At 45.6% G+C, this 130,421-nt stretch overlaps 1 protein-coding gene across 1 annotated transcript; it reads right to left on the bottom strand.

Moving 5' to 3' along the window:
• Positions 1-26,846: 26,846 nt before the first annotated feature.
• TYMP (thymidine phosphorylase) lies at positions 26,847-99,927 on the bottom strand. Its single transcript, XM_088447245.1, has 11 exons — positions 99,642-99,927; positions 97,296-97,326; positions 89,520-89,645; positions 79,759-79,961; positions 71,501-71,599; positions 67,842-67,971; positions 62,596-62,714; positions 62,304-62,466; positions 42,729-42,944; positions 34,791-34,931; positions 26,847-28,476 (listed from the first exon to the last, which is right to left on the bottom strand). Exons 2-11 carry the CDS (start codon positions 97,324-97,326, stop codon positions 28,298-28,300), a joined length of 1,407 nt encoding a protein of 468 aa, XP_088303371.1. The 5' UTR covers positions 99,642-99,927; the 3' UTR covers positions 26,847-28,297.
• Between the last annotated feature and the right edge of the window lie 30,494 nt (positions 99,928-130,421).

Genomic DNA, 130,421 nt, shown 5'->3' with positions numbered 1-130,421 from the left:
GGACCAGGAAGAGTGCTTTCCAAAAAAAATAAACAATTGACTTAATGCTTTGCAAACCTTCTATAAAGGCATTTCCCTACCTGTACAGGGACATTAAAAAAAACATAGTTAGTGGCCTCAAAGTGCCACTTTACCAGCACAGATATGTGGACAAGTGTAAGATCTATGATTTAAGGCCAGGGGTAGCCAACCGTGGTCCTCGAGAGCTACCAACAGTGCATGTTTTCCAGGTCTCCTCGCAGAATCAAAACTATAATAACTAACTCCACCTGTGGATCTTTCTAAATGTTTTGGTGAGAAATGAATACACCTGTGCAACAGCTAGGTCATCTAGAAAACGTGAGCTCTCGAGGACCGAGGTTGGCTACCCCTGATTTAAGGCCTTACGTTGTATATTTCTTGAGAATCTTGTGCCTGCTTCTGTGGCTAGGAGTGGATTTTCATCCCAGAAAGGGACCATGTAGAGTGCTTCCAAAAAACAATTGACTTAATCCTTTGCAAACCTTCTGTTCTTTAAAGGCATTTTCCGACCTGTTCAGGTTTAGTTAGTGGCCTTCAAACTGCCGTTGTTCCCACTGTCCACTTACCCATATGAGATATGTGAACAAGTGGAACAGAGCATTAACAAGTGGAACAGAGCATTAAATGCAACATTTCAGATTTAAGGTTTAAGTATTACGTTGTGTCTTAATTGGGAATTCTTTCTTGAGCACCATGCCTGCTTGCTGGGAGTGGATTTTTTTCATCCCAGAAGGGGACCAGGAAGCATGCTTTCCAAAAATAAATAAACAAGTGACTTAAATAATCCTTTACAAACCTTCAGTTCTGTAAAGAAATTTCCCAACCTGTACAGGGACATTAAAAAAAACAGAGTTAGTTAGTGGCCTTCAAATTGCCATTGTTCCCAATGTCCACTTCTTAGATATGTGAATATGTTAGAATGTAGAAGGCCAAAAATTGGGTGGACCACACATGGCTGATTGATCAACCATGGCGACTGGATTAGTGTCATAAGGAAGAGGAGGCTGCAAACTGGGTGTCATGTTATGAGTTGGGAAATATGGAGTATGTTGCTGTTAAGGGATCATGCTGGTTATCATTATCAGTGGACACATTATTATTATAGTTGTTGTTATTTTGGGTTGCCATCTCCTGAAGGGTGTTTACCAACAGACAGAGACTACCTATCAGCTCAGGCATAGACACTTCTTGAGGAACAGAGCTTGAGGAACAGAGCTCTGTTCTCTGGAGGGAAGCCAAATAGGTGGGAGCCCCTGTTCCAAAATCTGAAGCTCTTATCTCTCCACATCATCTATTATAGATGAAAAACAATGTCATCGGGGACATCTAGCTCCTCTTTCTGTACCCTGCTCACCCTTTTTGGACAGGAAGTCCAGGATGAATGGTTTGGAAGAAGAAGGCCTAGCAACAGATGGGGATGGTCATTATCAAGACCTGGTCCCCCCAGTGGGTGTAGTCTATGAGGTATTGGTTGGCATGCAGACAGCGGAATAACAAAGGCCTCCATGTTGTCTGTGCTTACTATTCCATATTTCAGTTTGCGATTCAGGTAGGAATAAATAAAGTTGGCTACAGGACACAGTGACAGAATCACTGGATGACTTAGTGCAGTCAGGCCAAATACGATCCGTGAATTCCCAGATTCCGGACAGATGAACCCTTTGGCAAAGGTGGATGTTATAGCCAGTCACTTTGAAGGCTGTAACTTTGAACTGCTTTATAGAAAACATGTGAATGAAACCTTTCCATACTGCAGAACATGATGGAGAAATCCCTTGAAGTTCAGTTTCTAGAGCATCTTTTTTCATGTTCTCTGAGGCCTTTCCTGACTGTGAGGAAAGATTCTCCACACTGTAGTCTTCCATTGTGACTTTTCAATGGTGATTTCAATGTTGTCCACTGGCTAAGATCCATCTCATCTGAGGGTTGGGTTTTTGCCATGCAAATGAGACAATTCACATCCAGAAGGTGACTCTTATGTTTAGCCATGGTGTCAGTCTCTCTTTTGGCAGAATTTGCACAATCTTGGTCTTGGGGGCACCATAATGAATCAGACAGATCCTCCAGGGTAAACATCTGATCTGGTGTTGTATTTATTTCTATTAAACCTTGTGTGTGAGTTTAGTCATCTGCCACTTGTGGTGGAGCTCTTTTTCTGCTTTCTAAATGATCTCAAGACACAACGTAAAACTTAAACCTTATAATTAAATGTTGCATTTAATGCTCTATTCCGCTTGTTCTAATAACACACTAGACTTATAATCTTTGCTTTTGTTTACATTTATGAATAGAACAGTTTTAGAATTTAGGATGTCTACTCTATATAGGTTTGTAAATAAATATAGGCTTTCATTTTTTAGAGCATATAACTTTATAAGCTGTTAGGATAACACTTCTGCTATGTTTAAGATAAAAAAAAAAAAACTTTTTGTAACCCAATAACTTTAAAAAAAAAAGTTTTCATTGCTATATTCATGCAGCCCCTTGACAGACAGCAGCACAGCACCCCTGCGCAGCTACGCCGATGACAGGTGTGGCTAGCATGCACACAATAAAAATTGTTTATTATTTTGACCAGCAGCCCCTTGACAGACAGGAGCAAAGTACTCCTGCGCACCTACGCCAATGACAGTGACAGCCAGGTGTGGCTGACACGCACACAATAAAAATTGTTTATTATTTTGGGCAGCAGCCCCTCGACAGACTCCTGCGCACCTACGCGATGAAAGTGACAGCCAGGTGTGGCTGACATGCACACAAAAAAAATGTGACAAAAAAGACAATATATATATATATTTTTTTTCAGCTCCAGAACTTGGGCCCAGAGCACCGATTGATCATGACTGGAGTCGGGCAGCACTAGGTTGCAACTTGCATTGCTGGCTGGATCTTGTGCGGTTAAGCCTAACACGCACACACACACATAAAAATATTACACAAAAAGACACTTTTATTGTTTATTTTTTTTTTTTTTTTACTATTTTTTTTTTGAGTCTAGAACTTGGGCCCAGATGGACGCAGCAGAGCCCAGATGTATTCTGTACTAGCCCAGATGGACACAGCAGACAGCACAGCCCAGAATGGATCAGTAGCACCAGCCCAGGACAGAGCAGACAGCACAGCACCACCAGCCCATGACACAACAGACAACACCAGCCCAGAATGGATCAGCAGCACCAGGCCAAGGACACAGCAGACAGCACAGCACCACCAGCCCAGGACACAGCAGAGAACACCAGCCCAGAATGGATCAGCAGTGTACCAGCCCAGGACACAGCAGACAGCACAACACCAAAAACACCAGCAACTCTCCCAGCCCTACACTACCCACCCTCTCTGTTCAGTCTCCACAGCTGGAGTGAAATGTACTACTACATTGATCATAGAGATGTAAGCTTGCGAACTGCGAGATTTCGGACTCTATGGTTTTGCCTCGGTTTTGAGATCCGAGTCAGGTGGGAAACCCCGAGCCTGCTTGGATCCGACTCGGGTCTGCTAAATTCGGGTGGGTTTGGATCTCTGAAATCCGAACCCGCTCATCTGTAATTAAAACAAATACTGAAAATTGCACCAAACATAGAAACAATAGAAGTTGTACTTTGTATTTTAACATGGATATTTTCTGGCCGTATTCAATTAGCGTCGAAAAGTCCATTATGACATAATTTTCGCCTTTTGCACTTATTCCCATTTTCAATTTCAAAGACTTTTCGCAGGTGCGAAGATTGACATTAATACTCACTCTTCCCCTGTCACATTCACACTAATAGATCACACACACACACACACACACACACACACACATAGATCTCACTACACACACATACACACACATGCACACACTAATAGAACCCCTCCGCGCGCACACATTAATCATACTTGCCTACTTTTGAAAAAGCATTTCAGGGAGATTGTGAAAGCAGCACCTACAGTATGAGCGCGTGTTACAGTGGGCGTGTACTGATAAATCTGAGAGGCGTGTCCTAAACCTGACTTACATCCAAATGTAATCCAGCCCAAAAGCAGTAAGATCTGTTTGTTGATGAAAACACACTAATACTTTTCAGAAATTCATAGGTATCATTGTGCCTTATAATAACCAATGCAAGGAAATTACACTAATTATCCCATTGGAATGTATATCTCTCTGTTTTTTAATATAACAGCTTCAAAATGGGGGTAAAGATGAAATGAGGGAGATTGCTGGACTCTTCAGGGAGATAGCTACTATTTCAGGGAGTCTCCCTGACAATGAGGGAGAGTTGGCAAGTATGACATTAATAGATCCCCTCCACACACACATTCACATTAATAGATCCCCTCCACACACACATTCACATTAATAGATTCCCTCCACACACACACATTAATAGATCACCTACACGCATGCATTTACATGAATAGATCTCCTCCACACAAACACACACATTAATAGATTCCCCCCACATTCACACAAATAGATCCCCACACACACATTAATAGATCTCACTACACAAACATACTAATAGATCTCCTACACACACACACACCCCCCCCCTCTCCATTCACATTAATAGATTACCCCACACACACACATTAATAGATTCACCCCATTCACATTAATAGATCCCCTCCACACACACATTCACATGAATAGATTGACACACTCACACAAATAGATCTCCCCCACCCTCCTCTCTCCTCTTCTCTCCCATGACATGAATAGATTTGGCAGGAGCTACAATGAGCACCCACCATCTCATGCAACTCTTCAGTCCTCCAGCATCGGCTCCTCTTCCCTCCGTTTACTGGCTGGCCAGGGAATGCTGGTAGCATCAGTCTCTCCCAGCAGTCTGTGTGCAGGAGAAGGTGGACCCAGGAGACCTTCGGGCCAGTAGCAACCGCACTCCTGCCTCTTTGCACCTGTGACCCATGGTGGAAGGCGGGTCCAGGAGACCTTCGGGCCAGGAGCAACTGCATTCCTGCCTCCCTGCACCCGTGACCCATGGTGAGTGAGTACCCCCTGCGTCTTCACGCAGTCAAGCTCAGGCCTCGTCCCCTTCAAAATCCAGACTTGCGCATGCGCAGATACAGGTCAGTGGGAATGCGGGGGATTGCGGCTACTTTGCGGGGTTGCGAGAGCTCCCATCTGAATCAGCCAGTGTCACATGACCAAAATAACTCAGAGAGGCTTGGAACAAGTCTGAAATAAATGAATAAACAATGTATTTTATGCTGGGCAATGGCATACAGTATAGAATTATCAGGCCAATCTGTCGAATATTGTTGAATCGACCACATAATTGTACTGTGTATTTGTGCAACAAATCAATAATTATCGGTCAGTTACACATGCTGAATCTTCCAGCATTTCTCGACAGATTCAATAATTGGTCGGCTGCATCGGGCTGTGTATGCACTGCTGTGGCCGACAGACCGATATTTCCCCTATTACTTCACAGGGGAGGAACAGGAAAATATCTCCTACCCTTGGATGGAACCCAACCCAGATATTGTATGGCCATACACAGTGATATATGTCACAGTGTATGCCCAGGATATCTGGCTGTCAGATAAAATATCTATCGGTCTGACAGGCATTTTATCTGACAGTGTATGCCCAGCATTATGGTGCCCATACACGGTGCGACATAGCAGCCAATCCGACGGATTGGTACGATATCGCTGCTATTTCGTACCGTGTGTGGGCATGATATCGGACAGTGGGTCTGATTCAGAGCCGCTCGTAAGCAGCATATGGGTCGTAATGCGCATGCGCCAACCAGTCATTGCGGTCGGAAATCGTGTGATCGCAAAATAGCGAGTGCCTGCTAATTTGAGTGACAGGATGAGGCGTTTGTGGGTGGTAACAGGGGAAGGTGCTTGAAAACGGGGAGTGGAGATCCGAGCGCAGGCGTGCCAAACGGTCAAAACGGGCATTTTAAGGGTGTGCATAATTAACAAAGCAGCGTCATCGGCCATGTCACTTGGTTGTCTCTTAGCCTGAACTGTTCGCATGATTGCGGTAGGAAAATCCAACCACAAGCACTGCGAGCAGTTCAGACGCCTTTCGATGTACTCCATTAATCTAATAAATAGCGGAGATGACGTATGATGCGAGCGGCCAGGGGACATCTTTACAAAATAGCAAGTGCATGTTTCGTTCGCTCGCTCAGACATAGAGGCGTCAACAGACCGCAAACAGCGAGTGCTCAATTTAAAAAGCCGGCCCCTTTTTCTGAATGAGCGAGCGCAAATAGCGTCCGGTTCTGAATCAGGCCCAGTGTGCGCTCCCGTGGGGTCATACATCGCACCTCCAGATCTTATTGCATGTTCACTTGATTTGGGGATGCGATGTACAATCCCATGCAGCGCTATGCGGGTGGGGGAAGGGGGTGCCGGCATGTCGGGCAGTGTATCGCTCCATGTGTGGGGACTGCCCGATATGTCGCCCGTTGGATAGGCAGTCGCAGTGCAAGGTGCCAATCGCACTGTGTATGGACACCTTTAGACATGCTTCAGTACAAATCACAACAAACGGGATTTAAATGCTACCTTTTGATACCACTTCTAGGAATACGTTCCTTATGGGTAAATACATATAAGTACATGGCACATAATATATAGTAGGTGGATAACAATTTATACAGCACACCTCCATCATTGGGAGCATGGCCATAAGTTATGTCCCCCGTCGCTCATAATGCTGTGAGTGTGCCCAGCGATTCCCAAGCTGCTGTGATGCCTCCAGACTATTTCTACATTGCATCCATTCCCTAATGATCTGATATGCACTGCACACCCTGCACCCATTAAAGATGAACTACTACTCCCCGTGGCTCCCTCGTTTATCTCTCCACATATTTCTTCTCTCCCGCAACCCCTATTCTCTCTTTCCCCCTCTTAACTGCCCATAAATGGCAGTTTGGTGGCAATGTGGCTCTGACATGGTGCCAGCATAAGAGCATTGGGGCACTCCCACTGCACATGTCTGAGACACACATGCTGTGTAGGATTATATAGTAGACTAGCAGATGTACCCGGTTACACCCGGGTAGACCTTAGATATTTACTGTTTCCATTTCCATCTCACCACTCCAGTATCACATTAATCCTTCATCTGTATAGTAAAGCATCACTGCTATAGTAAGATATCACCTTCCAATTACCTGTGTATTAACACATTCCTCTCCCTCACCTCTGCAGTAACAACTTGCCCGTGTTGTGACACATTCGACATTCCTCTCCCTCACTTGTGTAGAAATACAATCCCTCCCTCACACCCGTAGTAACTTATTCCCCTCCCTCACCTCTGGAGTAACACATTCCTTTCCCTCACCCATGTTGTAACACATTCCCTTCCTTCAACCCGTAGAAACACATTTGACATTCCCTACCCTCACCTGTGTAGTAGTAACACATTTTTCTCTCTCATCTCTGTAGTAACATGCAATTGCGCACGCAGTGGGGGGTTTCTGAGTACCCAGGAACCTCCCCTGATGGACCAAATTTGTTTGCAATGGCCGTGGGTCACTCGCTTGCAGGTGTGACGGAGCTGCCGGCTGCTGCTCCTACTCAAACAGAGAGCTCTTATTGGCTCTCTGCACAGGATATGGCAGAGGGAGGTGCTATGCACGGCAAGCAGCAGCTTTGCTCACATGGACTAAAGTGGCGGCGAGGTAGGTATAGTGGGTGTGTGTGTGGTGTGACGTCTGCTGACCTGATTGTAGTGAAAATAGCAGACTGGCATATTACATTGTAAGGGGGAGCCATCCTTTAAAGCCACATGTCTATTGTTTTGGTTCAGGGTGTGTTGGGGATAAAAACACTAAAGCAAATGGTGTGAACAGCACCATAAATCCCAGGTTTTGACCAATGGTAGAGATGGTGGTCCGAGGCAGCGTCTATGGACACTGCACTCGGCTCGCAGAGGTGTCTATTTCTTACAGACACCTCCTGCTGGGTATGCAATCGGGAAGCCAGTGCACGTAAGCCCGATAGCCGGCTTCCCGACTGCTTTATCCCGGCGAGGGTTAAATGACAGGCGTCTAATTGTAGACACCTGTCATTTTACCGACGCCGGGAGACTGGCGCCCGGCGCCTGGCATCCCGATCGAAGTGATACCAGGCGCCGTTGCGGACTTCCGCGGGGGGGAGGGTTAGGTTTAGGGCTCCCGGGGGGGACTTAGGGTTAGGCATCCCCCTGGAAGGTTAGGGTTAGGCTAGGGGGAGGGAGGGTTAGGGTTAGGTACCCACGGTGGGGACTTAGGGTTAGGCACCCCCTGGGGGACTTAGGTCTAGGCGGCGGGGAAGGGGGGGTTAGGTTTAGGCACTTAGAGGGGGGGATTAGGGTTAGGCACTGGGTGGAAGGTTAGGGTTAGGCACCCCTAAGGAGGGTTAGGGGGGTTAGGTTAGGTTAGAACATACCTGCGGACGATCAGGATTTTCAGCCGTGTCGGCCTGCCGCTGCCGGAATTTGGTAATTCGTATATATTCCCTCCTGCTGCAATTGCATTTCAGTTGGATGGTATTTCACAGGCGCAAGAAAGCAGGTGTGCAATACTATCCAACTCAAATGTAAAAGCAGTCTATCTCCGCATCAGGCCCAATGTGCTGTTGTTCAACTCCAGCCCCCTTTATCTGGCTTTGTCCTTTATTTTGAACGTATTATTGTGATAAGAAAAGATGGTTATGGTTTTGTTTGTTATCATTGACATTTCTTTCCCATGTGGAAACATTGCTAATTCTGGCCATACACGCTACAATTATCGGGGCGATTCGCCTGATATCGGCGGATCGCCCCGATAATTGTAGCGTGTGTGCGGGCGATCGAGGGTTAAATATTGCTCGGTCGGGCATGCAGGATTGTCCAGCATACCCGTCCGATGCGATATTTACCCGGTAACTGTCGGCCGCATCGGGCAGTGTATGCCCAGCGCAGCCGACAGACAGACATTTCCTGTGTTCCTTCCTACGGAAGGAACAGGGAAATGTCTCCTCCCCCGGGGGCGGAGCGCGGATGTCGGGCTATACACTGTGAGATTTCTCTCACAGTGTATGCCGGCGACATCTGCGGCTGGCAGCTGGCCAGAAAAAATGTCTATCGGTCTGACAGACATTTTATCTGGCTGTGTATGCCCAGCATTAGTGAGAATATTTTTTTATCTGTGTAAACAATCCTTGAAAGTAAATGTAAACCATGCATCTGTTCTTCTGGGTAAGAAGCTCTGTACAAAGCATAAGTAGTGACCTGTGACTCCCTAGTTATAGTTTACTTTAAATACAACCTACAGTATAGCAGCAGGCTTATGATGCGTGGAAGTTTAAAGAAAAGTTTGAGGCTGCTAAAGGGTAGTGCTCAAGTCAGAGGGGGCTAGTTGGCAGTCCCAGATATTAGAGCTTTCTCCCTGGAAGTTTTTACCTCTGGCCATGTCCCTATTTTTTTAATATTGACCTAACTTTCTTTCTTCCCCCCCCTCTCTCTCGTATTGTTATTATTACTATATTTAATTACATAAATGTATCTAGTTCATAAAAATTGTTCTTAAATACATTAATAAATAATCTCCTTCTCAACAACCCTGCAAACTTGTTCGGTATAGACTCTTCGTGGTGGAGTCTGAAATTCTGTGCCCATTAGATGGACAGGAACAGCAAAAACATTGTGAAGTGGGCAAAGGCGGATTGGGATGGAAAACCATATAGAAGATAACAGGCGCTCAAGGTATGGCGTGGTGTGGGGGTTGGGGTATATGTGGGTAGGTGTGGAGTGGTGTACAGACTAGACTGGGAAGGGTTCAGTGAAAATGTGTGGAGAGGACCCGCTCAGCGGTAAGTCATTGCACAATGTATCAAACGTTCATAAAAGTTCCAGGCATGCATAAAAGTTCCAAACATGTTTTTGTGTTCCCCACGGTGTGGGTTCAAGCAGTCCTTGGTAGGTTAGTATGAGGAAGTCTTTGGGGGGAGCACCGATTCGGTGGGGGATGTAAGTAGGCCCTTTCAGGGGGTCTACCTTCCGTGCAATTCACACGTTACCCCTTGCTGGACCTATGGTCAACAGTCTTAGTGTTCGAGTGGTTGCAGGGATGTGCTCCATGCGTTCCCCCTCTATGTATGTTTGTACTGTGGCGTCCCACAGTAGGTGTGCAGGATAGACCTACCGGCAGGTAAGCGGTTCTCTGGGTCCTGGTGGATACCTGTTTATTTAGAAAAAATATCCAGATCAGAAGCAGAATGGATATATAAATATGGGAACATTGCACCCGAAAGGCTTAAATATTGATTTTGACTTAGGAGCCTTCCTTAGGACATAAGTATAGGAGTCTTTACTTATTTTAGTTATTTTTGAGGACCTGTGATTGGTATGACTGCATTATACAGTCCATTGATTAGAACAGATTTAATGTATTAATTTTTTTAAATATTTTTTTTGTGTTATATATATATGTATTTATTTTTATACATATATGTATTTATTATATTTATATTGATATATAGATTCAATAAAATTCACATATTCATTCACACATTGGTTTTAATACATATTTATTGGGGCCATAGAGTCTTTAAAACAGAATTTATATAGACAACCAATCAAAAAAATCCTCCAGGAATATAAGGAGGACTGACCTCATCTTATGGACAACTTGAAAAAGTCTGAGTATGAAACGCGTTGGTGACCATTGAACATTTTTTGTGGACATTTGGACTATCTCCCCCCCCACACCTGATGTCATCTCCCAGTGGGCGCAATTCCAGAGCACGAGCGGCACTCAGACGGAGAGTGCTCGTACAGCAGCGGGACAAGCGCCGGTGAACGGCTGTAGCGGGACCCACTGAACGGCTGAAGCGGGACGCACTGACAAGTGGTCTGAAGTAGCAGCCATTCGAGGACCCGGTGCTGAGATCCACGAAGTGCGGCACCATAGGGAGAGGTAGGGTTAGCTTCTGCTAGCAAATCTAGCGTGCTGCCTATTTATCGGGGACACAATCCTATAAACACCACATTTTTTCCTAAAAGAGCTTTTAAACATTACTGCCTGTCTATATATGTTGATTGTTGGTGTATGTCATTCAAACATTGGTCCTCAGCTACATTTGAAATACTTCATACAATATATCATATTACAAGCGCTTCTATTTTATACATTATGGACCTCATTCAGAGTCGGTCGAAGCGGCCGCACGGTCGTACGCCAACGATGTTCGCTATACTACGCATGCGTAAAGTTCGCAATGTGCGTGCGCAAACTAGCCGCTACGATCAGAAATTTCTCTCTTCTTGAAGACAGCCAGGTCGGTAGTTTGAGTGACAGATGGAGGTGTTTGTGGGTGGTAACAGGGGAAGGTGCTTGAAAACGGGGGAGTGGAGATCCGAACGCAGGCGTGTCTCATTATGCGAACAGCGTTTTATGGGAGTGCATACGGATTATGGGAGTGAATAATTAACAAAGTAGCGTCATGGCACATGTGACATGGGAGGTTTTTACACTGACATGATCGTAGAGCTTAAGAGAGGGTATGGTCAACCTTAAGCTCTATGACCAGTTCCGATGGTTCCCGATGGTCTCGATTAATCCTTATATGCTCGGAGATGACGTGTAATGCGTACGAGAAGGGGGCGTATTTTTTTGTCTTCCGACCGCTTCCTCCCCTTGGTCGGTCAGCTACCGATCCGAACTTAGGGACGCAACTTGCGAGGGAATCATTTGCATATCCGGCCCCTTTTCCCGTACGACCGTGCGGCCACTTCGACCGACTCTGAATGAGGTCCTATGTCCCTTGCTGGGTGTACAGGAAGGTGCTGGCGTGGTCCGTAAGTCACCACGGTGACTGCCGCAGGTGTCTGTCCCGGTCAGTTTGGTTGTCCGCTGTATGCGTCGCCTGCGTGCAATGGCCCGGTTGTCGTACTTGGGGGCACTGTGTCGCCGGGATGATGTTCTGCAGCAGTTGAGTCTCTGACTCCTTTATTTCAACTATACCAGTCCAGGAGTGCCATTCATATATACATTGGTCTATGCCAGTGTTGGCTAACCTTGACACTCCAGCTGTTGTGGAACTATATATCCCAGCATGCCCTGTCACAGTTTTAGCATGCCCTAATAGCAAAACTGTAGCAGTGCATGCTGGGTTATGTAGTTCCATAACAGCTGGAGTGTCAAGGTTAGCCAACACTGGTCTATGCTATTTCTGGAAGGAGCACCCTGCATGTTGTGGCAGTTGTGAGTGAGTGCCGGACCACGTAAGACTTTATATTTATTGTATCAGTAATATGGTGCCTTACTGAACATTACTGTCCCACAGCCTTTTCTTCTAACCCTACCCTTGGTCTAACCTGTGTCTCTCCAGCACCACCTCCTCTGTGTTTCCAACTCCATTTCCTCTGTGTCCCCTTAACACCATCTCCTGTGCCCCCAACCAGGGCCATCTCTTCCATTGGGCTTGTTGGGCAGTTGCCCAAGGGCCCGAAGCCCCCCTGCAGCCGCAAGTACTCACCTCAGTCCCAATTTCACTTCATCCACCGGCCTCAGACCAGTCAGATAGAGTCTCTATGCATGTGTGGGAGGTCTGATAGGCATGCAGGAGGGTTTAATTTTATTGACCATTTACATTTTTTTCCTGTGAATGGGTGGGTAGGGGCCCCAGTGCAGTGATTTACCCAAGGTCCACACTGCTGTTAAGACAACCCTGCACCCACCTCCATCTCCTTTGTGTCCCTTTAGCTCCATCTCGTGTCTCTAGCTCCTTCTCCTCAGTGTCTCTAGCTCCTTCTCCTCAGTATCCCCAGCTCCATCTCCTCTGTGTCCCAAGCTTCATCTCTTCTCCATCAGCACCATCTCTACCCACAATGCCATCTCCTGTGACCACAGATCCATCTTCTCTGTACCCCAGCACCATCTCCTCTCCCCCCAGTGCCATCTCCTGTTTACCAAGCTCCATCTCCTCTGTGTCTATCTAGCCCCATCCCTTGTCTGCAGCCCTGCCCACATCACCATGCCCCATCTTACTGCACCTCCATGTCACCATGCCGACCCAGCCTTACTGTACCTCCATCACCAGCAGGGGCTAGCTGGCAACTTTTAGCCTGGGGGGCTGGCTTCAGTTCAGCTGAGTCTGCACTAGAAGCATAGCAGCCGCGGCTTTGCCCTCAGAGTCTCCCGATCACTGTGGCCAGCAGTGATCAGGCATCCCAGTGACTCCCCCTCCTGCTGGCTTCAGTGCAGCTGAGTCAGCACTAGAAACAGCAGCAGCAGCTGCCTGTTCCTATGATACGCCATGCACATAAACATTCCCCTGTTGTTTTCTGGCTTCACTTAATACCTGCCTGTTCTGACCTGCCCTATTCTCTGCAATTCTTCACTGCTGACTCTCATGACTTTTGGCTTTTCTTGTGGTTCCGTAATTTTCTTGTTTGTTAACAGCTACTTCAAAAGAATACTTTCTGGACTGCAGCCTGTGGTCTTCCTGCTACATTGTTCAGATCTCTCCTGGATAGATATATCGCTTGTTCGTTTGAATGGGTGATATATCTATAGTGCATGGCCGGATGTGTACGGCGAATATGTCTGTGAACGACATCGTGCAGCACAGCACAGCAGATGGCCGATATATCTGTCAGATATATCGTACGACCCGCCGATCACCCATACACATGTTGCAGAGTACTGGCCCATAAACAACGGCTCATCCTTACATATAGTATGCTAGATCTCACGTGCAGACCGACCGGCATAATTGAACAATTAGTGTCCTAATCAATGACTCAAATTGGGATGTTCGTTCAATACATACACTTAAATAAATAAAACATTATAAGAGGAAAATAAAACGGTGGATATTTCTCAGAAAAAGACAATATAGGGCCCCATTTAACAACGAAACATAATACCTTTAGCACTTACTAAAGAGGTTATGGTCTCCTTTCAGTATTTAACAAACAGCGGTAAACCACATTCCCTAGCCCCAGTGTGTCTCTGCCTAATTCCCCAAGACCCAGTGTGTGTCTCCCAGCTCCACACCCCCAGACCCAGTGTGCGTCTCTCAGCTCCACACACCCCCATAACCAAGTGTGCGTCTCTCAGCCCCATTTCCCCAGACCCAGTGTGCGTCTCTCAGCCCCAGACCCAGTGTGCGTCTCTCAGCCCCAGACCCAGGGTGCGTCTCTCAGCTCCACACACCCAGACCCAGTGTGAGTCTCTCAGCCCCACTCCCCCATAACCAAGTGTGCATCTCTCAGTCCCATCTCCCCAGACCCAGTGTGCGTCTCTCAGCCCCAGACCCAGTGTTCGTCTCTCACACCCATTGCCCCAGACCCAGTGTGCGTCTCTCAGCCCCAGACCCAGTGTGCGTCTCTCAGCCCCATTCCCCCAGACCAGTGTGCGTCTCTCAGCCCCATTCCCCCAGACCCAGTGTGCGGCTCTCAGCCCCATTCCCCCAGACCCAGTGTTCGTCTCTCATCACCACTCTCCCAGACCCAGTGTGCGTCTCTCTGCCCCACTTCCAGACCCAGTGTGCGTCTCTCTGCCCCACTTCCAGACCCAGTGTGCGTCTCTCAGCCCCACTCCCCCAGACTCCATGTGCGGCTCTCAGCCCCATTGCCCCAGTGTGCATCTCTGCCCCAGTGTGAATCTCAGCTCCATTCTCCCAGACCCAGTGTGCATCTCTCAGCCCCAGAGCATCTGCCACATTCCGCAGCCCCAGTGTCTCAGCCTCACCTCCAGCTGTGTCACCCCAGCCTGTGTAGTCAGCTCCAACCCTCCCCATCCCTGTCCTCAGCTTCAACCTCCCCCCCAGCCCTGTGTCGTCAGCTTCAACCTCCCCCCCATCCCTGTGTCGTCAGCTCCAACCTCCCCACCAGACCTGTGTCATAAGCTCCAACCTCCCCCCCAGCCCGGTGTCCTCAGCTTCAACCTCCCGCCCAGCCCTGTGTCCTCAGAGTCAGCTCCAACCTCCCCGCCAGGCTTGTATCCCCAGAGTCAGCCCCAACCTCCCTCCTTCCCCTGCAGCAGCTGCCGCCAACATTTACCTGTCTTATCTGTTTGGCTACCTGCAACGACTGTGGCAGGCCCGGCGTCACCATGAAGTCTGCCTATTGTTTCAGCACGGAGATTGCCCTGGCCGAGCCGCAGATTTCCTGGAGGTGGAGCCGTCAGTGGAGACTGACAGGCTCTGCAAAGGCTTGTGGGAGGAGCTGCTGCGGCTGGGCATGCGCAGCAGTTCCCCTGTCGCCCATTTTTAAAAAAAGAAAAACTTTTAGGTAAGCTTTTGCGCATGCGCACTGCGCAGAGCTGTAGTCTAGACCTGCCAGATCGGAGCTGTGCTCTGATTGCGGCAGCGGGTGTTGGAGTGGAGGGTGGCCACTGGCCACTGTAGGGACTGGCCCAGCGGGAATCGGCCCAGGGGGCAGATGGCACCCTGCCCCCCTGGCACAGCCCTCCACTGATCACCAGCAGCCTTTTAATGCATCCCAATGTTACCATGCACCATAATACTGTACTCAAATCACCATGAACCCATCCTTGCTACACTCTCTCACCCTACAACCATCTTACTGCATCCACATATCCCCAATCCCCATCTCACTCAATTAGCCGCTGCAATCTGTATGATGAGCTTTATGGCCTCCCTCATGACCATCTTACCTCAACATAAGCGTCCCATCCTGCTGGACACGGTGCAGAAGTGAGACGACTCTAGCTGTGCTGACAGTATATATATTATATGGAGACTGGTAGTGTACTACCATAGGGCATAGTACTGTATATGTTATATGCAGGAACTGGCAGTGTGCCCCGATAGGGCATAGTTCACTGAAGTGCAAAAAGTCATGGAACCATACTGCGACATCTTGGAAATGCCCAGACCTGCATCAGTTAAAATCTGACATCTTGTGAGTCAGTTTGAACACCGGCTAGGGTGCTCATGGCAAGGCGACGTCAGTGCCGGTGCAAGACTCCTTGGCACCCTAGGCAAAACTTCAGCTTACCACTGGTCATTTCCCTTAAGAGCAACTTCACTATCTACATCACATGCCCTGTGCTACCTACCAGCTTTTATCTCACATATTCCTATGCCCAGCTTGTCCTTGACATACCAGTCTGCACACCATCTCATCCCTCACATGCACATCTACTTGCCAACATTTCACATGCCATCCTGCTCTCCATTTCCCCCCACATCTTTTTGCTTACATACCATATTGCCCCAGCCAAAGAAAAAAAGTTTTTTTTCTAGATAGAGCGCTATGGACCACTAATATTAATTTACATATTCATACTTTATTGATTATTCCTTAAAACACATAATTAGTTAATTTCCCTAAATTGGGACCCTGATAAGTGAAGTGTTCAAAATAATTATAGATAAAAAAGATGGAAAAGCAAACAACTGAATTAAAATCTGTATCAACTGCAACCTGTTCAGGATATATTTATCCGTATTTATTATAAAATATCTTATTTACCACTTTTACAGGTGCTGCCTGAATGTTAGAATTTTATCTATACTCCTCTCTGAAGATGGCGAATGCTCCCACAGTCAAGCTCCGAAAATATTGTATTTTCGAAGCTTGATGAATTCTTTCCCCATACTAGTGTATGGGACAGCGGGCCATTCCGCAAAAGGAAGGTAAGTAGGAGATATCTGTGATAAGGTGAGGTAGGAGATATCTGTGATAAGGTAAGGTAGGAGATATCTGTGATAAGGTAAGGTAGGAGATATCTGTGATAAGGTAAGGTAGGAGATATCTGTGATAAGGTAAGGTAGGAGATATCTGTGATATCTCCTGCTTTACCTTATTGATGAATGGTCTGAACATTTTGTTCATTTTCACTTGCTTTTGTAAAAATTAAGTGATGATGAATATGTCCCTTGGTGACCGTAAATAAATTCCATTCTGTTGCAACTTCTTTATCTATAATATTTTTTTATATTTTGCTTACTTTTCAGGATCTCAATTTAGGGGAAATCAATTAATATCTGGTTTAAGAGAATAATCAATAAAGTATGAAGATTTAAATTACAGTAAAATTAGTAGTTCTTTGTGTTCTAAGCTAGAGATGTTCTACTAAATAAAGAAATCTAATATATATATATATATATATATATATATATTTATATATACAGTGCTCGAAGTGTGCCTGTATGCTATGGTATGGCATACCGGCACTTCCAGCACTTTAAATTTTTTTGGGGGTTTTCTAAAAGTTTCAAGCTTGGGTGCGACGTGCTGTTAAGAATTTGGTTGCCGGTATGCCGCACCACCACTCACTATGTAACCGCCATTAGCGGGCCATTGCTGCCAGACTGCGTCGCCGAGAAAGTACATGGTGCTCGGCGGCGTGGCAGCGTCTCTGGCTCTGCTGCCTCCTGCAGTTTCTTCCAGCCTTCCTGGGCTTCTGGGAGCGCGAGGGTGACATCATGACGTCACTTCACGCTCCCACGGCTGGCACAAAGCAGCCTAGGGTCTGGGCGCCTTTCTCCTGTCGGCAGCAGTTAGATGCCCTTCATGGAGCGGCGCTTGCTGGATTCACCGCCGGGCGCCGGCCCTCTTCGACTCCTGCTTCCTCCCTAAAGAAAAATAGAGTGACAGCGGCAGAAGCAGGTTAATGATGTTGGGAGTGGGCGGGGGGTTTGTTATTGAAGCAGAGAGTACTGGAGGTGGAGTGCGGGGTTGTTAATGATGCTGTGAGTAATGTGGGGGAGGGTTGTTAGTGATGGCAGGAGTAGTGCAGGTTGTTGGTTCTTGTTAATGGTGCAGGGAGTAGTGGGGGGTTGTTAGTGGTGTGGGGAGTGGGTAGTGGGGGTGGTGTTAGTGGTGCTGGGAGTGAGTAATGGGGGTGGTGTTAGTGGTGCTGGGAGTGAGTAGTGGGGGGTGGTGTTAGTGGTGCTGGGAGTGAGTAGTGGGGGTGGTGCTAGTGGTGCTGGGAGTGAGTAGTGGGGGGTGGTGTTAGTGGTGCTGGTAATGAGTAGTGGGGGTGGTGTTAGTGGTGCTGGGAGTGGGTAGTGGGGGGTGGTGTTAGTGGTGCTGGGAGTGAGTAGTGGGGGGTGGTGTTAGTGGTGCTGGGAGTGAGTAGTGGGGGTGGTGTTAGTGCTGCTGGGAGTGGGTAGTGTGGGTGGTGTTAGTGGTGCTGGGAGTGAGTAGTGGGGGGTGGTGTTAGTGGTGCTGGGAGTGAGTAGTGGGGGGTGGTGCTAGTGGTGCTGGGAGTGAGTAGTGGGGGTGGTGTTAGTGGTGCTGGAAGTGAGTAGTGGGGGGTGGTGTTAGTGGTGCTGGGAGTGAGTAGTGGGGGTGGTGTTAGTGGTGCTGGGAGTGAGTAGTGAGGGGTGGTGTTAGTGGTGCTGGGAGTGAGTAGTGGGGGTGGTGTTAGTGGTGCTGGGAGTGAGTAATGGGGGTGGTGTTAGTGGTGCTGGGAGTGAGTAGTGGGGGTGGTGTTAGTGGTGCTGGGTGTGAGTAGTGGGGGTGGTGTTAGTGGTGCTGGGAGCGAGTAGTGGGGGTGGTGTTAGTGGTGCTGGGAGTGAGTAGTGGGGGGTGGTGTTAGTGGTGCTGGGAGTGAGTAGTGGGGGTGGTGTTAGTGGTGCTGGGAGTGAGTAATGGGGGTGGTGTTAGTGGTGCTGGGAGTGAGTAGTGGGGGTGGTGTTAGTGGTGCTGGGAGTGGGTAGTGGGGGTGGTGTTAGTGGTGCTGGTAATGAGTAGTGGGGGTGGTGTTAGTGGTGCTGGGAGTGAGTAGTGGGGGGTGGTGTTAGTGGTGCTGGGAGTGAGTAGTGGGGGTGGTGTTAGTGCTGCTGGGAGTGGGTAGTGTGGGTGGTGTTAGTGGTGCTGGTAATGAGTAGTTGGGGTGGTGTTAGTGGTGCTGGGAGTGAGTAGTGGGGGGTGGTGTTAGTGGTGCTGGGAGTGAGTAGTGGGGGGTGGTGTTAGTGGTGCTGGGAGTAAGTAGTGGGGGTGGTGTTAGTGCTGCTGGGAGTGGGTAGTGGGGGTGGTGTTAGTGGTGCTGGTAATGAGTAGTGGGGGTGGTGTTAGTGGTGCTGGGAGTGAGTAGTGGGGGGTGGTGTTAGTGGTGCTGGGAGTGAGTAGTGGGGGGTGGTGCTAGTGCTGCTGGGAGTGGGTAGTGGGGGTGGTGTTAGTGGTGCTGGTAATGAGTAGTGGGGGTGGTGTTAGTGGTGCTGGGAGTGAGTAGTGGGGGGTGGTGTTAGTGGTGCTGGGAGTGAGTAGTGGGGGTGGTGCTAGTGGTGCTGGGAGTGAGTAGTGGGGGGTGGTGTTAGTGGTGCTGGTAATGAGTAGTGGGGGTGGTGTTAGTGGTGCTGGGAGTGAGTAATGGGGGTGGTGTTAGTGGTGCTGGGAGTGAGTAGTGGGGGGTGGTGTTAGTGGTGCTGGGAGTGAGTAGTGGGGGTGGTGCTAGTGGTGCTGGGAGTGAGTAGTGGGGGGTGGTGTTAGTGGTGCTGGGAGTGAGTAATGGGGGTGGTGTTAGTGGTGCTGGGAGTGAGTAGTGGGGGGTGGTGTTAGTGGTGCTGGGAGTGAGTAGTGGGGGTGGTGTTAGTGCTGCTGGGAGTGGGTAGTGTGGGTGGTGTTAGTGGTGCTGGTAATGAGTAGTTGGGGTGGTGTTAGTGGTGCTGGGAGTGAGTAGTGGGGGGTGGTGTTAGTGGTGCTGGGAGTGAGTAGTGGGGGGTGGTGTTAGTGGTGCTGGGAGTAAGTAGTGGGGGTGGTGTTAGTGCTGCTGGGAGTGGGTAGTGGGGGTGGTGTTAGTGGTGCTGGTAATGAGTAGTGGGGGTGGTGTTAGTGGTGCTGGGAGTGAGTAGTGGGGGGTGGTGTTAGTGGTGCTGGGAGTGAGTAGTGGGGGGTGGTGCTAGTGCTGCTGGGAGTGGGTAGTGGGGGTGGTGTTAGTGGTGCTGGTAATGAGTAGTGGGGGTGGTGTTAGTGGTGCTGGGAGTGAGTAGTGGGGGGTGGTGTTAGTGGTGCTGGGAGTGAGTAGTGGGGGTGGTGCTAGTGGTGCTGGGAGTGAGTAGTGGGGGGTGGTGTTAGTGGTGCTGGTAATGAGTAGTGGGGGTGGTGTTAGTGGTGCTGGGAGTGAGTAATGGGGGTGGTGTTAGTGGTGCTGGGAGTGAGTAGTGGGGGGTGGTGTTAGTGGTGCTGGGAGTGAGTAGTGGGGGTGGTGCTAGTGGTGCTGGGAGTGAGTAGTGGGGGGTGGTGTTAGTGGTGCTGGGAGTGAGTAATGGGGGTGGTGTTAGTGGTGCTGGGAGTGAGTAGTGGGGGTGGTTTTAGTGCTGCTGGGAGTGGGTAGTGGGGGTGGTGTTAGTGGTGCTGGTAATGAGTAGTGGGGGTGGTGTTAGTGGTGCTGGGAGTGAGTAGTGGGGGGTGGTGTTAGTGGTGCTGGGAGTGAGTAGTGGGGGTGGTGCTAGTGGTGCTGGGAGTGAGTAGTGGGGGGTGGTGTTAGTGGTGCTGGTAATGAGTAGAGGGGGTGGTGTTAGTGGTGCTGGGAGTGAGTAATGGGGGTGGTGTTAGTGGTGCTGGGAGTGAGTAGTGGGGGGTGGTGTTAGTGCTGCTGGGAGTGAGTAGTGGGGGTGGTGCTAGTGGTGCTGGGAGTGAGTAGTGGCGGGTGGTGTTAGTGGTGCTGGGAGTGAGTAGTGGGGGTGGTGTTAGTGGTGCTGGGAGTGAGTAGTGGGGGGTGGTGTTAGTGGTGCTGGGAGTGAGTAGTGGGGGTGGTGTTAGTGCTGCTGGGAGTGGGTAGTGTGGGTGGTGTTAGTGGTGCTGGTAATGAGTAGTGGGGGTGGTGTTAATGGTGCTGGGAGTGAGTAGTGGGGGGTGGTGTTAGTGGTGCTGGGAGTGAGTAGTGGGGGTGGTGCTAGTGCTGCTGGGAGTGAGTAGTGGGGGGTGGTGTTAGTGGTGCTGGTAATGAGTAGAGGGGGTGGTGTTAGTGGTGCTGGGAGTGAGTAGTGGGGGTGGTGCTAGTGGTGCTGGGAGTGAGTAGTGGGGGGTGGTGTTAGTGGTGCTGGTAATGAGTAGTGGGGGTGGTGTTAGTGGTGCTGGGAGTGAGTAATGGGGGTGGTGTTAGTGGTGCTGGGAGTGAGTAGTGGGGGGTGGTGTTAGTGGTGCTGGGAGTGAGTAGTGGGGGTGGTGCTAGTGGTGCTGGGAGTGAGTAGTGGGGGGTGGTGTTAGTGGTGCTGGTAGTGAGTAGTGTGAGTGGTGTTAGGCAATAGTGTGGAGTGGGTCCCCAGGAGGTGTCCCCATGGATGTGCAACCTCTGCTTCCTATAGATGGGCTCTTTGCATATCAGCAGCCTGCAATATTGTCAATATTTCCATGTGATAGGGAGTAGCCAGTCACCAGGAGGGGAAGAGATTGCAAGAGGCAGGGAATCAGAGCAGGGAATGCAGACAGGACTCCCCAGTCTCTCCCTCCCGAACTGTGGGCCTGATTCAGACCCACTCGCAAGCGCTATGCGCTCGCAAGCGGGTCAATTGTTAGGCAGTGCACTCGCGCGAGCCCCGGAGCAAGCGCAAAAAGCACTCGCATCCAAAAGGGGCGGCTGTCGATGTTTGGAAGGTGGGGCGGGGGGATGGCTTGGCAAACGGAGGCGTTCCTGCAGGAACGCCTGCCGTTTGTGGGCGGCCCTACTGACATCACTTGTGATGTCAGTAGGTGGACTTCCTGCTCTATTAGAGCAGAAAGTCCACTGGTGCTTGCGGCAACGAGTCCCTACCGCAAGGGTCTCGTTGCAAGCCTGATGGTTGCGATGGTCCTGACCATCGCGACCATCACCTGGCCGCTCGCATAAGCTGTGCGTGGTAACCCACAGCTATGCGAGTGGCCAGGTGGCCACAACTAAAAATGCAAGCGGCCGCCCTGATTCAGAGCGAGTGCTCGCTTTATGCGAGCGCCTCTGAATCAGGCCCTGTGTGTGATCCTGGAGCCACATTGGACTTCAGGATCAGGCTGCAGATCAGTCCCTTGCTTTCCATCCTCATTACGCTACACTACAGACACTGACCTGCTGTTTAGTGTCAGACCAAGCCCTCATGCAGAAAAGGTAGGGGGCGTAGAGACTGGACACAGGGGGCTGTACTCTCACATTTAAAATGTTGTATGTATTATTTTAGCTAGTGTACCCTGCTCTTATAGAGTCTGCACTTAATAGATATAGATCAATGATCCCCCTATAGAGACAGCTGCTCTAATTGTGTCCATGATGCGAAAGATCTGGTGCCAGCCCGCTGGCTGATTACTGCCACACTGGCAGACATCCATGGATGGAGAATTAGTGGCACCACACCACCGGCATTGCAAATCTGGCACTGTCTGAGAGACTGATGGAACTTGCGACCGGCAGCCAATCAGGAACCACCACAGCTCTTGATTGGCTCACAGACAGCATCTGTTTTTAAATGACGGCGGCGCGGTGCAGCTGTCTCAGCATAGATGTCTGCCGGGTGGGGCACTAAACACACATGGAGATGAGTGTCCTCTCATCATGTAATCTCTTATCATGAGATTGAGGCTGCTGAAGGGACACATGGGGGCGTAAGAGGCTGCAGGGAGGGCTTTACTGTGGGGCATAATGTTATAAGGGGCATTACTATGTGGCATAATGTGTAAGGAACATTTATTACTGTGTGGCATCACTTTTAAAGGGCATTACTGTGTGTGTGGCATAATGTGTATAAGGGGCTACTATTGTGTGGCATAATGAGTGGTACACTACACTAATGAAAAGGGTGTGTGTGTTAAGGACACACCCCCTTTTCTGGAGCATACGTGCCTCTGTTGCACACATAAGTGCTTTCTTAGATTTTCCATACCCTAAATATCTGTAAATAGAAATATTGGGTACATACAGTAAATTTATTAGATGTTAGCAGAAATCCATCCATGACAGCTCCTGTTGCTCTTCCATCTCAGCATCCTCCACTTAATTTCAGGGGCCAGCCTGATTTACCACAGGGAAGGGGATTAGAGGACACAGGAAGAGATTGCAGCACACGTCAGTCATGAGACCGACAGTGCTGCTGGGTTGTTGCCAATGCAAGCGCTAGACAGTGAGTCAATGAGACCAGCAGACACCGGAGTTGTGCGGAGTCACAGTGGAGATAGTGGCAGCTGCGGCTGGTAAAACCAGCCGCGGCCGCCAGTATCATTTAGTAAAAAGATATATCTTTAAGAGACATCCAGAATGTTTTTGCTGGCCGACTCAGCTGCGCCCTCCAGGATCTGGCGGCCCTAGGCAGCTACCTAATGGTGGCGCCAGCCCTGGGCGACGTGAATTCTAGGAGTTCGAATAGGACATGATAGTGGGGTCACGACGAATGGGACATTCCATTTATGAAGTTATGTGGACATTCAACATTCCTCGATTTACAGTGTCACATGTGTACCGGGAATACCTCATGGAAGGCATTACCATCCACCGTAGATGGGTGCTTAATGATCGTGACCAGCGGTGCCTGGCCAGAATTATCTGTAGTAAAAGACAAGTGACACTGGCTCAAATCACATCCACATTCGATGTAGGAGTTACCAGACGGATATCCAGCAGCGTTCTTTAGCTTTCATAGGATATGGGACCACCAGAGTGCCCCTGTTAACACTACGACACATGGCACAGTGCCTCAACTGGGCTCATGACATTGCTAATTGGACCCTGGAGGACTGGCAATATGTGGCGTGGTCCTATATGTCATGGTTCCAGTTGTTTTGGGCTAATGGTAGGGTTCAGGTGTGGCACGTTGTCAACAAGGTACCATGCAGGCTGGTGGTGGTTTCATAATGGTGTGTGGTGTGTTTATGTGGCATGGGTTGGGACCGCTGGTCCGTCTGAACACATCATTGACTGGTAACCGCTACATTGCATTGCATGATTACCATTTGCAGCCCTTCATGGACTTCAGGCACCCTCACAACGATGGAATATTCCAGCAAGATAATGCACCAAGACATCAGTCCCAAGTTGTCCAGAATTAGTTCGAGTAGCATTCTGGAGAGTTCTGGCAATTGGTGTGACCACCACGTTTGCCTGACATGAACCCAATCGAGCATTTATGGGATGTGGTGGAGAAGTCAATTTGCTCCCAAGATCCTGAACCTACAGTACAAATATCAGTCAGCTGTAGGAAGCTATCCAGACGGCATGGGTCAATATCTCTCCAGAGGTCTTCTGTCCACTTGGAGAATCGATGCCATGTTGAGTTGCTGCACTTCGCTGGGCTAGAGGGGGTCCTACACAATACTAGACAGCTATCCCATGACTTTTGGCACTTCAGTGTATATGTATGATGTATTCAGGGGACAGGCACTGTCCTTGTCTTGGGGTATTGTCCTACAGCACGTGAAACAGAGCCTGCGCAGACCAATCTCTCTCCTCTCCCCTGCTACCACTGTGCCCCCATCACCTTCATAATCCCTGCAGTCACCGGCCAGACTGACCTGCACATATAGTAGCTCTGTGCAGCCAGCGCAGCACAGACTGCTCCACTTCTGAACTCCCGGTCTGCACTGACCAGTGTACTCATCACTCTGCAACTCCTGCTCCAGTAGCCAAACATAGGCAATGGAGAGCAGAGACTGCTGTCGGACAAATCAGCCACTCAGGGGAACAGAGAGTGGCTGCTGATGTCAATTGACCCATTCCCACCCCCTCCCACGGATATTTGTGTACAGCAGTATCCAAGTCGTGGATCCCTTTGGTGATTGGATCAGAAACAAGGCGCACACTCCCAAGAGAGAGGGATGTTTGGGGCATCTCCGAATCACCCGGCCCAGCGGGAATTGTCCCGTCTTCCCGGTAGGCCAATCCAGCCCTGGAAGTGGGGGATTTCTAGAATCCAAAGTAAGCACACTTCAGAAACACCTGGTAATGTTAGCTCTGTTAGTAGGTCTCCTGGTAACCAGCTATCTGTGTAAACTAGGCCTCTCTGCTCTGGGCTGCAATCTGACTCCTGATCAGGTTGCTCTTGCAGCTGTGCTTAGCTATTACTGACTGGGTTTCCTCTTTGATTCTCCTGTAATAGTTGAAATCAGTCTACTCCTGTCTGACCTAGTGAACACTTGGATTTTACTCGTTTGGATGTTGGACTCCTCATGTGTTTCTCAGCTTTACATGGATATCCTGAGTACCTGCTCAGTTTTACAGTGCTATCCAGCATACCTGCTCAGTTTTACAGGGATATCTTCCCCAAACACATACCGACAGTGTTTAACATACATAAAAATGACTTTCCAGCACATTAAAATCACCACAGACTTAAATATGAACAGCGCAAAATAGTAGCAAATTAGTGGTGTTTTCCCTGCATTCACATTAACACATACACGCGATGTTAAACAGTGCACAACGCAAAATAGCTAATCATTAGCATTAGAACACTTTTATTAATCCTTCTCAAAATCATACTGTCAGTAGTCAAAACACTTAAGGATAACATTCCAGCACACTGCAACACTTACACAGAGCTAATTAGTGCTGTTCTCCCTGCACTCTCAGTAAAACACCTAGCCGCGAGGTTAACACAAATCTCATAGTGCAGAGAGTGTAATATAGTTAAACGCGCTGTGCGTCTGAAACTCATTAGAACACTTTATAAAATCCCTACACAACCAATACTGACTTAGTCCCACACACTCAAAGATACCTTTTCAGTCTAGCGCTGCTCGCTAAGTACCCCACAGACTCCCAGACACACAATGCTATTTAGCGTTGTTTTCCCTTGCACACATACACTTAAAGCAATAGTTTCGTAGCGCAAAAGGGTTATTATTACGCGATTCATTCACAATGCCAGCATGTAAAGAAATGACTGTTTTCTGCAACTAAGGTTTAGCACATAATAAATAGATCATGTTTGGTGCCATTCTGATCCGCTGTGTATTTGCAGATCTCCGGTTCTATCGGTGGGGAAATCGCTACAAGCATCTGCAAGTTATGAATTATGAGGAATTTAGTGATAGAATGTGCATTGTATGTAGTGTCCATTACTTAGTTATGCGGTGGGAAAAAGTACACAAAGAGCCACTTGGAGGCTGAACTTCTCAAATTTGAATGAACCAATGGACTGTGCCGTAACGAAAGACTCAAGAGGAACCAATGTGAAGATGCCAGCTCATGCCTATTGTATTGCTTATCCCTGTTCAGGTACATAACCAGGCTCTCTGACCTCAGTCAAGAGTCTTCTTGCTGTGCTGTTGACGGAGGTTTCTATTGCTGATGCCGGTATCTGGGACCAGAGCGCGTGCGTAGGTAACAACTGTACCTTGGGTCTGTATGATTTGCGCTAATTGTATCTAGATCACAGCGTGTAACCATCTGTTTTTATTGAATAATATCTTCTTGTGCTTTGGAACCACATTCAAAGTCTGAAGGCAATTATTTCTTGTGCGACTCATTACGCTGAATAGCGACAATTTTAGAAGGTATAGGAAGGAAGATTGTTTAGAAGGTATAGGCAGGAATCAATTGTTAGAAGGTATAGATAGGTAGGAATCGATAGTACTACTAGGGACATTACTGGGGCATTGCATAATGGGCAGAAATTCAGGCGGCATTGCATAAGGGGCACTACTACAGGGGGCACTGCATTGGTTTTTATTAATAATAAACATTCAAAATTGCATATAAGACTTTTTTTTTGTTGCGGCCCACACACTCTTAAGACCTTGAATATTCGGTCCGGTTGGTATTTTGAGTTTGACATGCCCGATGTAGATTATATTGGTTAGCTGTCGCTTACAGCTTGTTGTTGTTGAAATTAATCTCCAACATAACTTTGCAGTTCTCTATTATCTTTGTTTTCCTGCATGTCTTAATCATCCTCTTTAATGTTTTAACATTAAACCAGTAGTAATTAGTTTTTCTAAATCAGAATCACACTATATAATTATGTTTATTCCCATGCATAATGGTACAACAACAAATGTGTGTTAATGGTTACATATTTATGGCAAATAACAAAATAATGATAATGGACAGTCATAAGCAAATTTATATCCAGTGGTTTACCATGGAATGTTCAGAGTTGCAGTTCCTTAACCACTTGCCTGGCGTGATGGCATCAGATGCAACCAGTGGCAAATGACCAGTGGGCGGTGGCTGCTGGTAGTTAATAGTTCAGCAGCAGCTGATTTCACTCCCTCTGCACCACAGGCTCTGCCCCCAATATGTCCCGAACACTGCTGGTCACAGTGATTGGACAGTCCGGCTGTACCCCCCACCCAGTAGCTGAAGAGCAACTGCAGCTCATGGTAGTGTGTCCTGATCACTGTGGACAACGGGCTGCCCTCCTCTGTGCACACCCGACGGCAGCAGAGAGGAGCAGCTGCCGGGACCATTAGCTCTGCCCGCCTGCCCCCTTTGAGAACATCCGGCAGCTACGTAGAGGAGCAGCCGCCAGGATCAATCAATGCTGCCTGCCTCAGCTCCCGGCGGCTGCTCCTGTATGTAGCCATTGAGTGTTTACAGAGGTGGGTAGCATTGATTGTTCCCGGTGGCTGCTCCTCTATGTGGCCACTGGGTGCTCAGAGGGGGGCATGTGGGCAGCATTGATTGCTCCTGGCAGCTACTTCTCTATGCAGCTGCCGGGTGTTCTCAAGGGGGGCAGCTGGGTGGAGCTGATTGGTCCCCGGCGGCTGCTCTTCTTTGCAGCCACCGGGTGTTCACAATCAGCACTGCCCTCCGCCCCCTCTGAGAACACCCGCTGGCTGCAGAGAGGAGCAGCTTCCGGGAACATTCAGCACTGCCCATCTGCTTAGTAGAGCTTGTTTTCTCCCTCCCCAACCTCCTCTCCCTAATCTTTGTTATAGATATTTTTTTTATCCCCAATGTACCAGAAAAATTATATATATATTTTTTTCATGATGGGAGCCCGATGGCCACAGTCTGCGCATGTGCAATGGCTAAACCATCTGTGGTTTTCTACCAATAATTTAAAACCATTGGCTATCGATGGTACAGCTGTTGATGGCCATCACTACAGTATACCATGCAAATTACTATTTTTACTGTGTTAAAAAAAAAAAGTTTATAAAATCGTGTAGGATAAGTTTCAATTAGATGTTTTTGACCTAATTCACTCATTAAAAAAAAAAACCTACAATTTTTGAGCGTTCTTTTTTAAATATTAGCCAGTTAAGTGGTGAAATGCAAAAGTGCCAGAGTTCACTACTACTGGTACTAAATGCTAATGTCTTACTTGGCATTTTATAATTATAAATTACTGTATAGTAATTATTTAAAAAATATTCTATATTGTCTCACTAAAATAAGTATTACTTTGTTACAAAACTATTTAAGTAGGATAAAATATCAAGTATATGTTCTCAGATGATCTCCCCCTCTCTACGAACAGTGGCATTAAATTGGGAATGGATGACCTCCCTGATAAGAGATGGAGGTTTAAAAACTGGACGATCCGAGATACAAAGAGCATTCTGAAGTGTCTGTCTATGATTGTTCTGAAGAAGAGGGTTGTCATAATGAATCCTGATCCATGGTGTTCCTGTGATAGGGGGAATAAAATAGAAAAAGTTTTACCTCTGCATAAAAACAGAAACCAACAGCAATTTCAAATTTACACAAATACGCCCTGCATGCCAGCTTGTTAATATTAAATAACTTTCGCTTAGTAGCAATTCATAGCATAAAAGTATGCTGACACAGTCAATGGACTTAGGCCCTCATTCAGAGCCGCTCGCTAGCGGCCGTACGCTCGTTCCGAGCGATGTTCGCACATCTGCGCATGCGTACGGTTTTTAGTACGCATGCGCGAACCAGTCAGTGCGGCCGCAAATCGTTTGTACGGTATATAGCGAGTGCCTGCTATTTTGAGTGACAGAATGAGGCGTATGTGGGTGGTAACAGGGGAAGGTGTTTGAAAACGGGGGAGTGGAATTCGAACGCAGGCGTGCTTAAAGGTCAAAACGGGCGTTTTAAGGGAGTACATAATTAATACAGCAGCGTCATTGACCACGTCACTTGTTTTTTTTTAACTCAGAACTGCTCGCAAAATAGCGGTTGAAAAAACCAACCACAAGAATAGCGAGCAGTTCATACGCTGTACGATGTACTCGATTAATCTAATAAATAGCGGACATGACGTATGGTGCGAGCGGCCAGGGGGCGTTTTTATCAAATAAACGAGCGTATGTTTTGCTCGCTCGTTCAGACTTAGAGGTGTGAACAGACTGCAATTTGCGAACGGATCATTTGAATAGCCACCCCTTGTTTTTGAACGAACGACCGCAAATAGCGAACGGCTCTGAATCAGGCCCTTAGTGTTTAGATTAAACAAGAGAATTGTGAAGAAATGATTGTTGGTACTCAAGTTCAACCAAACACTGAATGCATACTACTGACCGGTTTAGACACAGGCATCCTCAATAAGCAGGAATATAACTTCATCCATAACCCAAACCCGGTCATACCTGTATTCTATTATCTCCCCAAGATACACAAAAGCACGACACACCCTCCAGGTAGACCCATCATTTCCGGTATCAATTCCATCTCATCTAATCTATCACAATACATCGACCACTATCTTCAACCATATGTCAAACGCCAATGCTCACACTTACAGGACACAACACACATACTGAAAATACTCGAGGACACCACCTGGGGGGATGACCACTGGTTAGTTACCAGCGACGTCACATCCCTATACACAATCATCAATCACGAACAGGGTCTCGACAGCATCAAACACCATCTCAATCACGACGACACACTGGAACCAGAACAGATCGCATTCATCCTCCAGGGCATTGAATACATTCTCACACACAATTACTTTTGCTTTAGAAAAAGAGAATTGCAGAGAATTGGCATCACTATGGGGACCAAGTTCGCGCCCAGTTATGCCAACCTGTTCATGATCAGTTGGGAAGACTCCCACATATGGACGGGTCATGACTGGGATGCGAATTTGGTCCTATGCACCAGATATATAGACGATGGCATCTGCATCTGGAAGGGTGCCCTAGACACACTCCTTGACTTCATTCAATACATCAAAAACAATGACAGGAACCTCAAATTCACAACCAACTACAGCCAATCCTCCGGCAACTTCTTAGACCTAGAAATATACATTGATAATCACCAGATACAGACCAAGACTTTCCAAAAACCCATAGACGTCAACAGTTACATTCTCTCCAGTAGTGGTCATCACCCCTCCTGGCTCAGCAATATCCCCACAGGACAGTTCAAGCGGATCAGACGCAACTGCACAAAACTCACGGACTATCACGAACAAGCCACGACACTTAAACAACAATTCACGGACAAAGCATACAAACCGGACACATTAGAAGCCACACTCATCCGAATAGGACTAGAAGATAGGAAACCACTTCTAGAATACAAACAACAACCACAAAACACAGACAACCACGTTCCCTTCATCACACAATTCAACACCCAGGCGACACAAATAAAAAGAATAATCAACAAACACTGGCACTTACTTAAGGAAGATGCACAACTGACAAGTATCCTACCCAACAGACCCAAAGTCATTTACCGCAATGCCCCCAACATCCATAACAAACTCGTATCCAACCACATTCCCCCCCCCATCCGAACACAAAGCACTCTAGACAACTCCAAACCCACAGGGTTTCTTCCACTGCGGCTCATGTACCAACTGTGTCACGCTAAAATATAGAAGCACCACACCCACTACAACATTCTCATCCACACAGACAAACACCACGTATAAAATTAAAGAACACATTTCATGCAACACTAACAACGTAATCTACCTCATACAATGTCCATGCAAGCAACAATACATAGGCAGGACCACCAGACCACTAAAAACCAGAATTGCCGAACATCTGAGAAACATCACCAAACAAACAGAGAACCATAACATACCCGTACACTACAAAGAATACCACCACAGCAGCACACAAGGCACCACTTTCATAGGAATCAAACACATGCAAAAAAACTGGAGAGGCGGAGACCATAACAAAATCTTCAACAAGGAGGAACTTAGATGGATATTCACGCTGAAAACATTAACCCCCAGGGGACTCAACATTGACAACGAAGTCAAATCCGTTATAACGAAGTAATCTCCAACCAGCCCACCCACACTCGCCTCCAGCCCCCAACCACTATCACCTCACCTCACCTTTTATCACTACTGCTAGTCCCTGTACACACCTGCACTGCATCACCATTCAGCAAGTCCCTGCACACACCTGCACCGCATTACCTTTCAAACACACCATTGGCCTAATCTGATTAATTTATCACTCCAGCTAGTCCCTGCACACACCTGCACCGCATCATCATTCAGCAAGTCCCTGCACACACATGCACCCCATAACATTTCAAACACACCATTGGCCTAATCTGATTACACTTATCACTCCAGCTAGTGCCTGCACACACCTGCACCGCATCACCATTCAGCAAGTCCCTGCACGCACCTGCACCGCATTACCTTTCAAACACACCATTGGCCTAATCTGATTACACTTATCACTCCAGCTTGTTCCTGCACACACCTGCACCGCATCACCATTCAGCAAGTCCCTGCACACACCTGCACCGCATTACCTTTCAAACACACCATTGGCCCCGTGAGTCATCTGACCACACCCCCACCCCTGGAAGTGCACTACATAAGAACCTCAGAAGCATTGACCCTCTCACACCTCCTTGAAGAAGGCACCTGTGCCGAAACACGTTGGAGACCCTCACATCAAACCTGACACCGATCCAGGCTGACCTCCACTAAGGATCCCTATCCCCACCAGGAACTGCCAGTGCAGAAAGCTCTCAGCCCACCCACCCGCTGGTCCGCACCGCTCACACCTCCAGTGACCGGCTCCACCCCGGACCAGCCTCTCTTGCCCCCCCTCCTCCAAGGCGTGTTCAACAACTGACTCCTGGCCAGGGTTGTCTCCACCGTCAATACCCATTTCCACGTGGGACCGTCAGCGAAAAGAGCACCCCGCACATCCGGCCGCAAGTCCGCACAGCCAACATCGCCAGTGACCAGCTCCATCCCGGTCACACCTTCCACATCCCCCCCTACTCCCCGGCTTTTTTACTATCAGCATCCCGGGCAGACCACCCCCCCTCCCAGGGGTGGTCCTAGCACACACGCTGCAACCCAGCCTCCCAGCGGCTCCCCCATCCACACCTCTGGCTCCGCACCACCAGCGGCACTACCAAGAGCCAACCTCAGCTGCACACTCTGGTCGCTGACCTCCGCAGACCAATCAGAACAGCCGTGCACCTACAGCACACCAGCAACACGCTGATCCAGCTCACCAACAAACCTGCAGTTTCCAACCTATCTGCAACGGCGGCAACGTCGACCGACATCACCATAACAAAAAACCTACTGGTAGGTAAGTACTGCCGAGACTCGCACAACACGTGGGACGCCGCACAGGTGTTCCAACCCACTCTGCACATCCCCCCACCTTGAGACTTCCTAGACTGTCGATCATAGGTCCAGCAGGGGTGACGTGCAAGGTCACTGAACCGCACGGGAAGGAGCCCCATGAAAGGGTCCACCTACCTCCCCTGTCTCATCACCACTCATCATTGAACCCCACCCACCTGCCCGGGATCTCAACAGAGCAGCAATGTGACTACTCAATAAAAGATTTTGCCCCAAACTACTGTGTCTCGCTGGCCTCATTTTGAGCCTATCTTATTCCCCTTTTCACATTACTCCAAACTACACTCCATACCCAATCACACCCTCCTTCTCACTCGCCAAAAACTACCAATACCAGAAGAAACATTCCAATCAACACCACTCACAAACACACACAAGTCATCACCACTACTAGCAGGGAGAGCGCACCTTCCCCCCCTAACCCCCATACGTATTCAGTGCGGGAAAGGTACTCCCACACAAAGGTGCAGTACCCCGAAACCACAACACAACATCCCCTGGTCAACGAGAGCTCAGTTCTACGCCCATCTTCGATTGTTGGTGCTAGACTGGGTGGTTTGATGTAAAAACTGCTTATTTCCTGGGATTTTCATGTACGGAATGGGATTGAAATACCGGCAGCTAAACGTAAACCCCCCCCCCTCTTCCCACATCCTAGCCCTCTAGGGGAGTTGCCTAACCCTAACCTCCCCCTGGTGCTGCCTAATCCTAGCCCTCCCTGGGGGGTGCCTAACCCTAAGTCCCTCCAGGATGTACCTAAACCCCCCCCCCCCGGAATTCCGACGCCGTTATCCTGAGTCGTGCAGAGGTAGTGGCGCTGGCATTTTGCCCGGTGGTGGGATGCCGGCGTCTATATATCGACCGCCAGCATCTCGTCCACCGGGTTATTTACTACATTCCTCATGTACAACAGTGTCTACAGTTCCCAGGGAATGAGCACACAACAAAAAACATCCGGTGACTGTCAGTTCTATGAGTGTAAAGGAAACACCTTTGTAATGAGAGGTCACAGGAAAATGGCCATACTGTTTCACTGACTACAGTATACCATGCAAACCAAGGCAACAGTAACTCAAGTCAACAGTAACTCAAATAACCATGTGTTAGAAGGAGGGGTTACAGCAGCAGAAGACCATGCCGAGTTCCACAACTGTCAGCTAAGAACAGGATACAGTGTGCACAGGCTCAACAAAACAAGTGAAGTTTGGGAAAAGGTTGCCTGGTCACACAAATCTAAATTTCTTTTGCAAAATGCAGATGGTGGCATCAGAATTTAGTTTGAACAACATGAATTAATTCTGTCTTCCAGCGGTTCAGGCTGGTGGGGGTTGTGTATAGGTTTGAGAAATATTTTCTTGGCACGCATTAGCTCCTTGATGCCAGTTGCCTCAACTGAATTGAGTATCGCTAAAATTCCACAGTCTACCAGAGTGTTAATGCTGATGATGTGCATCCCTTAATGGTCACAGTACTGTATACCCATCTTTTAATGGCTTCATCCAGCAGGATGATGCACCTTGTCAGAAAGTTATTGTAGATTGGTTCCACAAACATAACAATGGGTAGAATATACACCAATGGCCTCCACTGTCACCAGATCTCATTCAACAAATCTGTAGCAACTGTGTGATGCTATCATGTCAATATGGACCATATCTCCAAGGAATATTTCCAGCACCTTGATAAATACATGCCACAAATAATTCAGGCTGTTCTGTCGCAAAGGATGACCTACCCAGTACTAGAAAGCTGTATCTAATAAAGGGGGCGATTCAGCTTAGGACAGAATTACAAAGTTGCACACACAGGCAGCTTTGCAATTCCGTCCTTAATAATATGCAAATGAAGTACGAGGTGTCTGACACCCCCTGCTGCACTTGCAAACCCAGCACTGCGACTGAGATCTCCATCTCGAGCATCGGTCGCGATGGTGGACGGCGCCAGGCTGCCGGCCAGCTGAGTAGGCCTCAGCTTTCTCAGGCTGGCCAGTTTGCAAGGCCAGGAAACTGCGTCCGTGGGCGCAGCCCCTGGCCTTGCCACTCCTGGAAAATGGAACGTTTCCGGGAACGCTGGCCGTCCCTTGTCAATCAGGCAGAGGCATAGAAGGGGCTACATGTGATTACGCAGGACCCGTTCTGCACATACGCAGAACGGGTCCTGCGCAGATTCACGATATTGGAAATCTGTGTTCAGCATTGCGCAAAGTGCCCACTGAGTATGTATAGTATGTACAATACTTATAAGTTATAAATTATATTTAAGATATTCTCTTCAAAAGTCATGGACTACTGATATCACAAAAACATTATAAATGCATTACAATCATGTTAAAATTGACTGTCTAATAAACTCTAGGAATTGTTTAGGATTATGTTTCTTACCTTTCTCTACATGTTGCCCTACTCTTACAAGAAGTTCTGCCCCAATGCTGTGGTTAATGACATCTGTTGCATTGCTTCTCCCAGCTCCAAGTCCTCTTAGGATTTCAGCAATTGGTCTGGCCTTAATCAACTCTACAGTGCCTGTAACAAAGCAGATGGTGTCAGTCTTACCTTCAGCTGCATCTGGAATACAAATATATATTATTTTGTTATTGTTGACCAGAGGAGTCAATATATTGATTTATGCAATATAATAAAGGTTGTCCTTAAGAGTTTCCCACCTTACATAAGCTCATTACAGCAGCATCCTGGAATCTTCACGAACTCTCCTGTTAAACTTTGCAAAGATCTCAAATCAAGAAAAGATCAACCAAATTTGCAATTAATTGGAGACCGTTTATGACAAGATTGATATGGGCTCCTCATAAACACACAGTACTCAGAGTATATCTATAAATATGCACATATAGTATTCTATATTTAGAATAACATCTAAAAATGTGCACATATACAGCTGATACAGAGGTGGACTGTATTCCAGTGCGACTTTGTTTTTATGCGAATGCCGTAGCCGATAGGTTTCCTTCTGAGACGCCCACTGGCTGTGGCCCTAATCCATCCCTGTGCGTACAAAGACACATCATCGGACATTGCACCAGCCCTGTGGGGCAGAATGTCTGTCTGAACATGGCTGCTGGTGTCCGTGCAACTGTGGAAAAAGCTGCTGATACTGGCCATGACACTCCCGCATCTGTCTAGCCACCCCTCAGTTACCTCCTAGAAACATCCACTAAATTTGCCTCTCTCTGCGTCCAAATTCAATCTGCCTCTCCTGGCGATAACCATCAAGACACATGTGCGGTGCGAATTAGACGCAATTTGGATACACTTTTGAAAAAGGACAGAGGGCCTGATTCATACCCGCTCGCGAGCGCGGAGCGCTCGCAAGCGGGTCGATCTTGCCCAAGTGCACATGCGCACGATGGAGGCGGCTCCGTCGTGCGCATGCGCGAGACCCGAATAACGACGGCCAAGCTGTTGTTATGGGTCTCGCACCAAAGGGGGAGTGCTGTCGATGGTGATTGACAGCATGCCCCCTTTGGTGGGTGTGACTGCCCAGACTGAGGCGTTCCCATGGGAACGCCTACCGTTTGGGGCCGGCCCCACTGACATCACTAGTGATGTCAGTGGGAGTGTTTTTGGCTCTGATAGAGCCAAAAGCACTCCAGGGCTTGCGGCAGCGAGACCCAACCGCAAGGGTCTTGTCGCAAGCCCGATGGTCGCGATGGTCTTGACCATCGCGACCATCATTTTGGCCGCTCGCTATAGCTGTGGGTGGTCACCCACAGCTATGCGAGCGGCCAGGAGGCCGCTCCAAAAACTAGGAGGGACGGCCCTGATTCAGAGCGAGCACTCTGTCAGAGCGTCCGGCTCTGAATCAGGGCCAGAGTATCCGAAACACGCTAAGTGGGACCATCCGACCCGGGACTTCCCTGCTAAATTCAGAACCGTTGTTTGCTACCTTTGTGAACTGGGGACAAACTTTTGCCTGCTATTGTCTGATGTATCTATGACATTTAGATTATTTGATGTACATACCTTCTTTACAGCCGATAGGCACTCTACCAAAAGGGGATGTTTATGGTCATATGGATGGCCTTTGTTTTAACTTTATTTTTCTATGTGTTATTATTAAACAACTGTAATATGCAGTGATGCACTATTTCTAGGTTTATTTTCTCTTCTTGTGGTGTTGTATCATATAGAAGAATATCTGGAATAATTATGATGTAAACATTATCAAGAGGATATCTTTATATGGATTGAAGATCACATGTTTTTCAAAGGAGCACCATAGTCGAGATCTATACCATGAATATCTAAAACTGTCATATATTGTAGGAACAGGAACCTGATACCACATCACATTAGTCAGTGGATAAAAGAAGTGAACTGTCTGGTATTTAACTCTATACCTTTTGTCATTATATAGAATGGAGTCTAAACATGGGATGAGAAGGGACCCTTTAGCACATATTTTGGTGCTGTAAATGTAGTAATTTTGGAGGACAGAATTCTAACTATTAAATGTAATGCTTTACCTCTTCTGTATTTTTTATTTTTTTAATAAGAATTTGTTTTTCTCCATTACAAATAAATATTAGGATGACTGAAAACAACTTTTATAGGGATAGCATCAGCAGAAGTCAAGGGTAGTTGGGGCGGAGAGGGGCATAAACATTCAAAGCAGAATCAAAGCACGTTAGGCAAGTCCAACAAGAGTCCTAACATAGGTAGACAGAAAAGAGCGAGAAAACAAGTTGACCATATGGACGAATAGGTTAAGGATGAAGAAAGGGGGAGATCGCTGCTAGAATGAAACAGGCAAGGCACAAAATCAATATAGGTGGTAAAGAAAACCATTCCCAATGCTTCAATAAGTCAATAACTTCAAATAATACTGAAATCATACTAAAACCACAGCATAACGTCATATACTACAGACTGTGGCAAACTATGTGTGAGCTTAATAGTCATACATGTACAGGAGGTCAGCGCCTGATAAACAACACTATACGTTATGAGTGAGTGAGTGTAGAAGTGTAGAACCAGATGAAATAATGCTAACAAATATAATAGTAATAGTAATATGTGTGAGCTTGGAAGAAAAATATAAACCAAAAGCAATCAGTCAGCGTTGAACATGTACAGCTCTGGAAATTAAAAAAAATATATACCGTATATATTTTCCAGGGATAAAAATCAAACACCAAAAATGTATTCTGATAAAATAACACACATAAGTGTAAATAGATCTGCTAATAACAAACTATCCAATGTAGCAATGCTCACTTCTCCTATGAAATGGATACAATAATTTACTGTACAATTACATCAAAATGTTACAACCAACAGTTTGAGAAGTTGAATACTGTATATAATAAAAATCAGTGTGAAGCTATAAAACTGAAGAAAAAAAAACCTTAATTACCATCAGTCAGTTATTAGCGGAGTAAAAAACAGCAGGCACTATATATGATAATAATCTGGTTCAGATGGGTCAAGCTGTGAAACTCGGCAGTCAAATGTCCATTTGAACCCTTAGTACATCCTTTTAAAGCAGGGGTGGGGAATCTTTTTTCTGCCGAGGGCCATTTTTATATATATAATGTTATTCGAGGGCCTGGTGCAGACCACGCCCCCTCCGTGTGACGTCACATGGTGCGGGGCCACAATCGCCGGTGATTACAGCAATGCCCGGAGCATCCTGAGGATGCTCCGTGGGAGCTGTAAGGGGATAGCTGTGAGACCGTCTGAAGCATCCGAAGGACGCTCCAGGTGGCACTGCTGTATAGATTCTGGCTGCAGGGTGCCATTCTAGGCACCCTGCGAGCCAGCTGAGGCTGGCAGAAAAAAGCTCTGAGGGCCAGACCAAATGATTCCGCAGGCCTTATACGGCTCCCTGGGCCTGAGGTTCCCCATCCCTGCCTTAAAGGATCCAAAATCCAGTTGATGGTACTGTAAATGAGTCAGGTGGTCCACCTTTGTTATTAGCTGATTTATTTAGCTATTGCACTATTGCACTTATGTGCGATATTTTACAAGAATAATATTTACTGGTTTGCATTCTGGTTCCTGGTATGAATGTTTATTTTTATTTTTTTAATTACCACAGCTGTACATGTTTAGGAATGACTGCTTGCTTTTGGTTTATAAGGAAAAAAGTAAAGCTGTACTAAACTGAATTCAAGGGTGGTTTGGCCTCAAAGTGATCAGTCCAAAGTGACCAAGTTTTTCTGAAAGACTATTATGTAACAGGGCTCATACGCAATCAACTATGGCAGTGTATGAAGATAGATCTGTAGCTTGCCAGGAGAGTGATTTGACATTTAGGGGCATATTCAATTGCCTGTGCACTTTCCGCCTACATCGCTCGTTTTGGGTCCGGAGAGGTATCGCTTTTCTCCCTATTCAATTCCAAGGGACGCGAAAATGGGACCCAGCGACACTCAAACAGGTGAAAAGTGCTGTCAGTTTTGGGGAAATCAGCCAGACAACCCCCAAAAGATGCACTGACATGGGGGATCAGTATGGATACCCCCAAATAGCCCTGCTGAAGGTATTTGGTGTACTTAAATGGTCTCAATAGGTGCTAATTAGCGTATTTGCATAAGGGGTGAAGAACAGATTTTAGCAATATTTTTTCATCAAAATAACTAGTCCCAGCAAATTTGGGGTACCTGAAAATGGGTTGCTAAAGTGAAGTTTTAAAAATCACAGAAAATACACCTGCAAAATAAAAAACACCTGGTGACCCCCCAGGAGTCTTTTTCGCTAGTTTTTATGTTTGTTCCCCAACTTTGCATTTTTTCGCCCACAAATCTAAATTACTTTTTTGGAGTGTTCTAAAGATTTTTTAAACTTTTTTTGATGCAGTTTTCCTTTGGGGGACTGTCCTAACTGCACGGGGGTTCCCGCAACTTTGCACCCCAAAACCACAAATCTGTACTTTTTTCCACCTGCATTCAAAGGCGAATCTTTTTCGCCTACCTGAATGCATTGACTTTCCACTTAGGCGAAAAGTCATTGCAATTGAATTTTTCGGAAAGTCTTCAACTGGTGAAATGACGTCATCGGCGAAAACTTTTCGACGAGCACGGCTTTTCGCCTGCAATTGAATACGGCCCTTAGTTGCATTGAGAATATGCTTGCCACCTTTTTGCAAGTGTCTAGTGTATCTGGTATGGGCCTTGGTAGGATAGAGGGGTAAGATGGGAATTTGAATACTAGTTACATATTGAGAGCAATGACTTTGGTCCAATATGGGACTAGCTTAAGGCATGACCACCAATTGTGCAGCAGGGTTTTCCTCTGCCCACGCAATCTCCAACATAAAAAAGGAGAATTGGCAAAAATTGAGTGAAGGTATTTTTTACCCAATACCACCTAGTCTGCCCGCTAGGCCGTTTTAGCAGGGCGCCGTGCCCTGCCCAATTTTAAAGCAGCGAAATGTGCCCTGCCCTACCTGCCTGTGCCCTGCTGATACAGCCTACCAGGTGCCGCCCCCAACCAGCATGGAAATGGCTGTGCACCTCCTCTGCACCCACACCTTATCTCATTATTATAATCTCCCTCTCAAAATTCAATCTTATTTCTGCCCTGTTCTTCAAACTAAGGGCCTTATTCAGCACGGATCACAATGGTGCGTTCGCACACACCTTTCTGTTGAAAAAGATGCTAATGAATGCTATCGCACAGCAATCGCAGCACTATACCAAGACGTCCATCAGCTTATAAAGCCGCCCAGTTCCCATTACATACATCCGCAAGTCAGCGAAAGCATCGATAACATCGGACCCATACGCAGAGTTGTGGTTGAGTTGTGGTTGAGCTTGACATGCCTCACAACCTGCAAAGCTTCTTGTCGCCAATTAGTCCTCTGGCTACGTATGCGCTTAATTATGCACGCCCCTGTAACGGTGGTCAAACGCACTGGCACACCTGCGTTTCCCCCACCACCCTCCCCTTCACCACCCCCCAAATGGACACTTGCTGTCAATCAATCTGCCATTCCACTGCGTTCCCACTTTGAATGCATCCTGACCACAGTGGCTAGTTCGCGCACTGCGATGCATGCGCAGAATGCAAACATCAACTTCCTGCGTGCGAACGCAGCCTTGCGATACAACCTGAATAAGGCCTTAAGTTCATAGATACCTTAATGCCTTAATTCCACTTCATATCTGAAATGCATGCACTTTTTCACTGTGGAGTGGATGATTTGCACTTGTTAAAAGGTCTTCAATTACATATTATGTCATGTTATACCAGTTTATCTGTGTTTTAATCTGGATGTAAGTGGAGGCGTGGCCATGCCTGTTTATTAAATATATAAAAAATACAAGTGCACAAGAGGGGCATTCCTCCTCAGTGGTTGGTTCAAGCCTCTCAGACAAGCCCAGGCACAAGTAATTAGTACATGCTCCACCCCCTCACGGAACTCCTGAATAGGCTCCTAAAAACACTTGTATTAGTGATGCTGAGACCAGCAAAGAAATATTGGGCAGATTTCCTTAAATTAGAACACAGTAAAACTATAAATTTAGCAGTTTTATAAATAACCAATTCATTATTCATGCATGCTCATCAGGCCAAATGCTGTAATGAAAAATGGATCTAGGAAAAATACCATTATGAGTATTTCAGAATTACTTCAGAATTTGGGACTGGATTCTTTCATGTAAGGTTAATGTTGTATACACAAATCTTGTATAGCAGAAATAGAATGGGGACATGTTTTCATGGACACAAGGCAAACCTGTTATTATAAATGCAGTATTTGAAGGGTCACTAGGTCAGCAAGCACATACAGAGATTACTGAATTATTCATACATGGCTTCAGAGCAATTAGTTCACATGTCTGTTGTATATAAAAACCAGAGCACCACTAAGCAGCATGCCTGTAGAGTAACTGCAGTAAAACCGTGAAACACATGTATCTAATCATTGTCCTGGCTTAAAGTTCTGTCCTACACACAGCCATAACTAGGCTGCCTTTGGACAGAAAGAGCATTGGTGACTCCCACCCCCCCACCTTCCATTCATTTTTCAAAGAGGGACATGAGGAGTTCATCTAAAAATGTGGCATGGCCTCACGGGTAGGGGCATAACAAGTCTGATTTGTCCCGTGCAATGATGAAATGGTACCAAACCCTGTGTACCACTGTTATCCAGTGCCACTGACAAAGTATGAATCCATCGATCCAGTGATACAGAGTATATCTCATCAGCTCCAGAGGAGAGCGCTGGTGAAGCTGCACCTGCAGCCAGTGTAGATGACCGACTGAATGTGTAAGGTGTCTGACTGCCATGTAAAAGGTGATGGGTTAGAGTCTCTGGTATGACAGTATTGAGAAATGAGTGCGTTAAATAAAGGAAATGTGACTTATGGTGCTTGGGGATATTGCCAGATGGAGGGGGATTCGGCCATGGAGGAGATAGGGGTGGCCATGAGATGCCGGGGATATACAAGAAGAGGAAGCTATAAGTGAGTGATTATAAACACAGGCACTGCCGAACAGCCCCCCTGCCCTGCGGTGCCCAGTGTGGTGGCACATGTCACACCACCCTAGTTATGGCCCTGACCCTACATAATGGTAATAGCTCTTACATTCGGAAGGATGAATAAGTTGGGGAAGTTCCAACAAGGGTTAGTTGATGTGTTGTCAATAATTCAGTAATCATGGGAAAATATGTGACTCTTCCTTGGTGTACATAGTCTATATTTGTGATCTATTCATGTTATCTGTTTCGTGTGGAACCCCAGATTACATTATCTCTCACCTGAAACATGCTGTGAATAGATCATGGCTACAAGAAATTTTCATAAACAAGTAGTCAACATTTTTATTTCTGAATCTATAGCTGTTAATAACCTATACAGTATTTTAAATATTTTAAATTATGTACATTTAAAAAAATTGGTATGTAGCACAAAATGGCACAAACTGACAAGACACCTTTATTATTTGCAGTAGCCACCTTGCAGAAGTATTGTAACATTCATACAGTATAACAACATTAAAGATGTGCCCTGACCTCCGTGTTTTGGTCTTGGATCTGGATTCATCTTCTTTTGGTTTTGCAAAATCACTCTTAGCTGTTTTGGTTCTGGTGTTTTTTTTTTTAAATTGCCAAAAAACAATATAAAAATTAAAAACTGCTAAAATCATGTAATTTTTGCAAACCAAACCCAAAATTTTGTATTTCAAATCCGATTTCCGAACCACAGGAAGAATCGAAACATGACTCAAATTTATCTGGATCTGGATTTGGTTTTCTGGAGAACCACACCTCACATCTCTAAACGACATACATTTATGCACATATTGATAAATACTAAACACCTATAGATGAGCACAGACAAACTTGCTCACCTGTTCTCTGCACCATCAGTTCTTCTAAGTGAGATGCTTTTCTGAACTGTGACCTGCTGGAGCTCATAGACATGGCTATTTCAGGCTGTACCCCTTGTGCCTCCATCATCTTTCGGAAACATTGCAGAGCAGACCCATCATCCAACACTTTGGCAATTTTCTCAGCCCCTTGTGTTTCAGAGACAGCCTGACCACAAAGCCAGAGGAGATAGCCACCTAGAGGCACAGAAAACAAAGGCCATATATATGCAGTATTCCAAATATAGAGAGCCATCCTCTGAGGCACCATACACTACACTTTTACCGTATCACCAAAGCAGTGATAGCTTTGGGGAAAAAGAGAAAATAAAATTATTTTCATCTTCCTTTATAGACACATGCCACACACAGTACATCATGGGTCTGATTCAGAGATGGAGGCAGCTGCTATACAAAAATATGAAAAGACGCCTCCTGTCGGCATCTCCAATCTAATTCCTACGTCCGAAGACACAGGATCGGATCCACATTGTTGCGATGATTGCAGCATCAGCCATTTGAGTAAGTCTAAGTTTATTCAGATTGGACACTTCCTGTCTACTTGGGAGGTCAGTAAATCTGAGTTGCAGGACGCAGACATGGGCCTCTGCACTCCCTGAAAGGAGGTACACCCCATTTGCTGAAATCACAGGCAGCGCTGCCCCATATAGTGGCGGCATGTTAATCATGTTGCAACTAGGTGGTACTGCATGCGATGATGGAGGACCCGTTCGGCGCATTTTAGAACAGGTCATGCGTATGTCAAGAAAATATAGTATAGGAGCCTCTCTGATGCCTATAACTAATATTTTTTTTTCAAACACTTTTATTTGAGCATCACATCAAATTACAATAGTCAATCGCAGTTCGATATAATAAAGGATACATTGGTGTATATATACAAATGCGTCCGTAATCCCACACCACAGAATACAAAATTACAAATAAATAAAGCGGCAGTTCTCCTATAGACACAGGCGGATATACCATAGCCCAGCTAATATCTTGGAGATATATTCCACCTAGGACCCAGAGAGCCAAAAAATCGATAGACAATCTATCAAGGAAGAGCTAGTTCTCTAGTAATATGGGAGGGTCACACAGTAGAATTCTTGTCTCATACCATTCTGTGTTATGAAGTGAGTGTTTAATTCGACTCTGGAAATCCATTGGTAGGATGGAGATGAAACTCTCCCATGAGTGAAAAAATGTAGCAACTAGTCTGTCTTTATTCAAAGTTGTCTCCAACCAATCCATCTGAAAAATGTGGTGGATTTTCTGTTTAAATAATTTTAAAGAGGGCGGGGGTAACAGAATCCACTCCTGTAGAATGGATTTGCGCACAGCTGCACTAATGGCTAGTAGCAGTTTTCTGGAGCCTTTAGAAACCTGCTGAGTCTCCGGTATACCAAAAATAGCCCATTATGCTGTAAATGGCAGATAATTCAGTAGATGATCCATAGAATTTTTTTTTAACCTGGATACAGAAGCGTCGTATTAGAGGGCATGCCCAGAGACAGTGAAAACAATTTGTCCTGGGTGCTCGGCAGCAGAGGCACTCATGAGAAGTGGACATTCCCATCAAGTATTGTCTGTGGGGGGAGTAGTAAACTCTTTGAAATACGTTATAAAACAATTCCTGGGAATGCATAGAATGACATGGGGAAATTCAAGTTTTAACTAATAAGGGACAATTAAGATCTGGGTGTCAGGACTTTAACTATTTCAGTACATAAAGACACACTACACTTGCCAATGTTCCTTTGTGGTCATTGAAGGATCTATCCTGGTTGCTGGCGTTCATCACATGCAGTGTGCAGAGAGTTAAAGTGATCATATGTTTCTTAGGTGTCATCAGGTTGTTGGATTCCTTGATTGCTTATTATTCCAAACCTGATTCTATTTGGGTCACATGTTCTGAACTTCCTATGGATCACAAGCATGTTACTAACTATGCCTCATTGTCTGTGCAACGTTACTTTCAGGTCTTCCTTGGACTCCTGCCAGATCCCCGCTGTGCCTGTGTATGCTGTGGACCTCGCTACATTCCTGCTCGTGTTCCGGTTCAAGTTCTGATACAGGTTATCAGTTGTACTACAGAGCTCAGCATTGCCATTGTCTTTCCGTTGTTATCCTACTCTATTACTACTATTCCATTCTATGCTACACTATTTGGTTTACTTGTTATTATAGACTCCTACGGACACTTGGGTTACTTCTTCTACCGTTGTCAACTGCACCGTTACAGTCTATCCTTATCGGAACCCCATTACGCCGCAGGGCTCAACCCTGCTCCGGACCTTCATTACGCTGCAGGGCTCAAAACCCTGCTCCGGACCTTCATCACATCGTAGGGCTCAAACCTGCTCCAGACCTGCATTACGTCGCAGGGCTCAACCCCTCTCCCGGTCCTTCATCCTGCCGCAGGGCTCAACCCTGCTCCGGATCATCTTCCTGCCGCAGGGCTCAACCCTGTTCCGGATCTCCATCACGTCTCAGGGCTCAACACCGTTCCGGACCCTCATCACGTCTCAGGGTTCAACCCTGTTCCGGAACCTCATCATGTCTCAGGGCTCAACCCTGTTCCGGACCTTCATCACATCGTAGGGCTCAAACCTGCTCCAGACCTGCATTACGTCGCAGGGCTCAACCCCTCTCCCGGTCCTTCATCCTGCCGCAGGGCTGAACCCTGCTCCGGATCATCTTCCTGCCGCAGGGCTCAACCCTGTTCCGGATCTCCATCACATCTCAGGGCCCAACACCGTTCCGGACCCTCATCACGTCTCAGGGTTCAACCCTGTTCCGGACCCTCATCATGTCTCAGGGCTCAACCCTGTTCCGGATCTTCATTACGTCTCAGGGCTTAACCTCGTTCCGGATCTAGTTACATCTCAGGGCTCAACCCTGTTCCGGACCTCCGTCACGCTACAGGGCTCAGCCCTGTTATTGACCTCCATCCTATACTGAGGCCCTAGCCTCATGTCGGACTCGGGGTTTCACCCCACACCAGTTCAGTGTGTACTTCGAACTTTGTTTCTCACATGGGCATACCCCTGCACCTGTTAGTGCATGTCATGAACTTTGTGTTATTGAGATTTAGGACCTTATTCAGAGTCGGTCGTTGCGGCCGCATGGTCGTAAGGTAAAAGGGGCCGGATATGCAAATGAAGTGCTCGCAAGTTGCGTCGTTAAGTTGGGATTGTTAGCTGGACGAGCGAGGGGAGGATGCGGCCATAAGACTAAAAATACGCCCCCTTCTCGTTCACAATACACGTCATCTCCGGGCATTTAAGGATTAATCGAGACCATCGGAGCTGGTCGTAGAGCTTAAGGTAGACCATACCCTCTCTTAAGCACTACGATCAAGTCAGTGTAAAAACCTCCCATTTCACATGTGCCATGACACTACTTAGTTAATTATGCACTCCCATAAAACGCCCTTTGTATAGTCAGGCACGCCTGCGTTCGGATCTCCACTTGCCCGTTCACAAGCACCTTCCCCTGTTACCACCCACAAACGCCTCACCCTGTCACTCAAACTAACGACCTGGCCAAGTTGAAGGAGAGAAAAATTTCTGATCGTAATAGCTAGTTTGGGCAAGTGCATTGCGAATTTTATGCATGCGCAGGTTAGCGAACATCGGTGGCGTACGACCGAGCGGCCGCAACGACCGACTCCGAATGAGGTTCTTATTGTGGAACTTTGCCATACAGCTTTTGTTTTTGAATAAATTCTATTTACTTTTATTTCGTGCTAGTGATATTTCATGAAAAGGTAATTCCTAAAACCACCTCAGTTCATACTACCTAGTAAGCCTGACTCTTCCCAGGAGTCTCAAGTGTCTGTAGCCGTGACACTGGGAAATCCACTAGCTATTGTCGTACTCTTGAATGACTAGTAGAATGATCCATCAGGGAACATAAAAATATGTAATATGCAGATATGGCTTTTCTGGTGGCAGGCGGGGAACCCAACAGTACATCTAGCGGATTTGACCAATCTCCTTCCGAGAATCTCTCGGCAACAGAGGCAGCGTAATGTGGAAAGCGTTGTAGAATTGGGAAGTTTTTTTGGCCTCATCAAAGCGTAAGAGCTTTCTGGTAGACGAGTCCACTACCCTTCTAAGATTTTTATGTCGACCAGAGTAAAGGGTTATCTTTTAAATTCTGATCTATCTCCACTTCAAAGCAGTGAAGAAGGGTTGTTAAATTACCTTTTGAAAGGAATTGGACATCTAACGCTGTATTACTATGTCACTATTTGAAATCCAATCTCGCAGATGTCTCAATATAGCCGCTTGATTGTATATTTGAATCTGGGGAAAGTTTATACCTCAGCTCATTTTATGTTGTAGGAGCTTTATCATTGCTATCCTTGGTCTCTTTCCTTTCCAAATGAACTTGCGGAAAAGACCATTCATTTTTATCAGGTCGGTATTACTTATCAGTAACGGTAGGGACTGCATTAAATACAAGAGACGTGGGAAGGTTGACATCTTAATTAGGCTCACTCTGCCTACATAGGAGAGGGTCAAATGATTCCATCCTTCTAATTCACTGGAAATGGCTGATATTGCCTTCCCTATGTTTAACCGATATAATTCTGAGGGATGTTTAGATAGCTTAATGCCCAAATATGTAAAGTGGGATTTTGCCCAATTGAGCGGGAGATCTCAACTCCAAGTTGGCCTACTTACCCCCGGTCCTAAGTACATACCTATTGATTTTGAGAAGTTGACCTCAAATCCTGACACACTTCCGAAGTCTCGCAAGAGGTCAAGGACTTTGGGCAGAGAATTTTGGGGGGTGCTTATATATAGCAATATATCATCCATCAATGCAGATATTATTACCTCCATATTACCTATTTAGATTCCCTTAAATATAGATGAATCTTGCAAAATACGTAGTAAAGGGTCAATTCATAAATTAAAGAGAATCGGCGATAATGGACACCCTTACCTTGTACCCCGTTGCATAGTCAATTGTTCTCCTCTAAGGCCGTTAACTAGAAGGGAAGTGGAGGGTGTTGTATAGAAGTAACGAATAAGTTTTATAGAGTTGTCATCAAATTCTCTGTCCTCCAACACCTTAAACAGATGGGGCCAGGCCTTGTGTGTCAAAGGCCTTGTGTGTATCTAAAGAGCATAAGTCCCTCTTTTCCCCCTTTAGACGCAGCTACTGTTGCCGCTATTGCTGTGCTTGTTGCTTTTACAGAGTGTTGCCCCCGAACAAAACCCAGTTGGTGGGAAGTTAGAAGCTCCAGAAGGATCTGATGTAATCTATTAGCCAGTATCTTTGAAAATACTTTAAAATCTATGTTTAGGAGAGCAATTGGCCTGTAGGATTCCACCGACATCGAGTCTTTTCCCGGTTTAAGAATAAGTGTATTATTATTATTATTATTTATTTATATGGCGCCACAAGTGTTCCGCAGCGCCTTACAAAGTACATAAACAAATAGGTGACCAGTGACTTACAGTACAATACAATACAGGACATGGATAATATACATTGCTATATTTGTGACCATAACACCCAGATAAGCAACAATGCAAAGCAACTAAGTGTTAGGTGCCCTAGTAGAGAGTAAGAAGTAGATGAAAGTAGAGTAAGGAGAAGCACAAGAGGGTAGTGGGCCCTGCTCATAAGAGCTTACATTCTAAAGGGGAGGGACAGACAAACATGTGTGACGCAGATGGGGTAAGCAGGGAAGAAGGAGTATGTAGCAGCAAGTTAAGATGAGAGCTGAAAGACTTTGATGAAATAGTGGGTCTTGAGAGTGTAGTGAATGCTTTGGTAAAGGAAGGGTATTCAGGGTGAGGTCTATAGATTGTATTGAACAATTCAAGGAGTGTGGGTAAGATTTCACCTTTGAGCATCTTAAAATATGCACCAGTGAAGCCATCCAGCCCTGGGGCCTTGTGAGGCAACAAGCCAGCGATCACACAGGCCAACTCCACCTCCCTGATCTCTCCCTCCAAAACCGCCTGCTGAGATTGCGTTAGTTTGGACAAGTTAGCTTGAGATAATAGGCGAGCATGTGTCGCCTCCTGCGTAGGGATAGGGCCATATAATCTAGAGTAAAAGTGATGAAATTGTTCCAATATGTCTTTGGTATGGGTATAGGTTGTGTTCGAGGAGACACCCCGCAACGCAGTCACAAATGAGCGCTTTTTCCATGGCTTGGACATTGTAGCCAACAATTTGCCCGGGCGGTTTCCCCACTTGGAATAGGATTGCTTGGTATAATCCAGGTGTTGTTGTGCCTGTGAAGTTAGAAAATAATAAAATAACTGTCTATCTTTAAGATATATTTCTAGGGCTATCTCAGAGGGAAATTCTATGTACTTATTAAAACTCTGTAAGGCAGCCCCTTGGAGGCATTTTCTTTTTTTAGTTTAGCAACATAACTGACTATATGGCCCCTCATGACCGCCTTCGACGCCTCCAAGATTAGGACTGGATTGTCCCAGTGTTCGATATTGTCGTCCAAGTAGTTGGACCATGAATATGCTAAGTATTTGTGAAAATCTTCAGACTTGGACAAATAATCAGGGAAGCACCAAAAGCGGTCAGGAGTACGGACAGAGTCGCAGTACCATTCTAGTGTCACCGGGGCATGGTCTGAAATTATGATGTCACCCAGGGCCACCCTTTTGAGTTGGGTGAGTAAAGAGATAGTTAAAATGAGGTAATCGATTCTGGACTGTGAACCATGAGCTCTAGATAGATGGGCAAAGGAGCAATCTGTCTGGTTTAATAAGCGCCAGGAGTCACTTAACTGCAACGGTTCTCTAAATTCCTGTAAGCATTTCCAGCACGGGGAGGATAGGCTAGAAGCAGGCGGAGACTTATCCAGTACAAGGTCGTCCACAGTGTTAAAATCCCCGCCTACCACCAGAGGATAAGAGGACCTACAAGCTAACACCTGCAATAATGAGCGAAGAAAGTCACCCGTGTTGTTGTTGGGGGCATAGAAGTTTCTAGTGTGTATTTTGTCCCTTCAATATCCGCATCTAATATGATACTGTATATTGACCTTCTGGGTCTATTACTTTATTTAGAATATGGTATCTTAAATTCCTGTGGAAGAGAACAGCCACTCCTCTAGATTTTGAAGTGTATGAAGCTGATAGGCACTCTGCTATACAGGGTGCTCGTAGCGTGGAGTTATCACCTTCTCTCCAGTGCGTCTCCTGAAGAAACGTCACTGCTGGGTGCTTTCTCCGAATGTGAGTAAGCACTTTTTTCCTTTCAAGAGGGCTGTTCAAGCCATCCACATTCCAGGAGAACTGGCAGAAGGGTTATCAATATTACTAAAATTTGACGCCATACCAATGAATTAGCAGCCGTATTGCAGAGGACGGGCTTAGAAGGGTGGGAATCTGGGGGGCATCAAGTCCTCTCCAAAAAAAATAAAAGTCTAAGATCCGTGGCTCTCCCCATCTCCTTAAATATGAAACCACAAATGCATCATGAAGCGGAAAATGAACTTGCAAATCTTTAACCATATTAAAGTGATGTAATGCTAAACATTTTTTTTAATTTTCAATAGGCAAGGAACTATGTTGTCTCCTGCCTTAACTGTACGAGGATCCCACTCCTGTGAGAAGATGCTCCAAAATATTAACCAAAACACAATTATAACATTAGCAAAGGAATTGTCCCAAGAAGGGTCAGGTGTAAAATACAGTGGTTACAAAAATAGAATATAAACATTGAGGTCCATAAAAGGTTTTAGATGACCCGCGGACTATTAGAAAACTAAAATAATCATATCTCTTTGTATAGAGAAGGAAAGATAAATAACAAAGAGAGACTGGCAATACCTCTATCAACTATAGATAATAGGTAGATCAACTACTGTGGAAAATATTATTTGAGATAAAAAGTTATTAATCTTTTTGGCCTCTGAAACAAATTGAGGGTAGCTGAATCGAGTCAACGTTACTTTGGTTAAAGTTATAGGGAACCCTCATAGTATAGCGATTCAATAGTAAAGGGTTATAAAAAATATTACCATTTGGTAAATATGCGTGAGAAGGAGGAATTAATTTTAGTTACTTCTATCGAGGAAAGTCCTAGTTTCCTATGCTAGCATGAGAATGAGCAGGAGAGGCCGGAGGTGATCTGGAGAAGCGAGCTAAAGCTTGCTGTGGATCCGTGAATATAACAGGGCGGCCATTATCTATTACTCGTAGCTGAGCTGGATATAAGAGGGCAAATTTCACTCTTCTGTCAATCAGAAGTTTCCAGACCTCTGAAAAAGCTCTACGTTTCTGTGAGACTAAAATAGAGAAATCCTGGAAAATGAGGATGCGATGACCCTCTACTCTAAGTTCTGATTTAGCCCTATATGCCTGTACTATTTTTTCTTTATCCCTGTAGTCCAGGAATTTGGCAATCGTAGGCCTAGAGCGAGCTTCTCTTTCCCGTCTACCATTCCCCATCCTGTGAACTCTTTCGATTTGAATGGGAATGATATCATGGGGTAGCTCTAACGCTTGTGGAATCAATTTGCTAACAAATCGGTTTAACTGTCAATCAGCAATGGATTCCGGGATTCCTATAAAACGTAGGTTACTACGTCTGTTACGATTCTCCAAATTGTCTATTTTTTTTAGACATGTTTTGAATAGTTTGGGATTTAGGCCCTCATTCAGAGCCACTCGCAAGCGGCAGTACGCTCGTTCCGAGCGATGTTCGCACATCTGCGCATGCGTATGGTTTTTAGTACGCATGCGCGAACCAGTCAGTGCGGCCGAAAATCGTTGGTACGCAATATAGCGAGGGCCTGCTATTTTGAGTGACAGAATGAGGCGTATGTGGGTGGTAACAGGGGAAGGTGCTTGAAAACGGGGAGTGGAGATCCGAACGCAGGCGTGCTTAAAGGTCAAAACGGGCGTTTTAAGGGAGTGCATATTTAATACAGCAGCGTCATTGACCACGTCACTTGGTTTTTTTTAACTCAGAACTGCTCGCAAAATGGCGGTTGAAAACACCAACCACAAGAATAGCGAGCAGTTCATACGCTGTACGATGTACTCGATTAATCTAATAAATAGCGGACATGACGTATGGTGCGTGCGGCCAGGGGGCGTTTTTATCAAATAAACGAGCGTATGTTTTGCTCGCTTGTTCAGACTTAGAGGTGGGAACAGACTGCAATTTGCGAACGGATCATTTGAATAGCCACCCCTTGTTTTTGAACGAACGACCACAAATAGCGAACGGCTCTGAATCAGGCCCTTAGTTATTAATTCCTGCTGTAGAGCATGAAGTGAGTCTTCAACATCACTTGTCCTTTGTTCTAGAGTATCAATTCTAGACGTATTATTGTCTTTTCTAGCTAGTGAAGCATCTAACCTGGCATGAAGGTCCTCAAACCTCTTATCCAATAAAGGCATGAGCATAGTGATCACCTCTTTAGCATTATCAGCTGAGGTGGGTATCGTGATACAATTAGAAATGGCGGATGAGGAACCTCCCTCTGAGCCAGATGATGCCAGGGGAGGAGACGGCGGATTAGTGGCCGTTGTTTTTTGTTGATTAGGTCTACGATTACCCACAGTTATATATCTTGACCACCTGATGTTGCTGTTGTAACACACTAAACAGACTATGGGGTAAATTTACTAAAGTGAGAGTTTTTAGAAGTGGAGATGTTGCCCACAGTAACCAATTAGCTTCTAGCTATTATCTTCTAGAAGGTGCTATGTAAATGTTAAGATGAATCTGATTGGTTGCTATGGGCAACATCTCCACTTCTAAAAACTCTCACTTTAGTATATTTACCCCCATATAGTTATTCTAGCAGTAAGTTACATCTAGCAGTGTAAACTGTAGAATATGACAGTTTCAACTATATCAAAACTATCAGAATTGTAATATAATTGTGAGAAATCTATGAAGAGTGACCAGAGTGGTAAAATAATTGCAGAAAATAGTATGATAAACTCTGGCTCTATGTATATATATAGGGGTTTATTTACTAAGCAGTGTTAGGAGACAGAGTGAAAAGTGATAAGAAAGTGATAAGGTGCCAGCCAATCAGCTCCCAACTGTCATCTCACAAGCTGTGTTTGAAAAATGACAGTTGGGAGCTGATTGGCTGGCACCTTATCACTTTTCACTCTGTCTCCTAACACTGCTTAGTAAATAGACCCCATAATCTTATACAGAATCTAACATAGATACACTATTGTGCCTTAATACATAACATATCATACAATAGACACCAAACAAATATCGATGGGTGTGCAGAGTGGAAGTACTGTTAGGTTTGGGGTCAAACGTGTGCTAGATGAGAGCGTCCAAGATAAGGGGCAATAAACATTGCAGGAGTAAAATATAAGAGTACAGAGAAAAGTGGTAATTTGTTCACTTCTTAAACTCTTCTGCGGATGTAAAGTTTCTAAATAGCTTTTCTGGATACTCTCAAATAAAAGGAAAGTGATCAACAGAAGGGTAGAGAACAAGGGTTGGGCAGAAGGTAATGTGGGGGGGGGGGGGGGGAATTACACATAAGGTGGGATGGAAGCAAGATAAAGGGAAGGTGAAAAACAATTATGTTAGGGATGTTAATAATAGATGGAAAGGGGTGACAAAGACAAAGTTAGTACCAGTGGGTTTTGCAGCAGATAACCGATATCCAAGGCAGGAACCAGAGTTAACCATCAGGGATGTAGCTTCTGACAGAGACATATATCAATCCTCAGTGAATAGGGGTCTCCTGGATTCTGCAGCTCACGGGAATACTGCAGCAGAGAAGCAATACCACTGGCTCCAGCACAAAGCAGCACCTGTCGGGAGGGAGTTCCACAGCCACGGACAGTCTCTGCAAAAGTCTGCTCCTGTAGACAATGAAGGGGGATGAGGCAAATCCTCATCGATACCACCAAGAACAGCACTGCGCAGTACAGGCGCCCAGGAGATAGCCCACAGGGAGTGTGGTATGTGATGGTGAGATAACTTGTCCCACCGAGTGAAGAGGGAGCCGCCAGTCAACCTCAGATACGGAGCAAGGGTGTAGTCGTCCCTCCACACAGCGATTCAGCGCTGATCAAATTGCAGTAGACTAAAGGAGACACGGCTCAGGCAGCCCACAGACAGCGTTGAATATGTCCGGTTACCGGGGAGAATTCCTCCGATGTCAGCGCCAGTTCAAGGCCCCTCGGCAGCACACAGCTGGGCAGAACACATCATCAGGTAAGTCGCTGTTGATAATCTCCGATGAGGTGGGTAACTTCAGCGCTCGACTGTGCCACGCGGTCCCGTCAGGAGCAGGAGGGTCACACGAGTCCAGAGGAGACCTGATAGGAATTTAGATCCAGCAAACCTAGGGGTGGTTGTCAGGGGAGCACTCCAAGACCAGGGCAAACGAGCAGCAACCTCAGGGTAGAGGTTTTGCGCCAAACTAGTGGATGACGGTCATGTAGGCCATCCTATCTGATGACCGTATTCCAGGGAAAGAATTATAACTCCCAGGCAATATAGGCATCCCAGGACTCCGTATAAGGAGATGCATACTGGGGGAGCCTTGATAAGAATTTAGCAGGATTAGATAAAGCAGATTGTAAAGGATTAGGTGCCTGTTATAGGGAGCTGAGCTAAAAAGCAGCCATGCTGGATGGCCCGCCCGGCTGGATGGCCCGCCCACCGGAAGTCCCTATAACTAATATTTATTTCTGCATTGTCAATATGATAACATGAAATCGAAATCTAAAACTTACTATTGATTCACAAATATATACCATACATAATTTAACTCGCGTAGATTGTGTGTGCAGGTAAAAAATCCAATTGTACCATGTATAATAGATCAGCAGTCTTTTTAAAACAATCAAAAAACATTGAAATGTGACCGAAAAAAACAAGAGATATGGTAAGAACTTACCTTTGTTATCTCTGTTTCTATGAAGTCCTTAGGGTCCACAGGGATACCTTGGGGTATTGGCATGGGCTTGTCCCTGGTCACCACACAGTTAAAGTTGTCATCCCAGGATGCACTGGGGCCCCCCCTATACCCCGCCATCAGGCCAAGGCACCTTAGTTTTAGTAGCAAGCCATATGCCGTAGGAGAAAAAGGAAGAAGAAAGTCTGGAACACACAAAATTCACATTCTCACAGAAAAAGAAGAACCCGCCGCCCGAAGGAAGCATCCTGAGAAGCAAATGTGTCAAAGGCGCAATGCCTGACAAAAGTCTGGGCAGTGGACCATGTGGCCGCTTTACACAGCTGAACAGCCGAGGCGCCACGGCGAGCAGCCCACAAAGGACCAACCTCGTAGAATGAGCCTTCACAGAGGGTGGCACCGGAAGACCCTCATGAGCGTAAGCCTCAGAGGTTGCCATGCAAATCCACCGTGCCAAAGTCTGTTTATTGGCAGGCCAACCCCTACTTTGAAAGCCATACAGGACAAACAAAGAGTCCGATTTTCTTAAAGAACACCTCTATTCACCACCACAATGGCTTTGAAATGAAACAAACAAGATGTGCTTTAACTGCAGACTTTCAGATTTAATTTGAGGGTAATTACATCCAAATCAGGTGAACGGTTTAGGAATTACAACGGTTTCTATATGTGTCTCCCACTTTTTAAGGGGCCAAAAGTAATGGGACAAACTAAACAATCCTAAATCTAACTTTCACTTTTTAATACTTTGTTGCAAATCCTTTGCAGGCAATTACAGCCTGAAGTCTGGAACGCATAGACATAACCAGACGCTGTGTTTCATCCCTGGTGATGCTCTGCCAGGCCTCTACTGCAAATGTCTTCAGTTCCTGCTTGTTCTTGGGGCATTTTCCCTTCAGTTTTGTCTTCATTAAGTGAAATGCATGCTCAATCGGATTCAGGTCAGGGGATTGACTTGGCCATTGCATAACATTCCACTTTTTAGCCTTAAAAAACTCTTTGGTTGCTTTTGCAGTATGCTTCGGATCATTGTCCATCTGCACTGTGAAGCGCAGTCCAATGAGTTCTGAAGCATTTCACTGAATATGAGCATATAATATTGCCCGAAACACTTCAGAATTCATTCTGCTGCTTTTGTCAGCAGTCACATCATCAATAAATACAAGGGAACCAGTTCCATTGGCAGCCATACAGGGAAGCAATCGGGAAGCCGACTGCCTAAATACCGGCAGCCGGCTTCCCGACTGTCTTATCCCGGCATGGGTGAAATGCCGGGCGTCTAGATGTAGACGCCCGCATTTCCCCGACACCGGGAGAACGGTGCCCGGCATCACAATCGTAGTGATGCCGGGCGCCGCGGGCGGACAGCCGCGGGGGGGGGGGAGGGTTAGGTTTAGGGCTCCCGGGGGGGACTTAGGGTTAGGCACCCCCCCGGGAGGATTAGGGTTAGGCTAGGGGGATCGAGGGTTAGGGTTAGGCACCCCCGGGGGGAACTTAGGGTTAGGCACCCCCCCGGGGGACTTAGGTTTAGGCAGTGGGGAAGGGGGTGGTTAGGGTTAGGCACTTAGAGGGGGGATTACATCCAAATCAGGTGAACGGTGTAGGAATTACAACGGTTTCTATATGTGTCTCCCACTTTTTAAGGGGCCAAAAGTAATGGGACAAACTAAACAATCCTAAATCTAACTTTCACTTTTTAATACTTTGTTGCAAATCCTTTGCAGGCAATTACAGCCTGAAGTCTGGAACGCATAGACATCACCAGACGCTGTGTTTCATCCCTGGTGATGCTCTGCCAGGCCTCTACTGCAAATGTCTTCAGTTCCTGCTTGTTCTTGGGGCATTTTCCCTTCAGTTTTGTCTTCATCAAGTGAAATGCATGCTCAATCGGATTCAGGTCAGGGGATTGACTTGGGCATTGCATAACATTCCACTTTTTAGCCTTAAAAAACTCTTTGGTTGCTTTTGCAGTATGCTTCGGGTCATTGTCCATCTGCACTGTGAAGCGCAGTCCAATGAGTTCTGAAGCATTTCACTGAATATGAGCATATAATATTGCCCGAAACACTTCAGAATTCATTCTGCTGCTTTTGTCAGCAGTCACATCATCAATAAATACAAGGGAACCAGTTCCATTGGCAGCCATACAGGGAAGCAATCAGGAAGCCGACTGCCTAAATACCGGCAGCCAGCTTCCCGACTGTCTTATCCCGGCATGGGTGAAATGCCGGGCGTCTAGATGTAGACGCCCGCATTTCCCCGACACCGGGAGAACGGTGCCGGGCATCACAATCGTAGTGATGCCGGGCGCCGCGGGCGGACAGCCGCGGGGGGGGGAGGGTTAGGTTTAGAGCTCCCGGGGGGGATTTAGGGTTAGGTACCCCCTCGGGAGGATTAGGGTTAGGCTAGGGGGAGGGTGGGTTAGGGTTAGGCACCCCGGGGGGGATTTAGGGTTAGGCACCCCCCCCAGGGGACTTAGGTTAGGCAGCGGGGAAGGGGGTGGTTAGGGTTAGGCACTTAGAGGGGGGATTAGGGTTAGGCACTTGGGGCGGAAGTTAGGGTTAGGCACCCCTAAGGAGGGTTAGGTTAGTCTATACTTACCTATCCATGATCGGGATTTCCAGCGCTGTCGGGCTTCTGCTGCTTCGCACTCTGCTCCTGTCGGGCTGCCGCTGACGGGAATGCGGCCGGCGGTATATCATACCCATTCCGCCATACATGCCCACGCCATGACACTACTACCACCATGCTTCACTGATGAGGTGGTATGTTTTGGATCATGAGCAGTTCCTTTCCTTCTTCATACTCTTCTCTTCCCATCACTCTGGTACAAGTTGATCTTTGTCTCATCTGTCCATAGGATGTTGTTCCAGAACTGTAATGGCTTTTTTAGATGTTGTTTGGCAAACTCTAATCTGGTATTCCTATTTTTGTGGCTCACCAATGGTTTACATCTTGTGGTGAACCCTCTATATTCACTCCTGTGAAGTCTTCTCTTGATTGTTGACTTTGACACATATACACCTACCTCCTGGAGAGTGTTCTTGATTTGGCCAACTGCTGTGAAGGAGTTTTTCTTCACCAGGGAAATAATTCTTCTGTCATCCACCACAGTTGTTTTCCGTGGTCTTCCGGGTCTTTTGGTGTTGCTGAGCTCTCCGGTGCATTCTTTCTTTTTAAGAATGTTCCAAACAGTTGATCTGGCCACACCTAATGTTTTTGCTATCTCTCTGATAGGTTTGTTTTGATTTTTCAGCCTAATGATGGCTTGCTTCACTGATAGTGACAGCTCTTTGGATCTCATATTGAGAGTCGACAGCAACTGATTCCAAATGCAAATGTCACACCTAGAATCAACTCCAGACCTCTTTCCTGCTTAATTGATAATGAAATAATGAGGCCCACACCTGTCCATGACATAGCTTTTGAGTTGATAGTCCCATTACTTTTGGCCCCTTAAAAAGTGGGAGACACATATAGAAACCGTTGTAATTCCTACACCGTTCACCTGATTTGGATGTAATTACCCTCAAATTAAATCTGAAAGTCTGCAGTTAAAGCACATCTTGTTTGTTTCATTTCAAAGCCATTGTGGTGGTGAATAGAGGCCAAAATATGAAAATTCTGTCAAAGTCCCAATATTTATGCACCTGACTGTACATCGTGACGGCTGAAGAAGTCCGGTTCCCAGTTGAGTACTCCCTGGATGAACACTGCCGAGATGGCTGGGAGATTGCCTTCCGCCCAAGTCAGAATGCGAGATACCTCCTTTAGAACCACCTGACTTCGAGTTCCTCCCTGATGGTTTATGTAAGCCACCGTGGTGGCGTTGTCTGACTGAATTTGCACGGGTTTTCCCTGCAGGAAGAGTCTTGCTTGTTGCAGCGCTGTGAACACTACCCGAAGCTCCAATATATTAATCGGCAGGACAGATTCCTCTGACGTCCACCATCCCTGGAAGAGGTGTGGGCCCATCACAGCGCCCCAGCCCCACAGGCAGGCATCCATTGTTAGAAGGACCCAATCTGAAATCTAAAACAGACGTCCCCTGTTGAGATAAGACGTCTGCAACCACCAAGTCAGAGACAGGCGTACCTCCGGAGAGAGCACAATCAATTTTGTCTTTATCCGACGGGGAATTCCGTCCCATCTGGAGAGGATCAACATCTGCAGAGGCCTGGAATGGAACTGGGCATATTCCACCATGTCGAACGTCGACACCATGGAACCCAGTAACCTCATTGCTGAGTGAAGAGACACTCGGCGGCTTTGTAGACAATTGCGTATCCTAGACTGCAACAGGGCTATCTTTTCTTCCATCAAGAAGATCCTCTGCTGCTGAGAGTCCCACAATGCTCCAAGATGGACCATCCTCTGAGAAGGAATTAGAGAGGATTTCTTCCAGTTCACTAGCCAACCGTGAGCCTGCAACACTGATATTGTCAGTTGCAGATGGTTGTAAAGGACCTGTGGTGACCCCGCCAACAACAGAAGGTCGTCCAAATAAGGTAACAGGTGAACCCCCTGCAAACGCAGGTGTGTCGCCATGACCGCCATTACCTTTGTGAACACCAGAGGGGCTGTGGAAAGGCCAAATGGTAGAGCCTGAAACTGGTAATGGTGATCCGACACAGCAAATCTGAGGTAACCCTGATGAGCCCTGGCAATGGGGATACGCAGGTAGGCATCCTGGATATCCAGGGACACCATAAAATCTCCAGGCTGCATAGCTAAAACAATAGAACGAAGAGTCTCCATTCGGAAACCTTAAAAACTTGTTCAGGGACTTGAGGTTGAGGATAGGTCAGTATGATCCATTTGGCTTCTGAACCAGAAAGAGTTTGGACTAATATCCCGTCCCTCTCAGGGGTGACGGAACAGGCACTATATCTCCCATATGGAGCATAGAGCACATCACCTCCTGGATCGCTAGAGCCTTCGTTGGATCTGAAGGAAGGTCTGCTGCAAAGAACTGATGAGGAGGCCGTCTGTGAAAAGATAGGGCATATCCCTGAGATATCACTTCCCTTACCCAAGCGTCTGTGGTGGTTTGATACCAGCACTGGGCATATTGCAGAAGTCTGCCTCCCACCTTGGGGTCAGGCTGAGGGTTTGTTGTCCGGCTTGGTGGCCGGACATCTTGTACTCCAAGCCTGTTTCTTGGGCTTGGCTGTCTTTTTGGGACCTGAAGGTCTCGGAAAGGACTGCACCTTAGATTTGCCCTGTGGGCGATAGGGACGAAAGGACGGGTTCTTAGACCCTGACGGAGTCGGGGCTGAAGGCAGACATGCCGATTTTGGCTGCCACCAGCGTGTCCACAATTTTGTCCAAAGCGGGCCCGAACAGGACTTGTCCATTATAATGTAAGCCTTCCAAACCTTTTTTGGAATCAGCATCCGCCCTCCGAAGACCGTAACCATAAAGAGCGGCGAGCAGACACAGCCGCCGAGGAAATCCAGAAAGTCAGAAGACTAAGATCCAAGGCCGCTTCGTTAATGTACGTAGCGGAGTCTCTGAGATTACCCACTAACGCAACCTGTTCACTGGTAGCTTCCGAAGCAAATGATGCTTCCAATGCGTCCGCCCATCTTTCCATAGCTCGGGCCACCCAGCAAACTGCCATAGCTGGCCTGGATGCTCCTCCAGCAAGGGAATAGATGGATTTAAGGCACAGTTCCACCTTACGGTCTGTAGTGTCCGTCAGAGAAGACATTGACGGCATAGGTAGCGTCGCGCTCTTTACCAAGCGCGTCACATGAGAATCCACCTGAGGGGGACACAGCGCTAGCATAAAAGTCACATACAATGCAGAAAATCCTGCAGTAATTGCACCTCACTTACACAGACCTACAGCCTGGCAGTGATAGCGCTACATACGATGACCTGGTCAATGGAGGAGAGGTATGTAACGGGGGACCCAGGCTCCGCACCCTGCACCAGCCTTTCTGCCCATCCAAGATGGCCGCCGGAGAGAGCCAGAGAGGCGGGCCTGGTGGAGAAACGCTGCCTCAGCATGCCGAATCTCTGCGGAAAAGGTGCTGAGAGCAGCGTGGGGAAGGGCCTCCTGTGCTGAACAGGGAAAGCGCCCTCCCCTGGCAGGCTAACCCCCCGGGATACTGGAGCGCTTCCATAACGCTCCAGCCCCGTATCCCTGGTGGCCTACTGTGAGCGCAGGATCAGTACTTGGCTCCACTATCCTGCCGTCCCCAGGGAGCCCCCAGCCCTGGGGACACTAAACTATGAGACAGCGGGCGCCTACCGCAGACGCCCGCTGCTTACCTGCTGCTATCCCTCGTAAGTCCGGCCACAGTCCCAGACTCCCGGGGGTTCCGCTAGCTGGGGGGGCCCCAGTGCATCCTGGGATGACAGCTTTAACTGTGTGGTGCCCAGGGACAAGCCCATGCCAATACCCCAAGGTATCCCTGTGGATCCCTAAGGACCCTGGAGTAGAAAGAGAAATATGGGAACATTCCTTATGCTGGGTGTAGACTTTCACAACAGATTGGTTAGCAGACTGATCTGCTGTCCCAGCAGCTGATTTGTAAGCTATAAACGTTCAGCAATTGGCTGCTCGATGTGGCATCACAACTTGGTGGGCCCGCCTAGTGGTGATGTCCATGTCTGCGGTTCCTGCAATCAGCGGGTCGCTCGTACACACATGCAGTTGTGCCGATATATCTTTTAGAAATATTGGCATTGGCTGTGCTGCAGGACTGAACTGATATATGATCGTGAACAAAAACTATCGATGCACTCGTCATATATTGTTTGTCGACAAGTGCGTGCCCAGCACTAGAAATTAATTCTGGTCCATGTTGACTTGAAAATAATAGCATACAGGTGTGTTCTTGCACGCCTTTCCTTCTGTGCTTCATTTGGCATGGGATGCTTAGCATGGCTAAAATGTAGCAATTGGATAAATTCGCAATTTTTTTGCTGCAAAAGAATTTGTATAAAGTAGCAGATTAAAGCAGCAAATTGTGAAATAAAAATCGCAAGGTGTGGCTAATTCACACAGAGGCCCTGATTCAGAGCCGGACACTCTGACAGAGCGCTCGCTCTGAATCAGGGCCGTCCTTAATTTTTAGAGCGGCCTCCCGGCCGCTCGTATAGCTGTGGGTGACCACCCACAGCTATAGCGAGCGGCCAGGAAGATGGTCGCGATGGTCAAGACCACTGCGACCATCGGGCTTGCGACGAGACCCTTGTGGTAGGGTCTCGTTGCCGCAAGCCCTGGAGTGCTTTTGGCTCTATCAGAGCCGAAAGCACTCCCACTGACATCACTTGTGATGTCAGTGGGGTCGGCCCCAGACGGTAGGCGTTCCCATGGGAACGCCTCCGTCTGGGCAGCCACGCCTCCGGCACGCCCACCAAAGGGGGCGTGCTGTCACTCACCATCGACAGCACGTCCCCTTCGGTGTGAGACCCGGAGCCGTCGCTATCCGGGTCTTGCGCATGCGCACGACGGAGCCGGCTCCGTCGTGCGCATGCGCACTGTGCCAACATCGACCCGCTTGCGAGCGGGTCTGAATCAGGCCCAGAGTCCATGGCATGGCAAACTTGGCCATATGACTAGATTTTAGGAAAGGTGTATGTGGAAACATCTGTACATAAATAATTTTGTATCCTTGTATGCTTACCTATGCTTGTTACTAGTTCTCTAAGGTCATCAAGCCCTGCTCCCTCCAGGCATTCCAGGGCTTCTATTACCTCCAGACTGTTTCCCACACATCGGCCAATGGGGCTATCCATATTGGTGATAATAGCGATAGTTCGGATTCCAAGGGAGACTCCGACACTGACCTGTTGAAAGAGATGCACTTAATTGAACTATTAATACTATTCAAATATTAAATTGGTCAAAGTCATGTAATACAGATAGCTAAATCTGCACTAAGTTCATGATTTGGTAAGTTAAGAACACAAGCTTACTAGACTTTGTGCCATGACCTTTGCTTCTGCTATGGTTGGACTTTGAGCTGCTTCCCCGAACTTTACATCAAGGATCAGTGCAGAAAGGCTCTCAGCCACCTTCTTGCTCATCACTGAAGCTTTAGGGAGACAAGGCAACACCAAGGGCAGTGACATGACTATGATATCTAAACAACCAAAGTGCAGCAAAACAGGGAAAAAAATTAAACAAAGGAGGACTCTTCGTGCTCAGGGCCTGATTCAGAGCCGGACGCTCTGACCAGAGCGTTCGCTCTGAATCAGTGCCCTCCTACCTAAAAATGGAGCGGCCTCAGCATATGTGAGCGGCCAAAAAGATGGTCGCGATGGTCAAGACCATCGTGACCATCGGGCTTGCGACGAGACCCTGCGGTAGGGTCTCGGTGACCGCAAGCCCTGGAGTGATTTTGGCTCTATCAGAGCCAAAATCACTCCCACTGACATCACTAGTGATGTCAGTGGGGCCGGACCCAGACGGTAGGCGTTCCCATGGGAACGCCTCCGTCTGGCAGCTACGCCCCCAGCACGCCCACCAAAGGGGGCGTGCTGTCAGTCACCATCGACAGCATGCCCCCTTTGGTGCGAGACCCGGAGCGACAGCTTGGCTGTCGCTGTCTGGGTCTCGCGCATGCTCGCGACGGAGCTCCCTCCGTCGTGCGCATGCGCATTGGGGTAACATCGACCCGCTTGTGAGCGTCCTGATTGACCCCCTCAGTTGGCTACATTGCTAAGAATGTGATAAATCATATAATTGAAAAAATGCATGTTTATTATTACCAGACATGACTCATCACTAGTAATGAAACAAATAATATAGCAAAATGTTAGAACATAACTCTTTTGCCATGTGCTGAGTGTCTCCTTTTTGTCATCAGGAGGCCCCAGCACACAACTCAGGTAGGAGAATCTGTAGCTACCTGACCTGCAGGAGAAAGCCAGTGAGAACTGTTAAGCTGAGCACACATTACCTGACCCGCTAATGTGATGCCCAATGGTACAACATATTGGCCGGTTTGTACACACTGCATGATCCGCTGTCCGACCGCCCGCTATGTCGTTCACCTGCACTATTCACCCTCCTGGCATTGGCAGCTGAGTCACTCCATCTGCTGTGCATGCATGGCCAAGGGAACGACCCCAATGTCACAGAGCGGGAGCTCGCATAGTGCATACAATAGACGATCCGGATGATAGGTCGATCCAATCCGGCATATCATCTGAGAAATTGTCTAGTGTATGTCTGACCTGTGAGTCTTTCTGCCAGTACAGTGTGTCTATCCTGTCTTCAGCACTGGAAAACAAGGGTGATTCTGCACAGAACTAGCATTTCATAACAAATTGTATACAAAACCCAACATATTCTGTATATATATATATATATATATATATATATATATATATATATATATTGGGGTGATAGTTCCCTATTGTGAAATACACAAAGTCAATGGTGCTCCCCTGATGTAATATAATAGGGATCTACCATGCAAAGAAGCAGGGTAGAAAGAAGAAAATACCCCTTTTAGGGGCACACTTCTGAAAAAATAGTTAAAACTTAATTTTTAATGGTAATTTATATAAAAGTGGTAATGATGACTTCGAAATAGAGGGATGGTGGCATTGTTGTTGCTAAATCAGAGTCTTAAAAATAAGACTCTGATTTGTCTGTCGATGCATATGCTGGCAGATATCACTGGGAAGGGATGCTACTGATACCTTTCCCAAAACAATCCTTAGACTTTAGCCCATAGGCTACAATTGCTAAATGCCATCTGAAGATGGCGTTAGCTATTGGGGCCAAGCAATTTTGCAATTAAGCAGCTCCCATAGAAAACTATAGGGGCTGCTTTGTGGTCGGAAATGGAGAGACTGACGCAGATATCTATGATATAAATGTGCCAGAGGGCAGCAAGATAGCTGCTAATGCAGCAATGTCGCTGTGCTCCATCTGTGTAAATGTTGATAAAAAGAAATAATTGAAAAAAATAGTGCAGGGTCCCCTCTCTAAACACAACCAGCACTAGCACTTGTGCCTAGAATGGTATTGGAAACATTTTTGGAAAAAAAGAGCATGCGGTCACACCAAGTTTTCAATTACCAACACTAGACTTGACCAGCCAGTGCTAGTGGATGCATAGAGGGGAGACCCACAGTGTGGGGTTACGCCCAGCCATGATTCTACCAGCCCTAGGCTAATTAGCACTAAGCATGGTTTCCCCAGGGCAGTTAGGTTGGGAAAAAAAATGCGGGCTTCACCTCTTGTGTCCAGCCAGCCCCAGTACCAATTGTACTAGGATTCTTTTCCGTAGCCCCGATGCTTTGGTTACGAAGATAATGGTTAAAGCAAAAATAATATTAAAGGGGGACTACTGGTCCCAGCAAGGCTGCCAGAGTATGATGGCACTTGGCGTGCCAGGATGCTCAGGCATCAAGGGCCCGTTAGCACCTGTAATTTATCTGCAAGAAAAACAAATAGACCAGACACGCACACCATATAAAAAATAATTTATGAAATAAAAACTTCTCCATTTATTACCCGCTCAATCCAATAGAAACAGACCCCGCTGCTTAGGAGAGGTCACTTACAGACACCTCGTAAGAATGAATAGGCGCTGATTTGTCAGAGCATGAGAAATGCAGTGTTCTGATGAATCGGAGCACCCCTATTCATACATTAACAGGAATATTGCAAACTATTACATTCCTCCCCCCATGGTGGACACAAGAACTCCTGTCTATCTAGTGTGTAAAATCCATTGTACCCTGTTAAATGTACTACTACTAATCTTGATAGATAATACTATGTGAATAAGCAACACTGTGGGACTTAACCATACTTGTTATGTATTTAAAACAATTTAACTACAAAAATGTGTGTTTTAGGCTCCATGCAGAAGGTTTTCTTTACTTTTGTTCCTAAATCAAGCATTCAGAAAACACCTCTAGAAATCATGTGAACCCTATGCTTATTATGAACAAAAAACAATACAGGTCTTATTATATCCAATTAGTCTGGGGAGCTGCCCCATTTACAGCTTAGATCTGGTCCAACCTGGACTCTATAATTATCTGTTGCCCCTAGGAGGCAGGTTTACAACACAACTTTCCCCAGCTAAAGAGCAGAGTTGGCGGTGGACCAGTGAGAGGCGGACAAAGCATTGAAGGGCGGTGCAATGACCCAGCAGCTGCAGCTCATCAAGGTAGACCCAGGCTGCGGCTGTGCTGGTCGGAGGCAGCAGTGCAGTGTAGGGACGGGAGCTCCTTATCGCCGGTGGCTGGGCGAAACAACCTCTTGGACAGGCATTTAGTTGTGTCCCCTACTGCTGACAGCATATCAAAGAGGATCCAGGGAGGTGGCTGTACAAGTGGGGGCTGACACTGAGAAGATGGTGTCTGGCCTGCAGTGACTGAAAGCAGAAGATGTCACTTGCCGGGTGGGGGGAACCTTCTCTCAGTACATTTTAGGAAGTGTAGCCCATAGGTTACAGCAGTACAATGCCATCATTAGATGGCGCTAGCAAAAGTCTGGAATGCTTTGCATTCTGAAGTTTTTGGTAAATCAAACAGCATTGCATTTCCCATAGAAACCTATGGGAGTTGAGGCTGCTGTCGGAAATGGAGTGATTGCAGCAGATGTCGGAGAGGCCAATTTACAACAATGCAATATCGGAGACTCCAATTTAATTGCAATGCGATCTTGGCAAGTTACTAGCGTTCATATCGCCGGCTTGTATCAAATAGCCCTCACAGAGAAAGGGGCTCTCCATGCACATCAGCCATTGCCGGTGAGGATTCCTTCGGAACCCTATCTCGGTCATTTTTGTGATGTGTAGCCCATAGGCTACAGCAGCACAACACCATCATTAGATGGCGTTAGCTGTGGAGACCAAGCTCCGGAATGCTTAGCATTCTGGAGCTTGGTAAATCTGACAGGATCGCATCCCCCATAAAAAAATATGGGGGTTTGGGCTACTGTCGGAAATGGAAGGACCACAGCAGATATCGGAGTTATCGGCGCTTGGTAGCGCCGAGCATCGGAGATATCTGCTGTTCTCCCTCCATAATACATCTGAGGGATACAAATTATTTACAGGTATCCCCCAAAAATGTGTGTTTTTCAGGGAATATGCCACAAATAGTTAATGATTAATGGTTGCCTTTGTCTTTTGCAGGAGGTCAATTGCTAAAGTCAACTGTTCTCACCATAAACATAGTTTAAAAGGAATCCACATAACCTAGGTAGTAAATTCCCAACATACCTGTATGTGCTCCTACGTCTTAAAACTGGCTAGAGGACATTCTTTTGTCATGAGTTATAATAAATTGGTGTCGGTACATTGCCTATATTAAAAATGTAATTGTTGGTTATATTTTTAGGGTGAAATGTTCAAAATTACTTTTCAAAACATCCCATACTTACCTTTCCTGAGCAATCTTCATTGTTGGGGGCAGAAGTTTATGATCCTTTGTCTATACCTGGCCTTCACTGCAATGTCATCTGTTAAGTACCCGTGGTTTGAGGTCAGTAATGGGAAAACAACAGAGATCTGTATACTCCAAATTCCCTTAAGATGTAGAGGACCTCATTCAGAGTCGGTCGTTGCGGCCGCTCGGTCGTACGCCACCGATGTTCACTTAACTGCGCATGCGTAAAAATTCGCAATGTGCGTGCGCAAACTAGCTATTACGATCAGAAATTGCTCTCTCCTTGAACACAGCCAGGTCGTTAGTTTGAGTGACAGGATGAGGCGTTTGTGCGTGGTAACAGGGGAAGGTGCTTGTGAACGGGGGAGTGGAGATCCGAACGCAGGCGTGCCTGACTATGCAAATGGCGTTTTATGGGATTGCATAATTAACTAAGTAGTGTCATGGCACATGTGACATGGGAGGTTTTTACTCTGACTAGATCGTAGTGCTTAAGAGAGGGTATGGTCAACCTTAAGCACTACGAGAAGCTCCGATGGTTCCCGATGGTCTCGATTAATCCTTATATGCCCGGAGATGACGTGTAATGCGAACGAGAAGGGGGCGTATTTTTAGTCTTACGGCCGCATCCTCCCCTCGCTCGTCCAGCTAACGATCCCATCTTAACGACGCAACTTGCGAGCGCTTCATTTGCATATCCGGCCCATTTTACCTTACGACCGTGCGGCTGCAACGACCAACTCTGAGTGAGGTCCAGAGTCTCCAGGAAAAGTAAGTGCTAGCTTCAGACCATAAGCTGCTACCTGTAATCAATGGCACACTGTCCACTGTTTCTGTCACATCGCGCATCTCATAAAATATCTTATCAGCTGGTACAAGGTCTGCAGACTGTCCAACAATACAGCAGCCAACAGAGCGAAGAATTTCCAGCATCTGCAAAACAATACAAAAATCTTTTTTAAAAATAGGACTTTATTCAGATATAAGAATTTGTGTCCCCAATCTTTCTTGTAAACTCCTTAAACTTGACCTCATCATTTATTAATAGTTCTCAGCCTGCAAGCGCATGCAGCACATATGCAACTCTCCTTGTGAAAGTGTGACAGCTACTGTATAACCCCAAGTAATCTCTTTTTTTACTCAACAAACTAAGGCCCTCATTCAGAGCCGCTCGTTAGCGGCAGTACGCTCGTTCCGAGCGATGTTTGCACATCTGCGCATGCGTACGGTTTTTAGTACGCATGCGCGAACCAGTCAGTGCGGCCAAAAATCGTTTGTACGCTATATAGCGAGTGCCTGCTATTTTGAGTGACAGAATGAGGCGTATGTGGGTGGTAACAGGGGAAGGTGCTTGAAAATGGGGAGTGGAGATCCGAACGCAGGCGTGCTTAAAGGTCAAAACGGGCGTATTATGGGTGTGCATAATTAATACAGCAGCGTCATTGACCACGTCACTGGGTTATTTTATAGCCAGAACTGCTCGCAAATTTGTGGTAGCAAACACCAACCACAAGAATAGCGAGCAGTTCATACGCTGCTCGATGTACTCGATTAATCTAATAAATAGCGGACATGACGTATGGTGCGAGCGGCCAGGGGGCGTTTTTAACAAATAAACGAGCGTATGTTTTGCTCGCTCGTTCAGACTTAGAGGTGTGAACAGACTGCAATTTGCGAACGGATCATTTGAATAGCCACCCCTTGTTTTTGAACGAACGACCGCAAATAGCGAACGGCTCTGAATGAGGGCCTAATATCCTACAAATACTTCCATACAATCAGTATTATCTTATATGTGTAATTACTGGGAATAATCCCACAATAAAATCTGTTCCTTAAATAGAATTTGCACAAATAACACATATACACTATGGCCCTCATTCAGAGCCGTACGCTCTGAGCAGAGCGCACGCTCTGAATGAGGGCCGGCCTCCATGAAAATGGAGCGTCCTCCTGGACGCTCGTATAGCTGTGGGTCACCACCCACAGGCTATACGAGCGTGCATTTTGATGGCCGCGATGGTCGTGACCATCGCGACCATCGAAATTGCGAGCCGGAGCCTGCGGTTGAGGTTTTCAACCGCAAGCTCCGGAGTGATTTTGGCTCTATCAGAGCCAAAATCACTCCCACTGACATCACTAGTGATGTCAGTGGGCCGGCTTCTGACGGGAGGCGTTCCCGTGGGAACGCCCCCGTCAGGGAGGCACGCCCCCGGCACGCCTACCAAAGGGGGCGTGCTGTCAATCAACATCGACAGCACGCCCCCTTTGATCAGACACAACGAGCGAAGGACTTTCCTTCGCTCGTCGCGTCTGGCGCATGCGCACGACGGAGCTCCCTCCGTCGTGCGCATGCTCAGTCCATAACATCGACCCACTTGCGAGCGGACAGCCGCTCGCGAGTGGGTCTGAATCAGGCCCTATGTTCCTTAAGTAGAGTTCACACAAATAATAGCACATACAGTATATGGAAGCAGCAGAAATCTGACTTAAAAAGATTGTGATGAAAGAGTGAACATCGGTTTAACTGCCCAAGAATTCTAATGTCCAGCTATCATCACAAGAGGATGCTTTGCCGCAGCCAGCTCTGCTCTTCAGGTCCCCCTTTTTGGTTCTGTGTATTAGGTCAACATATCATTCATAAAATCAACATGAGTATGTAAACATCGTCATGTCGACATCACCACGTCTACATTAACCATGTCGACATTCAGCATGTTGACACAGAATGTTGTCAATGTAGTTTTAAAGTACAGATGTGTCCTCCTTGTGCGATAAACAGCCCTTCTAGTCGCGACATGCCGTGGTGTGACTCGGTAGCGCCGAGCATCTTTTCGTGCAACTTTTTACCTTCCAATGTGTCTTATTCACATAGCGATGACACTGTAACGTAGTATTTCACATGCAGATACACCCGCTGTTGCACACAGAATATAGGCATGCCGCATATCATTTTAATTGGCAGAAGCTGCTTGTGCATACTATTCCCATCTCTGTGCGAATAAGACGCATAGTAAGGTAGAAAATTGCACGAACAGACGCTCGGCGCTACTGAGTCACAGATCACTCACGCTTTATGTGTAACGCAACTTGTAGTGCACGGAGGATGGATATATATGGACATAACTGTGAATCAATCCTTATTGCTAACCCTAATGCATACGTTGACATTCTAACCCTAACCCTAATGCATACGCCCATCTCATCTTTTTCCAGGTGGCAACATTTCTGTTGACATTTTAACAAGTTGACATCAAATCTATGTTGACATAATATATGTGGACTTTCTGGTGTCAACATTATGAATGGCGAAATTGTCACCGTCTACAATCTGACTGCACACCTCTCATTTGTGGAAGCCCAATGTCTACTGTGGTGGACCCACATTGAGGGGTTGTAGGGAGTGAAAAAATATATTTTTCAGATGGTCTTTACTAAAGCGGAAAGCATGGTATCAGAAGAACTACTGGCAGCATTCTAAAGCTTAGATAACCTCTGATTCCTGTTTCCCATCACACTATATTTCAAAGTGCTGAGCTCTTCTGAGACAAGAATGAGGACCTCATTCAGAGTCGGTCGTTGCGGCCGCTCGGTAATACGCCACCGATGTTTGCTAAACTGCGCATGCGCAAAATTCGCAATGCGCGTGCGCAAACTAGCTATTACGATCAGAAATTTCTCTGTCCTTCAACTTGGCCAGGTCATTAGTTTGAGCGACAGGATGAGGCGTTTGTGGGTGGTAACAGGGGAAGGTGCTTGTGAACGGGGGAGTGGAGATCCGAACGCAGGCGTGCCTGACTATGCAAACGGCGTTTTATGGGAGTGCATAATTAACTAAGTAGTGTCATGGCACATGTGACATGGGAGGTTTTTACACTGACTTGATCGTAGTGCTTAAGAGAGGGTATGGTCTACCTTAAGCTCTACGACCAGCTCCGATGGTTCCCGATGGTCTCGATTAATCCTTATATGCCCGGAGATGACATTCATTGCGAACGAGAAGGGGGCGTATTTTTAGTCTTACGGCCACATCCTCCCCTCGCTCGTCCAGCTAACGATCCCAACTTAACGACGCAACTTGCGAGCGCTTCATTTGCATATCCGGCCCCTTTTACCTTACGACCGAGCAGCTGCAACGACCGACTCTGAATGAGGTCCTGAATCCTCTGCACATAATATAATAAGCAGGGAAATGCAGAGGTCCGATGCTGGAATGCTCAAATTTTACATTTCGTATGACACTACAGCAGAGTAGTACTACAGAAAAGTAGACCTAAAATGAATTCCTCATGCAATGCATATTAACTAGTGCAGTAGCTGTAAAAACATTTAGTGTTCTGTGGTAGCATGAGGCTTTTCATATAGTATTTTTAAAACTTTTTTGATGTGCTTTATCCTGCTGGCAAGTACTGTATTTGTTCTGTTTAAATATTGCTCAAACAAACACATGATCCCCTCATACCTGTTCAGGACTCTGCTGTGAGCGGAATCCTGCAACTGACTCTAGTTTGTCCAGTGTTCCCCCAGTATGTCCCAGTCCTCGTCCACTGATCATTGGAACCTTATACATGGAGAACAACATGAGCAGAAAAACACTTAGATGTCCCTATCAAGAGAGATTCAAAGATAGATATGACCAGTCTATGGGCCTGATTCAGATTTGGGTATAGAGTAAGATAGAGCAAGTACTGTAAAGGTGTACCTGTACAATCCATGTTGCAATGCAAGGGGTGAGAATACATTATATTTGCATGCAGGGTAAATCCTGGCTGCTTTGCATGTAGCCCAGAAATGCTGAAAGGCGTTTTTGCAATTTAGATTTCAGTTTGGACACACTTCTTACAATTTTGTAATGTAGGAATTAGTTTAAAGTCGCAGGTTAAGTAAAACGATACATTGCGCGGGTCAGTAGTATCAGACCTGTCTTTTGCAACATTTCTCAAGTTTTTATCTTAGGGCCTGATTCAGTACCAATCGCAATTGCGAATACGGACACATATAAGATTGTTTGCCATCGCGCATGCATATTAGTCTGCGCGTGCACAACGATTGCACTGTGATTACGGACACATACAGGTATCCAGTACAAAGTGAGTGACAGAGTGTCAGCGTTTGAGGATTGTGATGAGGGAGTGGTCCGAGAAACGCAGACGTGCCTATCTGTTTTGAACGCTGTTTCATGGGCGTGCATAAATTAGCCACTGCAATTGCATACGTGTGCAACGAGACTTGCAGTATCTGCGGCTGGTCAAACCTGTTATAAATGCTGCGTGACTGGCTGACGTGTGCGCCGATGGTACCAATGTTTACGCTGAAGAGCTAGGTTGGACGGATATGAGAAAGCAGCAGTGGGCATCTTCATGCCAGCTGTGCTTTGGCAGGCATTAGCATATTTTTGCAGCTGCATTCTGTGTGAATTCGCAGCTGCAATCACAATTGCGATCGGTAGTGAATCAGGCCCTTAGTGCGCTTATAGTGTTTTAGGTACTTAGGGTCAGGCCCGGTGACAGCGGGTACACATGTACAGCGCCCCGAGCTTCCGAGGAACCCCAGCACAATCCTCTTTTTACCCCATTATGCAGTAAATGTATTTCGAAGGTGCACAGTGAGATTCTGTGCCTGGTTGTGGTTACTCTAGAAAGAAACCTGGCTCGAGCATGCATTGCTCGTAAGCATCAGACTTCAATTATCAACCAATGAATTCCTTGCACTACTACTAACAGGAAAGGGGAGCCGGGTGGCGCAATGCTGATGGGGAAGTTTGAGATGGAATGGAGGAGCTTGTCCAGTGTACTATATACTGAAGGAGACCACGCATATGAAGGGACGCTGCAGCATAACACATGTGCTTTAAGGTTAGCTACAGCACTGAAAGGGATGTGACTTCCATGTGAGAATCGAGGTGGAGAACTGACTTTACAAAATAGCAAATAGATTACTAAAGTTATAACACAAAGCCAACTATATTTAAAAGTATAATAGATGCAGAATCATAATCACATTAACAAAAATCCATTATATTGAGCCTAATATATACAAGTTGCCACATATTGGAAAGGACCATAGGGGGTGTTGCAAAGCAATATGGTGGAGAGGACACTGGCGCTGTAGGGATATTATTATTATTATTATTATTAACAACCAATTTCACTTCCCATCACCAGAGAGTATTTGCCACATCAGTCTCTGCTCCATTGGAGTTTACATTCCCTAACATATACTGTACCTACAAGGGTACATTTAAGTCAGCAGCCAATTGACCTACTAAAATGTTTCTGGACTGGAGGAGGAAACTCATTTAAACACGGTGAGAAAATAAATTTCTGCTGCCTCCCTAGGATCAATTTAAGCCCTGCTTATATCAGCTTTGTACCTACCAGGCAGTGTTAAGGAGGGGTGGGAGAGGGGGCAAAAATATGTGTACTGGGCCCCAGAATTTCTGTTGCCAGCCCTGCTTATGATTAGTGTTTTGGAGAGGTGAAGGACACAATTTACTAAGCGGTGGGTTCTAAACCCCGGCGCTTTGGCGGCGGTTTAGCTATCCGCAGATTTACTACAGTCAAAATTGGTTTGAAACTGCCGTCAAAACACATTTTAGAATAGAACAGGGCTAGTGCTAAAATTACTCGTCAGCGGTTTTAGTGTCCTTTACAAACCACAGTCAAACCGCCACTAAACTGCCGAGGTTTAGAACCCTCTATCAATCCGCTACCAAACCGCTGGGGTTTAGAACCCGCCACTTAGTAAATTTTACCCTAGCACTCAAAATTCCGTGGCATGCTAAACAGGGCTATTTGGAGTGACTAGAGGATGGATGTATGCTGACACATCTGTATCTAACATCAACCACATTACGGGGCATATTTATCAATTATCAGGTTTTAGACCCATTAATTGTAAAATCTTAATTTTTTAATAAGAAGTTTACAGTTCAAATGTATAAAAAATCGCATACAGGGACAGCGGCTTCGAAAAGGAGCCTGTCCCTAAAATACGTTAAGAGTGAAGTGATCGCATTGGTGGTCACTTCACTACTATATTGGGACCCCCAGCGACATACTGCGTATGTGCGGTGGCCATTGCGGGTTCTGGAGGAACTCTCTCCTGGTAATCATGCGAAGTGTAGCCCATAGGCTATAGCAGCCAACACCATCTTCATGAGGCATTAGCCGCGGGATGCAAACTCAGGAATGCTTCACATTGTGGAGCTTGGTAAATCAGACAGCTTTTTAGCCCCCGTAGAAATCTATAGGGGCTGCAGCTACTGTCGAAAATGAAGCGACCGCAGCAGATATTGGCGATATCTGCTGCAGTCCCTCCTTCATACATATTGGGGATACTAATATTTAAGGGTATCCCCCAAAAATGTCTGTTTTAATGCCGCAAATATTGTTTGCTAAATGGGCCCCTAAATATCTAATACAGCCAATGCAAATTTACTATTAACAGTCAGACATAGCACTAAGGGGCCTGTTTATCAAACCTTTCATCTCATTAAGTCTTGCAAACACAGCTATATATCAATTGCTGAGAGAGATCCTGCGTTCAGCTAAATAAAGCAGTATGATATGGTCACCATTTATTTCAATGGGAATTGTTGACTTCTCTAATTTAAAAAGCTCTGAAATGCAATCTAATTTTGTAAAGGAATCTTTAGATCTGTCTCGGCAGTCTAAACTTGTACATGTGAGGTCCAGTGGCTGAATATGAGCAGTAAATAATAGGGTTAACCATCGATCATTGGCATCAATGGTACAAACGATCAATGGGCTTGGCTAGCAGAGTCACTTAATGAGGGGGAGCCAATCAAAAGAGGAGTGCAGGGCATTGAGATTTTCCTGGGTGCGGTGCTGCCTTGGGGCCTGCGACAGTCAAGGGGCCCGCATTTGACAGCATTATCAGAAATCAGTACAGTACTAAAAATGAGACAAACCTTCGTATCATCTACCTGTCACTGACTAGAGTGACTATCTACCAGTGGCGTAACTAAGGTATTTGGAGCCCAGGGCAAATGTAAAAATGGAGGCCCTCCCATGTGCGAAAAATGGGCATGGTCACCTAAAAATGGGGCGTGTCAACATGACACACCCCTTTATCATCACATTACTTTCCATATGCACCTTAACCCCAGTAGTGCCCCTTATACAGTACCCCCAGTATGCAATGTCCCCAGTTGTGGTCCCTCTTATGCAGGCCCCCAGCAGTGATCCCCCCCCCCTATCCAGTGACCCCCTGTAGTGGTCCTCCCTATTTAGTGCCCCCAGTAGTGTTCCCATAGTAGTAAGCCCCTTATATAGTGCCCTCAGCAGTAGTCCCCCCCATGCAGTGCCCCCAGTAGTGGTCCCCCTTATGCAGGCCCCCAGCAGTGATCCCCCCTATCCTGTGCCCCCTATACATTGCCCCCTGTAGTGGTCCTCCCTATTTAGTGCCCCCAGTAGTGGTCCCCTAGTAGTAAGCCCCTTAAATAGTGCCACCAGTAGTAGTCCTCCCCAGTAGACGTTCCCCCTCCTGATGCAGCGTCCCCAGTAGTAGCTCCCCCCCAGTAATGGTGCCCCCAGTAGTAGCTCCCACCCAGTAATAGTGTCCCCAGTAGTAGTAGTAGTAGCTCCCCCCAGTAATAGTGTCCCTAGTAGTAGTTGCCCCCCAGTAATAGTGTCCCCAGTAGTAGTAGCTCCCCCCAGTAATAGTGTCCCTATTAGTAGCAGCCCCCCCAGTAATAGTGTCCCCTGTAGTAGCAGCCCCCCCCAGTAATAATATCCCCAGTAGTAGCACCCCCCCAGTAATAGTGTCCCCAGTAGTAGCAGCCCCCCAGTAATAGTGTCCCCAGTAGTAGTAGCCCCTCCCAGTAATAATGTCCCCAGTAGTAGCCCCCCCAGTAATAGTGTCCCCAGTAGTAGCAGCCCCCCAGTAATAGTGTCCCCAGTAGTAGTAGCCCCTCCCAGTAATAATGTCCCCAGTAGTAGCCCCCCAGTAATAGTGTCCCCGGTAGTAGCAGCCCCCCCAGTAATAGTGTCCCCAGTAGTAGTAGCCCCCCACCAGTAATAGTGTCCCCAGTAGTAGCACCCCCCCAGTAATAGTGTCCCCAGTAGTAGCAGCCCCTCCCAGTAATGGTGTCCCTAGTAGTAGCAGCCCCCCCAGTAATAGTGTCCCCAGTAGTAGTAGCCCCCCCCAGTAATAGTGTCCCTAGTAGTAGCAGCCCCCCCAAGTGATAGTGGCCCCAGTAGTAGTAGCCCCCCCAAGTGATAGTGTCCCCAGTAGTAGTAGCCCCTCCCAGTAATAGTGTCCCCAGTAGTAGCAGCCCCCCCAGTAATAGTGTCCCCAGTAGTAGTAGCCCCCCCCAGTAATAGTGTCCCCAGTAGCAGCAGCCTCCCCAGTAATAGTGTCCCCAGTAGTAGCAGCCCCCCAAGTGATAGTGTCCCCAGTAGTAGCAGCCCCCCCAGTAATAGTGTCCCCAGAAGTAATAGCCTCCCCCAAGTGATAGTGTCCCCAGTAGTAGTAGCCCCCCCAAGTGATAGTGTCCCCAGTAGTAGTAGCCACCCCAAGTGATAGTGTCCCCAGTAGTAGTAGCCCCCCCCCGTAGTGCAGACACACAAGTTACAAAAAAATAAATAAAAAAAATACACTTACCTGAATCCACACTCCTGCTCAGGTCACCGCATGTCAGTCCTCCCAGGCTGGCGCTCAATGCATTATGGGAGAGACATCATGACCTCATGACGTCTCTCCCATTACCCACTGCAGGAGCCGGACGGAAGCCCGGCTCTTGCAGTGGGCACGCAGTAGTCAATGACAGTCTATCTGACTCTCATTGGCTGCTGATTCACACACATCTCCGCCAGCGCTGGCGGAGGATGTGTGTGCAGCAGCAGCCAATGAGAGTCTGTCTGACTCTCATTGGCTGGTGAATAACACACACATCGCTGCCGTGCTGGCGGCGATGTGTGTGTTAGCACACTGGAAGCCTAGCGCCGGTCCTGTGTAAATGTGTAGCGCTGACCGCACACATTGCGGTCGGTGCTACACTGGCTAACTAGGGCGGGCCGGTACCGTGGCCGGCGTCGCCCCCCCGCGCCGCCAGTCCCACAGTGCCTAGGGCACGTACCCCGCTCTCCCTGCCCTAGTTACGCCACTGCCATGGAGCTCAACAGGGACCACACAGATCCTCCTTCTGCACAGGTAAGTGCCAGTGGATGTGTGAAAATGTTTGGGAAGATGCACTAAGCCTTGGAGAGTTATAAAGTGGAGAGTGATAAAATACCAACCAACCAGCTCCTGTCTTTTTTCAAACACAGCCTGTAAACTGACAGGAGCTGATTGGTTGGTACTTTATCACTCTCCTATTGTTATCTAGGGGGGTGGTAGGTATATTTATGCAATGTGGAGGGATATATTTTTTTCTAGGGGGGAGCATTGGTGTCTGTTTTAATTCTGTCTGTGGTGGGGGGGTGTATTTATTTTACATGTATGTGAGGGGTGTAAAAATTAGATATGTAGGTCACTAATGGTCTCTGCATTATCTGGCGGTCACTGCAATGCTTTCTGCATTATCTGGCAGTCACTGATGGTCTGTGTGTTATATGGCACTCACCGCAATGCTCTCTGCATTATATGGGGGCCACTTCAATGTTCTCTGCGTTATTTAGCCATCCCTTGTAGAGAAGCCAGGGCCGAACCCAGCAATACTGATAGTGCAGGTTATAATTTTACTATTTACTCTTTTCTGAGATGAACTCTTATCAGAACCATTGTCCCAGCAAGAGAAGATTGGTAAATAGTCACATAAGTTCATTCATTGATATGATTTGCGGATAAGAAATTATACTTTTCAGGGCCACCCTTGTAACTAAACATGAATAGGCCCCTATGATAATTACACTGATATAACAAGGTATCATATGAGCTAAAAGTTCTGTAGTACTAGAGCCATATTGAAAGATGTGTGAGCAGTAAGATACAAACAATATTAATTTGAGAGTTAAATGACTAGTAAACTGTATCTGAAGCATCAAATGTCTGGAAAAAACTCCCCTAAACAATTTTAAAGAATATATAATACATAAGTATTGCTTTCCAGTCTTTCAATTTTTTTTTACAATGTATAGAGGTCTCCGATGCGGCCCATTCCTTGCTTAGTGTATAAATGTATAGTGGCTGCAACAGCAGCAAGCTCCCGGTCCCCTGATACAGTATGTTATTATATAACCTTAATCACTAAACTGCCAGAGTTTAGGAAGAGAAATGCATTAAGGCTTAATGCATTTCTCTTCCTAAACTCTGACAGTTTCATCAGAAGGGTAAGTGCCACAATTCTTATTAACTTCAAGATTCACTATACAAAGGCCAAACTTACCAGCAGACGGTGGTACAACTTGTGATTGATGACACTTTGCATTATCCTACTGGATTATTCCATTGTTGTGGGGGTACATAAACTCCACGAAGAGCTGCAAATGGTTATCAAGTAATGCAACGTAGCAGTTACTGGTCAATGATGTGTTCAGACAGACCAGGGATATATGCTGATTCACTTACACAAGCTAAAGATACCTTTATAGGAGGATTACCACATTTTGCTATGTAGGCATAAATGTGAGCATTATCATCCTATTTCTGTATGAGAAGACTAGGGGCGGGGTTTGACCGCGTTTTACTCTTGATGCATCTCACCCTAGGAGTGGTAGTCTGGCATTTTCCATATATAAAAAACACTGGTGCCCTCTATATATTCCCCTGTATCTTCATTATAACTACTATCAATATTTAAGTGCATGATCGTAAATTTTCACTAATACAAATTGTTCTGTCCTGTTTCTTTTTTATCTCATTCCTGCTGAGCATTATTGTTCCTATTAGAGATACTTACAGGACCAAAGAACATAAACACCACTGTTTGGACAAAATTGGCGGAAGGATATATTATGTTTAACTTTCATGTAGAACTTTTTTCGTGCTCACAATTTGGTAGCGCCTGGAGTGAATCTACCTTTATTTCATTATTGCACAGTGTGTACCTAGCAATAGTTAGGCCATAAACACCTAAATTATATTGCTCAACATGTAGCTATGTTTTAAATGAATTATTTTAAATCTATAAGGCAGTTTTTCTATGACTAGGAATCTTGCAGATTTAAAGCATGAAAGATTTTTGGGGATTATAAAATGACTACCAAACCTTAATATATGTAAGGGATGAGATTTGAGACTTGTCATTTGTTTAATATCCAGCATTCATGAGTCTAAACTGAAGAACTTTTTTTAGGTTTCAAAAACCAGATTGTAGTCTGAACTTTAAAACATTTCTATTATGTAAGTCACGGTGACAGAACAAAAGAATATCAAATGCTATTTGTGTGTTAAATAGAAGGAAGACAACATCCATCTTGGGAAACTTATAAGAACTGTGAAAGTACAGATTTTTCAGTGATTATGCTTTGAGATTTGAAGCAACAATTTTTTTTAAGGCAAAGCCAACCTGCTTCTGCTTTTAAAAATATGGCCACTTTGAATCCAGCCACACAATTGCCGAAAAATCTGCACTTTTACAACTTGTAGCCTATTACATTTCCCCCTCTGTCTGTAATTTTCTAGTGCAATTTAGAATCTAATGATGGACTGTTTGCTTTGGATAACTGACTGTCTCTGTTAGGGTGAGAGCAGGAAACGGCAGAGAAGGGCGAATAGGTTCACAGTGAGCAAAATTGTTTGTCTGTCATCTAATACCTTACAACCACAGGCAGCGAGTGCTGGTGCCAGGGGCAGACTGACTTTATCTCCCACTCCTCCTGTGGAATGTTTGTCCACCAACCAACCACTCCATTCCTCTGGCCATGTGAGCACACAACCTGAGGCTACCATTTCTTTGGTCAACGTCATGGTCTCCTCTAGGTTCATTCCACGAAGACGGATAGCCATAAGCAGTGCACCTAGAAATACAAGCATACTACTTTTAGAGATAAGTGTCATCCATTTCTTACAGCAAATTCATCTTGTGAGTAAAGGAGAGGACATGCTCCATAATTATAAGTTTTTCAACTTGGCCATTAAAATGCTTTTTCTTTATCCATATATAACAAGATTTAAGTGTTCTTTGAAACCTGTCATGCACAACACATTCCAAACAATGCTTGTTCTCCCCATATCTTCAAAGGAAACGTGGATCAATTTAATAACACCAAATTTTAATGTTTTCTAATGTATAACGTTTTGATAAATATTCTTCATAAATATTATATTTAAAAATGCACTGTTAAAATGGGCAGATGTCCATTTTAAAAAAAAAAGATTGCAACACTTGGAGGTATATTTACTAAAATGCAGGGTTTTTGAATTGGAGTTGTTGCCCGTAGCAACCAATCGGATTCTACTTATTTATCTAGCACCTTCTAGAAGGTAATAGCTAGAATCTGATTGGTTGCTATGGGCAACAACTCATTTCTAAAAACCCGCACTTTAGTAAATATACTCCTTGGACTAGTTTTACATAATTTGAGCCTTTAGGAACCACACTCTTCCATTAAAAGACCAAATATAGTGAAAATGGTGCTCTGAGGTCTAGATGAATATAAGATTCAAACACAAATATCTATTCCTTTTGTAAATAAAGTTCAGTGAAGATTTCAAGAATTATATGACATCTTTACAGCCTACTACCTAACTTCTGACCCATGGACAGGGATCATCATTTACCCTATTTTTGAAAGATCCCTTCCCACTCTTTCTACCGTTCACCCGCTTTTTCCTCTCTCTTCCTTTCAGTTTCTCTTCCTTTTTCTCTATTTTAACCAGTTATCTCTCTTTTTTTTTCCATTGTTTAGTTTCTATTATGTTCATTTTTATTTCAGACAGGTATATGTTTATGTTTATACACCTTAACATATTCAAAATTGTATTGAATCATGTACAATGTCTGTATTTTTCTGTTTCTGATAAATTTCAATAAAAACAGAATATATATATATATATATATAAAAAAAGTTCAGTGAAGAATTCTTTGTGAAATAAGTCTTAAACCTAATGCTTACAAATGTGATTATTTTCCAGATAAGAGTTCCTCAAATGGATATTGCAATGTGATTCAAAAAACAAAAACTAGCTCTCACAAATATAAAACTGGTTCAGAATATGAAAAAACATTAGACAATCAACACAAACGAAGTACTGTAACTGAAACAAACAGGAAAATAAGAATAGGAAAAGGTCTGTAGAGTTTAGAATATGAAAAACAAAAATATAAGGCAAATCTCAAGTCAAAATAGATTGCATTCAATCTCAGAATCAATATATTTGAGAGACATAGGGGCCTATTCATCATCACTTATTTTTCACAAAAGCATGTGAAAATTAACATTTTCACATACTTTTGTAAAAAATAAGTGTCAGGGCTGTTCATCAAGTTCCGAAAAAGCACTTGATGATGTTATTGAACGCCACTTTAAGGCGGCGTTAAGCCCCTGATAACCTTCACAGGCTATTTACACGGCAGCCTGTGAAGATTTACAAGGCAGCCACACAGCACAGGGATCTATTCAGATCCATTCCTGCTGTGTCTGCACTGCCGAGCCCCTGCTGACATGTGGCCCGGGTCACCGAAAGAAGACAGGTGAGCCGGCTAAGGAGAAGGAGGGGGCTGGACACCCGTGCGGGGGGGATCTGAATCGTACACGGTGTTGGGGCAGTGTAGTCCGCAGTCTGTCTTCAAGCAGTGAAAAGTTTCTCACTTCCGAAAAACTGCTTCGTAGAAACAGCAGTTTTTCGGAGGTGATAGTTTAGAACAGGAGGCAAGTTGAATGCCTCCTTAACTGTGTTTGAACTTGCAGCGAGTTCAAACCATAATTATCACACTGCGATTACATACACAGCTCTGCGTGTCATAAGAGCTCCCACGGCTGTGGCAGGTCAGACCTGTCGCAAGGGCAAGATGGCTGCTCGATGTCACCGATATTTACGCACGGAAGCGGTATCGTACGCATATGAGAAGGCAGCAGTGGGTGTCCTTATGCTCAGGTAAGCTTTGCAACCGTTAGCATATTTTTGCAGCTGCAATGCGTACGGCATCGCAGCTGCGATCACATTAGTGTGTGTCTCTGAATCAGGCCCATAATACAGAGATTCTTAACCACCTTAATAACCTGCATTCTTCGCTGATTGTAATAAAAAATGTATACTCTGCTTGAGTAATTTTTAATGCATGCGTTTGTTATTGTTCGTGGACTAATACCAAACAAAGTGGGCCTGAGTCGTATGCAGGTCTGTATGCAGCCACATTTGGAATCTGTATATTATGATGTAACTATACATTCCACTTTACATGCACTCATAGTCGCACCGTCCCACTCTTTTCTGTCCGTCAGCACAGCTGTCATCACTAGTATCGTCACTTACCCTTACTCTATGCTGGTGCAATAGATCCGTCTGAAATAGGTGTCCCCTCTACATTTGCCCAACTGAGAATAGTACATAACTCTGGCTACACCCCCATGACACTCCAAAGAGACAGTTCTCTTCCATGCGCAAGCCCAGCTGCCATGAAGAAATGGCAATTTCACGTACATAGAGAAACGTCTGAGATCCATCAGACTCAATCACCCGGAAATATGCAAAGCTGTGTATGCTCGCTACAGCGCTTGTGCAGTTTGCTAAAATTTGCTAGATGCAGGCTATTACAGACCAGTGTGCCAATCAACTTCAGGCACAGTAACTACAAGTGTTATATCAGGACTGATGGCCTGATTCAGAGATGTACGCAGTAGCACATCTGCAGCATTTTTGTAAGAAGGGACTGTGCTAAAATTTGCAAAAGCCACAGGAGGTGTCTTAAGTAATAAGAAGCCCACTGCCATTGGATCAACTGTGTGACCATTGAACATTTGAGTTACCCAGGATGTCCTGGAAAGTCATGCTGCCGGGGCCAGTGATGCTGCGTCCCCTTGGCTTTGGCACGCCAAGGAAACTGGGTCGGTGCATCCGTTTTCTGGGACGCACCGGTTTGCCTCTCCCCCAAATGCCAGCAGCATCTCAATCCTGCTACGGATTTTGGGGAATTGCGTGCGATATTGCAGTCTCAGATCTGCACATGCGCAGATATAGAAACATCGGAACTATGCATAAACATCGGCTTTACATACATCACTGAATTAGGCCCTGAGTGGACAAATGCAGACCGTAGGAACCTATTTACATTTTATATATCTGGAATTGAAGTAGACTATATGCACATTGAATTTGAAGGGATTTAAAACCATTATAATCTAACAAATTTGTGAAGGAAAACTTGCTTCTCCTTTCAAGGTGTTTTTTAAAACTTTTTTATTCGTTTTAATACTTTGTTTAAAATAAAAGGGATTTGTTTATGCCTTCTCATGTTAGATGAGATTTATTTCTTGCAAAGATCGTGGTAGTTGAATACACAAATGCTTATGGAATCATTTCAATGTGAGTGGATACAGATGTGTCGACATACATCTTACTTCCTTGCGTGTTAAACAGCCCTTCTAGTTGCACCATGCATGACTGTAGCGCTGAGCGTCTTTTCGTTCAACTTTTTACCTGCAAGTTCGTCTTATTCGCGGATTCAGTATGATTTACCCCAACACCGGCATCCCAGCAGCAGTGAAAATCCCAATCGTCGAGAGGTAAGTAGTGACTAACCTATTCTCCCCCCTAACCCTCCCTTAGGGGTGCCTAACCCTAACCTCCCTCCCAAGTGCCTAAACCTAACTCCCCTTTCCCCACCGCCTAAACCTAAGTCCCCCGGGGGGGTGCCTAACCCTAACCTCCCCCAGGGGGTGCCTAACCCTCCCTTCCCCTCGCCTATCCCTGAACTTAAGGGGGTGGTGCCTAACCCTATGTTCTCCCGGGAACCCAAAACCTAACCATCCCCCCCCCGCGGCTGTCCGCGCCTGGCTTACCTTCGATCGGTAAGCCGGGTGACAGGCGTCGAAATCCCGACGCCTGTCATTTTACCTACGCGGTAAAATGACAGGCGTCGGGATTTCGACGCCTGTCATTTAGCCCTTGCTAGGATTAGACAGTCGGGAAGCAGACGGTCGGGATTCTGTCCATCGGCTTCCCCTTATTCGCACAGTGATGTGAATAGGATGCACAAGCAGCTTCTGTTGATTAAAATGATATGTGACATGCCTATATTCTGTGTGCGGGTGCATCTGCATGCGAAATGCTATGTGTCACAGCCACTCACACTGTAACATTGTATTTTGCATGCAGATATAACCATAGGCGCATACAGAATAAGACCCATTTGAAGGTAAAAAGTTGCATGAAAAGAAGCTAGGCGCAGGGGCGTCTTGAGAGGAGGGGGCCCGTGAGCACTTCCCGTGCGGGGCCCCCTCCTCTCTCTCCGGTGGCCGGCAGCCGACTGAAGCCAGAGCATTAGTAGACTACGGGCACTAGAGTGTGCCCGGAGTCTACTGCGCATGCGCAGAACGGCGGAAAAATTACAGCGGCGGCCATTTTCCGGTGTTCTGAGCAGCGTTGACACACGAGGTGGGACCACGGACAGGTACATTTTTAAAATAATATGAGTGCAGGGTGTGCGGTGTGAGGCCCCCTGGACCCCATGTGCCCCGCACACACTGCATCCATTATAGATACACCACTGGCTAGGCATTACTAAGTCACGCATGGCGCAGCTGCCTAATTGTAGCACTGACCCTTATGATCACTCCTACAAACTTGATTGGTAAACCTATAATTGTGAAGTCACACAGCATTGTCACTACCTGGTTTTGCTTTTTAAATTATTGCCGCTTTCAAAGCACAGGCTAACTCCTTGGAATCACGTCTGTGTCTGCAACCTGCAGGCTAATAAAAAAGGGTCTATAGGGGAGATGTATCAAGCCTAGGAGAGTGATAAAGTGGAGAAGTTTCCCAAAGAAACAAATCAGCTTCTCTAATTTCATAGACTATGCTAGATAAATGTCAGAAGCTGATTGGTTGCTTTGGGCAGCTTCTCCACTTTATCACTCTGCTAGGCTTGGTAAACAAGTGAAACAATCCTGGAAAAAGAGAAAAGCCAGATTGGTGATACTGCACATATATCTATCTATAAAGGCGTACTATTACATCTGATTATCAGATTGAATCTCTGGATCTTATTTAAAGATAATTCATTCTTTAAATTTGAGTGGAATACCGTGAAATTAAACAATAAAAAAAACAGGTTATACGTTCACTATGAAGCTATTGCGGAAAAATAAAAAAGGTCAGATTGGTGATCCTGTTTATTTCTCATTCTGAAGATGTAATATTAAATCTATGATTAATATCTGGAAGATACTCCAGAGTAAGGTCTGTTGACCATATATGCCAAGGATCTATTTGTTCTCAGGGGTAAGTATTTAGATTTTTCATATCACGTGGTATGGTGATAGTAAATTAATGTGTGGATGTATTTCACATCTGGAGAAATTGTTGTTGATCGTCTAATGTTTTTTCATATTCTGAACTACCATTTTATACTTTTTGAGGGACATTTCTGTTTTTGGATTCATATTGAAATATCCATTTGAAGAACTTTCATCTGAAGGATATCACATTTGGAGGTATCCTATTTATATATTATTTCACAAAGAAATGTACACTATTCCTAAACTTTCTATACACAAAGCAAATTACACATTTTTGTTTACATTCTATATTTATTTAGACCTCAGAGCACAAAGCTTTTTCACTATTTTTGGACTTTTCTTGTTGTATATGGATTGTTTGTAGTCACCTATTGGTGAAAGAGGCTGCACTGAGAGGAGCACTGAACAAAGTTACTTACTGTATACCACTAAGTAACATCTGAAAAAACCCCACTGTATATACTTATTTTTATTTTCCAATAAATATTAATTTCTGTAATTACTAAAACAACAAAAATTGCAATGTTGATAGGGGCAGGTCTTATTAGAATCAGCAGCTTGCTTTGCACATAGATATATCTGACAGTGACGGAAGGCTAACATAAGCTTTTTTTGACATAACATGCAAAGCCACAAGAAGCTTGCGCATCTAACTGAATCTACCTCATTGACTTTTAATAATTTAATGCTGTGTGGCTAAAGATTCTTCATTTTGGTAATCAGGATGAATAAAACTTTAGATGTTATTATTTGTGCTATTATAAACTAGAGATGAGCGTTTTGGTTTTGGCTTGGATCTTCCAAGTTTGGATCTCCAAATGAGGCAAAATGTAATCTTTCACAGACATCTCGGCACAAATGTCCATAAAAGATGACTTTTTGCCTTGGTCTGAAAACCGTACTTGTCAGGAAGATCCAAGCCAAAACCGACACGCTCATCTCTCTGATAAACATGAGCAGGTGTGCATTTATTCATTGTATTGATATACATAGATTTTTAAAACGGGAGTTGTATGGTGTTGAATTCTATGCTAAAGTAAAGTTTCATATTGCAAAAAAGAAATTCTGTTGTCCACTAAAATAATCATTGGCAATGGCCCACCAATATTTAAGGTGTTATCATTACTGTTCCACAAAGCTCTGCACCGTCAGGCACAGGCATTGTCCTGCAATTACTATCATCTGTAAACAACACACTAGGAAAAATCTATGTGGTCAAGGTTGTGGAGCAATGTGGTGAAAGTTCAACTGTTGTTGTTTCTATTAGTATTAACCAGCGATCAAGTGCCCACTGGTAGAATTACTGACAGAGCAGTGAGTGGAAAATCTCAGGAACACAAAGGTGAAAAAAGTCTGAAGCCTCTCACAGCCAACCCAGTATTTGGATTATAACATATTTATATTTGACCACTTCTCCTAAAATCTCCTGACCCATTTCATAACAATCGATTGCAGACTGTATTATTTTGTGGGTAAATATTTTCTTTTGTGTGTGTTTTTTTTTACCACACTCATGTTTCTTTCATGTTAAAAATAATTCATGCTATTGTGAGGTATGAAGTAAGGTACCTCCTACCAGTCCAGAGTTTTGCAGTGCAGTTCTGAAATCAAAAGAGGTATAGTGTCTTAGAAAAGCAATGTGGAAATAAGTGGATCAAGGCTTCTTAGCCTATAACAGGGATGGGGAACCTCCTGCCCGGGGCCCTTATAAGGCCCTCGGTATCATTTGGTCTGACCCTCAGAGCTTTTTTCTGCTAGCCTCATTTGGCTAGCAGGATGCCTAGAATGGCACATTGAAGCCAGAGTCTATGCAGCAGCCCTTACAGCTCCGCTCCGGCATTGCTGTAATCATCGGCGATTGTGGCCCCACCCCCATGTGCCGTCACGTGGAGGGGGCATGGCCTAAACCAGGCCCACAAATAATGTTATATATATCAAAATTGCCTTCGGCAGAAAAAAGGTTCCCCACCCCTGACCTATAATGTCCAAATTTTATAATTAGGGGTACTGTGCTGTCCCGCCTTATTTTATTTATTTTAGATTTCCTTTATGTCTTTTGTAACTTTCTTTGTGTGCGCTTTAAAACCCTGGGAATTAAATTTTTATTCTATTCTACCCGAGCAACTGTTATATTGCATTTCAGGACAAAGAGAGCTTTTTTTCTGTGAAAATATACTGCAGCTCTTCTGCAGCAAAGGGGCTCCCCCTTTGGAACATAGCTGTGGTGATTTGCATCCATTTAACCACAAAATCATTAGTGAGTCTGGGCATTGATGTATTGGAAATTAAGGTTTGACTCACAGTATGCATTCATTCCAAAGGTGTTCAAAGTGGTTGAGGTCAAGGCTCTGTACAGGCCAATCAAGTTCTTTCATACCAAACTCCGCAAAATTTGCTTTGTGCAATGGAGCATTGTCCTGCACAAAATAGGAAGCGCACTATTCTCTAGAATATTAGTGTATGCTGGCTGTAACCTTAGGATTTCACTTCACTAAAACTAAGGGGTCCAAGTAAAACCATGAAAAAAGCCCCAGACCATTGTTCCTCCAAACTTCAGTTGGCACTACACATTCAGGCAAAAAACATACTCCACCAAAACCCAGATTTGTCCATCAGGCTGTCCAATGGTAAAGCGTTAATCATCAGTCCAAAGACCATATTTCCCCTGCTCCAAAGTCCAATGGTGGTGTGCTTTACTCCACTTCAGCTGATGTGTAGAATTGTGAATGATGATCAGAAGCTTATGTGCTGTTGATTCTCCATGGAAACCCAATTCATGTAGCTACAGACTTGTGCTGTTGTTGCTTCCAGATTCAGTTTGGAGCTCGATAGTTAGTGTTGCAGACTATTTCTATGTGCTGCAGTCTTCAGCACTCGCCGGCCACATTCTCCGCGCTTGTGTGGCCCACCACTTTTAGGCTGTACTATTGTTTCTCCTAGATAGATTCACTTCAAATAAACAGCAGTTTCTCAGGCAGCTCTAGCAGACATTTGGTGAATCACCTTGTTGGAAAGGTGCAGCCCATGTCGTTGTCATGAATGTCACAGAGCTCTTCAGTACGACCCATTCTACTGCTAATGTTGTACTAGGATATTACATGGCTGTATGCTTAATTTTATGCATCTGATAGCAATGGGTGTGGCTGAAATGGGCAAAAATTAATTAAGAGGTCTCCACAAACTTTTGGTCATGTTGTTTATAAGCACAAATATATTTCATTTAATTGTAATATACAGGTAAACATGTGAAAGATGGAAAAAACACTTTTGCACCAAAGGCTGAATTCATGAATATAGACAACCCCCAACTTTAACAAATTAACCTGAGTTGCAACCTAATGAGTTTTCTTTTTTATTTCATGATTTACTTGTTTGTTATTTAACTAAAGGCGACTTGGAGGTGCAACAAGAGACTCCAATTGGTTTCCTCTTCACAGCATTTATGAGGTATTATTGTACCTGCTATTAGATTGTTTTAGCTGTATGTGTTACTACAAAGTGCCAATGCAGATTCAGATCCCCACTGCCTTTTCTAGTCTGATTAACACTACGTAGCATAACAGGATTCTCCATTCTAATGTAGGACCAGGCACCGGAATAAACGATTCTTGTTTCTAAGACTGGACTCCCAGGCATTAAAATTATACTTATATGCTCTACTCTGCTTGTGTGTTCTACTCTGTGGTTCCCTATAAACTTTTGGTCATTCCAAACAGCATTTCCGAAATTTAGACAAATATATTTTGGGGAAATACAGTAATTTGGGGTGTTGCTGTTATTATTAGTTCATAAGAAAGCAGCTATTATTCAAGTGGTCATTACTGTTAGGATTATTATTTTGATCATGGTGACATAACACTGCAGCTACGTCAGAAACATTTCTCTTTGAGTTACAATTTGTTGTTAAAGATTATCTTGTTTAATTACTAATAAAGCCTGTCTTTCAGACAAACTCGGATATAGTTAAGATCTCAGGGATTTTCCTGCTACAAAGGATACATCTAGTGGTCTTTATAGCTAGAAAGTCACTAAACTCATACCAATACTTATCATTCATAAAAGGGGAATGTGCATATTAGCCATAATTTAATGTTATTTGTGTGTTGGTCTGGTTACCCAGCTGACTGTCTTGAACTTGGCCAGTCATTGTTGATTTCACCACGTGTCTAATCTCCTCTGATGACAGTACCAGGCCATCACGCTTCTTAGCGATGATATCGGCAATACGAAACCGGAAAATATCTTGGGAGGCAACAAAAAAGTAAAGAAAACAAATGAATCATAATCACATGTGTTGTTTGGCAAAAAAATTGTAGTTGAAATGTAGAATCTAGAAAGGCTAAATGCACTACAATACAATATGAAAAATAAACATTATTAACAACTTATACTTGGCTTAGCTTGCAGGACCAACAAAAAATAGGTCCTGAAGCAAAGTAAAAATTTGGAAAGTACATCAAACTATAAAACAGAGAATCATAAACAAGCATGCTTTTCTCAATGTTGTGTGTTTTTGTGCGGTGCAGGGAATGCAAAGTAAATCTAAAAACAGCTAAATCAATCCCAAAACAGCTAAATCAATCCCAAATGAGAATACTCTTCAAGGCATGCCTCTCATTTTGAGCCAATTTGCCACTACAAAACCACACACAAAGGAATGATACCTCTATTGTACAACATTATGCTAGACACATTTTGGGATCTCCCCCTAAGAAGTACTGTTGGGAATAGGTGCAGCAAGAAGTTCATATTTTACCATGATTAAGGAAATGGCATATAACCATATAATAGGTGGTAATACACGTTGAATAGATTAAGTAAATGTTTGGCACCCCAGATCCTGGAGGAACTGTGGCCACAGGGGGATTCTTTGCCACCAATGGTTTATCACTAACTTCTGTTCTGGGACAAGGTGCATACCATTCTTAATGCTCTCCTGGGAGCTACCAATCCACAGATACCCCAGGACATTCATTATGCTACTCTTCCCAGAATATCTTCAATCCAAGCCCCAGTTACTCACAGTTAACACTTTTGGTGCTCTCTTGTGGTTTATTTATGCACTAGTAACATGGACCTGTCTTCTGAGATGTAGCTGTAGCCATGTGCTTTCCATGGCACTACAGAACGATCACATATGATTTGACACAAAAGACCACACATGGTCATTACATGCTAGAACCCATCCCAAGTCAGGGCCGTCTCTTCCATTGGGCTTTTTGGGCAGCTGCCCAAAGGCCCGAATGTTCAAGAGGCCCGCCAATCCGACCCCCTGCAGCCGGTTTTTAAAACAGAGCGGGTCCTTGAGCCTCAAGGCTTGAAGACGCACTGTGTGTGTTCTGTGCGGGGATGCTGACACAGGCAGAATCTGACGGGACCGCTCCTGCCACCGCTGCCTGCCGGCCCGCACTAACAGGAGGAGGAATGTGCCTGCTCCAACCTGGGAACCGATTGGCCAATTTTCCTCTTCAGTCGCTGTTGCTGACCACAGTGAAGGCGGAGTCAACTTGACAAGCCCCACCCCATACACCAGCGAGTCGCTGCATTATGGAGGGGGCGGAGCCTAATCATGGGAGTTGCATCCTGCTGTTAAGTGTAAGTAATAATTATGTATTGTATGTGTTTTAGCATGTGTATGTATGTGTCTAGTGTTAGTGTGTATATATGTGTATGTATGTGTTAGTGTGTATATATGTGTATGTATGTGTATGTAGTGTGTATATATCTGTATGTATGTGTCTAGTGTTAGTGTGTATATATGTGTATGTATGTGTTAGTGTGTATATATGTGTATGTATTAGTGTGTATATATCTGTATGTATGTGTTAGTGTGTATATATGTGTATGTAGTGTGTATATATCTGTATGTATGTGTATATATGTGTATGTATGTGTTAATGTGTATATATCTGTATATATGTGTATGTAGTGTGTAAATATCTGTATGTGTTAATGTGTATATATGTGTATGTAGTGTGTATATGTGTTAGTGTGTATATATGTGTATGTAGTGTGTATATATGTGTATGTATGTGTTAGTGTATATATGTGTATGTAGTGTGTATGTATGTGTTAGTGTGTATGTATTAGTGTGTATGTATGTATGTATGTTTATGTATGTTAGTGTGCATATATGTGTATGTAGGTATACGGTTAATATGGCGGCGGGCGGAATCCTGGACGTCGATATACTGACATCGGATTCCCAACGCCCGGCATAATTCCGACGACGATATCCCGAAGACATCAGGATACTGACGACGGCATCTCGACCCCCGCCATCCCGAAGGTAAGTATACGGGTAAGTATGATGCTTAGCCTGGGATGGGGGGGTTAGTTTAGATACCCCTGGGGGGAGATTAGGGTTAGGCACCCCCCGAGGAGGGTTAGGGTGCGGGAAGGGGGGGGGTTAGGGTTAGGCACCACGAGGGGAGGGTTAGGGGAGAGAGGGGGATGGTTAGGGTACTTACCGTCCCTGTCGGGATTGTGGACGATTGGGTTTCTGGTGTCGGTATTTGAATCGGAGGCTATTCAGCCGCTGGCTATTCATTCCGTACCTGTGTATGTATGTTAGAGTGTATAAATGTGTTAGTGTGTGTATACTGCATATGTGTTATATAGTGTGTATATATGTGTATGGGGTAATGTGTATATATGTGTGTTATATATATTATATACATGTTATATACTGTATATAATATATATATATATATATATGTGTTTATGTGTGTTTTCCCCCCAGAAAATCCTGTTTTTGTCCCTGTTTAATAATTCTTTTTTTTTTTCTCTTTGGAGTCAGAACGCGTGACTTCATGACGTCACACACAGCTGCTGGAAGCAAGAGGTCTGATGGGCCTTTCCAGCCAGACCTGGAGGAGAAGAAGCCAGAAGAAAGGAGCACTCTTCAAGGCGATAAGGTAAGTCATGACTCCTGAGACTTAGTGGTAGCAGGGAAAGGGAGAGGGGAACCCAGGGGCCCTGCCTATATTGTCAGTACCAGGCCCCAACATTTCTGATGGCAGCCCTGGTTCTGTGTCCGCAGCAGCAGCAGCAATTGGTTTGGGAGACGCTGCCGGCAGTGATTGGTTGCTGTGGACATACCATATCATGGGTGGGTAGGGGCCACAGTGCATTGGTTTGCCCAGGGCCCACACTGCTGTTAAGACAGTCCTGTCCCTAGTCATTTGATGAAGCATGCTGCAAACCGCAAAAAGAGTCATGTTTGAAAGAATGGAATGCCATCTATGAAATACAATGGGAATAATAAATTAACTTTTAATTGTTTATCATAAGGCTGGATAATTTATTATTACAAAGACAAACCTTTACCATTACATCACTGGTTTATTTGCACCAAAGAGTGACCATATTGCTAACCAGGAATGTTGGCAGCTTCCAATGTTATGCAGTTACAATTCTTTCCCTCTCACCTGATTTCTTTCAACACTATTCACTTACATCCATCTTGTGGCTACTTATCACCCACGATATACTCTCTAAAGTCCTTATTTTTTCCTTTTCGTCATTGCAGTCTGCTGCACCTTCTTATCTCATCTCTCCATATCCTAATCCCTTCATTCCTATTGATGCTACTTCATCTCTATATCATTATCTAGCACTGCTAGTCACATACTTAGGCACATGTCCCCATTCAGGGATTGATTTAGAGTTGCATACAATTCTGAGCACAGATCTAGCAGTTTTTAGCTATGTGCTAGTGATGATGACACTACTTTCATCAGCTGATGGTTGGGGACTACGCGGTCACATACTGTAGAATATAGGCAAATATTCACATTTACCTCTGATCACTTACAGTATGTTCAACTCTGAAACAGGTTCTCTGTTTTAGAAACTAGACCTGCAAAATAAACTGTATGACCTTTTGCAGGAATGCTGGTCAATATGGAAATGCGCATGACGGAAACAGTGAAAACACCACTTCCTAGTATTGAGTATCGTGCTCTTCTTTCAATCCCCCTTCAATAATTTACACCACTCTGCAGTGATTGCGCTGAATGAAAAAAAAAATGTGGGTCCCGGGACCCCTCACTTTAAAGAATTGGGGTCATACTCCACAGTTTCTGGGTCTTATCACAATTTATGCCTCACTGTCTGTAGTGCGTAAAAACTCGCTATAGTGCATATTTTGCACTGAGAATGACTTGGGGAGAGGGGCACAGGTGGGAGGGGAGAGTACACATGAGGGCAGAAGGGGTACAGACATGGATAGAGGTTAAGAGGGTGAACAGAAGAGCAGAAGGGGTACAGCCATGGGGAGAGAGGTACAGGGTGCACATTGGAGCTGGAGAGCAGAATGAGTACAGAAATGTGGAAAGGGGGTGGGAGGGCAGAGTACACAGAAGAGCAGAAGGGAACAGGGGTGGGAGAGGAGACTACACAGGAGAGCAGAAGGGATACAATAGTTTGCTTTACTATTATTATAATAGGACACGTCAGTCTGCCCATGTAATCAAACAGGACACTAGTGGGTGCTGCAGCTGTATTTCCTCCTCTATTATAATAAGTATAAGTACCATTTACCTGCTGCCAGTAAAAGTGATACTGCCCACACAGCAGTCACACAGACGAAGGATGACATTGGGGTTCTTTTACTGAAGGGGATCTATTCACTACCCGAGGATAAGTAAAGAGGAACCATGATCCGGCATCCGTACACCGGGAGCAGCACAGACGTCAGGTGGAACGCACAGCCGCCAGCGGTGATTGATTGGTGAATACTGCCGGCAATGATTGGACAAGACGCCACTGGCTGTGATTGCCTGCTGTGCCCGCTGCACGTGTGCTGCAGCAACCAGTCACCGCCAGCAGCATCTCCCCAGCCAATCACCTCCAGGGGTGATGTGCAGCTCTGCGGCGAGCACACAAGTGAGGGACATGGTCATTTTTAAAAACTCACTTCCTGTATCGCGTAAAAATGCGCTATAGCGCGTATTTCGCAATCACTGACTCTGTCCTGACTTAAATTAAACTTACACAGGAAACAATCTTTGTTGTTGGTATCCTATTTGTGTACTAAAATGTATTCATTAAATTATAATCTGAAACAAAAGAGTATATAGAGATATAGCAAAATATATTGGTATATCTCTATATTGACCTTATATGATGCCTCCCATTAACATGCATCTCCAGAACACCCGTGAAAAACAGGTCATCATAACCCCCGTACAACTGCGGTACAAGTGAACAGGATGAACCAGTCAGATAAGCTTTACAGTAACTGCTACTGACTTCAATGATAGAAGCAGCTTGGTAATCTAGCGGTTCACACCATTGAAGGCAATGGTGGGAACCTCTCATTGGCTGAGAGAGGCGGAGACTCGCCTCTCCCAGCCAATGAACATTCAGCCAATACATTTCTATGTGAAATGCCGCGGCTGAGCCGTCATTTGCGAAGAACCGTCCTTAGGTCCAGTTTTATCTGGTTTTGGTTTTTTTCAGAAGACAGTGGATGCCTTAATGGAAAGAAGCAGACATGACACAAGGGTTTATTTGAGTATGGATTTTTTCTTTTTTTTACAGGTCCCGATCTTGGATTCTACTGGAGAAGGGGACAGGGTAAGTATGTAGTGTGAGTGCATGTGTAATAAAATAATAAAACCTTTGGTGTCTGTGGGCCTGATTCAATACGGATTGCAATTCTGCTTATACGCACGCAACGCAGTTGCTAATATCAATGGTGCTATTTAAATGTTTGCATTCGCATTGCGATCTCAGCCTGACATCAGGACGCGCAGTTCCTCTTACTCACATCCGTATACTAGGGTAACATTGCGAAACAATCGGTACAATTGAGTAACATTGGACCCATAAACACACATGCACAAGCCCTGACCTTACTCAGAATATGCTAACAGCCACGCACGCTATCAGTGCTATGGCTGCTTATGGCCACGCAGTGGATCATTTATGCTTGGCCCTGCAACGGCGTTGAAACGCACTGGCATGCCTGCATTCACTCGACCACCCCCCCTTCACCACCCACAAACGGCACTTCCTGTCAATCACTCTGCTATGGGTCTGCGTAGCCTCTGTAATCTCACTCCTGATAGCAATTGCAAATTCGCGCATGCGCACTGCGATGCATATGCATGTGCAGAACGCAACAATCGGACGATTGCGTGAATATTAGCAACTGCATTCCTTTCTGAATCAGGCCCTGTGTTCTGTGGTTTTTTTACATTTTCTTTTGCAGGTGAGCTAGAGTAACTATTATATAAGAAATATATCCACCAGTGCGCAAAAACAGGGGTTTAGGCTGCCTTAGACATATAAACGGGGGACACCTCACCCCCTAAACCAGTAAATCTCAATATATCAAAATACGTCCCAGACAAAGGCGTCACAATCCATTAAGGATGTAGGGAATAAAAGATATTTATTAACCAATCATTACTAAAAAAAAAAATAAAGCACATGAAGAATGGCACATACAATATAATACATAAAATAATGACACATAGAAATAATCCATGTGGATAATTTTTGGACTTTTGGTGAGCTAGAGGTAACAGAGGGTGCTTAATGCCCTGCATGCTGGTACTAGTGGTTCTCCAAGTACCAGCATGCGGGGGAGGCTTGCTGGGACTTCTAGATCTCCTGTAAAAGACAATATTAATGTTTTTTTTTCACCTAATCAACCAGGCAACCGCTGCCCAGGAGTGCCGGGGATAGTCCGGGGCTATCAGCCCAGGCCTGGGGTGCCCTGGAGAGGGGGAACCCCTTATTGGGGGGTCCCCACCTCCCCAGGGATCACCAGCCTGGACTGACTAGCGTGGGTTGATAATGCTTTGGCCGGGGGACCCCGTGAAGTGGGTCTAACGGCTGTGACATTACATCCCCGCTAGAAAGTCCAATGCTGGTTGTAGATAATACGGGGGACCCCTACTCATTTTGTCACTTGTATTTCCTCAACCAGAACTGGCTCACTGATCCTGGTGCTGGTTGATGAAAATACGGTGGAGCCCTACAACTATTTCCCCCCTTATTTTCACAGCTAGGACTGGCTGGTTGTGCTTTTAAAGGGGAACACCACGTTCTTTTTTTTTTTTTTCTTTTTACAGGTTTATAGCTTTTTTTTAAAACACTGACTCGTACACGATCTCACTGATCTGTGCATGTCTCTGTGTAAAATGCACCTTGTAATGAAAGTCGCATTACAAGGTGCGAGTTTACCCGCAGTTTTAACTTGCATGTATTTGCATGCGAGTCAAAATGGAATCCAATTACTCGCACCTTATTACATTTGCGAGTTGAGGGACAAACTTGCATATTCTAAATGTGGGAGAATGTGTGAGTTTGACTCGCACAAAACATTCTCACTCTATTACATTAGCCCCCTGGTTTTTGAACCTATACATATGTCCACATTCACCTAGGATTTGTGCTTAGACAATCCCATGGGTAGCAGTTCCCATACTTTTTTCCAAAATGTTGTTGTGTCTTATTCGCATGGTAGCCACACACAAAGTGACTGTATTTGCAGAACGAGCCCTGCCTGGTTGTACACCGTGTCCGCACAAAAAAGAAAAAAAACGCTTTGATTCAGAGCGAGTGGTTTTTCAGAGCGTCCGGCTCTGATTCAGGCCCACAGGCACTTCCTCTATTAAGCCGCAGTTTCTTGTTTTCTCTCATCCTTAATATAGCTAATACCAGAGAACAAAGCTTTTGGCATGTTGTGTCTAACAATAGTAATATATCCCAATTAAATTGTTATCTGCATTAAGTTCATCATGGTCTTGATACTGATAAAATACATAAAAAATACTCTGTAGGAGATTAAAAAAAAAAACTAGAAATTTTAATATGAGCTACAGTACCATGTAACTGATGCATGTAGCATACAGTGTCCCAACCCCCAAATCATACCTTCACTTCCAGCAACGGTCATGGACTCCATCTGAAATACATAAGCATGAGAGTAAATGTTTCTATATATCATTGTCCTTTTCTGCTCCAGTTCCTAAAAACCCTCACTGTCCTGGAACTCTGTGGCCCATCCAAAATTAATCGAGTCATTTATGTATAAAATAGATGAAAGTGTCCTGAATGAATCCGTAAGTAGTAATGGCCATTGATTTTTTTTGTAGACACTCTGGGGCCCATTTATCAAAGTTAATTTGAGGTAAATTCCCCGAAAACACCTGTTTTCGGGGGTTTACCTCAAATACTAAGTATCCCCTGGATGTATGAAGGAGGGACCGCGGCAGGTCTCCGATACCTGCTGCGATCCCTCCATTGCCGCCGGCAGCCGCCTCCCCCAATTCCCGAAATTGGCCCCAGCAGCTAACTCCATCTGAAGATAGCGTTAGCCGCTGTAGTCTATGGGGACTTACCGCATGTCAGCCTGGCGGAGGGAGCTCCCAGATCCCTCCGCCGGCAATGGGCGCCGCTCATGTGCAGCCCGTCTCCCTGCATGTGCCGGTACATACATCCAGCCGCTATGATCGCATTTTGCAATGCGATCACGCGCGGTACTGGATGCCCTGATCGCATAGCAAAATGCGATCATTAATAAATGGGCCCCCCTGAATGGGATGCATCGATATTTTTTTTGCAGTTAAACCTCTGAAAATTACAAATTCTGAGGGTTTGGCAACTTACCGTATATACACCAAGCACTGGAATGCGATACATGGCAAACAATTGCTTAATCTGCATAAAAATCTGCATTGTGTACATCTCTGAATCAGGCCCAAAGACACATAAACGGATTTATGTGTTTGTCAATTGAAAATACCCCATGCAAATTGAAGCATCATCAAGGGCTCTATTCGGCAATGTATTTTTATACCTAAATAATGCGGAAACGAGCATTTCCACTTATATACATTTTATATTTATGTGGTTTTATATATATAATTGTGTTTGTGTATATGTACACATTCAGGGCCTGATTCAGAGCCGCTCATAAGCGGCCGCTCGTTCGCTCCAAGCGGTTCGCACAACTGCGCATGCGTACGGCTCGTAATACGCATGCACAAACCAGTCAGTGCGGTCGAAATTCATGTGCTCGCAAAATAGCGAATGCCTGCTAATTTGAGTGACAGAATGAGGCGTTTGTGGATGGTAACAGGGGAAGGTGCTTGAAAACGGGGAGTGGTGATCCGAACGCAGGCGTGCCAAACGGTCAAAACGGGCGTTTTAAGGGTGTGCATAATTAACAAAGCAGCGTCATCGACCACGTCACTTGGTTGTTTCTTAGCCTGAACTGCTCGCATGATTGCGGTAGGAAAATCCAACCACAAGCACTGCGAGCAGTTCATTCGCCTTTCGATGTACTCGATTAATCAAATAAATAGCGGAGATGACGTAGGATGCGAGCGGCCAGGGGGCGTTTTTTACAAAAAAAAGACAGCATGTTTTGTTCGCTCGTTCAGACACAGAGGCGTCAACAGACCGCAAAGAGCGAACGGTCAATTTAAATAGCCAGCCCCTTTTTCTGGACGAGCGAGCGCAAATAGCGTCCGGCTCTGAATCAGGCCCTCAGTTCTAATCAATTTAGACACTTTTTGAGGCTGGAGCTGGACATGCTTGCTGCTGACTACACTGCAGGGAAGGAGACTATTCGTACTGTTAAGTACATGACCGACTAGAATTCAGAGCATACGCAGAACAAAAAAAGGAAGGTTTGTTTTGGGAACTACGCAGGGACGGCGTGTTAACGCAACCACTGTCCCTACAAGGGGTAATGCTAAATAGCAAGGAAAACAAAGATGACGTCGGCACCAATGCTGAATAGAGCTCCAAATGTTACGCCCTCGAACAACAAGCAGATCAGTGGGAATACTTTATTATAAATATCCAGGGCATTCTGCTTGGATAATTCTGCAGTAACTAGAAATGTCTCCTAGCCACGGATGATCTCCTCAATCATCTTAGGTAATTATAGTATATTAGTTTTAGTAAGAGAATTAATAACTTCCAAAATAGTTTATAAATGTAATTTAAAGAAAACTTTGTACATGAATTCTGATTGCTGGGCTGCCTCTTGTCCTACACTATAGTAACCCCTGCAGTGCCAGAGTAAAGGCAGAACATGCCTGCGGACTTTAGTCTAGTCCTAGGTGCAACAGGAGGATATATAGAGGCAGTGTGGCGACAGCAGAACTATCCTAATAATTGTCACTATCAGAGTATTCATGTATGCTTTATTTACTAGCAATACATTCTGTGTATTAATTAGCTTCTCTTTCCAAAGATAAATAATCTTACCTCTGAAGCAGCACCCGGCTGATCACCTCTCTCCAAGTTCCCCTAAATGTATGTGGTCTCTCTGCTTTCTCTCCAGCAGGTTGTTGTCACTTGGATCCTTCTGTCTGGGAGTCTCTGCTGGGAACCTTCACCTTCACCTTCACAGTTACTTCAGTCACTGCCCCTGGGTTTATTTGCACCACCCACTTTGTTCTGTAAAGTTTTAATTTCACATTTCGCAGCAGCCCAGAAAACAAGTGTCTTCCAAATAACTCCCTACATCTTCCTCCAGCGCCATGGTCCGTCCAATCAGGGACCGAGGATAAGGGGCGGCTGTCAGCCCATTCAGGATGCGTGTAAATAATTTGCTGTATGTGGGTGACTGAATGCGATGCTCCGTGCTTTATACAGTAGATATGCATATACAGTATTTTACACTCCCATCCAGTGTAAGAAATATCTGCGCACAATTATGCTGCTTCTTATTTCCGGGCTGGGCTAAATGTTTGCTCACAATAAAAAAAAAGTACCGTTCCTTATATTTAGATGGCCGAGTTAGCAAGTACATTTGTCAATGTTTAAATATAGTTAAAATCTCACTGAAACTATTACCAAAATATGATTTATAAGCAATATAGTAATTCAGTTACATAATAAACCACTTTTATATAATATTTGCACACTCTTGCAAAACCTCCCGGCGACGCCAGAATTAAGGGGAGAGCCTCCCGGGTCCCAGAAAAGGGCGCAATTCTTTTGCGATCTGGTGACCCCAGAAGTGAAAGTGAGCGGCGCAACGGGGTGTAATTTACATAATGTCAGGGCCCCACCCTCTTGACATGATGTAAATTACACCACACCAAGGTATGTGTATGTGTGTGTATATATATATATATATATATGTACTGTAGGTCCGACACTCACTCTGACATGAACAAATAGCCTGCGTGCCCTTGCAAATATTGTGGTATAAATAGTCACTGAATTTTTTTTTTTTGTCTTTATTTTTACTTGGTATTCCTGACGACGGGGCTTGATAGCCCAGAAACGTTGAATTAAACCAACACATCATTTTGAAAGTCCTGCAATGCCGTGCTGTGATTTGTCCTAGGGGCATTTCAGTGTCTATTTATATATATATATATTAGGGATGAGCGGGTTCGGTTCCCTGAGAACCGAACCCACCCAAACTTCGGGGATCCGGGGCGATCCGAGCCCAAGCTCGGATCTCCCTGTCTGCCCCGGATCCCTCTCCCGAGGCAAAACCTCGAGATCTGCTGTCGGATCTCGAGGTTTTGCCTCGAGCGGCCATTTAAAAAAAAATGCCTTTGCCTTTAATGGGCAAAGTGCTGATTGGCTGACAGAGCCGTCTGTCACGGCTCTCAGCCAATCAGCATTATGGTGCTCATTTGCATGTAGCACGGACTCGTGAGATCCGTGCTACATGCATCTGTGTGATTGACAGTGACACAGAGCACAGATGGGTCAGTGAGACCCGTCTGTGCTGCTGTGTATTTCAATGACACAGATGCACGCACGGACCAGGAGATCCGTGCTACTTGCATCTGTGTCATTGACACAGAGCACTAACGGGTCCGTGAGACCCGTCTGTGCTGCTGTGGTAAATAAAAAAAAAAAAACCTGTGTAAAAAGAGAAAAAAATGGCGTCCTCCCCCCCAAAAAAAGAGCAACCAGCCCCGGGCATTAGTGACCCAGTGCTGGGTGTGCTTAAATACAGGGGACAAACGACATAGGGGTCCCCTGTACTTAAACACAACCAGCACCGGGCTAGTCAGAACCAGAGCTGGTTGCCAAAATACGGGGGACAAACGACGTAGGGGTCCCCCGTATTCTGCGCAACCAGCTCTGGGCTCTGATCCGGTCCTGGTTCTGGAAATACAGGGGAAAAAAATGAGTAGGGTTCCCCTGTATGTTCCAGAACCAGCACTGGACTTTTTCTAGCGGGGGGCTGATGCCACAGCCAGGGGAGCCCTTTCACCGGGCCCCCCAGCCGCAGCATCAGCCCTGACCGCTAGTCAGCCCAGGCCGGGGATCCCTGGAGAGCTGGGGACCCCCCCAATAAAGGGGTCACCCTCTCCAGGGCACCCCAGGCCCAGGCTGATAGCCCGGGGCTATCCCCGCCACCCCTGGTGGCGGTGGGTGGCGGGTTGATTGTGTGGTGTGGTGTAAATAAAGAATATCAAACATTGTCTTTACAAGTAGAACTGCAAGTCCCAGCAAGCCTGCCCCGCATGCTGGTACTTGGAGAACCACAAGTACCAGCATGCAGGGCATTAAGGGCCCACTAGTACCTGTAGTTCACCTGTAAAAAAATGTTTAAAAAAAACACAGGACACACACACCGTGACAGTATAAGTTTATTAAACATACATACACACACACACACACACACACATGTACACATACTCACCTATGTAACCCTGTAGCATCGGTCCACTTGTCCGGTAAAGTATCCATAGGGGACCTGTGAAAAAAAACATACTCACCATCTCCTATGCGAGGTTCTGTCCTCTTCGTTCCAAAGTAGGCATCCCCGGACTTGGCTAAAAAAAAAAAACGAAAACGCGATCCACGAACTTAGTACCGTTCTATAGAACGGTACTTCCCGAATGAGAGCTTAGCGGCGGGGTATCACCATGGAAACCCCGCTGCTAAGCGTTCATTGGCTGAGAGAGGCCATCTCCCGTCTCTCTCAGCCAATGAACGGCTCCCTCCATTGTAGTCAATGCTGGGAGCCGCAAGGTTATTAAAGTTTACCCTGCGGTTCCCACCATTGACTACAATGGAGGGAGCCGTTCATTGGCTGAGAGACGGGAGATGACCTCTCTCAGCCAATGAACGCTTAGCAGCGGGGTTTCCATGGTGATACCCCGTCGCTAAGCTCTCATTCGGGAAGTACCGTTCTATAGAACGGTACTAAGTTCGTGGATCGCGTTTTCGTTTTTTTTTTTTTGCCAAGTCCGGGGATGCCTACTTTGGAACGAAGAGGACAGAACCTCGCATAGGAGATGGTGAGTATGTTTTTTTTCACAGGTCCCCTAGGGATACTTTACCGGACAAGTGGACCGATGCTACAGGTTACATAGGTGAGTATGTGTACATGTGTGTGTGTGTATGTATGTTTAATAAACTTATACTGTCACGGTGTGTGTGTCCTGTGTTTTTTTAAACATTTTTTTTACAGGTGAACTACAGGTACTAGTGGGCCCTTAATGCCCTGCATGCTGGTACTTGTGGTTCTCCAAGTACCAGCATGCGGGGCAGGCTAGCTGGGACTTGCAGTTCTACTTGTAAAGACAATGTTTGATATTCTTTATTTACACCACACCACACAATCAACCCGCCACCCACCGCCACCAGGGGTGGCGGGGATAGCCCCGGGCTATCAGCCTGGGCCTGGGGTGCCCTGGAGAGGGTGACCCCTTTATTGGGGGGGTCCCCAGCTCTCCAGGGATCCCCGGCCTGGGCTGACTAGCGGTCAGGGTTGATGCTGCGGCTGGGGGGCCCGGTGAAAGGGCTCCCCTGGCTGTGGCATCAGCCCCCCGCTAGAAAAAGTCCAGTGCTGGTTCTGGAACATACAGGGGAACCCTACTCATTTTTTGTCCCCTATATTTCCAGAACCAGGACCGGATCAGAGCCCAGAGCTGGTTGCGCAGAATACAGGGGACCCCTACGTCGTTTGTCCCCCGTATTTTGGCAACCAGCGCTGGTTCTGACTAGCCCGGTGCTGGTTGTGCTTAAGTACAGGGGACCCCTACGTCGTTTGTCCCCTGTATTTAAGCACACCCAGCACTGGGTTACTAATGCCCGGGGCTGGTTGCTCTTTTTTGGGGGGGTGCACGCCATTTTTTTCTTTTTTTACACAGGTTTTTTTTTTTTTTTTTACCACAGCAGCACAGACGGGTCTCACGGACCTGTCATTGCTCTGTGCCAATCACACAGATGCATGTAGCACGGATCTCCCGGGTTCGTGCTACATGCAAATGGGCACCATAACGCTGATTGGCTTCCTGTCTGCCACTGCAGTGCCACTCCTAGATGGGCCACGTGTTTGTGCCGCCCCCTTGTGTCGCTTAGCATAGTCATCCAGCTTCCTCGGTACAACCTTTTGGCCTAAAAACAATATTGTGAGGTGTGAGGTGTTCAGAATAGAGTGGAAATGAGTGGAAATTAATGTTATTGGGGTTATTAATAGCGTAGGAACAAAAAAAGGCCCATTTATGTGATTTTAGCGGGTTTTTTTTATTTTTTAAGAAAAAATCCAGATCCAAAACACAAAACCCAGAACCCAAAACACGGAAGGGTGGTTTTGGCAAAACCAATCCAGATCCAAAACACGAAGAAAGATCCAGATCCAAAACCAAAACACAAAACACGAAAAGTGTCCGGTGCACACCCCTAATATATATATATATATATATATATACTGTGTATGTATATGTGTGTGTATATATCTATCTATCTAGACCGGCACCAGTGAAGATCCTGACTGCCCTAAAGGTAGGTTCAAACTAACCTACTCCCCCTAACCCTAAACTCCCCCCCAAGTGCCTAACCCTAACCCCCCTCTAAGTGCCTAAACCTAACCCCCTCCAGGGGCGTTTCTAGAGGGGAGGGGGCCCGTGTGCAGTCTCCGACACGGGACCCCTCCTCTCTGTCCAGCGGCCGGCAGTGCACTGAGCTGTGCACGGCCAGCGCCGGAGTTATAGACTATGCATGGGTCAACGGGAAAATGGCATGCACAAACAATGGGAAAATGGCCACGGCGACCATTTTCCAGTCATTTTTAGAGCGCCGGACCTCCACTCTGACGTGGGACTTGCGGAGAGGTAAGTATGCTACAGGGGGAGGGTGTGCGATGCGGGGCCTCCCTGGACCCAGGAGCCCATGTGCCCCGCACACCATGCACCTATTATAGATACGATCCTTCCCCGCTGCCTAAACCTAACCCTTCCGCGGGGGGTGCCTAACCCTAACCCCCCCTTCCCCTAGCCTAACCCTCCCGGGGGGAGGCCTAACCCTAAGACCCCCGCGGGAGCCCCTGACCTAAACCCCCCCCCCCCCCGCGGCTGTCTGCGCCCGGCTTACCTTCGATCGGGATGCCGGGCTCCCGGCGTAGGTAAAATGACAGGCGTCAGGATTTCGACGCCTGTCATTACAGCCTTGCCGGGATTAGACAGTAGGCATTTAGACTGTCGGCATCCCGGCTGCATACCATGGGGAAGGACCAGGGAAAAGATAGGGGTACTCCTGGGGCAGCCAGGAGATGCTGGGGATAAAACAAAGAGGAAGCTACAAGTCACCATTATAATAAACAGGAAAATTCAAAGGCCCAAACAGTGCCCCCTGCCCTGCGGTGCTCTGTGCCATAGCACAGGTCGCACTTCCCTGGTTATGGCCCTGCTCATGGTGGCTGGTTGGGCATCCAGACTGCGACTTCGCTGATGTCTACGTCCTGGATGGGTGACTGGCCCGGGCATCTGCATCGTAGCTGCTGAGCAGTGACTTCTCTTCACTAAATGCAGGTGGTGTAGCTGTGCTGATCATGCAGATACCAAGGCGTAGGTAGGACTGACAGGCTGACTAACAGCAGCCTGCTGAGGGCCACTTGCTGTAATATAAATGAAAGAAAAAAAAGAAAATGCTCCTACACATTGGGAGGGGAGTGGGATGCACATGCATCCATGCTTGAGCCCAGATAGTTAAATCAAATTGACTGAGGTGCTAATTAAGTCACCTGCGCTCAATTATGGATATTCTTAAAACCTGGACGATACACACTACTTATCGTCGGGATGCCAGTGCCGGGACTCTGACTGGTGCTGGCATTCTGAGCGCCGGCATCCTGACCACCGGGATTTAAACTACATCCCACCTAGTTAACTGTCAATGGTACTGAAGGAGATTGTGTGTTTCCGAATTCAGACAACTGGGAGCATAACAAACTTAGGGCCTGATTCAGACCCGGTCGCAAGCGCTGAGCACTCGCAACCGGGTCGATGGTGGCCCACAGCGCATGCGCACGATGGAGCTGGCTCCATCGTGCGCACGCGCGAGACCTGGCTAGCGACGGATTGCAATCCGTCGCTCTGGGTCTCGCAAGAAGGGGGCAAGCTGTCGATGTTGAGTGACAGCTGGCCCCCTTTGGTTGCCCAAACGGAGGCGTTCCCCTGAGAACGCCTGCCATTTGGGGGCGGCCCCGCTGACATCACGAGTGATGTCAGTGGAGAGATTTCGGCTCAGAGCCGAAATCTCTCTGGGACTTGCGGCCACGAGACCCTACCACAAGGGTCTTGTCGCAAGCCCGATGGTTGTGATGGCCCTGACCATCGCGACCATCAACCTGGCCGCTTGCTATAGCTGTGGGTGGTCACCCACAGCTATGCGAACGGCCAGGAGGCCGCACAAAAAAACAAAAAAAAATGCAGTGATTCATAGCGAGCGCTCTTTCAGAGCGTCTGGCTCTGAATCAGGGCCTTACTTCCTTTTGAATTGCTTTGCTGTTGTTTCCAATTCTTTATCCCATATACTGTAGGGCCGTATTCAATTAGCCGCAAAAAGCCGTTTTCAGCGATAAAGTTCATGAGTGACGTCATTTCGCCATGCGAAAAGTTTCCTCCGTATTCAATTCTGGAGACTTTTCGCCGCTGCAAAAACTCAATGCAATGGAACCTGCGAAAAAGTTTCGCCTATGAATAGGTGTCGAAAAAAAGTGCAAAATTGGGGTTTTGGGGTGCAAACTTCAGAAAACTCCCTGCACCCTTGGGACAGTCCCCCAAAGATAAACTGCGTCAAAAAAAGTTTAAAAAATACTTTAGATCACCCCAAAAAAGTACTTTCATTTTTGGGGTGAAAAAGTACAACGTTGGGGGACAAATTTAAAAACAAGCTAAATAGACTCCAGGGGGGTCCTCAAGTTTGCCCCAGGTGTTTTTAAGTTTGCAGGTGGTTGCGGCAGGTGGTTTTTCTATGTTTTTTAAAACAACACTTTAGCAACTTTAAAATATGCTAGCACCCATTTTCATGTACCCCAAATTTGCTAGGATTATTTATTTTCTGCCAAAAAACCTCCAAAATGCTGTTCTTCACCACTTGTGCAAATACGCTAATTAGCAGCTATTGAGAGCATTTAAGTACCCCAAATACCTTCAGCAGGCCTATTCAGGGGTATCTATAGTGTTCCCCAATGTCAGTACATCTTTTGGGGGGTGTCAGGCTGATTTCCCCAAATCTGACAGCACTTTTCGCCTGTTTGCGTTTCGCCGGGTCCCATTTTCGCCGATTTCTAATTGAATAAGCGGGGACGCGCGCGATACTTTTTCGCATGGAAAACCAGTGATGTTGGCGAAAAGTCCAGCATGCGAAAAGTACGGGACTTTTAGCACCTAATTGAATATGCACCATAATGTGAACAGACCAATATTCTGTTACATTTCTTATATTTGTGTTGTCATACCTTACTTTAAAAACTTCAATAACCCCCCCCCCCCCGCAGCTGTCCGCTCGCGGCGCCCGGAATCCCTTCGATCGGGATGCCGGGTGCCGATCTCCTGGCGTCGGGGAAATGCTGGGCGCCTACATCTAGACGCCCGGCATTTCATCCCTCGCCGGGATATGACAGTCGGGAAGCCGGCTGCCAGTATTAAGGCAACCGGCTTACCGATTGTATACCCGATTTTACATCATAAAATATTCCAGCATCAGCGTGACAGGAGCCTCACAAGAAAAATCTGAATTACCCAACTCCCTCCACTATTTATCTCAGTCCATAGGGCATGCGCCAATGGACTGAGGGCCTGATTCAGAGCCGCTCGCTAAAAGTGAGCGCTCACTCTGAATCAGGGCGGCGCTTTGTTTTAAAAAACCCGGCCTCCTGGCCACTCGCTAAGCTGTGGATGACCACCCACAGCTTTAGCAAGCGGCCAGGTGATGGTCACGATGGTCGCGACCATCGGGCTTGCGACGAGACCCTTGTGGTAGGGTCTTGTCTGCCGCAAGCCCCAGTAAGCTTCTGGCTCTAATAGAGCCGGAAGCTCACTATTGGCATCACTCGTGATGTCAGTAGGGCCGCCCACAAACGGCAGGCGTTCCTTCAGGAACGCCTCCGTTTGTCCAGCCACCCCCCTACCCTGCCTACAAAATGGGGTGAGCTGGCGATCAACATCGACAGCCGCCCCGTTTGTAGCGAGCCCCGGAGTGAGAGAATTTCTCGCTCCGGGGCTTGCGCGTGGCAATGCCCCACCATCGACCCGCTTGCGAGCGCATAGCGCTTGCGAGCGGGTCTGAATCAGGCCCTGAGTCAAATAGTGGAATGACTGTGTGGGCATTCCCATCGGTATGCCCGAACAGTCCTTAGGCTGACACCCATTAGTTGGATCCAATGCCAGTCTGTACATTAGTGATAGATGTAAGTCTTGAAGGGATGCTATATGTCCTGGTTTTCCCGGAATCATACTGGAATTGGGGTCTGTGTCCTAGCATCCCTAAGACAATCTTGAGGACACCCAAATGTCCTGGTTTTATGGGGGAGGGTGGCTTGAGGGACAGCTTTTGTTATTGTAAGAGCAGCTGCAGTCACAGTGATGGTGGAAGATGGCTCGCAGAAGCTTAGGATACTCCTGCTCGGTCAGATGACATGTATGTGGTCACCAGCAGCCGGCCACATGTCATGACACAGCCTATCCCACTGGTGGTCATCTTTTACTTATTGTGGCACGTGGGCATTCTGATGCTAGTCGCTGGTCTGGAAGGATCACTTCTTCCCAGACCCAGTCAGTGTGACCCCACACTTTAATTAATTACTGTCTATTTTGTCTTCAGCAAGTCTTTGGGTGGGTTGCATTATTGCTGTTTTTGTGGTCAACCATCCGAAAATGATGTATTCAGAGGTTTGGCCACTTACCGCACATGCACCAAGCCCCGGAATATGATACTTTCCGGGGCTTGGATGTGGTGGGCAACGCCATCTTTAGATGCCGTTGCCCAATAGAAGCCTATGGCCTTCTAGTCGCGTCCTTCGTGCGGTGCACACGTCCTAAAAACCCAGAAGTCTGTTTCTCACAAAAGACAGCTCTATCTATCAATATCTGTCTTATTTGTTCAGTAGACACATTTTTCAAGTGAAAATGCATAAATTGCTGTATAAATTGTGAACTTTAAATGGGCTGAGTACGGGATGCTGGCGCTTAGAATCCCGTTGATGGCATTCCGAACGGGCTACATGGCCGACTCCTACAGGTAAGTAGGCTAACCCTACCTCTACCCCTAAATCTAACCCTCCCTCCCTGCATCCTAAACCTAACCCCCCCACAGGCTAACCCTAATCTTCCACCTAGTGCCTATCCCTAACCAACCCTCCCCCTAACCCCAATACTTACCGTTATTATGTCAGAGGTTGGGACGCTGGCACAGGGATTCTGACTGGTGTCGGGTTTACAGCACTGGCATTCTGGATGCCAGCATCCTGACCACCGGTATTACAACTACATCCCCTTCAAATGTCCAAACACAATCAAATTGTATGTACAGCCTGTATTTTGCCTCCACAGTAATATAAGACCTACAAATGGGACCATTTTTATTATATCTGAAATATAGCAACCCTAAAGTGCTAGAATTGGCAGATACCAATCCCAGCAGTGTATCTGGGGGAGGAGTTTTGCAGCAGTGATGTCGCAGCCGCTCCAATCCAGCACTGTCATATCATCAGTTGGCTAGCCAGAAGAGCAGCACAGCAGCCTAGAGGAGTGAAGAGTAGCAATACAGGAACAGATGATCGGTCTGTGGGTGGGTGGGATATATAGAGAGCTGTCTGTGTCATGTGGGGTATGTGTGTTTATGCGCACCCCCTTCCAATACCCTGCACATGCCTTTGACTTTGGTGTTCCACTTACCTACATTTCTCCCCTCACATAATAACACTGTCACATGCAGTCCTTTCCTCAATAATTTAATCCTCATAGCCCATAAGATTAGCACATTCAGGTCCTGCTGTTTTGCCCATCCAGTGATCTGGCAGAATGCAGGTTGCAAGCCAAATGCAGATGCCAAGGGGCTGCAACGGTTACTTACCCATGGCCTTGCTCCAAGAGTGGCAGCACTGCTGCCATAAACCTAGTAATGGCCCCAGGTTAACTTCATGTCACCAGACAGCTTTTTTGTGAAAATACACACCACAGTACAGCACACAGGAATAGGAGGTAGTACAAAATGATGTAACAAAATGTGTCTTACACAAGAGTCATGAATAATAAGCTCCTATGTGGAAATGACTTAATGATTAAAGACGTACTTTTCTCTTATTTACTGTAAGATTGAAATTGTTGTAAGACAGTTCTTCATTTCATTTCTTTTTATGTAACTCATTGGCATTTGAGAAGTGTAATCATAAGTTAGTGTCCTACTGAAAATCAGTGTATGATGAACATTGGAAGTTCCAGACTTCAATGGTGAAAACAGAGACTGAATACAATTATAATGTACAGTAATTACCTATATTTCCTTAAGGCTGGCTGACATATAATTGAATATAAGTGGAAGATGAAACTAAAAATTTACTGACAATAGTTGAGACGTGCTAACCAAAATGTGACTTAAATATTAAGAAATATTCACTCCTGCTATATAACATATCACTATGAGATCACTTCTAAGGGCCATATCCAATTAGCCGCAACCTGATGTGTCCCGAAAAATCCACGATAAGTGCAGTTTTTTCGCCCATAAACAGGCGAGAACACATAGGGCCGCAAGCTTATTGCAGCTCCTATGTGTCAACGGGCAAACTATCCTATTAATTTGACCAAATTAATAGGATAGGGATGAAAAAAATATTGGCGAAATTGTGGATTATCTGCAAAAAAATCCCCGTTTTTAGCCGATCGCGGGGATCAATTAGCGCCCAAACAGTGTTCAGGGCTAATTGGATATGGCCCTAAGTATTTTAACCTTAAACAAGTCCCACAGTAGGTTTAAAAATGCTGCAGGAACTGGCAGCAAAGTGGTAGGTAGTGATACCTCTCTGCACTGTGGTCATGAGTTCAGTTATAACTAGAACACTATCCATGTTTGGCTCTAACATTGGTGAATTCAGGTCATTGCATAGGGTGCCAATGGTTAGGGGTGGGTAAAACAATGAATGACATTATAACGCTCATCAAGTGTTATTCATTTTTCTAGTGCATGTCTGTGATGCCACAAACAAGTGCCACTATCCCAGTCTGAAGAACATTATTTTACTACTACACAAGTGCAAAAATCCCTAAAAACTCAGACGCTTGCATTACATAGTGTGTACGCACAAAGGTGCTGTTGTGATTGAGATGCATGGTATCAATAATGTCTTGGAAAAGTGCTGGTCTGTAACTGGGAGGTGGCTAAACAGATGCTTGGAGATGGTCCATCTTATGGGACGGTCCATGCACATTCATACTCATGGATGTACACCAGGGAAGGGATTTGTCATGACTTTTACATAAAGTTGCAGACGGGTGTTTGCGTCCACTGAATCTGGCCCTTAGTATGCAGATGAAAGTTCTGAATCCAATGGATTTTAAAATAATTTAATTGAGGCAAATATAGTCTAATTTTTCACAGGTGTTGAAACCACTCCTGCTATCAGCACAAGCTTGTATACTATCAATGTTCATAGGAATGAGTGACAAAGACTGCAAATCTTAACTGTTTTTGTCCATAACCACAACTTCATCACAGGTGAAAAAGTATGCATTGTATTTATGGGTTAAAATATTTAGTGAGTTTTTAGGTTTCCTTTGGTTGCCTTACTTTCCTTCCACAATTCTATACCATATTAGGATCATAAACCATACTAGAATGTTCTCTGCATTGTATGGTGGTCACTGGGATGCATTCTGTACTGTATGGTGGCCATTAGGATGCCCTCTGCATTGTATGGTGTTCACTGCGATGCTGTCTATTATATGGCAATCATTAGGATGTTCTTTGTATTATTTGACAGTCGTGGAGGTATTCTGCATTGTATGTCAGTCAGATGCTCTCTGTATTATTATTGGTATTGTATTGGTTTATTGTTTACTGTGATGCTCTCTGTATTGTTTAGAGGTTTTTAGGATGTTCTTTGTTTTGAAAGTTGGTCACCAGCATGCTCTATTTATGGTATGGTGGTCACTGGGATGCTGTCTGTACTGTATAACAGTTACATGTATGGTCTCTGTATTGTAAAGTGGTCACTTGGACACTCTGTACTGTGTGGTGGTATCTAGAATGCTCTCTACATAGTATGGAGGACACTGGAATGCTCTCTGCATTGTATGAAAATCATTTAGATGTAATCTGTATTGTGGTCACTGTGATGCTCTATGTACTGTATGGTGGTCATTACAATGTGCTCTGCATACTATGGAGTGGATGCTTTCTGTTGCATGGATGTACATTGTATTTTATGGTGGTCAGTGGGATGCACTCTGCATTGTATAGCAGTCACGTGGATGCTCTCTTTATAGTATAGCAGTAACTGGGATGCACTCTGTACTGTTTGGTCACTAAAATGCACCCTGTACTTTATGGTGTTCACTAAGATACACTTTGCACTGTTTGGCATTCACTGGGATGCTTTCTGTACTGTATGGAGGCCACAAGCATGCTTCTATATGCTATGGAGTACACCTGGATGCTCTCTGTAGCGTATGCCAGTCACATGGATGCTCTTTGTATTGTATGGTGTTCACTGTACTGTATAGTAGACCCATGATGCTCTGCATTTTATGGTTGTCACTGGGGTGCACTATGTACTGTATTAGTCTCTTGGATGCACCCTGTACTGTTTGGTCACTAATACCGATTTTATACCTAAATTTCCGGGTCTGACCCGGAGGTTGGAACTGGGTTCCAAACCGGATCAGACTCAGAATTTAGCCGGTCGCCGACCCAGGATATTCCCAAGTCTGCGCCATTCACAACGGAGCCGGGTCTGCAATGACCCTGCTCTTCTGGCGTGGAAGTGGACGCTTGAAGATGACGTAATCTCTAAGCGCCACTGGAGCCGGTATGCAGCGCACTCCAGGTCATCATGGCCTGGAACGTGCCATTTACACTGCAGGGTTTCACGGGTCATTCCCATCTTAAACCCTACAGGTTACCTGGGTTGGATTGCCGGGTCACTCGACACCAAGGAGCTACCCGGGTTAACCCTGCAATTACCCGGGTTTTAGCACTGGTGTAAAGGGGTATAAGATACACTCAATACTTAATTTCTCTCTTTATTTTATGAGTCAGCAGCAAGTTGTCTGTACTGTGTGTAGCTATAAGGTTTGTCGGTACAGATAGGCAGATGCCTATCTACTGTTGGCCCAATCTACTGTTGATTTGGTCCCAACTAAATGAGACCACTTTCAGAATATTTATTTTCCAGGGCTAATTTTAGTTCCCAATCCACCCTAATAATATCTAATCCTGCAAAAATAAACTAACTTTTTTATTTGCTTCATAAGGAGTACAATTGAGTACAATGTTTGTCATAACATTATGTGTTACATTCAATGTCACTGACAACCTGGTATCGAACTATTTTTACTCATAATATAGAACCAGTTCTAATTATATGTCCGTAAACCTAGATTCACACTGGAGCGTTGGGCATTCGTTCTGACATCAGAACGAATGCCCATCAACAGTGATTGCACATCCACACTGGATGACTTTAATGAACAACGTAACGATCACTTTTACGTCATTCATTAACAATGCATTGGTCACTAGCGATATCTCTAGGTTTGATGTACAGCATATCAAGCCTGGCGACTGTCGCTAGCGACTGCGGGAGCGCACAATCATGCGTACACACTGAGCAATGTAGGCAATATGTCGTTACAAAACGGCATATCGTCCCGACATCGCTCCAGTGTATACCAAGCTTAAAATGTATAAGCATTTGTCATGTAATACCAGCAAAATAAAAAAAACCTGTTACTGAGTAAGGTTTTATTTGTAGGAAAGTTGCTTCAAAGTGCTACTAAATTCCTTTTTATAGAGTTCATTTATTGTGTACTTTTTTCATCAAATTCCTCTTACTATACAAGTTGTTTCTTCTAAAATAGCTGCCAGTAACCATTCAAAGTGTATATTTCCATGTTTGGGGTTTTATCAGTTATGCAGATATTCAAGTCAAAGTTGTTATTGTGATGGAAGATAATTTTTTACCTATACATACTATACCTAGCTTCCTATCAGTAACCTTATTACCTGATGTCAGAAAATGACAGCATTAACTTAGTTGTACAGCAGTTGTAAATGCAATGGCAAAATATAAAATTTTATTGTATGTGACATTTAAATGTGTGAATATTACAAGATGTTTTTCATATTCAAACAACTTCTAGGTATAGTAACCATTAGTCTAACCCAGTGGTTCTTAAACTCGGTCCTCAGGAACCCACACAGGTCACGTGTTCCAGGTCACCCAGCAGGTGCACAGGTGTAGTAGTTACTCACTGACACATTTTAAAAGATCCACAGGTGGAGATAATTATTTCACTTGTAATTCTGTGAGGAGACCTGGAAAACATGCACCGGGTCCTGAGGACCGAGTTTGAGAACCCGTGGTCTAACCTTACCAAAGCATTATCATAGTCTTCATGTACCATTACGTGTCAGTTTTTTTAAGCAGCCAGTTGCCTTTATTTTCTCTATTACACTGCATACTTTGATTTGTGATTTTGTGCTGACAGGAATGTCCCCAGGGACAGAGATTCAGTATACGCAAACTCCTTAGTGCTCTACATGTGAAACCCACAGGTCAATGACTGCATATGAACTCATACAATGTGGTCATATGGTCATATGTATGGACGTGCGTGGAGGGTGTGCACTGTAGAATACAAAAACCTGTTACCATTAGAGGTATATTGCTAAAATGAGTTCAAGTGAGATATGAATGGAAAGCTGAACTTAAACCATACTTGCCTACTTTTGAAAAGTATTTCAGGGAGATTGTGAAAGTAACACCTATGAGCGTAGCAGTAAAGTGGGCGTGTACTGCTACATCTGAGAGGAGTGCCATAAATTTTACTTGCATCAAAATGTAAATGAGCCCCAAAGCAGTTAGTAAGATTTATGTGTTGATGAAAACACACTGATACTTTTCAGAAATTGCACGTAGCCATAGGGATCATTGTGCCTTATAACCAGTGTAGGGAAATTATACTAATAATCCAATTTAAATGTAGATTTTTATTTTGATACATATAATAGCTACATAATGGGGGAAAAGGTGCAATCAGGGAGATTGCTGGACTTTCCTGGGAATCAGGGAGTTTGCTACTATTTCATGGACTCTCCCTGTCAATCAAGGAGAGTTGGCAAGTATGACTTAAACTAAAAAAATATTTACTCCTGTGGGTGTGGGGACTAGCCATATAAGCACAGTGTACTGTAGGAGCCTGACATGATGCGTTTCTGCAGGATATTGGTGGTATGAAACATGTTTTTATTAGGGGTGTGCACCGGACACTTTTCGTGTTTTGTGTTTTGGTTTTGGATCTGGATCTTTCTTCGTGTTTTGGATCTGGATTGGTTTTGCCAAAACCACCCTTCCGTGTTTTGGGTTCTGGGTTTTGTGTTTTGGATCTGGATTTTTTCTTAAAAAATAAAAAAAACCCGCTAAAATCACATAAATGGGCCTTTTTTTGTTCCTACGCTATTAATAACCCCAATAACATTAATTTCCACTCATTTCCACTCTATTCTGAACACCTCACACCTCACAATATTGTTTTTAGGCCAAAAGGTTGTACCGAGGAAGCTGGATGACTATGCTAAGCGACACAAGGGGGCGGCACAAACACGTGGCCCATCTAGGAGTGGCACTGCAGTGGCAGACAGGAAGCCAATCAGCGTTATGGTGCCCATTTGCATGTAGCACGAACCCGGGAGATCCGTGCTACATGCATCTGTGTGATTGGCACAGAGCAATGACAGGTCCGTGAGACCCGTCTGTGCTGCTGTGGTAAAAAAAAAAAAAAAAAACCTGTGTAAAAAAAGAAAAAAATGGCGTGCACCCCCCCAAAAAAGAGCAACCAGCCCCGGGCATTAGTAACCCAGTGCTGGGTGTGCTTAAATACAGGGGACAAACGACGTAGGGGTCCCCTGTACTTAAGCACAACCAGCACCGGGCTAGTCAGAACCAGCGCTGGTTGCCAAAATACGGGGGACAAACGACGTAGGGGTCCCCTGTATTCTGCGCAACCAGCTCTGGGCTCTGATCCGGTCCTGGTTCTGGAAATATAGGGGACAAAAAATGAGTAGGGTTCCCCTGTATGTTCCAGAACCAGCACTGGACTTTTTCTAGCGGGGGGCTGATGCCACAGCCAGGGGAGCCCTTTCACCGGGCCCCCCAGCCGCAGCATCAACCCTGACCGCTAGTCAGCCCAGGCCGGGGATCCCTGGAGAGCTGGGGACCCCCCCAATAAAGGGGTCACCCTCTCCAGGGCACCCCAGGCCCAGGCTGATAGCCCGGGGCTATCCCCGCCACCCCTGGTGGCGGTGGGTGGCGGGTTGATTGTGTGGTGTGGTGTAAATAAAGAATATCAAACATTGTCTTTACAAGTAGAACTGCAAGTCCCAGCTAGCCTGCCCCGCATGCTGGTACTTGGAGAACCACAAGTACCAGCATGCAGGGCATTAAGGGCCCACTAGTACCTGTAGTTCACCTGTAAAAAAAATGTTTAAAAAAACACAGGACACACACACCGTGACAGTATAAGTTTATTAAACATACATACACACACACACATGTACACATACTCACCTATGTAACCTGTAGCATCGGTCCACTTGTCCGGTAAAGTATCCCTAGGGGACCTGTGAAAAAAAACATACTCACCATCTCCTATGCGAGGTTCTGTCCTCTTCGTTCCAAAGTAGGCATCCCCGGACTTGGCAAAAAAAAAAAACGAAAACGCGATCCACGAACTTAGTACCGTTCTATAGAACGGTACTTCCCGAATGAGAGCTTAGCGACGGGGTATCACCATGGAAACCCCGCTGCTAAGCGTTCATTGGCTGAGAGAGGTCATCTCCCGTCTCTCAGCCAATGAACGGCTCCCTCCATTGTAGTCAATGGTGGGAACCGCAGGGTAAACTTTAATAACCTTGCGGCTCCCAGCATTGACTACAATGGAGGGAGCCGTTCATTGGCTGAGAGAGACGGGAGATGGCCTCTCTCAGCCAATGAACGCTTAGCAGCGGGGTTTCCATGGTGATACCCCGCCGCTAAGCTCTCATTCGGGAAGTACCGTTCTATAGAACGGTACTAAGTTCGTGGATCGCGTTTTCGTTTTTTTTTTTTAGCCAAGTCCGGGGATGCCTACTTTGGAACGAAGAGGACAGAACCTCGCATAGGAGATGGTGAGTATGTTTTTTTTCACAGGTCCCCTATGGATACTTTACCGGACAAGTGGACCGATGCTACAGGGTTACATAGGTGAGTATGTGTACATGTGTGTGTGTGTGTGTGTGTGTATGTATGTTTAATAAACTTATACTGTCACGGTGTGTGTGTCCTGTGTTTTTTTTAAACATTTTTTTACAGGTGAACTACAGGTACTAGTGGGCCCTTAATGCCCTGCATGCTGGTACTTGTGGTTCTCCAAGTACCAGCATGCGGGGCAGGCTTGCTGGGACTTGCAGTTCTACTTGTAAAGACAATGTTTGATATTCTTTATTTACACCACACCACACAATCAACCCGCCACCCACCGCCACCAGGGGTGGCGGGGATAGCCCCGGGCTATCAGCCTGGGCCTGGGGTGCCCTGGAGAGGGTGACCCCTTTATTGGGGGGGTCCCCAGCTCTCCAGGGATCCCCGGCCTGGGCTGACTAGCGGTCAGGGCTGATGCTGCGGCTGGGGGGCCCGGTGAAAGGGCTCCCCTGGCTGTGGCATCAGCCCCCCGCTAGAAAAAGTCCAGTGCTGGTTCTGGAACATACAGGGGAACCCTACTCATTTTTTTCCCCTGTATTTCCAGAACCAGGACCGGATCAGAGCCCAGAGCTGGTTGCGCAGAATACGGGGGACCCCTACGTCGTTTGTCCCCCGTATTTTGGCAACCAGCTCTGGTTCTGACTAGCCCGGTGCTGGTTGTGTTTAAGTACAGGGGACCCCTATGTCGTTTGTCCCCTGTATTTAAGCACACCCAGCACTGGGTCACTAATGCCCGGGGCTGGTTGCTCTTTTTTTGGGGGGGAGGACGCCATTTTTTTCTCTTTTTACACAGGTTTTTTTTTTTTTATTTACCACAGCAGCACAGACGGGTCTCACGGACCCGTTAGTGCTCTGTGTCAATGACACAGATGCAAGTAGCACGGATCTCCTGGTCCGTGCGTGCATCTGTGTCATTGAAATACACAGCAGCACAGACGGGTCTCACTGACCCATCTGTGCTCTGTGTCACTGTCAATCACACAGATGCATGTAGCACGGATCTCACGAGTCCGTGCTACATGCAAATGAGCACCATAATGCTGATTGGCTGAGAGCCGTGACAGACGGCTCTGTCAGCCAATCAGCACTTTGCCCATTAAAGGCAAAGGCATTTTTTTTTAAATGGCCGCTCGAGGCAAAACCTCGAGATCCAACAGCAGATCTCGAGGTTTTGCCTCAGGAGAGGGATCCGGGGCAGACAGGGAGATCCGAGCTTGGGCTCGGATCGCCCCGGATCCCCGAAGTTCGGGTGGGTTCGGTTCTCAGGGAACCGAACCCGCTCATCCCTAGTTTTTATGTTGTGTATGTTTTTGGGCAATATCCCTGAACAGGTGTATATAATCATCTTAAAAACTATCAAAGAACTGCATACCTCCCAACTTTTGAGCACGATAAAGAGGGACACTTGGCGCGCGCACGCACGCCCGAAAAGGGGTTGGGGCTTCGTTGGAATGGGCAGGGGCCTCATGAAAACTGGGCGGAACCATGCTGCAACCCCAGTTTATGTCACTATAGGGGTCGTGTCTCCGAGATGCTGGGCAGCCCTCAGGCTCTCCCTAAACTGGTGAACAGATGCTGTGCGCATGTGCACGGCATCTGTTCACCTTCTGCACACCCGGTATGTGCTTCACAATGCCTGTATTATCGGCATTGTGTAGCAGGGGCGGGGCCAAAATGACGCAATCGCGTAACCCCGCCCCCGTAATGCCTCCAAATGTCAGGCACCCATCCAGACGCCCCCTTTTCCAGCCACGCCCCCCCTACCCTGCCGATCTGGCTGCTCCTTCCCGGAAGCCAGAATGTCGGCAACTATGGCATAGCAGCTATTACATTGCATAGGTAACTACTCAAACCAGATGCAACAAATCGATGTTTTTTTTATAGCATAGCAGCTATTACATTACACAGGTAACTACTCAAACCAGATACAACAAATATATGCACAGATTTGATTAGCACCTTCTGCTGGGGGTGGAGGGCTGTTCGCAAGGGGGTGGGGGTAATCAGGATGAACACATGTTTGTAGCCTTATGTTTTGCAGTTCAGTGTAGGCTGTTAGGCTGTTCGGGCATCCAGTTTCTGAAGTGTTCAGTTCTAAAGTGTTTTGAGCTCAATATTAGCATTAGACCGGTGTTAAACCGAAGGAAAACAGATGAACAACACACTGCAAGCCAACACTAACACTGATGGACTACACTCAAGCTACACAGTGAGTCGCCAAAATCATCAAAACAAACTTCTGCAGTGCATAACCTGCACACGCTACAATAATCTCCCTGGTTTGGACACTGCATAACCTGCACACTTTACACTGATCTCCCTAGTTTAGACACTGCAAAACCTTTCTCCTCAGCTGCAGCTTCTTGCATTGAAATTTCAGATTTTGAAACACCTCTGAATGCACATCTCAAATAATGTCATTTTGCTTTATATACACATGAATACCCTGTCTAAATCTACTTCTTACCAGTGTATTATTTTCTACTCATCATTTGACTTTTATTCCTCCAACACTATTTACCTAGTCTCTTCCACTACCTCACTGCCATATCACACTTCCTAAATGTCTGCCTCCCCTCTAATTAGCTGCATCCTCTGCTGTGCTTTCCTGCCTACCTCCTACTTTCTCTCTTGTCATCCTTCACTCTCCCTCCACCCCGAGTCAGCCACCATGCCTCCTCGCCCCTGCCCCATACCAACCATATCCACCAGCTTACACCTTCCCCCTAGATCTAGCCCACACACCCCCACCCACAACCCAGACAATCTCATCCACATATCCCCCGTCCCCTCCCTCCCATTCTCCTGTGCTCTCTGGAACACCAGATCTATCTGCAATAAACTGCCTGCTATCCACAAACTTTTTATTTTACACTCTCTAAATCTTGCCATCACCGAAACCTGGCTCTTCTCCTACGACACTGCCTCCACCTCTCCTATGGGAGCCTCGCCTTCACCCACTCTTTCAGACCTGACTACTGCCAAGGCGGCAAAGTGGGCATCCTCTTATTCCCCAACTGCACCTTTCGCATTATCCCACCTGAGCCCTCCCTTTCTTTCTCCACCTTTGAGGTGCACTCTATCCGTCTCTTCTACCCCATTCATCTCCATGTTGCAGTCATCTACCATCCCCCAGGCTCCCCCAAATTTGGGTGAGGAGAAAAGCCTACAATAAAGAGACAAACAGACTGAGAGAGCCCCATTACATCAACGGAGCAGTCTCATTAAATAAAAGTGAAATTCAGGTATGTCATACCATTGTATACTCTCCATATATATTTATACATCATCTCAATACAAATCACATAAAAACATTGTAAATAACTCCCAATTGACAACAATCACCTTCAAAGCCAATTGCCTAGCAACAGCACAAATGGGGACCAGTTCCCTGGCAACCAATTGCTTGACAATCGCAATAAAACCTAGCAACCATCACCATGGCAACCTGTTACTTAGCAACCAAAACCTTGGTGACCCTCCCCATAACAAAGATCACCATGGCAACCAGTCACCTAGCAACCCATTGCCATGGCATTTGTCACCATGACAACTATCGCATTAACAAACAGTTGCCTACCAGACATTGCCATGACACCTGACAACCATCACAAAGATAACCCTTTGCCATGGCATTCATCCCCATGACTATCACACTAAGGGGTAGTTTAAACCACACACCAGTAGTATTAAGGAAACCCATTTTATAAGGGGGAAAAAAGCTTACAATAAAGAGGCAAACAGACCAAGAGAGCCCCAAATTTTAACCATGCACGAAAAACCACAAACACCATATCAATCATGATCCATTTGGACAAATGACAAGGTAATTTGCATATATGGAAATGATTTGCCCACAAAGCACCAATGTTAAAATGTATGCAATGTTTGCACCTTGCACTGTGCAGCTGATATTCAGGAACCAATAAATAAGGATCAGCACAAAGCAAGATAAAATAAAAGCATATAAAAGAGGAAATGCACATATTAAAAATAAACAATAATAATAAAAAAAAATGGGTCTCCCTAATACTACTGGTGTGTGGTTTAAACTACCCCCCAATGTTGTATATTGATACTTCTGTTTAGGTCAGGTTGTGAATTTGATCCTTTTGGGCTGCTCTGTACTGAAACCACTGATGCTTTCCTTTTTTGGGAAGAGTCAAAGTGCTTATGTTGTAAAAAGAGATAAATTTGTTCTACTTACAGTGTAAACAAAAGGTGGCCTGTAAATATAATGTGCAGATGAATGCATGATTATTGGGTAACTTGTTACAATGATGACTGCTGTCATGGCGATGGTTGCTAATGCCAAAGCGATAGTTGTCATGGTGACGGATGCCATGGCAATGGGTTGTCATGCTGATGGTTGCTAGGTAACTGGTTGCCATGGTGATGGTCGTCACGGTGACCATTGTGTTTGTTTGCTAGGCAACTGGTTGCCAATGCAATAGTCATGGTGACGGATGCCATGGCAATGGGTAGTCCTGGCGATGGTTGCTAGGCAACTGTTTACCAATGCGATAGTCATCATACTGACGAATGCCATGGCAATGGGTTGCCATGGCGATGGTTGCTAGGTAACTGGTTGCCAAGGTGATGGTTGCTAGGCAAATGGTTGTCATGACGACCATTGTCATGGGGATGGTTGCTATGGTGATGGTTGCTACACAAATGGTTTCCATGTGAATGGTTGCCATGGTGACCATTGTCATGGCGATCAATGCTAGGTTATTGGTTGCCATGGCGATGATTGTCATGGCAATGGTTGCTAGGCAACTGGTTGCCATGGTGATGGTCACCAAGGTGATGGTTGCTATGGCAATACCATTGTCAGGTCGATGGATGCTAGGTAACAGGTTGCCATGGTGATGGTTGCTATGGCGATTGTTGCTAGGTTTTATTGTGATTGCGAAGGAACTGGTAGCCATTAGCGCTGTTGCCAGGCAATTTGGCTTTTAAGATGATCGTTGTCATAGCAATGTTTTTTTGTTCTATTTACTGGGAGTTATTTACACTGATATTATGTGATTTGTTTTGGGATGATGTATATATATATATATATATATATATGGAGAGTTTACAATGGTATGACATACCTGAATTTCACTTTTGTTTAATGAGCTGACTGCTCACTTGATGTAATGGGGCTCTCTTGGTCTGTTTGCCTCTTTATTGTAGGCTTTTCTCCCCACTCAAATTTCTAGTGCATCTGAGCTTGCTTATGTATCCCTTTATGGCATGAGCATTTAAGATTAGGGAGATCATTTGAATTTTGCTAGTATTTTTTTTTTCCCTAATATATCTCTTCCCCTCAAATACCCACCTCATGCCAATTACATTCACTGATTGCCAAATTTTAACCATGCACGAAAAACCACAAACACCATATCAATCATGATCCCTTTGGACAAATGACAAGATAATTTGCATATATGGAAATGATTTGCCCACAAAGCACCAATGTTAAAATTTATGCAATGTTTGCACTTTGCACTGTGCAGCTGATATTCAGGAACCAATAAATAAGGATCAGCACATAGCAAGTGAAAATAAAAGCATATAAAAGAGGAAATGCACATATAAAAAATAAGAAAAAAATAAAAAATGGGTCTCCCTAATACTACTGGTGTGTGGTTTAAACTACCCCCCAGTGTTGTCCATTGATATTCTTATTTATGTCACGTTGTGAGTTTGGTCCTTTTGAGCTGCTCTGTACCAAAACCACTGATGCTATTCCTTTTTGGGAAGAGTGAAAGTGCTAATGTTGTAAAAAGAGATACTCTTGTTCTATTTACACTGTAAACAAAAGGTGGCCTGTAAATATAATGTGCAGATGAATGTGTAATTATTGGGTAACTTGTTGCCATGGCGGTGGTTGCTAATGCCAATGCAATAGTTGTCATGGTGACGGATGCCATGGCATTGGGTTGTCATGGCGATGGTTGCTAGGTAACTGGATGCCATGGTGATGGTCGTCACGGTGACCATTGTCATTGCTAGGCAACTGATTGCCAATTCAATAGTCATGGTGACAGATGCCATGGCAATGGGTAGTCCTGGCGATGGTTGCTAGGCAACTGTTTGCCAATGCGATAGTTGTCATGGAGACGAATGCCATTGCAATGGGTTGCCATAGCGATGGTTGCTAGGTAACTGGTTGCCAAGTTGAAGGTTGCTAGGCAAATGGTTGTCATGGCGACCATTGTCATGGGAATGGTTGCTAGGCAACTGGTTTCCATGTGAATGGGTGCCATGGTGACCATTGTCATGGCTATCATTGCTAGGTTATTGGTTGCCATGGTGATGGTTGCTAGGCAACTGGTTGATGTGGCGATGGTTGTCATGGTGATGGTTGCTAGGCAACTGGTTGCCATGGTGACGGTCACCAAGGTGATGGTTGCTAGGTTACTGGTTGCCATGGCCATACCGTTGTCAGGTCAAGGGATGCTAGGTAACAGGTTGCCATGGTGATGGTTGCTAGGCAATTAGTTGCCTTGGTGATTGTTGCTAGGCTTTATTGTGATTGCCATGGAACTGGTAGCCTTTAGCGCTGTTGCCAGGCAATTGGCTTTTAAGGTGATCTTTGTCATAGCAATGTTTTCTAGGCAACTGGGAGTTATTTACACTGTTTTTATGCTATTTGTTTTGGGATGATGTATATATATATATATGGAGAGTGTACAATGGTATGACATACCTGAATTTCACTTTTATTTAATGAGCTGACTGCTCATTTGATGTAATGGGGCTCTCTTGGTCTGTTTGCCTCTTTATTGTAGGCTTTTCTCCCCACCCAAATTTCTAAAAATAAACAATAATAATTCACTGATTGCCAAATTTTAACCATGCACGAAAAACCACAAACACCATATCAATCATGATCCCTTTGGATGAATGACAAGGTAATTTGCATATATGGAAATGATTTGCCCACAAAGCACCAATGTTAAAATTTATGCAATGTTTGCACCTTGCACTGTGCAGCTGATATTCAGGAACCAATAAATAAGGATCAGCACATAGCAAGTGAAAATAAAAGCATATAAAAGCGGAAATGCACATATATAAAAAAAAAAAAAAATGGGTCTCCCTAATACTACTGGTGTGTGGTTTAAACTACCCCCCAGTGTTGTCCATTGATATTCTTATTTATGTCACGTTGTGAGTTTGGTCCTTTTGAGCTGCTCTGTACCAAAACCACTGATGCTATTCCTTTTTGGGAAGAGTGAAAGTGCTAATGTTGTAAAAAGAGATACTCTTGTTCTATTTACACTGTAAACAAAAGGTGGCCTGTAAATATAATGTGCAGATGAATGTGTAATTATTGGGTAACTTGTTGCCATGGCGGTGGTTGCTAATGCCAATGCAATAGTTGTCATGGTGACGGATGCCATGGCATTGGGTTGTCATGGCGATGGTTGCTAGGTAACTGGATGCCATGGTGATGGTCGTCACGGTGACCATTGTCATTGCTAGGCAAATGATTGCCAATTCAATAGTCATGGTGACAGATGCCATGGCAATGGGTAGTCCTGGCGATGGTTGCTAGGCAACTGTTTGCCAATGCGATAGTTGTCATGGAGACGAATGCCATTGCAATGGGTTGCCATAGCGATGGTTGCTAGGTAACTGGTTGCCAAGTTGAAGGTTGCTAGGCAAATGGTTGTCATGGCGACCATTGTCATGGGAATGGTTGCTAGGCAACTGGTTTCCATGTGAATGGGTGCCATGGTGACCATTGTCATGGCTATCATTGCTAGGTTATTGGTTGCCATGGTGATGGTTGCTAGGCAACTGGTTGATGTGGCGATGGTTGTCATGGTGATGGTTGCTAGGCAACTGGTTGCCATGGTGACGGTCACCAAGGTGATGGTTGCTAGGTTACTGGTTGCCATGGCCATACCGTTGTCAGGTCAAGGGATGCTAGGTAACAGGTTGCCATGGTGATGGTTGCTAGGCAATTAGTTGCCTTGGTGATTGTTGCTAGGCTTTATTGTGATTGCCATGGAACTGGTAGCCTTTAGCGCTGTTGCCAGGCAATTGGCTTTAAGGTGATCTTTGTCATAGCAATGTTTTCTAGGCAACTGGGAGTTATTTACACTGTTTTTATGCGATTTGTTTTGGGATGATGTATATATATATATATGGAGAGTGTACAATGGTATGACATACCTGAATTTCACTTTTATTTAATGAGCTGACTGCTCATTTGATGTAATGGGGCTCTCTTGGTCTGTTTGCCTCTTTATTGTAGGCTTTTCTCCCCACCCAAATTTCTAGTGCATCTGAGCTTGCTTATATATCCCTTTATGGCATGAGCATTTAAGATTAGGGAGATCATTTGAATTTTGCTAGTATTTTTTTTTTCCCTAATATATCTCTTCCCCTCAAATACCCACCTCATGCCAATTACATTCACTGATTGCCAAATTTTAACCATGCACGAAAAACCACAAACACCATATCAATCATGATCCCTTTGGATGAATGACAAGGTAATTTGCATATATGGAAATGATTTGCCCACAAAGCACCAATGTTAAAATTTATGCAATGTTTGCACCTTGCACTGTGCAGCTGATATTCAGGAACCAATAAATAAGGATCAGCACATAGCAAGTGAAAATAAAAGCATATAAAAGAGGAAATGCACATATTAAAAATAAACAATAATAATAAAAAAAAAATGGGTCTCCCTAATACTACTGGTGTGTGGTTTAAACTACCCCCCAGTGTTGTCCATTTATATTCTTATATTTGTCAGGTTGTGAGTTTGGTCCTTTTGGGCTGCTCTGTACCAAAACCACTGATGCTATTCCTTTTTGGGAAGAGTGAAAGTGCTAATGTTGTAAAAAGAGATACTCTTGTTCTATTTACAGTGTAAACAAAAGGTGGCCTGTAAATATAATGTGCAGATGAATGTGTAATTATTGGGTAATTTGTTGCCATGGCGGTGGTTGCTAATGCCAATGCGACAGTTGTCATGGTGACGGATGCCATGGCATTGGGTTGTCATGGCGATGGTTGCTAGGTAACTGGTTGCCATGGTGATGGTTGCTAGGCAAATGGTTGTCATGGCGACCAGTCATGGGGATGGTTGCTAGGCAACTGGTTTCCATGTGAATGGGTGCCATGGTGACCATTGTCATGGCTATCATTGCTAGGTTATTGGTTGCCATGGTGATGGTTGCTAGGCAACTGGTTGATGTGGCGATGGTTGTCATGGTGATGGTTGCTAGGCAACTGGTTGCCATGGTGACGGTCACCAAGGTGATGGTTGCTAGGTTACTGGTTGCCATGGCCATACCGTTGTCAGGTCAATCGATGCTAGGTAACAGGTTGCCATGGTGATGGTTGCTAGGCAATTAGTTGCCTTGGCGATTGTTGCTAGGCTTTATTGTGATTGCCAAGGAACTGGTAGCCTTTAGCGCTGTTGCCAGGCAATTGGCTTTTAAGGTGATCTTTGTCATAGCAATGTTTTCTAGGCAACTGGGAGTTATTTACACTGTTTTTATGCGATTTGTTTTGGGATGATGTATATATATATATATATATGGAGAGTGTACAATGGTATGACATACCTGAATTTCACTTTTATTTAATGAGCTGACTGCTCATTTGATGTAATGGGGCTCTCTTGGTCTGTTTGCCTCTTTATTGTAGGCTTTTCTCCCCACCCAAATTTCTATTGCATCTGAGCTTGCTTATATATCCCTTTATGGCATGAGCATTTAAGATTAGGGAGATCATTTGAATTTTGCTAGTATTTTTTTTTTTCCCCTAATATATCTCTTCCCCTCAAATACCCACCTCATGCCAATTACATTCACTGATTGCCAAATTTTAACCATGCACGAAAAACCACAAACACCATATCAATCATGATCCCTTTGGATGAATGACAATGTAATTTGCATATATGGAAATGATTTGCCCACAAAGCACCAATGTTAAAATTTATGCAATGTTTGCACCTTGCACTGTGCAGCTGATATTCAGGAACCAATAAATAAGGATCAGCACATAGCAAGTGAAAATAAAAGCATATAAAAGCGGAAATGCACATATATAAAAAAAAAAAAAAAAATGGGTCTCCCTAATACTACTGGTGTGTGGTTTAAACTACCCCCCAGTGTTGTCCATTGATATTCTTATTTATGTCAGGTTGTGAGTTTGGTCCTTTTGGGCTGCTCTGTACCAAAACCACTGATGTTAATCCTTTTTGGGAAGAGTGAAAGTGCTAATGTTGTAAAAAGAGATACTCTTGTTCTATTTACAGTGTAAACAAAAGGTGGCCTGTAAATATAATGTGCAGATGAATGTGTAATTATTGGGTAATTTGTCGCTATGGCGGTGGTTGCTAATGCCAATGCGATAGTTGTGATGGTGATGAATGCCATGGCATTGGGTTGTCATGGCGATGGTTGCTAGGTAACTGGTTGCCATGGTGATGGTCGTCATGGTGACCGTTGTCATTGCTAGGCAACTGGTTGCCAATTCAATAGTCATGGTGACAGATGCCATGGCAATGGGTAGTCCTGGCGATGGTTGCTAGGCAACTGTTTGCCAATGCGATAGTCGTCATGGTGACGAATGCCATTGCAATGGGTTGCCATAGTGATGGTTGCTAGGTAACTGGTTGCCAAGGTGAAGGTTGCTAGGCAAATGGTTGTCATGGCGACCATTGTCATGGGGATGGTTGCTAGGCAACTGGTTTCCATGTGAATGGGTGCCATGGTGACCATTGTCATGGCTATCATTGCTAGGTTATTGGTTGCCATGGTGATGGTTGCTAGGCAACTGGTTGATGTGGCGATGGTTGTCATGGTGATGGTTGCTAGGCAACTGGTTGCCATGGTGACGGTCACCAAGGTGATGGTTGCTAGGTTACTGGTTGCCATGGCCATACCGTTGTCAGGTCAATCGATGCTAGGTAACAGGTTGCCATGGTGATGGTTGCTAGGCAATTAGTTGCCTTGGCGATTGTTGCTAGGCTTTATTGTGATTGCCAAGGAACTGGTAGCCTTTAGCGCTGTTGCCAGGCAATTGGCTTTTAAGGTGATCTTTGTCATAGCAATGTTTTCTAGGCAACTGGGAGTTATTTACACTGTTTTTATGCTATTTGTTTTGGGATGATGTATATATATATATATATGGAGAGTGTACAATGGTATGACATACCTGAATTTCACTTTTATTTAATGAGCTGACTGCTCATTTGATGTAATGGGGCTCTCTTGGTCTGTTTGCCTCTTTATTGTAGGCTTTTCTCCCCACCAAAATTTCTAGTGCATCTGAGCTTGCTTATTTATCCCTTTATGGCATGAGCATTTAAGATTAGGGAGATCATTTGAATTTTGCTAGTATTTTTTTTTTCCCCTAATATATCTCTTCACCTCAAATACCCACCTCATGCCAATTACATTCACTGATTGCCAAATTTTAACCATGCACGAAAAACCACAAACACCATATCAATCATGATCCCTTTGGATGAATGACAAGGTAATTTGCATATATGGAAATGATTTGCCCACAAAGCACCAATGTTAAAATGTATGCAATGTTTGCACCTTGCACTGTGCAGCTGATATTCAGGAACCAATAAATAAGGATCAGCACATAGCAAGTGAAAATAAAAGCATATAAAAGCGGAAATGCACATATTAAAAAAAAAATAAATAAAAAAAATTGGTCTCCCTAATACTACTGGTGTGTGGTTTAAACTACCCCCCAGTGTTGTCCATTGATATTCTTATTTATGTCAGGTTGTGAGTTTGGTCCTTTTGGGCTGCTCTGTACCAAAACCACTGATGCTAATCCTTTTTGGAAAGAGTGAAAGTGCTAATGTTGTAAAAAGAGATACTCTTGTTCTATTTACAGTGTAAACAAAAGGTGGCCTGTAAATATAATGTGCAGATGAATGTGTAATTATTGGGTAATTTGTCGCTATGGCGGTGGTTGCTAATGCCAATGCGATAGTTGTGATGGTGACGAATGCCATGGCATTGGGTTGTCATGGCGATGGTTGCTAGGTAACTGGTTGCCATGGTGATGGTCGTCATGGTGACCGTTGTCATTGCTAGGCAACTGGTTGCCAATTCAATAGTCATGGTGACAGATGCCATGGCAATGGGTAGTCCTGGCGATGGTTGCTAGGCAACTGTTTGCCAATGCGATAGTCGTCATGGTGACGAATGCCATTGCAATGGGTTGCCATAGCGATGGTTGCTAGGTAACTGGTTGCCAAGGTGAAGGTTGCTAGGCAAATGGTTGTCATGGCGACCATTGTCATGGGGATGGTTGCTAGGCAACTGGTTTCCATGTGAATGGGTGCCATGGTGACCATTGTCATGGCTATCATTGCTAGGTTATTGGTTGCCATGGTGATGGTTGCTAGGCAACTGGTTGATGTGGCGATGGTTGTCATGGTGATGGTTGCTAGGCAACTGGTTGCCATGGTGACGGTCACCAAGGTGATGGTTGCTAGGTTACTGGTTGCCATGGCCATACCGTTGTCAGGTCAAGGGATGCTAGGTAACAGGTTGCCATGGTGATGGTTGCTAGGCAATTAGTTGCCTTGGTGATTGTTGCTAGGCTTTATTGTGATTGCCATGGAACTGGTAGCCTTTAGCGCTGTTGCCAGGCAATTGGCTTTTAAGGTGATCTTTGTCATAGCAATGTTTTCTAGGCAACTGGGAGTTATTTACACTGTTTTTATGCTATTTGTTTTGGGATGATGTATACATATATATATATATATATGGAGAGTGTACAATGGTATGACATACCTGAATTTCACTTTTATTTAATGAGCTGACTGCTCATTTGATGTAATGGGGCTCTCTTGGTCTGTTTGCCTCTTTATTGTAGGCTTTTCTCCCCACCCAAATTTCTAAAAATAAACAATAATAATTCACTGATTGCCAAATTTTAACCATGCACGAAAAACCACAAACACCATATCAATCATGATCCCTTTGGATGAATGACAAGGTAATTTGCATATATGGAAATGATTTGCCCACAAAGCACCAATGTTAAAATTTATGCAATGTTTGCACCTTGCACTGTGCAGCTGATATTCAGGAACCAATAAATAAGGATCAGCACATAGCAAGTGAAAATAAAAGCATATAAAAGCGGAAATGCACATATATAAAAAAAAAAAAAAAATGGGTCTCCCTAATACTACTGGTGTGTGGTTTAAACTACCCCCCAGTGTTGTCCATTGATATTCTTATTTATGTCACGTTGTGAGTTTGGTCCTTTTGAGCTGCTCTGTACCAAAACCACTGATGCTATTCCTTTTTGGGAAGAGT

Source organism: Taudactylus pleione, unplaced genomic scaffold (assembly GCF_031769625.1).
Source record: "Taudactylus pleione unplaced genomic scaffold, aTauple2 ptg000019l, whole genome shotgun sequence".
NCBI classification, from domain to species: Eukaryota; Metazoa; Chordata; class Amphibia; order Anura; family Myobatrachidae; genus Taudactylus; species Taudactylus pleione.
Note: the sequence above shows the minus strand (reverse complement) of the source record. Positions and strands in the feature narration are given on the sequence as shown.

Bases quoted from the DNA above. Each gene is read 5' to 3' on its own strand.
- TYMP (XM_088447245.1), bottom strand. From the start codon at position 97,326: ATGGAGTCCATGACCGTTGCTGGAAGTGAAG. The intron at 71,600-79,758 runs GTATTAGATGAC...TCCATGTATAAG, and splicing joins TCGCTGCCTGTGGTTGTAAG to GTTCCAATGATCAGTGGACG. The intron at 28,477-34,790 runs GTAAGAAACATA...CCCCTATCACAG, and splicing joins AGGGCAACATGTAGAGAAAG to GAACACCATGGATCAGGATT.